The sequence below is a fragment of the Monomorium pharaonis genome, chromosome 2 (genome assembly GCF_013373865.1).
Source record: "Monomorium pharaonis isolate MP-MQ-018 chromosome 2, ASM1337386v2, whole genome shotgun sequence".
Classification (NCBI taxonomy): domain Eukaryota; kingdom Metazoa; phylum Arthropoda; class Insecta; order Hymenoptera; family Formicidae; genus Monomorium; species Monomorium pharaonis.
The window spans coordinates 3,452,756-3,596,934 of NC_050468.1; the positions used below are offsets into that span (position 1 = coordinate 3,452,756).

At 36.5% G+C, this 144,179-nt stretch overlaps 5 protein-coding genes and 3 long non-coding RNA genes across 9 annotated transcripts in view; 5 read left to right on the plus strand and 3 right to left on the minus strand.

Annotated features, from left to right (window-relative positions):
- The first annotated feature begins 12,883 nt into the window (after nt 1–12,883).
- LOC118644566 lies at nt 12,884–15,587 on the plus strand. The gene is made up of 4 exons (XR_004962337.1): nt 12,884–14,094; nt 14,505–14,621; nt 14,701–14,909; nt 15,395–15,587. It is a non-coding gene; the product is annotated as an uncharacterized LOC118644566 (long non-coding RNA).
- Nucleotides 15,588–24,761: 9,174 nt separating this feature from the next.
- Nucleotides 24,762–85,207, plus strand: LOC114254856 (L-xylulose reductase). 2 transcript variants are annotated; one of them, XM_036282510.1, is made up of 4 exons: nt 24,762–24,913; nt 48,767–49,196; nt 49,558–49,706; nt 84,905–85,207. In XM_036282510.1, the coding sequence occupies exons 1-4, from the start codon at nt 24,862–24,864 to the stop codon at nt 85,006–85,008; spliced, it is 735 nt and encodes a 244-aa protein (XP_036138403.1). In that variant the 5' UTR covers nt 24,762–24,861; the 3' UTR covers nt 85,009–85,207. The 2 variants fall into 2 exon arrangements, with proteins under 2 accessions (XP_036138403.1, XP_036138402.1); XM_036282509.1 differs by lacking the exon at nt 84,905–85,207 and adding an exon at nt 66,693–66,889.
- LOC118644301 lies at nt 44,816–46,609 on the minus strand. Its single transcript, XR_004962106.1, has 2 exons — nt 45,486–46,609; nt 44,816–45,396 (listed from the first exon to the last, which is right to left on the minus strand). It is a non-coding gene; the product is annotated as an uncharacterized LOC118644301 (long non-coding RNA).
- LOC118644302 lies at nt 54,429–62,842 on the plus strand. Its single transcript, XR_004962107.1, has 2 exons — nt 54,429–55,221; nt 62,478–62,842. It is a non-coding gene; the product is annotated as an uncharacterized LOC118644302 (long non-coding RNA).
- Nucleotides 56,925–60,698, plus strand: LOC118644299. Its single transcript, XM_036282508.1, has one exon. The coding sequence runs from the start codon at nt 56,947–56,949 to the stop codon at nt 60,634–60,636; it is 3,690 nt and encodes a 1,229-aa protein (XP_036138401.1). The 5' UTR covers nt 56,925–56,946; the 3' UTR covers nt 60,637–60,698.
- A 27,127-nt stretch (nt 85,208–112,334) lies between the features above and the next one.
- LOC118644300 lies at nt 112,335–113,207 on the minus strand. The gene is made up of 2 exons (XM_036282511.1): nt 113,148–113,207; nt 112,335–113,056 (listed from the first exon to the last, which is right to left on the minus strand). The coding sequence occupies exons 1-2, from the start codon at nt 113,192–113,194 to the stop codon at nt 112,474–112,476; spliced, it is 630 nt and encodes a 209-aa protein (XP_036138404.1). The 5' UTR covers nt 113,195–113,207; the 3' UTR covers nt 112,335–112,473.
- A 9,599-nt stretch (nt 113,208–122,806) lies between these two features.
- On the plus strand, nt 122,807–126,775 carry LOC118644437. The gene is made up of 7 exons (XM_036283014.1): nt 122,807–122,896; nt 123,019–123,118; nt 123,522–123,997; nt 125,175–125,404; nt 125,630–126,115; nt 126,201–126,593; nt 126,670–126,775. Exons 1-7 carry the CDS (start codon nt 122,807–122,809, stop codon nt 126,773–126,775), a joined length of 1,881 nt encoding a protein of 626 aa, XP_036138907.1.
- A 16,015-nt stretch (nt 126,776–142,790) lies between these two features.
- Nucleotides 142,791–144,179, minus strand: part of LOC118644438 — a 2,178-nt gene continuing 789 nt past the window's right edge. The window contains exon 1 of the mRNA XM_036283015.1: nt 142,791–144,179. This exon is cut by the window's right edge and continues 789 nt beyond it. Coding sequence (XP_036138908.1) covers nt 142,791–144,179 — 1,389 coding nt within the window.

The following is a 144,179-nucleotide window of genomic DNA, read 5'->3' on the forward strand; positions in this document are numbered from 1 at the left end:
CGTGTCTTCTATTACGGGGTGTCGGCTCAGTGCATCGGCATTGGTATTGCCTTTGCCTGCCTTGTGTATTGTCTCGTAATCGTATTCGGCGAGCTTGAGTCTCCATCTTATCAGACGAGATCCTGGATCTGTCACATTAAATAGCCATACGAGTGGCTTGTGATCCGTAATTATCTTGAATTTTGTGCCGTATACATATGGTCGAAAATGTTTCACGGCCCATACGATCGCTAATAATTCTTTTTCGGTCGTATTATAATTCTGTTCTGCTCGATTCATTATTCTGCTTGCGTAAGCGATCGGGCGGTCTTGGCCGACGGTGCCTTGAGATAACACCGCTCCTACCGCGTAATCTGACGCGTCGGTAGTGACGAGAAATTCTTCACTGAAGTCCGGATATTTTAATACCGGTGCGGTAGTTAATTTTATTTTGAGTGTGTCAAACGCATTTTGTTGCGTGGTCGTCCATGCGAATTTTTCCCCTTTTTTTGTTAACATTGTTAAAGGTTTCGCTATTTTTGAAAAATTTTCAATAAATTTTCGGTAGTACCCCGCTAGTCCAATAAACGCTTGCACGTCCTTTACTTTTGTAGGGGTGGGAAATTTCTCCACGGCGTCCAGTTTTTTGGGATCGGGTAAAATTCCGTCCTCGGTGATTACGTGGCCTAGGTAGTTCACCTCCTTGCGCATGAACTCGCACTTCTCCGGCTGGAGTTTCAAGTTACTGTCTCTCAGCCGTGTTAACACAGCGGCTAGCCGTTTGTAATGCTCACTCAGGCTCGGCCCGTAAATAACAATATCGTCTAAATATACTAGACATTTGAGACCTTGTAAACCCGTTAAAACTGAGTTCATTAGGCGTTGGAACGTCGCGGGGGCATTCCTTAATCCGAACGGCATTCGATTGAACTCGTAATGCCCGTACGGTGTGGAGAATGCCGTCTTCCCCTTATCTTTTTCTGCTACTGATATCTGATGATATCCGGCAGCGAGATCGAGCGTGGTGAAATATTTTGCATTTCCGAGTTGATCCAATATATCTGTTATGTTCGGGATCGGGAAAGAGTCTCCGATTGTAATTTCGTTGAGTTTTCGGAAATCTACCACTACTCGGAATCTCGGTTTTCCTGTAGCGTCAGGTTTTTTCGGGACGACCAGTAATGGTGCGTTCCATTGGCTTTTGCTTTGGCGGATTATTCCTTGTTCTAGCATTTCATGGATTTGTTTATCTACTTCCGTTTTTTGTTTTTCGGGCAGTCTGTATGGTCGTACATTCACGCTCGCAGATTCTGTCCTGGTGTGTATCTCGTGTTCCACGAGAGTTGTGTATGTGAGCTTATCTCCTTCTAGATAGAAGACGTCGCTGAACTCTTCGCATAGTGCTTGAATCGCTTTCTTTTCCTCTTCGTTTAAATGTTTTAACTGAAGTAGTTTAATTATGCGCTCTGCGCGAGGTATCGGTATCTCATGTTTCCATGCATCTCGGATTACGTTCGCCGTGTGGGTATCCGGTGCGTTGTTTATATTTATTTTTTCAATTTCGACACGAGGTAATTGTAGGTCGACCTTTTTGTCGTTTGTATTTATGATACTTATTGGGCACGTGTGATTTTCGGGTTCTACTAGGCAGCTTCCTAAGAATACTCCCGGTGCCATCTCCTCGGAGTTGATGACTCCTAGGGTGTTTACACTCGCTGTGACTTGCACTATCGTCTCGCTCCGTGGCTGCAGAGTGACTCGGCGGTACGGGTACAGCTTGAATTTGGTGTCGCCTAATCTTACTGTTTTAGTCCCATAGTTGCATGTGACATTATTTTTTCTTGTAAAATCAGCTCCTAGTATGCCCTCATATTCTATTGGGGCATCGTCTCGTATGACGTACATCGGATGCTTGATTTTTTTGTCGTGCATTACCACGTTCACGGACGTTCTTCCTAGTGTCATAATAGAATGCCCGGTTATTCCGGTCAATTTGATGTGTTCATCACGGATTTTGGTTTGTCCCTTCAATGTTTTTAATTTTATTAATGACACGGTTGAGCCGGTGTCAAACAGGAACTCAATCTTGCCCCGCTCTGCTTCGCGTACGGGCAGTGTAATCATGTCGAGGCCAGTGTCGCTGCCCCGTGCATGCTTCACGTGTGTCACACGATACGCATCAGCTGTGCGCGAAGAGCTTGCGTCATCGCTCGAGCTCTCGTCGCTGCTCGCTGTCTCGGCATGCTTAATCATTTTTATTTCCTTGCTCGCTCGCTTGCCGTTTTCTATCCTTTTCATAGTTTTAGGCTTATCGCTCCGGCGGTCATCGTTTTTTTTCTTGGGTCGACCGTGAAGGGACCAACACTCTTTTCGGGTGTGGCCTGCCCTTTTGCAATGGTCACAGTATAGTTCCACTGTGTTTACGCGAGGCCGTCCCTCCGGTCGCGGTAACTCGAACCGGTTAGCGTATCGGCTGCTGCGGCATTCTCGCCCGTCATGCCCATTCTTGCCGCACTTTCCGCATCGCAGAATATTTCGTGCGTACTTGGAGACGGTGCGAGGGTCTTCCTTCCGATTTCGGTTAGGTTCCCTTACTTTTTCTTCGGCACTGGCGCCGGATATCGCGTCCTGCAGCGTTCTGTATCGCTGGGCGCGTACCAGGAGTTTGATGTCTTCATGCAAACCGATCTGGTAGTTATACAGGGCCTGTTCCTTAATATTATCCAGGATGGCTCGCTGTTGTTCGATAGTGTGGTTCTTGCCCTCCTCCATGGACTCATATAGTTCCATGGCGAGCAGGTCCACTCGCCGTCCGAATTCCTGCGCGCTTTCCGCGGGTTTCTGCTTGAGCGAGTTAAACTCTTGTTGCAGATGTGCGGTGCTCCGTTTGGAAAGGTACTCATTTTCGAGCTCTCTTTTCAATTGTTCGAAGCTGTATACATCGCGCGTGTAGAAGTCCATCATTGCCTTACCTTTAAATTTCGTGCATAGGATGGCTTCTAGCAGGGTATGTTCGTCGGCTGGGTGTATGTTTTTCATCGCGTATGTACCGGCGCTAATAAATTCGCGGACGCGGTTTCGCTGTGTGCCGTCGATGTCCGGTATCATATTTCGCGCTTCTTTCATACTCAAAAAATTTACTGTCGATCCGCGCTGATTTCTAATGTCGTTATTCGATCGTCCGTACGACAAATCTAAGGCGTGATCGTGAAAATTTTGGGGTCTCAGGGGTGCTTCCGTCCTTCTCTGATAACCCGGATCTCTTCTACTTAGACCTAATTGAAATTTCAGGTCGCGTAGTTCATGCATAACATCATGCAATAACATTGTTTCTCGTGGCGGGAGGTTCGGATTTATCCTCTGTGCCGGTCGTTCTTCTGCATGGTCATTTTCCTCATGCAGAGAATTATGAAGTCGCAATATTTCTGCTTCGACTTCATTTCGTGGTATATTTCCGGACGCTTCGGCGGGAGAGTGAGCCATTGTCGTGGGACTGGATGTCAGTCGATTGTCGGTCCGATTTCGTCCGTTTAAGTCACGCGTCGTATTAGGTTCGGCGCTTATCAAACTAAACTTGCGTGCGTCCGCTGTGGTTCCCCGTTCGGTGACGACGTGTGTTCCGCGGTCGCCTACAACACGTAGCGCGTGTTGCGTCGCGTCTCGTATATCGCGTAACGCGGTTTCCGCTATGCCTACTGCCTCGTGTTCTGGAGATTCTATTATTTCTCCCGAGGGCTGCTGGCCTTCGTTTCGCGGGCTGTCTCCGTTTTGGGACATTAATTATTTGTTTGAATTATTCGAGACAGTGTGCAGCTCGCATGCTGTATGTCTCGCGGTCGTCTCCCGAGTATTATCGGTGGAGTCGGATTATGCACGGCTAAGCGTCTTATCGCGGTCGTGTGTGTACGTGCTAGAGCGTTGTACTCGAATCAAAGTTTTATTCGCTGATACTGTACTATTGATTGGCGCATATATAAAATGAAATCTTTTTTTTTTTTTTTTTTTGACAGGCGTTTTCTTTTGCGGTTAAACTTCGCGTTGCTCGTTTTTTTTTTCGCGCGGTGTCAATTTTCTGCTGAATTATTATTTCTTGATCGCGTTGCCCTTCGCACGGGACATTACAAAGAGTGCGCAAATATTTGTTACAATTCTGACTTACATTAGTAGAACGGCGCGCATGGCGGTTGTCGTAGGTCAGCTCGCTGGATGGACTGGCGCGTACGGCGTTGTAGTAGGATGTGTTGCTTTTCCTCGTAGTCTACAGTTGTCTAGTCGTCGCCCCTTGTTGTGGTCCACCTCTCGTTGGCTAGTCGGCCGTTCCGTTCCCCGGCAGAGAAGCTCGTTCTTCAAGGACACTTAGCACCGTGTAGTGACGCGTTGGCACAGATCTTTGCACTCGCGCACTGAATAACACGATGGTGCTGTCTCAGCTCGTCTTACTGTCGGCTGGTCTTCTTCTCGCAGGATTGTGCTTCCTTCGAGTTTTTTGGATTTGCTGGTCCTTTGTTAGTTTCAGCTTCTTCTATCCGTTTTTTCTATGTTTCTTGTCCTTGACGGCTTCTTGTATCCCACCGCTGCCACCAATTTTGTTGTGAGCGTTTGCTCGTTTTGGGAATTCTTTCCCGTCGGTAGTTGGGATCGTTCTGCCTGAAGGGTTGGGACCCAAAGGGTGATGGTTCGGCTCGGTGTATAAGAAAAAGAAGACGCTTCTTACGTGCTTGTTCGTTGTCTTTATTTCTGTTTCTTGCGCTTACAATCAGCTGTGATGGTGTTAGGTATCACTCGCGATAAGGTGTATAGTACGCGACGCGGCTCGGACGTTGTTATGTTTCTCTCCGGCTCGGTCACGGCGTGGTCGCGTTTATATATTATGATATCTGGCGCAATTTCGGGGGCCAGTGACCGGGCGTCGGTAGCTTCCGCGAGGCTAAGCGTTTCGACATCGGAACGCGGTAGCCTTGCGGTTTGATTTTGCAGCGTAGGACCTATTTCTAGGGCGATACGAACTGCTTCCGAACGCGCTGTTGTAATCTCACGGAAGTTACTCGGGACTTCCGTGAGCGCGGCGGATTCTTGTGCGTCTTTCGAAAGAGGTGCTTCTTGCAACGTCTTTCGAAAGATGCGTGTCGCAATTTTAATAGATATAGTTGTAATCGGCTTACAACACACTCAATTAGATGACAAACATCCAAGTTGAAAGTAATACTCAAATTGATACTCAAAGCCAGTTGAACACTCTAGTTGAATGTTTATTTTAGATATTTGTTTTATGTCCATTTCTACCAATGCAGATTAATTTTAATCTCGGTTAAACTTGCTTTTCTTGCTTTTGTTTTTATTTAACATTTTCTAATCCAATTTTGATTGTTTGAGAGTGCACACTCAATATTAAGTGTATACCTTCAACCGATAGATGTTGAGTGTACGTTTCAGTGTTCACACTTTATAATGGAAGTATACTCATTTATTGAGTGTCATATCCAAATGTTGAGAGTATACTTTCAAATATTCAATATTTAAATCCAAACTTTTATATGAACACTCAATCATTGGGTGTACACACTCAATGTTCGAGTATAAACACTCAATCTTTAGTGTAAATACTCAAGATTTGAGAATATACACCTAAATTTGGGAGTAAACTCCCAAAATCGAGTATTAACACTCAATTTTGAGTGTAAACTCTCAAAATTAGAGTGTTTTTTCCGTAAGGGAATGAAACTCTTCCATGAAATATCTCAAAGACCTCTCTTAGTAGACGTCTCTGATAAATGTTACCATTTGGACATCATTTCCAAGATATCTAAATGTTTTCTTAAAAAAGTTCTCTTAAAGTTTTCATTCTGACAAGCGTGTTGTCTGGGTAACTTCTACCATGAAAATAAATGTTCCATACAGCTATAGAAGTTTAATGGATACCTAATGGATGTCTGTCTAACTTCCATCATGGAAATAATGTTCCATAGAGCTATGAAAGTTTAGTGGATCCCTAATAAACGTCCATCTAACTTCCACCATGGAAGAAAACATCCAATGGAGCTATTGATGTTTAATGGATCCCTAATGGATGTCTATCTAACTTCCACCATGGAGGTAAACCTTCAATGGAGCCATGGACGTTTACTGGATCTTTAATGGACGTCTATCTAACTTCTGCCATGGAGGTAAACCTTCAATGGAGCCATAGAAGTTTACTGGATCCCTTATGGACGTCTATCTAACTTCCGCCATGAAGGTAAACCTCCAATGGAGCTAAGAAAGTTTATTAGACCTCTAATGGACGTCCATCTGACTTCCACCATGGACATAGACGTCCCATGGATTTATGGAGGTTTAATGGACGTCCGTTGGACATCCACTGAATGGCAATTTCTATGTGTGTTCTGACCTTGGATTTGGATTCAGCGGGTCAAAATACATAAGGATTGACTGATTATATAGTCTGGTCCGCCAGACCAACATTAAAAAAAAATTTTTGTTGAGGTTAGAAAATGCGAGTTAACTTTGCAACTTTGACCTTGGATTCGTATTCAACGGGTCAAAATACATTAGGATTGATTAGTCTAGTCCGCCGGACCAACCACTTTTTTTGTGTGTCCCCAGATAGCCAAATAAAGGCAATGTGTTGTTATTTTGCTGTCACTTGTTCCCTATTAATTTTATCAAACTAAAGCCAAGGTGTTTCTTCAAACTGTCTGTTGTTCTGACATCATGTAAAATTCTACATTAGAATTCAACAAACTGACGGCAAGTTGTCAATATGCATGCACAATTGCTGTCAATGTGACAAATTTATTATTTCTCAATGCATGCACTTATAATTATATAAACTCATGAAGGTCATTTGCTCTCCTAATGTTAACTTCGTTCCACGTTAAATTACAACGACAGCAAATTGTGGGCAAGTTCACAACATACATGCAGTACATTAATTTGCCCGATATGCTTAATCTCGCTTGGCTATCTGGGTCTGTGTTATCTTATAATTCTGCCGGACAGAACATTCTGTTGTTCTTTATGTTATCCGAATTAAACGATTAAAACTTTATCTGAATATGGGTACTTTCTTATATTATCTTATCTAGTTATCTTACTGAATAAAAAAATTACGACTTAAAGTCTATAATATATAAATTATTCAGATAATTCTATATTCAGATAAAGTTTTAATCGTTTGATTCAGACACGATAAAGAATGATAAAATGTTATGTTCGGCAAAATTGCGAAATAATTTTTCCCTGTTTAAAATATCTCCAATTATATAGACAAAATGATAGAAAACTATTATAGTATATAACATATTTTTAATAAAAACGTATAGGGACAATTTCAGATTAATTTATATAGACTTTACGTCATAATTTTTATATTCAGTAAGATAGCCAGATAAATTGTATAGAAAAGTACTCATATTCAGATAAAGATTTAATCGTTTAATTTAGATACGATAAAAAACGATAGAACTTTATGTCCGCCGAAATTGTAATATATCTGACAGAAACGTATAGGAATAATTTCAGATTAATTCATATAGAGTCTTATAGACCTTGAATCGTAAATTTCATATTCAGTACGATAAGTAGATAAGATTATATAGAAAAGTAATCGTATTCAGATAAAGTTTTAATCGTTTAATTCAGATATATATATACGATAAAAAACGATAGAATTTTATGTCCGCCGAAATTGTAATATATTTGATAGAAACGTATAGGAACAATTTCAGATTAATTCATATAGAGTTTTATAGACCTTGAATCGTAAATTTCATATTTAGTACGATAAGTAGATAGGATCATATAGAAAAGTAGTCGTATTCAGATTTAGTTTTAATCGTTTATTTCAGATACGATAAGAAACGATAGAACTTTATGTCCGCCGAAATTGGAATACCCCAGATAGCACACGGACGTCCTTAGGACGTCCTCAGGACGTCCAGGACGGACTTCGTGGATATCCTAGGACGTCCTGATTTTATCTCGGGACGTCCTCAAGACATCCTGAGGAATAGCAAACGAGCGCCACTTTTTAGTCCTCAGGAAATCCTGAGGACAGTCCACCGGACGTCCTGAGGATACCATAGTATTTCCTCAGGACATCCTCAGGAATAGCAAACAATGACCACTTTTTGTCAGATTTTTCAGATTTTTTTTAGGATTTTTGATAAATGCATCGATTTTTTATAAGAATTGAAACGTTTCTCAGAAAAATTTAAGGAATAAAAAACTCCGATTAATTTAGGAAATTTTTAAATATTTCTAAGTATTTTTAACAGTTTTTGAAAATTGAAAAAAAACTTTAACAAAAAATTAAAAGTTCAAATTATTTCTACGATAATTTTGTAAGAGGAAGAAGACTATACATGTTTCAGCGACAGTTGTACCTGTTAAAGCATGTTTAATCTCTGTACCCGAGAAAACGGTCATCCATCCAAGCATCAACATCGCCGACGTTGCTGGACTTCGAAGACCATACGCATCCTAACGTTTCGTGACGATCCAAGAGTACTTCTTGTTTATGCATACATATTTGTTATAGATCATTACAATAGATGTTCTCAGAAGGATGAAACATATATAGTTAACTTATATTTTTATAAATAAATATAAAGTTTTACAGTTTTTAAAAATTATTTTTACATATGCGCGCGAAATAGCATGTAGAATAACATATTAAAAAAACTGTTTTTGCGCCGTTCATATAAAATAAAATAAAAAAATTATTTAATGTCATCTTTTATAATTTGTTAATATGCCATATTGTTTCAAAAAGTATAGATATTTAATCTGACTTTGAAGTCAACATTTTTACACATTTGATTTTGCAATACATTTTAGAAATACGTACGATATTCAAAAATTTCTCACTTGCTATATTAATTTACCTGTCTTTTTCAAAAATTACTATACATCCAGGATGTCCCTGAATACTATTTTAGGATGTCCTGAGGACTCTCTTAGGACGTCCTAAAGACTGTCTTAGGATGTTCTGAGGATTGTTTTAGAATGTCCTGAGGACTGTCTTAGGATGTCCTGAGGACTTTTAGGATATCATATTCTTAGAACATTCTGTGCTATCTAAAATGTCTGGTATTTATACAGTCATTAGCCGCTCACGCGGACGCTAAGGGCTTGTTTGGCACTGGGCTATACACCTAGGGCTTGGAGGCAGGCGAGAGTTGTGTTTATTCCCAAAGCGGGAAGAACGGACTACAGCTCCGCCAAGGATTTTCGTCCAATCAGCCTGACGTCTTTTCTTCTCAAGACGCTGGAAAGGCTGGTGGATGTCTACATACGCGACATGGTTCTACTGCAGCACCCACTGCACGTGAATCAGCACGCGTATCGCACGGAATATTCCACAGAATCGGCGCTTCACTCCGCTGTATCGTTTATCGAGGAGCAATTGGAGAGGAAGGGCTTTGTAGTTGGCACCTTTCTAGACATAGAAGGAGCCTTCAACAACACACCGCACGAGGTAGTGTGTGAGGAAGCTTCTCGCAGGGGCGTGCCGGAAAGGATCGTGGATTGGATCAGAGGCATGCTCGGGCGGCAGGTAACGGCCTCATTGGGAACAGTGAAGGTCAGTGGATGGGTGAAGAGAGGCTGCCCGCAAGGGGGAGTTCTCTCTCCACTATTGTGGTGTCTGGTGGCGGACAGATTGCTCAGGACGCTGAACGAAAGGAGCTTCTTTACATTAGGATATGCGGATGATCTGGCTATCCTGATACGAGGACCCTTTTTGGAGACGCTTCTGGAGCTCACGCAGAGAGCCTTAGAGGTGATTGAGGAATGGTGTGGCGAGACTGGTCTGGCGGTGAATCCACTGAAAACCGGGCTCGTAATCTTCACTCGCAGGTACAAGGTAGGCCCGGTGGAGGGGCCGGTCCTTGGGGGAACGAGATTGGTTCCAACCGTATCGACTAAATATCTGGGAGTGATCCTAGATAGGAAGCTGGCATGGAAGGAGCATCTCGAGAACCGCTGTAGGAGTGTGTGCTCCTACTTCTGGATATGCAGAAGAACATTCGGGCAGACCTGGGGTCTCAAACCGAAAATGGTCCACTGGATATACACGGCGATACTCAGACCGAGGCTGCTTTACGCGTCTGTCGTATGGTGGCCAAGGGTGCTGGGAGAGACCGCTAAGTTAACATTGGAGCACGTCAGAGCTCTAGTTTTAAGAAGGGCTCTGGGGGCCATGCGGGCCACGCCGGTGGCGGCGATGGGGATGCTGCTTGGCGTCGAGCCCCTCGATCGGGTGGTAGTGGCGGCTGCGGCGGTGGCGGCCTATCGCCTAAGGTGTGAATCAAGGTGGAAGGCAGGAGCCCTCCACACGAGATTTTCTGAAGGAATCCTATCGGGCACCATTTTTGCAATGGGACAGGATAGGAGGCCAGTGATTCGTACCTTCGAAAGAGGGTACAGGATAAGCTTTCCCGGGCGCTGGGAGTGGAACGGCTCTAAGGGACCGGTTCCTCGGGACGGGGACGTCTGGTTCACGGACGGCTCCAGAACGAGTGCGGGCTCTGGAGCTGGTCTTTACTGCCAGCGCGACCGGGCAGGAATCGTCGTTTCGCTTGGCGAGCACGCTACGGTTTTCCAGGCGGAGGTGTTAGCCATCATGAGATGTGCCCAGAACCTATTAGAGTCTGAGGGTGGGAAGACGCATCCGGATTTGCTCGGACAGTCAGGCGGCGCTTAAGGCGCTTGAGGGTCCAAGAATTAACTTGCGACTGGTCTGGGACTGCAAGTGCGTACTGGATGAGTTGGCGGAGAAGAATGATGTTGGCCTAGTATGGGTCCCTGGGCACGCAGGGATCAAGGGCAACGAAATGGCGGACCTGCTTGCTAAGGAGGCGGCTGAAATAAGGCTGTTGGTACCTGAGCCGGCTGTTGGGATCTCCTTCTGCCTAGGCAGGGGGAGAATCAGGAGCTGGCTCCGGGACCAGCATCTTGAATACTGAAAGAAAGAAACAGAGAGCAAATGCAGACAAGCTAGGGTCATGCTGGGGGAATGCCCTAGCAGGGACCTGGCCAGGAGCATAAGATCTCTGGGTAGGAGGGACGCCAGGCTCGCGACACAACTGCTCACGGGCCATGGTGACCTTAACTACCACCTGCACAAATTGGGTCATAGTGATACGCCCAGCTGTAGGTTGTGCGGTGAAGAGGAGGAAACTAGCCTCCACATTCTTGGGAACTGCCCAGCATTGGTCGGACCAAGAACACGCCTGCTGGGCTCAGGTTTTCTGGAACCGAACCAGGTGAGGCAGCTGCCTGTGGGGGATTTGCTCCGCTTTTGGAAGGAAGCGGGGTCCCGCTAGGGCATTGATAACGGGGAGGCACAATGGACTCGGTCTGAGTGCCAAGGTGGGCTTCGCAGGAGGACCGCCCCTGTCACCATTATTATTATTATTATTATTATACAGTCATTATATTTAAGTTTATCTTCAGACATTTTGTAGCTAATGAAACTCTTTATACAATATTTTAGGAATAACGTTTTCAGCTAGAATACATATACCCAAATAGCACTGGATGTTCCAAGGACGTCCGTTTTAATTCCAATTCAGGTCCGCATGTCCATGAATATAAAATGGACATTCATAGGATGTCCATTATTGGAATTAAAACGGATGTTCTATTTAGAACGTCCTGGATATCTGATCTTTATGTCCACACTTGGATCTTACTTTTATATAATTTATCTTTATTATTTTTATTATACAATCTAAAAAAAATATTGTAAATTATATATATATATATATTATTTACAATATTTCTAATTAATATTAATTTATAAATAATAATAAATTATATTATTTTTAATTTTCAAAAGGTTTGTTTTAATTGTTCTACTTTTAGATATAATATGAAATAATATAAAATAATACGTATTATTTTTTTATTTATTATTAACATTATTGATTATTGGTATTTTTTTAAATGTTTGTTATAATACATTATTGTTTCTTTTTCGTTTTTTATCGTTTTGTTTTTTTATTTTCGTTTCTTTTTCTCTTTCTTTTTTATTATCGTTTCTTTTTCTTTTTCGTTTTTTTTTTTTCGTTTCTTTTTCCGACCAAAAGAGGGACACAGCAATTGGTTTGGGTCAAGCGCTGTTTCTGTCTATTAACCAGTAGCATAATGGGCACTAGACAAAGAAAGAAATTGACCCGGACCATGTTTCCTTTTTGTTTTACTGCCGGACACTTTTCAAGAGCTTTTTGCAGGAAATGCGCAGTCCACGCTTCATGTCGATAATTTTTACAAAATGTGGATTAATCTACTATTGCAGCAAGCCCTTTAATTGAAAAAGGCCCAAAAGAAATAATTAAATCATAATAGGTCCAAAATTTGGTTTATTTCGGACTTTCTATGAATGTCCGAAATTATGACAAACGTATATCCCATGGACGTCCATTAAAGGACTTTCTATGAACGTACAAAGTTGTGCCAAACGTATATCCTATGGACGTCCATCGAATGTCCGACAGACCTTATTTGGACTCTTAATGGACGTCCGAATATCCAGAAGCGGATATCCATTGGACATACAATGGATGTCCTTGTGCTATCTGGGTATTCTCAAGACATCCCAAGGATATCCTCAAGACATGAGTAAAATTTTAATTTATATTAATACTATTACAGAATCTAACATTCTAAACTTACTTTAGAAGTAAAATTTATACATAAAATATTTATACATATAAAATATTTACAATAATACAACTATTATATCCTGACAAGATCCCAGGACATCCCGGGACATATTCAGGATGATCCTGAGGATGTCCTGTGCTATCTGGGACATCTGATAGAAACGTATAGGAACAATTTCAGATTAATTCATATAGAGTTTTATAGACCTTGGATCGTAAATTTCATATTTAGTACGATAAGTAGATAGGATCATATAGAAAAGTAGTTGTATTCAGATAAAGTTTTAATCGTTTATTTCAGATACGATAAGAAACGATAGAATTTTATAACTTTTCTATCTGGCAGGAAATCTAGTGTCCGATAGAAACGATAGATTCAGATAAAATCATATTAAATTTCTATCAAATTTCTATGTTTCTATCAGTTTCTATCGTACTTTTTAAACAGGGAGCGTCTCCCCGAACGCACCCTTAAGTTGCGTTCCGATACTGTCAGTATTGAAAATCTACAGTATATGTGACGTAAACTATAGATTTTCAGTACTGGCAGTGAATATCGGAACGCAGCCATAGAAGATGCCTCGTATGCGTTCTAGCATGAAAAATCGTATTGTGTACCAAAGACTTTATTTTAAACAAATTGTAGATTTTGAACACAGATAATATAATTTGTAAACAAGCAATTTTTGATGCCTAAATAATTTGATCGAAATTAACTGATTTCCGATGTCAATTTCGATTCAATGAGTTTTGACGGCATTGACGTTGTTTTAACATCGATTCGACATCATTTTTTTCAGATACTGTTTGCACCTTTATTATGACATCGAAATAATTTCGAAATATTTGAAATTTCGATGTTTAGTAATCGGCAAAATGGTGATCGATAAAATTTGATTGAATCGATATCGATTTGATGTCAATTCGATCTATCATTTCTCACTGGGAAGTGTATCGTATCCTCGTGACGTATTGCGTGCCTCAGAAATTGTCCTGCAATGACTTCGCGTCGTGGTTTACACATGCAAGCACGTCAAAGCACGTGCTCGCTGTATACGCACTCACGTCTTACGTGTACAACGCTACAGTTTTGAAGATTTGACACCAAGCCGCGGCTGTAGACGGAGGAAGAAGAACTACAAGCAAGAACTAATCATATAACAGACTTAATAAGCGCTCACATACGATTGGTTGTTGCCATTATTTCTTTTTTCCCTCCATAGTCGCAGCTCGATGCCAAATCTTCCTGCGCATGTAGTATGTACGTTGAACACAGTTGAGCAGACGCTAGACACGGCGAGCATGTCCTTGCATGTGCGTACTCAGACGTTCGATTACTGTGTCACGTTTTTATAGTAAAATATAAACGCTGTGTCACATTTTTATAGTATCTAATGTCTACGTAATCACATGTAATAATTCAACATAAGTTAGTAATATCTTAATGGTAAGTACCTTAAGTAAAATAAGATTTATTGCATTAAATAATTATTCAAGATTGATATAAATTACAATACGTAATAAAGATCGTCTAGAAAATTGATGGCAGAGTGAGTGTCGTAGTTGCATGTGGATATAAAATAAAAAAGACTAAAATAGATAGACGTAAGAGCAATATTCTTTTCGTATCATTTATGTAAACATTTTTCTCTGTCTTATCCTACGCCCACGACTACGACATTTACATCTTATTTTCTAGCATCTATCCAAGAAAGATTATATATTTTTTTCTTAAATAATCATTTATGTTTGACAACAAAATTAAATCAAATTAATGTACATTATAAATGTTATGATTATAACATTATTAATACGCTTTGTAAAATGAACGTACTTACTAACAAAAACTGATTCTAGATTGTTCCTTTTGATGTGACCTTTTAAAGTAAGAAGATCATAAAAGTGCTTTCTACGACAACCTGCTTTTTATAAATATTAATCTTACAGAAATATAGTCAATTATGAGCGTTATCGGTAAGTTTTGTGTAAAATAACTTAATAAACAAAATATTAATAGTATATATACGCGCATAACTTTATCTTTATTTTTCAGAAAAAAACCAAACAAAAGATGCATTTTATATTATTTTACTAAATGATGGCTTAGTCACAGTGCCGAAGCAATGGTCAACAAATGATAAAAAGTATACATTTTGATCTATGTAAATTTAGCACAATTAGTTAATTTAATTCAATCATGTGCTGAAATAAATACACAATGGATGGCAAAATGTGAAATATAATTCATATATGGAACAGCAGGTATTTTTTTAAATTAAATGTACTAGAATAAAAGACCAATTATAGATCTTAAAGACGTTTTATTTACCGATTTAAGACTTTGTGTTGTCTGGAAATATGCCATGTTAAAGTGATTAAGTTGAATTATAAAAAAACGAAAGAGAAAAAACAGATTCTTAAACTACAGATGTTTGCTTAAAGTAAACTATAACAATAAAGAAATATTAAAATCTTTTTATCTAAAAAAATTTATTTGTACATATTTCAAGTTTTATTATTCTATGGTAATATATTTTTATTAATATATTTTTTACAAAAAGTTTTTAAAAAATTTCATTTTGAATTCCAACCTCTTATTTATATTTTTTTGCGCTTAAAATTTTATGTACCTTATATTTTGTGTAAATTTGATTTTATATTTTGATAAAAAAACATTTACATTAATAATTTTTTTATAAAAATATTTTTTACAGTTAAAATTAATTCTTTTTATTCTATGGTTTTAGGTGTACGAAGTAAATTCAAAGATGTCAGTGAAAGGGGTGTAAATGCACCTCTTAAAATTTGGTTATCTCACGCACAAGATCGATTAAAAAAAGACAAGAATAATTAAAATTATTTTTCTTGGAATTTAACTTACAATTAGAACTTAATTTACAACTCATGTTATTTACAAAAAGAAACTTTAAGTTTAAAAATGACAGTGTTTTATTTTATCAATACTTTATGTTTTATACGATTTTTGTTTTTTTTTCTTGGATTTTTTAAAGATTATATAGTTTGAAAAATGTATACTGTCAGTTAAAAATATAATACAAAACTGTGAATATTGTATTTTATAAAAGTAATAAAATTTATTATTTTTTTATATATCCTTTGTATTGATTAATAAACAATACAAACAGATAACACAAAAAACGACAGGGATATAATTACTTATTTCACAATACCGTATGTCAAAAAAAATCAGAAAAATTCATGACACTACAGTCGATTAAAGGTCGACTAAAAGTCGATTGTAAATTAGCTTATAATTTAAACAATAAACTTAATAGATATATTAAAACGGGTAAAGATACATCGGAGGCGATGGAACAGTGTGATGTAGTATATAGAATATCGTGTAATGATTGCAACGCATCTTATGTAGAACAAACAAAAAGGAAATTAACAATGAGAGTCAAAGAGCATAAAACCCAGGTAGCAAGCTTACGTCATTTTGACGTCCCAAAATGGTCATTTACTGACTATTCTTGACGTCACGAAATGACGCCCTTATGACATTAAAATGACGGTCGAATGTCACAAATTCCTGACGTCATGAAATGTACCATATTTTGACGTCATAGGATGACGTGAACAATATGTTGTCAAAAAGATCTCTAAAAGATATCCTGTTTCTGAAAATAATAACATAAAGAGACTTTTAAAAGATAACATATAATGTCAGAATGTTAACCAATGCGTCGTTTTTTGAGAACAGAAAGATATCATAAAACTGATATCTAAAAGATTTCTTAAATCGGATATCTTTAAACTGCAACTAAAGAAAAATAAAATAAAATAAAAATTACATTTTTTTAAAATTATTTTTATCAACAGCACATACTAAATTTAGGACAAATTTTTATTAATTAATTAAATTTAAATTATATTATTTTATTTTATTCTTACTTGCCGCTGCTAGGTTTGAACCCGGGACCTTAGGATTACGAACCTTGTACTCTAGCTGCTACGCCAATTTGACTCATCGATATGGGTACTTCCCTTACGGAAAAAACACTCTAATTTTGAGAGTTTACACTCAAAATTAAGTGTTAATACTCGATTTTGGGAGTTTACTCTCAAATTTAGTTGTATACGCTCAAATCTTGAGTATTTACACTAAAGATTGAGTGTTTATACTCGAACATTGAGTGTGTACATCCAATGATTGAGTGTTCATACCAAAGTTTGGATTTAAATACTGAATATTTGAAAGTATATTCTCAGCATTTGGATATGACACTCAAGAAATGAGTGTATACTTCCAACATAAAGTGTGAACACTGAAACGTTGGGGATGTACACTCAACATCTATCGGTTGAAGGTATACACTTAATATTGAGTTTGCACTCTCAAACATTGGATTAGAAAATGTTAAATAAAAACAAAAGCAAGAAAAGCAAGTTTAACCGAGATTAAAATTAATCTGCATTGGTAGAAATGGACATAAAACAAATATCTAAAATAAACATTCAACTAGAGTGTTCAACTGGCTTTGAATATCAATTTGAGTATTACTTTCAACTTGGATGTTTGCCATCTAATTGAGTGTTAATTTTGGTGTTATTCTTAAATTTAGGACTAACGTTAAAATTAAGAATCAATTAGATGGCGAACATTCAAGTTGAGAGTAATAACAGTCTAAAAGTAAATTAAAAAGCGAACACTCAAGTTGAGTGTTTACACTGAATTGAGTGTTTACCCCTTGTCCCAAATTATACTCAACTTGAGTATCTTTTTAAGTGTTATTTTTAGTGTTTTTTCCGTAAGGGTTGTTATTGTCTACATATACCTATATGTTATAAACTGACGCAATTATATTATTTTTTATAAAAGCAATTAAATTTTGCAAAACATATTAAAAATAAATAGCATTAATTTATTTACTTATTAATTTCATTGTTAAATTTATCTTTTTCCATAACCTTAATAATAAAGGATAACATTTTCAAGAAACTTAAATGAAATTCTTCAATGAGATATCTCAAAGACCGCTCTTAGTAGACGTCTCTGATAAATGTTACCATTTTGACATCATTTCCAAGATATCTAAATGTTTTCTTAAAAAAGTTCTCTTAAAGTTAAATATAATATGCTTATATAATATGCTTATGCCTTACGCCTTAAATCTCATTGTAGACACTGCTTTAGACCGTGTCTAAAATACGTCTTAATGACGTCTTTATGTCCCGATTTTGGATGCGTGCTGTCTGGGAAAATAATCCTCAGATCATGACTGAAATATGACTACGAAATGACGTCACATCATGACGTCAATTTTAGGTCATGTAAAAAAATGATCATTTTGACGACATATGACCAGATATGACCATTTTGGGACGTCAAAATGACGTAGGCTTGCTACCTGGAAAGCGACATAAAAAGAATATGCAAATCTCCCATCTCATACCATAGAATGGAATTTAATCATGATTTCAATTGGGACAGTCAGAATCTTAGATAATGAACCTAATTATACAAAAAGATTGACATCGGAAATGTTGCATATAAAAAAACAAAAGATGGGTCTCAATATACACAATGATACAGAACACTTAGAAAGTGTTTATATGTCGATCCTTGACTCCTTCCCGAATATTTAAATAATCACACATCAGTCTACAGTTATTCGTAAAGACACAAACACGTAGGAAGTAGGAACACTGACAAGTTATAAAGTAAGAATTATTTCCTAGCATTTAATTAGTACAAAGTTTTAACTATTGACAAATCTAGTCTTATCTTATCTATTTATTTCAATTTATTATTTCATCTTTTTAATTCTTAACGTAAAAATTATTTTTCATGTACCTTCTCTTCTTTTACTAATACTAATTTTAACACTTTGACGAGACTATTGTCTCAGTTCTTTTACTTTTTATTTTTATAGTCTTATTTTTATTTTTATTTTCATTTATTTTCATTATTTTAATAATTATTATTTTAATTATTGACTAAGTTAATACAATTTTACTTTTTTTATTTATTATACAACTTATAACCTGAATATATTTTATGACAATATTAGGACAAACAATGACATAAATAAAGAAAGCAAACCAAGGACTTCCACGGATACATAGAAATTACTCTCACTATTTAACAGGTACCTATAATTTATTCCATTAACTTTAATAAAGTTGACTCGAATTTTTATACTCTCTGGTTTTAGCAATATTGTAAAATGTAAAATGTGAAGGAACAACAAATGTCTCGTTATACCTTAAGCATAGGAAAGAATTTTTAATTATGTATTAGATGAATATTATCACACACTGAGGATGGCCAAAGAAAATGTGCCGAAACGTTTGTACTGAGAAAGTTTTGTAGAAGAAATATATTATACAGGGTGTAATGTAATCGGAAGCCATCCCGTAATGGAAAGATAGACGGGATCGAGATGAACATAAAAGTCCAATATTGTCTTGGGTTAGGTCTATCAATAATCGAGATATAAATTTTTCAAATTGTACGAATGAGAGCGCGCCGTGTGAAGAGCCGAGACGCTCGAGCTGTAGCGCGGCCCACTGTGTCGAGCATTGGCTGCCGGCGGCGGGGGGAAGAAGGAGAAGCGGTGCCGCTGCCTGTGCTTCGCCGCCCTCGCGTCTCACTGCACCGCGCCAATACTCGTGGCAATGGCAGCTATGCACATTCGCGATTACTTGACAAATTAGGACAGTTAGCAAAGATATGACAAATTAAAACCGTAATAAACTGCTGTGATTAAGAAAGTCGAAAGAGCGAAAGCGATAGATACTTATGGAATCTACAAATAATCTAATTTCTATCGTAATTGTGAATAAGTAAATTAATAAAAGTTTTTCGTACATTCACGAAAGATTCTTTCTTTTTCTTAAATATCTTATTTACAGTATCATACAATTCTAACTTTGTTTCTTATCGAATTGTGTCGTACTGTTAAATCCTTGATGAAAACATTAATAAAAAATTAACATAAATTTACAATTGATTCTTAAAGTGATAATTTTCTTTTATAAGTGTATTATAATATTTGCCGCATCAAATTCTCTCATCGTTTCTTATTGTTTTTTTTCCATGGAATGTTAAATTAACAAAGGTTTATCACAATTAATATCTACGATTGATTCTTCATACATTCTCATTTCGTAAATATTTAATTAGAAAATTATAAAATGCACGATATATCCATATAATATGTTACATTCATTGTTCATAACACGATAGAAAAATATCTCTTGATGTAACGATTTCACAATAGATTATGCCTTCTACGATAATTATGCTTAGAGATGTTCAATATCAAATGTTATTAATATAACGAAGAGTTTTTCTTTCATAACGATAGGGAACTCGGAATTTCTTTTATCTTTAATTACATTATTAATTACGACAGATTTTTACTGATTGATTCAGAATAGATATCAAGAAAAATACAAAAATCTAATTGGTTTCTCTTTCGTAATCCATTACTTGTCTGAATAAAAAAAAAAAAGAATTTCAAGAAGTGATATCATTGTCTATCGTTCTCTCGTTTCCTGTTAGGAAAGTATATTTTCTCGTTGGAATATGACAAAATATCTACGGAGACATCGTGTTTAATAGTTCTGTTGGAATATTTCGTAAACTTAAGTTCTCTATTGTATAATAACGAAAGAAAACGCTTTCTTGTTAAACATACTGGTGACATTAACATCTCCAAGTATAATTACGATCGTATCGTATAATTTAATCACGAAATCGTTAGATCAGGCATGATACAAGATATTTAAGGAAAAGAAAGAATCTTTCGTGAATGTACGAAAAACTTTTATTAATTTACTTATTCACAATTACGATAGAAATTAGATTATTTGTAGATTCCATAAGTATCTATCGCTTTCGCTCTTTCGACTTTCTTAATCACAGCAGTTTATTACGGTTTTAATTTGTCATATTTTTGCTAACTGTCCTAATTTGTCAAGTAATTGCGAATGTGCATAGCTGCCATTGCCACGAGTATTGGCGCGGTGCAGTGAGACGCGAGGGCGGCGAAGCACAGGCAGCGGCACCGCTTCTCCTTCTTCCCCCCTGCCGCCGGCAGCCAATGCTCGACACAGTGGGCCGCGCTACAGCTCGAGCGTCTCGGTTCTTCACACGGCGCGCTCTCATTCGTACAATTTGAAAAATTTATATCTCGATTATTGATAGACCTAACCCAAGACAATATTGGACTTTTATGTTCATCTCGATCCCGTCTATCTTTCCATTACGGGATGGCTTCCGATTACATTACACCCTGTATAGCAAACACCAACTAGCTTTGGCTCTATCAGCATTTTAATACAGTTTATGTTACAGTGCATGTTTCAAAAAAAGGTATTTATTTTGAAATGTGAAGTATGTAATTTTATTAAAAAATAAATGTTTATAACAAATGCTTTTCACACAAATTTTTTAAATTTATTCAATTAAAAATTGAAATTTTTCGATATTAAGGATACAAATAAATTAACAAAACAAACAAATATAAAGAGCTCGTTAATGCTAAGCAAAAACGATACGATAACAGGTCAATATATCGAGCCAAGACAAATCTTCCTAATACAATATAATTTATTCAATAAACATTATATAATTATAACCGCGACTAAAAACCAGCTGTGTTAAAAAATGTTAAACTTCGAAACGTTTCGACTGTACTTAGTCTTTTTCAGTCATAATAAATTACCAATATGTATAACCTTAAATATGAATGAAATAATACAAACGAAAATATACTTAAACAGTTAAAAAATAATGATCATTGAATAACCAAAAAACAACGCATATCTTATCAAAATGTGACATAACAAATAACGTGAACCATTAAATAATACAATTAAATGAATAATAAATTGAAAAATGATAAAATTTTTCTGCAAATCGGTTTTTATATTAAAAGGACAGAATATGATATTCAATTAGTCTTGTCGATAAATCTAATAGATCAAAAACTATGGAACACGTTTTGTGAATAACAAAAACTGATATGCGACTTGTGAAAAACTATAAACTTATATATGTTGATTCAGATATTAAAACACAATATTAAAATGAGCAACAATCACACAGAGTATTTGACATTAATCCAGAGGAATTAGACTGAAAAAGGGCCGTTTTAGGAAAAAATTGGTAATTCAAGTTTGACTGTGCGTAAAGCACAATTAATGTGCGTACATTAAAACAGATACGTTTGCCACTCGCAAAAAGCTGGGGATTATTGCAAAATTACGGGTTAAAGTGAGCAAAAAGCAGTTTTTTGCTTGCGTCTCGTAAATTAAAAATGGAATCGAAAAAAATTTCGAATAAAAGTTGTAGGTATTAAGTAGATCTACAATAATAAATTTGGTTCATTAAGATCGGTTAATTAGTTTGGTTGTAAAATAGAAAAAATCATGAAAAATGGCAATTTTTTAAATTGTTCATAACTTTCTTAAAAATTAACTCAAGCATTTGAAATTGTAGGAAAATATAGCTTTTATAACAGTAAAAAAGTGTACCAAGTTTTATCAAAAAATATTAACAACTTTTTGAGTAATATCAATTGTTTATTTAAAACGTGCTCCACTAAAATTTAATTTCTACATTTTTGAGACCATGCACAAACCTGAACCAAAGTTTTTTCTCTTCTTAAAAAGTTGCAGTATGATATATTGGTATTGCTAAATGTGTGCAATGCAATTAAGTGCTTTAAATAAACGTGTAAAAAATAAATTTAATTAACAATAAAATAATTTTTAAAATATTAACGCTATCAAAATGAAATAAAATGCATTTAAAAGGTGCGATTTTTCTTTAAATTTTAAAAAAAAGAACATTGTCTTAGCTTGCTCAGGAGCCGAGATAATTTTTTTTCTTTGAAAAATCACTGTTGCTACAGTTATGAATATTAAGAGCTGAAATTTCGATAGCATTTTATGAAATAGTTAAAGTAGCCTTTTCCAAAAGTTCGAAGCGATTCATGAAGATTAACCACTATAAACGTGTTAACAAAAGCAGTATCACTCGAGAACGGCGGCCGAAGGCGCGCGCGCGAGCGCGCGCACGTTGCTGCTAGCGCGTGGCCAGGCGAGCGCGTACAAAATTGATCTGGCGCGTTCAAATTACTTCAATCGTTAATATCTCGGGAACTAAGCGTCCTAGAAAGATGATTTTTTTTTTAAACTGGGCTATCTCGACGAGACAAGATTAATGAGCTAAACTATTTTCTTATATCTCCTTAAATAAACGTTCTAATTAATTTTTATCTTTTTTAAATTACTTATTTCACGCGTTAAATATGTATAAATAATTTATTTACCTATGCGGCGTGTGCATATGCTCTTTGTTATTATAACTTAATTCTTTTATTACTCTTATTGTAAGAAATCTACGCTTTTTATTTCTTCTTTTGCATAATTTAGTACAATTAACGAACATTTATATCTAAAAAAAACTAATGTTATATTACTAATATTTAATTGTAGGTTAAGGTTTTAATAATAACATAAATGCAAGAATTATACTAAATTATGCAAAAAAATAAAAAACGTACACATTCCTTGCAATGAAAGTAATAAAAAGATTAAATTATAATAACAAAGAGCATATGCACACGCCGCAAAGGTAAATAAATTATTTATACGTATTTAACGCGTGAAATAAATAATTTAAAGAATTAAAAAATTATTTATTACGTTCATTTGAGAAGATATGAAAAAATAGTTATGCTCATTAATCTTGTCTCGTCGAGATAGCCCAGTTTAAAAAGAAACGTCTTTCTAGACTTAGTTCCCGAGATATCGACAATTGAAGTAATTTGAACGCGCCAGATCTATTTTGTACATGCGCGCCGGGCCGCGCGTCAGCTGACGGCGCTCGTGCGCGAGCGGCCCCGTCGGCCGCCGCTCTCAAGTAATACTGCTTTTGTTAACACGTTTGCAGTGGTCTATCTTCATGAATCACTTCGAACTTTTGGGAAAGGTTACTTTAACTATTTAATAAGACGCTGTCAAAATTCCAGCTGTTAATATTCATTACTGTAGCAATAGTGATTTAAAAAAAAAAAATTATCTCAGCTTCTAAGCAAGCTAGGGCAATGTTTTTTTTTTTGAAAATTTAAAGAAAAATCGCACCTTTCAAATGCATTTTATTCCATTTTAGCGTTAATATTTTAAAAGTGATTTAATTATTAATTAGGCTTATTTTTTACACGTTTATTTGAGGTACTTAATTGCATTGGACACATTTAGCAATTCCGATATATCATACTGCAACTTTTTAAGAAGAGAAAAAACTTTGGTTCAGGTTTGTGCAAGGTCTCAAAAATGTAGAAATTAAATTTTAGTAGAGCACGTTTTAAATAAACAATTGATATTACTCAAAAAGTTGTTAATATTTTTTGATAAAATTTGGTACACTTTTTTATTGTTATAAAAGCTATATTTTCCTACAATTTCAAATGCTTGAGTTATTTTTTAAGAAAGTTATAAACAATTTAAAAAATTGCCATTTTTCATGATTTTTTCTATTTTACAACCAAACTAATTGACCGATCTTAATGAACAAAATTTATTATTGTAGATCTACTTAATACCTACAACTTTTATTCGAAACTTTTTTCGATTCTGTTTTTAATTTACAAGACGCAAGCAAAAAACTGCTTTTTGCTCACTTCAACTTGTAATTTTGCAATAATCCCCAGCTTTTTGCGAGTGGCAAACGTATCTGTCTTAATGTACGCACATTAATTGTGCTTTACGCACAATCAAACCTGAGTTACCAATTTTTTCCCCAAAAAAGTCTAATTTCGCTGGACCAATAACTCAAAAACTAAGACTGAGCGGCGGTAACATGTATAGAGAAAAGTTGTTCAGAATAATGTCCCTGACAACATACATCAAGGTCATTGAAATTGGTGAGGTTACCCTTATTGTGCATAATTACTAAAAATGTTACCTCCATTGAGAAGAAATAGTATAGAAATAGTAAAATAACCGCGGAGATTGTGCAATAAAAGCAATAGCTTTATCAAAGCATGCTTTATCGTATGGTTGTGTTACTGTCTTCCTGCCGACGCGCGCATTAACGCTCTCGCAAGTCCCACTCTCACACATACTCATTAGAAGGAGAATCAGAAAGGAGACAAACGTATAAGAGATATCGCATGTGAGATTAAATCACATATTGCTGTACGAGTTTGTACGAGTTAGTAGTCGACCGACAACTATGAACATCAGTTTTGAAGGAAAACGCATTCTTGTGACTGGTGCAGGTCAAGGTACATTTTTTATAAATTCATATAATTTATAAATTTGTAAACTTTGAATTTAAATTTCGTGTTTATTTCTTCGCAAAAAATATTCTTCAGGATTGAAAAATCAGTACCATACAATCTTTCTTAAACGTTTTATGTCATGAGTTAATTATAATCTATCCCTGCCGAAAATGGTCGATTAAAAGCGATTAAAATAAGAAATAATCTGAATCGATCGGGATTTCTGCACCGAAAAAACAGTATTAAAACCGATTGAAAATATATCATATTCTATCGGATTAATGTAGGGTTATATACATCCACCTCAATCCGATATTATACAATTTCATTAAATCGGGTTTAATAATAAATGCCACATACAAATATCAAAAATTACAATTAGTACAAATAAACCGTTCAATGTGTCGTACATGGATAAGATAGAATCAGAAAATTATGTACACAGCTCAATAGTTCCCATAAACGATATCAAAAGCAAGGTTATTCATATAGATGTAGGATATCATAGATATTTATATGCAAACCTCCAAATATATTAGAAATTCAATAAATAAAACTTTCTAATAAATATGATTTTGTTTATTTATATATACACAGCAGAATATAATATTTATGACAAATTCGATTCAATTGCATTGTTAAATCCGATTTCATTTTTATCCGAGAAATCTTATAATTTGAAATTAAAACGAATTACTCTTGCTTAGACAAAATTGGATTCTTACTGCATTCAAACCAATTTAGTTATCACCGAAATCGGTAAATTATGAATTAAATCGGATTACAATCAACTCAATTAGTAAAAATTGGATATTTATTATAATGAATTGAAATTGCGGATTATTTTGGATTATATATCCATCCAATTATTTGTGTTTATTTAGATTGACAATAATCTGTATTAGAATATAATAATTTCGGATTAGAAATAATTTGCGAAACCAATATTAAAACTGATTGTAATTTGTTTTGAATTAAAATCGATTACTTTTTAATCTGGGCGCGGATTAAAACCGATTAAAGCGGATTATATTTTAATCGGTTTTAATCGACCATTTTCAGCAGGATAACTTAACCAAAACTTATATTGAGATCGAGAGTCACGGTGTTATGCCACCATTTTTATGGAAGAATAAATTTTTTCCTACATTTTAATATTGCATCTTTTTGTAGATTAGTGCGGCGATTGCAACTTTATTGCAAGAAATTTTTTTTGTTTTTAATTCCCTCTTGTAATATATTTAACGTTACAATTCAAATAGATAACGTGCACTAATAAACGGTCGATATTAAAAATATTTTAAATGAAAACAGAAACTCGAAAAAGATATAAGCTCAAGAAAGATATAAACGAGAAAAATATAATCAAAAACTTGAGACAGATAAAGGAAACAAGTGCAACCAAGGTAGCAAACACAAATCATTTTGACATTAAATTTTGGTCATTCCCTGACTATTATTGACATCACTAATTAAAGACTTAATGACGTTAAAATGACGGTCTAATGTCACAGACCATTAATGTCATAATAAAGACCACATTTTACCCTGGCCCAAAAATTTTTACAAAATCTTATAAAAATTTAAAAATATTCCCGTACGAAAAAGTAATACTAGCAATTAGTACTCAGTATTGAGTGTGATCAATATTAGGAGGACCATTTATTAGTGCACGTTATCTATTTGAATTGTAATGTTAAATATATTATAAGAGGAAATTAAAAACAAAAAAAATTTCTTGCAGTAAAGTTGCAATCGCCGCATAATACTCATGAATATTGTAGAATAGTCAGTACTGTGCCTATCAGTGCTTACAGTACTAGAAACAATAATATTCATTAGTACTTCAAAATATTGAAGTGGTATCAGTACTTTATCAGATTAATACTCGGAGTACTATCAGCGCGGGAAACGATATATAACACTCGTCAGTACTTTAAAATTTTTAACATTAATTTTATAAATACTTAAGGCAATATCTATGTACATTCTTATGACATATTACTTATGTCATATAATTCTTTTCAAATATTTGTTTATATAAGTTAATCTTATATAATTAAAAAGCAATACCAAAATTTTAATAAATTAAATAATTAACTTTAAGATCTGTTTAGTATATATCGTATAACAAATTAAAAATTTGTGATGTTTTTAATAAATTAATATAAAATTGTTTTACAACACTGTATAAAAACTTATAATGCAAATATAAAATTATAGTACGAATTCGGATTTAACTCCCAGACAGCACACAATATTTATAAAATATTTACAAAACATTTATAATATTTGTTTTAATATTTTTTTAATAATAACCAAAATACTTCATAAATATTTTTGTGATCTTAGATTGAACAAATATTTATCGTAAATATTATAAAAATATTTATGAATATTTACAATATTTATGTAAATATTTAAGAATATTTATGAAATATTTATGAATATTTACAAAATATTACTACAAATCTTTATTTTTTATTTACCATATTGTATAAAACATTTTAATAATATGTTAAATAAAGATTTTTATTAAAGCATAAAAAATTTTTATATAATATTTTGTACATTTTTTTAAAATAAATAGAAATAAATCTTTATGAATATTTATCATAAATATTGTGTATCTGTAACGTAATATAGGCGCATCACTAGCGTAGCTACGCTAGTGCTGCACTTATACTACGTTAGTATTAAATATAAATACAAAAGTACTGGATGAGTACTGGAAAGAGTACTAGACGAGTATTAGAATGAGTATTAGAGAGAGTACTTAATGAGTAGTGAATGAGTATTGGATGAGTACTGAGGAGCACTGACGAAATACAGGCTACTAGTACTTCAAAGATCAGTATAGTCGAATTTAGTAGTACTTTGAGTATTTATGTCTCCAGTACACACACACACACACACACACACACACACACACACACTTTCACCAATATTTTTTCCAGTATTAAAATCAATACTACTTTTTTATAAGGGTTACTACAACAAAATTCAAAAAATTACGTAATAATTTATAAAACTACGTGAATTTTACAAAAATTAACCAGAAATCTATAAAAATTTGCTATATTTGGAACACATTTGTAGTTTTATGTAATTTTCTAAGTATCCAGTTTAATTACATAAAAATACAATTAATAACAATATATAACACATTTTTACGCCTATTTAAATTACAGATAATTACAATTATTTATAATGTTTTACACAGTTTTATATGAAAAAGTACATTATATTACAAGAAAAGGTTATGAATAATAACACGCATTACATTGCAAATATCATAAAGATTTATATTTACACAATCACTTATAAAGTTTAGTGATAACATTCTGGCCATAGGAATCATCAAATGTCCCCTCGTAAATTCCGCTTTTATGTGTATGTACATAGGTGTAGGGGGAGCGTCCCAGATGCGCACAGTAATAAACGGACACAGACCAAACGGACACAGTAATAAACGGACACAGTAATAAACGGACACAGACCAAATGCGCACGGACCAAATGCAATCCATGTACATTGCAAGCAGAGTAAAGTCCACATAGGTTAGCAACTTGGACGGGGTGGGTGCGGAAGGGGGGCCGCAGGATCCCTTGCACCCCCCCCGTGTGTGTGTGTGTGTGTGTGTGTGTGTGTGTGTGTGTGTGTGTGTGTGTGTGTGTGTGTGTGTGCGTGCGTGCGTGCGTGCGTGCGTGCGTGCGTGCGTGCGTGCGTGCGTGCGTGCGTGCGTGCGTGCAAAGCATTCACTGCATCACATGGGTTTGCGACTTTCCGTGTGTGCATTTGGTCCGTGCGCATGTGCAGTGTGCGCATTTGGTCTGTGTCCGTTTCGCACTGTGTCCGTTTCGCTCTGTGCGTATTTGGTCTGTGTCCGTTTCGCACTGTGTTCGTTTCGCTCTGTGCGCATTTAGTCTGTGTCCGTTTGTTACTGTGTCCGTTTCGCACTGTGTCCGTTTGTTACTGTGTCCGTTTCGCACTGTGTCCGTTTATTATTGTGTCCGTTTGGTCTGTGTCCATTTCGCTCAGCTTGCTGTGTCCGTTTATTACTGTGCGCATCTGGGACTCACTCGGTGTAGGTATGTCTCATGTTTTATGGTATATATATGCCCTAATAGCCATAAGCTATCAGGATGCTGGCAGTATGTCAGCAAATTAAAACATGAATATCAAACAAATTCCTCTCCACTGCGTCCTTATTAAGTTTATTTTCTGACAGCACAATTTAACGTCATAATGCAACAGCAGAAACGCAGCAGAAATTATGCACGACCTGCCTTCACAATATGATGGCAGAAAGTAAGAATAAAGATACGACTTACCACAAGTTATTGAAAGCAAAAATGCAGCAGAATTCGTGCACGGCCTGCCGTTACAATATGATGGCAGAAACACTGTCATCCAAAGTCCCAAACCATAGTTTCATATACCGATCAGAGAAACAGTTACTTATCCAATTGTCAGCCGCCGTCGACGTTGCTTAAGACTACAGAATTTTGTATTTATTTAAAGGAATGTTTAATATTTTATTGACAAGTACATACATTCAAATATTTAACAGAAAACTATAAAATATTTATGAGTTACAAACATAACAATTTTTAGAATCTTAAAGAAACAAACAGTTTTATTGTTTTATGTAATTTGTAGTATTTTATGGGAAACTAAAAATAGAAAACTCAAAGGTCTGTAGTTTACATGAAAAGTAAATTTCAATACATTTCTACAATTATTTATAAATAATACTAGTATTATATAAATAAGTAAATATTTTAACTAATAAAATTTCGAATGTTTTAAAAAATATTAAATCCTTTAATTTTTTTGTACCATTTTTACAAAATTGTATATTTCTAAAAAATTGCTATTTGCAACAAATTTTTTATTTGAGAGAATTGTAATTTGTAGTTTTTTTTAATTTCTACAAAAAGTTGAAATTTTTATAAAACATTAAAAACTTCAACAAATTTTTATTTTTAGTAAATATTTTTACACTTTTATAGAATGTTTTTCTAAAGTTACTATACAAGTTAAAAAGAAAATGATACGCAAAAATATTAAAATAAATGTAATTTCAATACAATTTTCTGATAATATCAATAGTAATATAAGTTTAAAAATATAAGTATACAAATTTTTTTACAATCTAATATTATATATCTTTCCTTAATATTGTGAAAATTCGATTAAAATAGAAAGGGAAAATTTTACATGATGTATGTTATGATTCTATTATTATTTCTTGACGTCAGATCATGCAGTATTTTTGTTGTGTTTATACTGTTACGATTTGAGACGACAATACATACACGATTTTTGTCCCATTTTTGTCATTACCGGTATGCTGCTTAGGAAACTTGACTTCTAACAACTTTTGCCCATATAAAGTGACGTCATTCTTTAATTAATTTTTGCTTACTTCTTGTTAATAGAATCAGAGATGTCATTTACTTGCACATTTCGGGCTGATTTCGTTGTCAACGCCCACTGTCCTTCTCTCACCGCGCGTCGACCCGCAAGATGCCTATAAACAAAACGCGAGAGATTTTTCAGGAGCGTCACGCGTACTATACGTATGAGAGAATTGAATCCCCCTAAGTAACATCAAGTAACTGATTGGAATACATTTCTCTCATAAATAATTGCAGATTAATTATAAAAAATCTTTATTATTGTTAATAATATTTTAGGTATATAATTACTCTTATTATATCTTTCAATAGCTTTGTTATAATTTAATATTACAATTCTTATCTTGTGTATATTATATTTACAATATCTATAAATCTTATTTTATAAAATTTATTTTTTTAAATACAATTAATACACGTAGAAATATGTATTATATAATTATTGCATAATTGTAATTAAAACAATAGTTTCCACGTCACCCATGAGGTACTATTGCTGACGCGTTTTTTTAAAGTGGTTTCCCCATTAGGCCTACTCCATTGAAGGTAAGAATAATGAAAGAATGTAAAAAAATAAAAGAGCGGAAATTAAAGAAATAATAAAAAAATTAATTTGATTTTCTAGGCCGTTTACATGATTGTACAAAAGAGGGAATATCTATTGAAATACTTGAAGAACTAATTCGCATTTAATGAAATTAATGATGTATCACTCAAGGAAGAACGTTTGTCACAGTTTTTATGTTCTTTATTTTTGAAAATGAACATTCACATAAATATGTGGATCCAAACATAGAAAAAATTCAGAGACTAAAATCCTTTAGATTAAGATAATTTGGCACATTTAAAATTTTGAAAATTTTTACTCCATTTTCCGGACGCGTTTTGAACGTAACATCATTTTGCAAGTCGCAAAGTTCTTCTTAAAACTGTAAATCTTGTTCAATTTCCGCAGTCAGAGGATTTTCAAAGAGATTTAAATCCTTTCTGAGAGTTTCAAAATCATTAAAACGTGTATTAAATTAATTGATTAATGAATCTATCTGATCACATTCAAGAAACGGCCTAGAATGCTTAGCAATGAGAAGGAAAATAGCATATGATGCATTAACAGCTTTTGCCGAAGTTGAACTAGTTGAAGCATCATCATCATTAGAATTTAAACTTTCCTGATAAATTAATTTTAAATCTTCAATTAAATTTAACTTTTCCTCATCTACATATTTACAATATTCATTTAAATGTTTATTTTTATAATGTCTCTCAATAACAAATTTTTTTACAACAACAGGTTGATAACCACATAAAAGACAAATTGTGGAATTCTGAATAAATGCAAAGAAATTATTTTCCCAGGCCCTATCAAAGTTTTGTTCATATTTTTGTTCATTAGCCATTTTTTAGACTAGATGAGCAGATTACACAATTATTTACGCATCTAAGGAGGGAACACAATATCCATTTAAATCTATTTCACTGCACTCTAACAATAGCAATTAAAGAAGAACACAGAATAAAGAAAAACTTTTTGACAATATTAAAACTATCACACTACGGCAATTTTATGTCTGCGTTTCACAAAGCGTTTTAGCGCAGTAAACATCAACGGTAATGGAGATTGTTAAACAAGGGAGACGCAAAACAATTGAATATTGTATTCACGAAAAATGTTAAACGCAGTATATTTCACGAGGGAAATTTAAATACATATCCCTCTAGATGTATGAAATAAGGCAGCGAGGTTGTAAATTTTCAATTATTCACTGCATTATCCATTAAGAAGCATTGTGCGGAAAAGATATAAAATTGTGTACCGCTCTGAAAACTGTTAAAAATTGTGTACCGCCCTGAAAACTGTTACCAAAATTATCAATTTAATAAAAGGCGGTCACAAATTTCTTTCACATCGAAAATTTCAAAATTTTCTCGAAGAACATGATGCAATTTATACAAATATTCCACTATACTGTAAAGTACGATGGCTCAGTGCCGCGAAATGTTTAGAAAAATTCTTCGCGTTAAGAAAAGAGATGTTTCTTTTCTTGCAAGAAATTTCTATTGCAAAAGATAATGATATTAAATCTCTCCTTGAAGATACAGAATTTCTTTGTAAACTCGCTTTAATTATAGATTTGACAAATTATTTAAACATTTTAAATCTAAAGCTGCAAAAGCCCAACCAGGCAATATCTCAATTAGTCATATTGATTCTTTTCGTTGTAAATTACTATTATTAAAAAATCACTTGAAAAAAGATAGTCTTCATTTTTATCCCTCCTGTCAGATTCTCTTCCAAAAATACGGCGTAAATTGTAATTTTAAAAAGTATATTTATTTAATAGATTCATTAATCAATTAATTTAATGCGCGTTTTAATGATTTTAAAACTCTCAGAAAGGATTTAACTCTCTTTGAAAATCCTTTGACTGCGGAAATTGAACAACAAGATTTACAGTTTTAAAAAAACTTTGCGACTTGCAAAATGACCTTACGCTCAAAACGCGTCCGAAAAAAAAAAAGTGAAAATTTTCAAAATTTTAAATGTGCCAAATTATCTTAATCTAAAGGATTTTAGTTTCTGAATTTTTTCTATGTTTAGATCCATATATTTATGTGAATGTTCATTTTCAAAAATGAAGAACATAAAAACTGTGATAAACGTTTTTCCTTGAGTGATACATCATTAATTTCATTAATGCGAATTAGTTCTTCAAATATTTCAATAGATATTCCCTCTTTTGTACAATCATGTAAACGGCCTAGAAAATCAAATTAATTTTTTTATTATTTCTTTAATTTCCGCTCTTTTATTTTTTTACATTCTTTAATTATTCTTCCCTTCAATGGAGTGGGCCTAATGGGGGAAACCACTTAAAAAAAACGCGTCAGCAATAGTACCTCATGGGTGACGTGAAAACTATTGTTTTAATTACAATTATGCAATAATTATATAATACATATTTCTACGTGTATCAATTGTATTTTAAAAAATAAATTTTATAAAATAAGATTTATAGATATTGTAAATATAATATACACAAGATAAGAATTATAATATTAAACTATAACAAAGCTATTGAAAGATATAGTAAGAGTAATTATATACCTAAAATACTATTAACAATAATAAAGATTTTTTATAATTAATCTACAATTATTTATAAGAGAAATATATTTCAATTAGTTACTTGATGTTACTTAGGGGGATTCAATTCTCTCATACGTATAGTACGCGTTACGCTCCTGAGACAAAGTCTCTCGCGTTTTGTTTATAGTTATAAGAGACTTTGTCTCATACTTGGACATTGAGTGTGTACACGCACCGACAGTGTTATTACTCTCAACTTGAATGTTCGTCATCTAATTGAGTGTTAATTTCAATGTTAATCCTAAATTTAAGAATAACACTGAAATTAACACTCAATTAGATGGCAAACATCCAAGTTAAAAGTAATGCTCAAATTAATACTCAAAGCCAGCTGAACACTCTATAATTGAATGTTTATTTTAGATGTTCGTTTTATGTCCATTTCTACCTATGCAGATTAATTTTAATCTCGGTTGAACTTGCTTTTCTTGCTTTTGTTTTTATTTAACATTTTCTAATCCAATGTTTGAGAGTGCACACCCAATATTAAGTGTATATCTTCAACCGATAGATGTTGAGCGTACATCCCCAACGTTTCAGTGTTCACACATTATGTTGGAAGTATACACTCATTTATTGAGTGTTATATCCAAATGTTGAGAGTATACTTTCAAATATTCAGTATTTAAATCCAAACTTTGGTATGAACACTCAATCATTGGGTGTACACGCATCGGCAGAAATGGTGTCCCTCGGCGTAAAAATTGGGGATTGCACCGGTGTTGCATCCTTCACCAACGCCACACGCTCAAGAAGGATAGAGTTATGATAAGTAAGAAGATGTGATACCGATTCGCTGGTATCCATATCTGTTTCACTTGCACTCAGTATTAATGACGTCTTTCGCTTGCGTGCGAGTGAAACGGATATTGGACACCAGCGAATCGGTATCACGTCTTCTCACTCATCATAATTCTATCCTTCTTGAGCGTGTGGCGTTGGTGAAGGATGCAACACCGGCGCAATCCCCAATTTTTACGCCGATGGACACCATTTCTGCCGATGCGTGTACACCCAATGATTGAGTGTTCATACCAAAGTTTGGATTTAAATACTGAATATTTGAAAGTATACTCTCAACATTTGGATATAACACTCAATAAATGAGTGTATACTTCCAACATAATGTGTGAACACTGAAACGTTGGGGATGTACGCTCAACATCTATCGGTTGAAGGTATACACTTAATATTGGGTGTGCACTCTCAAACATTGGATTAGAAAATGTTAAATAAAAACAAAAGCAAAAAAAGCAAGTTCAACCGAGATTAAAATTAATCTGCATAGGTAGAAATGGACATAAAACGAACATCTAAAATAAACATTCAATTATAGAGTGTTCAGCTGGCTTTGAGTATTAATTTGAGCATTACTTTCAACTTGGATGTTTGCCATCTAATTAAGTGTTAATTTCAGTGTTATTCTTAAATTTAGGATTAACATTGAAATTAACACTCAATTAGATGGCGAACATTCAAGTTGAGAGTAATAACACTCTAATTAAAAGTAAATTAAAGAGCGAACACTCAAGTTGAGTGTTTACACTGAATTGAATGTTTACCCCTTGTCCTAAATTATACTCAACTTGAGTATTTTTTCAAGTATTATTTTTAGTGTTTTTTACGTAAGGGTGTGAATCATTTACTTTGCAAACGCGGTCGATCTCTTCTACGGGTTTTATAAATTAAGTAGACAATCGGCACCCAGCACTTAACCTAACTAGCACGTTGCACATACATATACATAACACCCCAATATACACCACATAAATTTTTGGAGAGCTTGTAACTTATTTTTTTTAAGAATTCTTTAAGATTTCCATAAAATTGACAATTTGACATTTTTTTGACTCCTTGTATGCAAAAGTTTTTGATCACCTTTGAAAGACGACTTTTTTTAACATATTAAAAAATGATCTTTAAAGACATCTTTTGTAAGTTGTCTTCAAGATATCAATTACATAACTTAAAGATATCAATTAGAGAACTTTGCTCATTCGAGTGAGATTTCTGAGCGCAGCCTTTTAGATACTGTATGTAATCTATAAAATAAGACTGTCAAGCGCGACGGCCCAGGTAGCAAGCCCACGTCATTTTGACGTCCCAAAATGGTCATATCTGGTCATATGTCGTCAAAATGACCATTTTTTTACATGACCTAAAATTGACGTCATGATGACGTCATTTTGAAGTCATATTTCAGTCATGATCTGACGATTATTTTCCCAGACAGCACACATCCAAAATCGGGACATAAAGACGTCATTAAGACGTATTTTAGACACGGTCTAAAGCGATGTCTATACAATGAGATTTAAGGCGTAAGGCATAAGCATATTATATAAGCATATTATATTTAACTTTAAAAGAACTTTTTTAAGAAAACATTTAGATATCTTGGAAATAATTTCAAAATGTTCAAATTAACCATTTGAACGCTTCAAAGTCTTAGTGCTAAATAGATCGCAATTTCCATCAAATTATAAAGGTTATGGAAAAAGTTAAATTTAACAATGAAATTAATAATTAAATAAGTTAATGCTATTTATTTTTAATATGTTTTGCAAAATTTAATTACTTTTATAAAAAATAATATAATTGCGACAGTTTATAACATATAGGTATATGTAGACAATAACAAGTACCTATATCGATGATTCAAACTGGCGTAGCAGATAGAGTACAAAGTTTGTAATCCTAAGGTCCCGGGTTCAAAACCTACCAGCGGCAAGTAAGAGTAAAATAAAATAATATAATTTAAATTTAATTAATAAATAAAAATTTGTCCCAAATTTAGTATGTACTGTTGATAAGAATAATAAAAAAAAATGAAATTTTTATTTTATTTTTTTATTTCTAGTTGCAGTTTAAAGATATCCGATTTAAGAAATCTTTTAGATATTAGTTTCATGATATCTTTCTGTTCTCAAAAAACGACGCATTGGTTAACATTCTGACATTATATGTTATCTTTTAGAAGTCTCTTTATGTTATCATTTTTAGAAACAGGATATCTTTTAGAGATCTTTTTGACAACATATTGTTCACGTCATTCTATGACGTCAAAATACGGTACATTTCATGACGTCAGGAATTTGTGACATTCAACCATCATTTTAACGTCATAAGGGCGTCATTTCGTGACGTCAAGAATAGTCAGTAAATGACCATTTTGGGACGTCAAAATGACGTGAGTTTGCTACCTGGGGGGAAGAAGCACAGTATCAAGAATATCAGCAACAGTAAAATCAAATTTATTTTTGTTTAATACGTTTAATGTTCTAAATGTGATGTTCTTTACAAAGTTTTTTTTAATACGTTTAATTTTCTAAATGTGATGTTTTTTAAATGTGTTACTCGACTTTAATTATATCAGAAGTTAATAGGAATCTAATAAAAATCTTTGTTTTCTACAATAAAAAATAATCATTTTATTGAATAAAAATTTACAATTCCATAAAATTTATTACCATGCATATATTTACTCAATGAAAAAATTGAATAAGCCTGAAAAGGATCCAACAAAGTTAGATTTACAAATTGTCTACAACAGATTACATACACAATAATAATAAGTTATAGAATAAATCCTTTTTTTTTTTTTAAGGAGAAATGTATTTATTTCAACTTATTATTATTGCGTATGTAATCTATTTCATGATTATAATCATAATACCTATACCGCAAACTAAAGGCAACCTAAAGATAGCTTTTTAGTTCTTTTAATGTTGACTTCCAGATAACTTCCATAGCAAAGATTATAAAAATCAAAAATGCTCATTCAAATGTCTAAAAGACTACTTTTTGAATGGACATTGGACATCTTTTAGTAGTGTTAAAAGATCTCTTTTAGATATTCCAATTAGCCTTAGATATTCCAAAAGACATCTTTTATCATATAAAAGCTATTTTAATGGAGTGAGTCCCAGATGCGCACAGTAATAAACGGACACAGCAAGCTGAGTGAAACGGACACAGACCAAACGGACACAGTAATAAACGGACACAGTGCGAAACGGACACAGACCAAATGCGCACAGAGTGAAACGGACACAGTGCGAAACGGACACAGACCAAATGCGCACAGAGCGAAACGGACACAGTGCAAAACGGACACAGACCAAATGCGCACATGGAAAGTCGCAAACCCATGTGATGCAGTGAATGCTTTGCACGCACACACACACACACACACACACACACACACACACACACACACACACACACACACACACACGAGGGGGTACAAGGGGGGCCTTCGGCCTCCCTCCCGCACCCACCCCGTCCAAGTCGCTAACCTATGTGGACTTTACTCTGCTTGCAATGTACATGGATTGCATTTGGTCCGTGCGCACGTGCAGTGTGCGCATGTGCAGTGTGCGCATGTGCAGTGTGCGCATTTGGTCCGTGTGCATTTGGTCCGTGCGCATTTGGTCTGTGTCCGTTTCGCACTGTGTCCGTTTCGCTCTGTGCGCATTTGGTCTGTGTCTGTTTGTTACTGTGTCCGTTTCGCTCTGTGCGCATTTGGTCTGTGTCCGTTTGTTACTGTGTCCGTTTGGTCTGTGTCCGTTTGTTACTGTGTCCGTTTCACTCAGCTTGCTGTGTCCGTTTATTACTGTGTGCATCTGGGACGCTCCCTTTTAATGAGCGCTTTAAGAGAACTGGGACAGGCTGCGACGCTGCGTTCCGTTTCACGCATGATCATGATGCACATACATGACGGTTAAATTATTCGTAGGAATATTTCTCGAATATTCTAAATATGTCCCATCATATATTCTATGAATATCTTTATCGTATGTATGTACATATAATGTTCATACACTATTCCAAATATTTTACGGGACATTTATGATTTGGTGAACATTTTTTTCTTATGGCAAATATACGGCAGTTTTCGAATACAAACGGAATATCTAAGGCTAACTGGGATATTATTAAAAGATGTGAAAAATAAAATTCTGTAGCTTTTCGGACGATGTTAAGCTATAAAAAACTATAGAATTTTGTACTTATCTGAAAAAAATTTTAATATTCTTTAGAAAAGTACATACATTCTAATATTTACAGAAAACTAGAAATTTTTATGAATTCCAAAGAAAATAATTTTTAGAATTATTTACAAAAAACAGTCTTGTTGTTTTATGTACAATTTGTATTTTATGCGAAACTAAAAATAGAAAAAACTCAAAATTCTGTAATTTACGTAAAAAGTAAAATTTAGTACATTTCTATAATTATTTGTAAATAACCCTAGTATAAGGAAATAAATATTTTAAATAATAAAATTTCAAACGTTTTTAAAATTTTTAATTGTATATTTTTTTAAAATCCTATTTGCAACAAATTTTTTATTTGAGAAAATTGTAATTTGTGATAATTTTTGTAGAATTTCTACAAAAAAATTTGATATTTTTATAAAATATTAAAAACTACAAATTTTTAAGGTAACCGGACAGAATTCTTAAAAAAAAATGGCGAAAAAATTTCTATAAAAATGTAAAAATATTTACTAAAAGTAAAAATTGGTAACTGGATAGAATCCATAAAAAATATTGAAGGTTGGCATTTTTCAAAGATCCCTAGATCTCATAGAATCCATAAATTAATTTCTGAAAGTTGATAACACTGTTGCGCGTTAAGAGTACGCAAAGGTGCACGGTCGTACGTGCGACAGTGACATCAATAGATGTCAAAAAGATAAAACATGTATAGTTAAATAATATTTTTATAAATAAATATAAATTTATAGCTTTTTTTTGGTAATTATTTAGAATAACGGACTACTTTTTGATATTAATGACCTTGACATATATTTCCTTACGGAAAAAACACTACAAATAATATTTTTAAAAAATATTCAAGTTGAGTATAATTTAGGACAAGGGGTAAACACTCAATTCAGTGTGAACACTCAACTTGAGTGTTCGCTCTTTAATTTACTTTTAATTAGAGTGTTATTACTCTCAACTTGAATGTTCGCCATCTAATTGAGTGTTAATTTCAATGTTAATCCTAAATTTAAGAATAACACTGAAATTAACACTCAATTAGATGGCAAACATCCAAGTTGAAAGTAATACTCAAATTAATACTCAAAGCCAACTGAACACTTTATAGTTGAATGTTTATTTTAGATATTCGTTTTATGTCCGTTTCTACCAATGCAGATTAACTTTAATCTCGGTTAAACTTGCTTTTTTTGCTTTTGTTTTTATTTAATATTTCCTAATCCAATGTTTGAGTGCACACTCAATATTAAGTGTATACCTTCAACCGATAGATATTGAGTGTACATCCCCAACGTTTCAGTGTTCACATTTTATGTTGGAAGTATACACTCATTTATTGAGTGTCGTACCCAAGTGTTAAAAGTATATTTTTAAATATTCAGTATTTAAACCCAAACTTTAGTATGAACACTCAATCATTGGGTGTACACACTCAATGTTCGAGTATAAACACTCAATCTTTAGTGTAAATACTCAAGATTTGAGCGTATACACCTAAATTTGGGAGTAAACTCTCAAAATCAAGTATTAACACTCAATTTTGAGTGTAAACTCTTAAAATTAGACTGTTTTTTCCGTTATTAGAGTTATTAAGGTCATCATCCTGAGTACCCAGATAGCACAACGAATTCAAAAAGGATTCTTTTTGGACACCTAAATTTTGAAATAAAGTCTATTTCTAACCCATTTCTGCACCAAAAAGATTCTCAAGAGTTCAAAAAAAGTTCTTTTGTATGTCACCAATTCTGAGCCCCTTTTGTAATGCATATAAAGTTCATTTTGTGTTCTATAAGAATTTGCATTTAATTTATTTTTTAATAGTATTCTAATGGAACTTTACCGAGATACTTTTTTGAATTTATTATGATTTCTTTTATAGTACAAAAAGGAATTGCTTTTTAGTATAAAAAAGGATAATAAAGGATTTTTTGAAATATAAGAAATGTTAATTTAAAAATATACTGCTACAAAAATAGAGAATTTAGTATATTATTATTACGTGAGAGCTCTCTTATTGTTACTATACATGTATAAATTATGTATAAAATTTTCGCATATTTTATTGCAGTATATTATTGAATTAACATTTCCTGATTTTATATAAAAATAATGTACTTTTTTACAATCTTTTTTACAAATTTTTTATTAAACGCGTTATTATATGTTTATTACAGTAAAAAAAATATTTATTTAGTTATATATCAAATTTATGACAAATAATATATACATATATATATACAGGTGTTCCAGATTAACCGGAGGAGCCGGCATGTACGTGTATGTATATATATACAGGGTGTTTGGTAAAGATTTATGCAATTTTTATAAGCAGGTAGAGCGCATTAAGCTGAACAGAAAAGTCTTCATCGTTTTTCCATTTTGGCAATAGTTAACGAGTTATAGACTTGTAAAATTTTCTGTATTAGCTCGGCCTACCGGCAAATGCAAGCGCGCTGAGCGCCCGGCTGCGGCGGCTGCCCCTCCCCAGCGCTTGAACCTTAAGATAGCTAGGCGCGTAGGGGGAATTGTTACAACAAGCGACAATTGCTACGCACAAGCGACACGTAACGCTAAATTTTCCCTTCGAGTTATGATAGTTCCTATTAAATGTTTGAAAACTTTTAAAAAATTTTAGTATGAAATCACTTCTTTAAGCATTACAACTGATATTTTTTGTATACATGTATACATACACACATACCTTTTGTCGTTAAAAAATTTTATTTTCATTAAAAAAGGTAAGGAACTATGATAACTCAAAGGGAGAATTTAGCGTTACGCGTCGCTTGTGCGTAGCAATTGTCGCTTGTTGTAACAATTCCCCCCGCGCGGATACCAATCTCAAGGTTCAAACGCTGGGGAGGGGCGGCCGCCGCGGCCGGGTGCTTGGCGCGCTTGTATTTGCCGGTAGGCCGGGCTAATACAGAAAATTTTACAAGTCACTAACTTGTTAACTTATTGCGAAAATGGAAAAACGGTAAGATACTTTTCTGTTCAGTTTTATGCGCTCTACCTGCTCATAAACATCCTATAAAAAAATACCAGACACCCTATATATACATATATATATGTATAAATACATATTATGCTTATATACACATTATGTATTATAAATATAATTTAAACATTGTATTTAGACTCGTAGAAAAATATGTGCAACCTCAGGTTTTTCTCTGATTTTATATTCTATTAGGGATATGTTCGAGGAGACGCTATTAGCGCTGTGAGCATCAATTTATTCTTGTTCTACTTTTAATAAGCAATGAAGATGGTCTGATGCTGGTAGCGCTAATAGCGTCTCCCCGAACGCACCTTTGGAAGACACGTAGACACTCTGTTTTCTTTTGACAGGTTAGGTCGGCTAGGCTTTCTCTGTCAGTTATATCTATCTTCCTCTCTCATACTTCCGGTTATACCCCAAGCGATGGCAGCCAATCAGAAATCGTTAACGCATCCGCGAATCTCTGTTATAGTATCTCTAGTAAACACGTGTTGTGTATTCGTCGAGTAAATACGTGTTTCTTTCTTCGAGTAATTTTGATGTGCCGAGTGATTAGTAATGTTTAATAGTTAAATGTTTCATACTATTTTTTTGATGTGTAAATAAATTCGATCAAGTGAGTGAACAGTGTGTGTGTATGGCTGTGTGAACAATCAATTGATTGCGGAATGGTACATGCGTAAACAGGTTCGAACAGGTCTCTGCCCCCTCTTTCTCCTCTCAGTCTCTCTCTCTCTCTCTCTCTCTCTCTCTCTCTCTCTCTCTGTCACCTATTCATTTCTTCCTTTATTATTACATAATATTCGGTTGATTCAAAATGCTAAATACCATCGTTAAAGATAATTGAGATGATTATCGATTATTGAGCGCAGCAGACGCCTCGCGGTGCTCGTGGTGCCCGCGAGCAGCGGTGAGTTGTGCCATCCCTGCTTACCTCTTATATTTGATTCAGGATACGTAAACTATTTCTTATTATATCTAGAAATCTAAGTTCTGGATAATTTTTTGCGAGAGAAAAAGTTGACTCAGAATATTCCCAGTGAACACATTTTATAGCGGCAATATAACATGGAAGTTACAAGTAATTTAACATTGTTATTCTTGTGATATGTAGGTGCTATGTGACATGGAAATAACCTGTTACGTAATATTTGTTATACGCAAGGGATATAGCTGTTGTACATCGTTTTGGCGTTACAGTTATTCAACAAAAATTGTATAATCGTAACATAACACGTTCGTATCAATGTTATTACGGAACGATGCGTCATAGTTAACTCAGAAATCAGACAACATTATAACATCCTGAATGATAGATCTATTTGATAATAAAAAAAATTATTATAAAGATAATGTTTTCAAAAATAACGGTTTGTCTACAATTACTGCGCACAAAAAATGCACAAAATCGAAATTCATCATGTGCCGCAAAAACAGAATAATAAATGTATACTATTCAATTTTTCTTAGAATTACGATCTATATAGTTAACCATCTAATTAATTATTTGAACGCTTCAAAGATTAGTGCTAAATGGATCGCAATTTCCATCAAATTATTAAGGTTATAAAAAAAGATAAATTTAACAATAAAATTATAAGTAAATAAATTAATGCTATTTATTTTTAATGTTTTGCAAAATTTAATTGCTTTTATAAAAAATAATATAGTTGCGTCAGTTTATAACATATAAGTATATGTAGACAATAACAAGTACCCATATCGATAAGTCAAATTGGCGTAGCAGGTAGAGTACAAGGTTCGTCATCCTAAGGTCCCGGGTTCAAACCTAGCCTAGCAGCAACAAGTAAGAATAAAATAAAAAATTACATAATTTAAATTTAATTAATTAATAAAAATTTATTCTCAATGTAGTATGTGCTGTTGATAAAAATAATTTTAAAAAAATGAAATTTTTATTTTATTTTATCTTTCTTTGTAACTGTTGTGTAACGGTTAGATAACATGTAATTATAACATGTTATATTGCTGAGTCGGAAATTGTAACTTACATGTAAGTTACGTGTAATTTCAAAGTAACGTAACCTGTTATATTCGGTTACATTGCTGTTACACTGCTGCTATATTACTGTGTTCACTGGGTTACTACGAATGTTTATGCAAGGACATATAGTTATTTTGAATCACCCTGTATATATATATATATATTGAAAAAAATGTAATATATTCAATAAGATATGTTGCGAGCTGCCAACTACAGATATACTCAACACAATAATATATGCTATTACAATATCATGTACTTGCATTAATAGCAAATATTATTGTATTGAGTACTTTATGTAGTTGGCAGCCCGCAATCACATATGTTATTGGCTATATTTTACTTTTTTCTGTATGTGTACGTGTGTGTGTGTGTGTGTGTGTGTGTGTGTGTGTATTTTTTTTCTTCTATTCTAATAAGATATGGAAGATGGAATTTTAAAACATATCTAGATAACCAAATGCCTTGATATTGGAATCATGTTACAATAATCGTTGCAGCAACTAATTTAGACTAATTTGGAACAAAGTGAGACAGCATTATGTCCCTGTTAGGTTGAACTTATATAAATTTTTTTTAACAACAGTAAATTGATATCAACGTATCAGCATCAATTTGTTATTAAACATTCATGACTGTTTTTTTTATGTCTTCAACTAATTACACAGTCTCAGTATAAGCAATCATGTTGCCGAATTCGTAATGTCTTTTCGATATCAGCAAATGTATAGCAAATATTTAACAGCACATGTAATACGTTAATTTGCTTAGAATGAAACACATTAATGGTTATCTGGGTATTAATATATACTACTAAAAAAAAAATAGAGAACACTTTTTGTATACCAAAAATTTAGCCTATTTTCAAACTGCTGCAACTTAGCGAAAAATTATCGTAGAAACAAATCCAAAAAGCGTTTTAAAGCTTGAAACTTCTTCTTTCGAATGCTTTTTAACGATTTTAGTTATCTTTTTTTTTACCAACGTGGCACAATGATGAAGCTTGACCTGTTAAAATGAAAATTTTTTCTGCAAATTTACTGCGCTGCATCTCGCGTGAAAAAAAGCCGCTAACCTCGCACACGTCAACACGTCTCTAACCTCGAACTGTCACTCGATCGACACCAGGGGCTGTAATCTCTTATGTATTTTTCGTGACCAGCGTTTGTTGCGCCACCGCTGTAAGCGAACCCGCCGAACCGAACTAAAATGCAATATGGCCGCTCTTTCCCCTTTCACCTCACTCCCCTTCCCATCCATTGACCCGTACGTACACACATGCACATACATACACATTCAAATTAATATTTAATAAATTTTTTGAACTTATTTATTTTATGGAACCATTACATGTTTTTATAATAGAATTACATTCTATGTGACAGAGCACCTTATTCTCTAAATCACGTTGTTTCTCCTCCAATACAATTTTCTTGCTTTCTTATGCTACAACATACTGGAAAGTAGTTTGCATTCAAGTGATTTGTCTTGACACCCATTAGCTTCGACAAACGATGACCAAAGTTCAACTGATTGTAGCCTCTTTCTTACGTTCATGTGGAATCAGCTGCTTCTTCGTAACTTAGGCTGCGTTTCGATATTCACTGCCAGTACTGAAAATCTATAGTTTATGTCACATATACTGTAGATTTTCAGTACTGACAATTAATATCGGAACGCAGCCTTAGCCTGTTGCAAGTTGCAAAGGAGCAGCTGATTCCACGTGGACGTAAGAGCCTACAATCAGTTGAACTTAGGTCATCGTTTGTCGAAGCTAAGTAATGTGATCACAGATTGCTTTTTCTTGGTTGTAGCTCCCTCATCTAACTCCTCTGACAGCATCTTTATTCTATATGGTGTCGAAGGCTGGTGTACACATAAGAACAGCTACTGGTGTCTAAAAAAAGAAGTCTCTTTATACCATACCACAAATTAAATCGCAGCGAGAAAAAAGCTGTTTCTGTAAGCGGAATTGCGATTACATACCATCAGTTTTAAATTATTCCGTTCGTAAGAAATAACCTCCTTCTTCGCTCGTAAGCTTTGCTTCACTTTGCTTGTTGAACGGAACTCATTACTACGGCCATGTTGATTTTAGACGGCCATATTGCATTTTAGTTCGGTTCGGCGGGTTCGCTTACAGCGGTGGCGCAACAAACGCTGGTCACGAAAAATACATAAGAGATTACAGCCCCTGATCGACACGCGGCGGCGCGGATTCGATTATCTTCACCAATCACGATACACATGGTGCGTTCCGTTTCATGGCGCATGGTGCATCGTTCATCCTTGTTGTCAAATGTGTGAGCACAAAAAATAAAGGAGGATACAACAGTACAAATCCCCACCATTCGTCCTAGGCGCCGGGCGACGACGATAATAATGATGATGACTACGACGTTTCTTAAACCAAATTTACTCTTGAGCGAAAAATTCTAATCGCGATATCTCCGCTCGTAAGTCATATAGCGGAAAAATAAAAACACTTTTATTATATAAATCGGATGTAAGCTATCCATTAAGCCTATTTAGAAATCAATCAATTAAGTCGTTATTGAGATCCGATAACTACGGTCTTCTCGCAAACGACGTCTCGCGTAAAAGAAGCACGGTGGTGCCTCGCTGCGCATACACTTAGCGCGAGGCACTACCGTGCCTCTTGATCATAGAGTATGTATCTTAGAGCGGGAACTTTTTCCTTTAATTTGAGTGGTTGTTCATTGCTGTACGATTTTTTTTGACCGAGTTATTGAGATTTTAATAAAAAATGCTCATTTTGACTTTCATCGCTTGTTACTCATGAAATCAACGTACAGCGCTAAAAAAAAGCGTTGGAAAGCTGAAAGTTTGCACTTTTGAATGCTGTTATCAATTTTTCACAGATTTACTTTTTCTAACAACAAATCGCGTTCAAAGATTACGTAAAAAATCGCATATTTTACGGTTTTCATTTAGTTCAAGGTATTGTTGTGAAGAAAGATTCAATCACATCGCTAAAGCAAAGTTTTATAGTACGATTACTCCCCAGTAATAAACACTAACGTTCATGAAATAAAACATTTGTATTCCACGTGTGTATCATTCTTGAAATTGCTGAAATTGGTTAAAACATTTTTTCAACAAATTTTCTACACCTTTTTGATCAAGTTACAAAGTCAACCTTACATTTCTTTGTAAACGATACTTACCGCCGGCATTAGCGTTATCCAATGTGCACCACGTAGAAGATGCCGGTTGGATTGTGCACATCGCACGCGCTCGCGTGTGCGTGTGTGTGTATGTGTTTCACAGCAAAGGTAAGAACCTCGCGCGCTTGCGGCTGTTCCCTGCGACTTCTTAAACATCGTTTTATGTTGTTTCAAATGCGTTCAAATGTCTACGCGGCATTTTGAGAATTTCGTATACAAGCTCAATACTTCAGGAGAATCGTCTGTGTTTGTTAAAACATTTGTTTTAAAGCTTCTATACATAAACATTACATGTAAACATTACGAGTACGCACTTACTCACATACATACCGTAATGTTTACAAGTAATGTTTACGTACAAAGAGACTTTGAAATAAATGTTCAGTACACAGACGACTCTCGTAGTGTATTGAGCTCGTATACGAAATTTTCAAAATGCTGCGTAGACATTTGCCTGCAACAGAAGTTGCACAAATAATCGCACTTTTTAAAGGTTTTCGCGTGCGTTATGTAGTGCATCATGTTGGTGTGTCTATCTCTGTAATGAGTAGAGTTTGGTCACGATATCAAGACACAAGACGTTTTACAAGACCGAAGACAGTGGTCGTTGTCAAATAATTACGATCTGACAAAATCAAGACACCGTTCGCTACGCTTTGCAAAGACGGACAATTACTGCAAGAAATATTTGCAATGAATTTCATTTACATAATGTATCTAAACAAACGATTCGTAATTGTTTAAGAGAAACCGAGAGTCGTCTGTATACTGAACATTTATTTCAGTCTCTTTGTACGTAAACATTACTTGTAAACATTACGGTATGTATGTGAGTAAGTGCGTACTCGTAATGTTTACATGTAATGTTTATGTATAGAAGCTTTAAAACAAATGTTTTTACAAACACACAGACGATTCCCGTGGAGTATTGAGCTTGTATACGAAATTTTCAAAATGCCGCATAGACACTTGAACGCATTTGAAACAACATAAAACGACATTTAAGAAGTCGCAAGGAACAGCCGCAAGCGCGCGCGTGACGAACCGCGAGGTTCTTACCTTTGCTGTGAAACACATACACACACACGCACACGCGAGCGCGTGCGATGTGCACAATCCAACCGGCATCTTCTACGTGGTGCACATTGGATAACGCTAATGCCGGCGGTAAGCGTCATTTAAAAAGAAATGTAAGGTTGACTTTGTAATTTGGTCAAAAAGGTGTAGAAAGATTGTTGAAAAAACGTTTTAAGCAATTTCAGCAATTTCAAGAATGATACACACGTGGAATACAAATGTTTTATTTCATGAACGTTAGTGTTTATTACTGAAGAGTAATCGTACTATAAAACTTTGCTTTAGCAATGTGATCTTTCTTCACAACAGTACCTTGAACTAAATAAAAACCGTAAAATATGCGATTTTTTATGTAATCTTTGAACGCGATTTGTTATTAGAGAAAGTAAATCTGTGAAAAAATTGATAACAGCATTCAAAAGTGCAAACTTTCAACTTTCTAACGCTTTTTTTTTGAGCGCTGTACGTTGATTTCACGAGTAACAAGCGATGAAAATCAAAATGACCATTTTTTATTAAAATCTCAATAACTCGGTCAAAAAAAATCGTACAGCAATGAACAACCACTCAAATTAAAGGGAAAAGTTCCCGCTCTAAGATGCAAGTAACAAAAATACTCTATGATTTTTTTTCGCGAGATGCAGCGCAGTAAATTCGCATAAAAAATTTTCATTTTAACGGGTCAAGCTTCATCATTGTGCCACGTTCGTAAAAAAAAGGTAACTAAAATCGCCAAAAAGCATTCGAAAGAAGAAGTTTCAAGCTTTAAAACGCTTTTTGGATTTTGTTTCTACGATGATTTTTCGCTGAGTTGCAGCAGTTTGAAAATAGCCTAAATTTTTGGTATACAAAGTGTTCCCTATTTTTTTTTTGAGTAGTGTATATTAATGTGCATCACAAGAAAAACAAAACAATTTTTTAGTAAATGATAAAAATTAACGTATAATTACTGGTACATACAATAGATACTTATTTTGTAATAAATTTATTATAAATGTGCAGGGATTGGAAGAGATTTAGCCCTTCGTCTTTCTAAATATAAAGGGCAGGTGTTTGCGCTTTCAAAAACGAAAGAACACTTGGATAGTTTGATAGCAGTCGATCCGAAGATTCAACCTATCTGCGTCAATCTTCGTGACTGGGATGCGACTAAAAAAGCTGTTCAAAGTATTCTACCAATCGATCTACTGGTCAACAATGCTGCTGTCGCGTGCCTTTCACCGTTCTTGGACATCACACCCGAAGAATTTGATCTAACCTTCGATGTTAATGTGAAGGCTGTATTGAATGTCTCCCTGGTTGTAGCCAAGAGCATAATCGAGCGCAAAAGCGGCGGCAACATTGTAAATATATCGTCGCAGGCCGCTCAAGCGGCATTGAAGGATCACACCATTTATTGCTCGTCAAAGGGAGCCCTCCACATGTTGACAAAGTAAGATAATTAATATCGTTGTAAAATGAGAACTTAATATTTAATCGACGCGTTTGATAATTAAATAGCAAAGTTCGCAATTTGTCACGAATCAATGTAGTTGTAAAAATGCGGGATGTCTGTTGAAGGGAAAGAAAGAAAACAACTAAAGATGTTTCTACAAATTTGGCACCAATTTTTGTAACCAGTTTAAGAAAAGTAATCCAACTAAATTTGTCTTAAAGTAAAATGCAGAATACGTTAGTTCTTTGTGTCTATCAAGTTTTTTTTATTAAAAATTTTTATTTTTAGTCTTTTATAATTTAATTACGTAATACTTACAAAGAAAAGTTAAATATTTCACGAATTGTGATATTTTCAGGGCAATGGCCTTGGAATTGGGTCCACATAATATAAGAGTTAATAGTGTTGGCCCTACAGTTGTTTTAACAGAAATGGGAAAATTAGGTTGGAGTGATGCGCAGAAAGCACAAAGCATGATCAGCAAAATTCCGCTCGGTCGATTCGCTGGTACGTAATAAACATGAGTATTGTTAATCCAAAGAAATTTAATTTACTAGTCCTTTCATCGAATCTTTGTTTTTTAAAAAAATTTTATTCGTACGAATTATTCATAAATTTTGTGATAAATTTAGACATTTTTTTTTAATTCACAATTTGTTAATCGCTCGTAATCTATGCACTAATTAATACACAGCGATCGTCTTATGTATTAAAACAGATCATTTATAATCCATAATCGTCTCATGACATGATAACCTTTATTTATGTAATATTTGCGTCATGAATGTTTTATCACTCACCATATAGATGATTCTTGTATCAACGTACCTACATGCTGATATATGACCGATCGGTAGTAAACAAAATAAGTATCGGTAACTGGCAATATCCAATGTTATTTCTGATAAAAATAGAAATATTTAAATAGATCTTCTCAGAAAATTTATTAACGAAAGATAATTTACGGATATTAGTAAAACTGCAAAAATTGATAAAGCATCACCAAATTTAAATTTAATTCATGAAGTAGATATTATCTATTTCATGAATTAAATTTAAATTTGATGATGCTTTATTAATTTATAAAAAAATATGAATTAAATTTAAAATTAAATTTAAATTTAAATTTAAATTTAGATTAGCCAATCTCCAAGAATTTACAAAATTTTTTAGATTGCACTTTTAAAACACGAAATGTTTACCAATATGTATCTTTTTTATTAAGACACCTTTTTATTAAGACGCTTAATCTGAAAACATAATATTGTTCCTTAATGTTCACTCGTGTGCGGGTCTGACTTGATTTATACGTACAAAATGCACAACTTTTATATCAAGCACATTTTGTTACGAGTCCATGCTAGACGCCGACAATTAAAATTTTTTTTGTTTTTTGTATAAAATGGTTACGTCCGCACACTGTTATCGTCTATACCCAGTGAACACAGTAATATAGCAGCGGTGTAACAGCAATGTAACCAAATATAACAGGTTACGTTACTCTGAAATTACACGTAACTTACATGTAAGTTACAATTTCCGACTCAGCAATATAACATGTTATAATTACATGTTATTTAACCGTTACACAACAGTTACAAAGAAAAATAAAATAAAATAAAAATTTAATTTTTAAAAATTATTTTTATCAACAGCACATACTACATTTAAAATAAATTTTTATTAATTAATTAAATTTAAATTATGTAATTTTTTATTTTATTCTTACTTGCCGCTGCTAGGTTTGAACCCGGGACTTTAGGATGACGAACCTTGTACTCTACCTGCTACGCCAATTTGACTCATCGATATGGGTACTTGTTATTGTCTACATATACTTATATGTTATAAACTGACGCAACTATATTATTTTTTATAAAAGCAATTAAATTTTGCAAAACATATTAAAAATAAATAGCATTAATTTATTTACTTATTAATTTCATTGTTAAATTTATCTTTTTTTATAACCTTAATAATTTGATGGAAATTGCGATCTATTTAGCACTAATCTTTGAAGCGTTCAAATGATTAATTAGATGGTTAACTATATAGATCGTAATTCTAAGAAAAATTGAATAGTATACATTTATTATTCTGTTTTTGTTCAGCACATGATGAATTTCGATTTTGTGCATTTTTTGGGCGCAGTAATTGTAGACAAACCGTTATTTTTGAAAACGTTATCTTTATAATAATTTTTTTTATTATCAAATAGATCTATTATTCAGGATGTTATAATGTTGTCTGATTTCTGAGTCAACTACGACGCATCGTTCCGTAATAACATTGATACGAACGTGTTACAATTATACAATTTTTGTTGAATAAGTGTAACGCCAAAACGATGTATAACAGCTATATCACTTGCATATAACAAATATTACGTAACAGGTTATTTCCATGTCATATAGCACCTACATATCACAAGAATAACAATGTTAAATTACTTTTAACTTCCATGTTATATTGCCGCTATAAAATGTGTTCACTGGGTATATACTTTAATTCTGTAAATGCAATAAAAAGTTGGACATTGGAACAAATTGTACAATTCTGTCGGTAAAACAGATGACTTTAGGATCCCCGTACTTTAATTTTGGAAAAGAATTTCTAAATCTATAGAAGAAATACATATAAAATCTCATTAAGGGAATCCTAAAGTCGTCTGTTTTACCAACAGAATTGTACAATTTGTTCCAATGTCCAACTTTTTATTGCATTTACAGAATTAAAAATCCTTCTCTACAATTAAATTATAGACGAAAACAGTGTGCGGACGTAGCGATTTTATACGAAATACCAAAAAAAATTTTTTAATTGGCGTCTGGCGTGGACTCGTAACAAAATGTGCTTGATATAAAAGTTGTGCACCTTGTACGCATAAATCAAGTCAGATCCGCACACGAATGAACATTAAGCAACAATACTATGCTTTCAGATTGAGCGTAGGCGTCTTAATAAAAAAGATACACATTGGTAAACATTTCGGGTCTCAAAAGAGCAATCTAAAAATTTTTTTTTAATTCTTGGTATAAAATTCAATTTATGAGCTGATATTAATACATAAACTTTAATTCTGGAAAAAGATTTCTAAATCTATAAAAGAAACACATACAAAATTTTGTTAATGACGTGCACAAATGACTACGATTATCGACCTCGATCAAGTTTGACGAGCAGTTTAGCATCCCCTATCAATCTGTGAATTGGATTTTATACCGAGAATAAAAAAAATGTTTTCATATTGCTCTACTTATTAACTTTTTGCGCGTATAACCTTAATTTTTGTTTTATTATTTTCTAATTTGCAGAATGCGAATTTTTTTTTCTAGGCTTCTAATCTTATTTTTAATTGCACGATATTGTTTTTGAAAGTTTTTTTTTTAAAGACGACGGGATATTTTATACATATAAACTGTAGATTTTTCATATAAAGCAAATATTGTCATTAGGTGACTTATAAAAAACATTTTTTTAATTTATCAAAACAAATCGTACGTCGCCCCCATCATTTTTCTATGTACTTCAATCATGTAAAAGGATTTTGCATTCTGTTATTCCAATTTAAAAATCCAAGTTCTCAAAAAAATATCGATAACTCTGTCACTCCAGGATTCCCTTAAAAAATGCATGTAATTAAATATTAAAATATTTATGTATGTATTATGTACATAGCGTATACATCACAATCTTAAGTAAGTTTGCTCTAACAATTTTCTAAAAAAAAAATTATATGGTTATTTTAACTTATTTTACTTTTTTTGTTACTTTAACGCATTAATGTCCAAAGACGTAATTTTTTGTTCCTTTTTTAGCTTTATTCTCAATAGGAAAAATAAAAAATGTTTTGACCAAAATCATGTATCTTATTACTTTGGGGTGTGCTCTTTTGATCACCGTGATCAAAATTGCATTTTCATACTTCAGAAAACCAATTTGGCGGATTTTAACCCGTTTACACCCACAATTTTCCTTAAATCTTCGGATAAATATTTTTTATTGAAAACGAAGGGATCTTGATAAAATTGGTATCCTATAATTTTTAGGTCTGTTCTTTCCAAATCTGGTGTCAGTTTTTCATTTATCAAATCAAAAATTTTTTATAGTTACTTTTAAAAAAAAATTTCAAAAAAATTAAATTTTATTTCGTTTAAATCTTATTTCCTGTTATGAAACTGCTGTCCAATCAAGCTACAACTCTAGATCGCTTGGTATAGCTAAATTGACTAAAAGATAGTATCGATCGGTTAGACATTGAAATTCAATATGAAAGGCTTAAGGTGGCGTTTTTATGTGAAAAAATTTAGATATTTTCTTGAAACTCAATAAAAATTAGTACTTTTTGTTATATATGAGAATATTTCAGTTATTTTTTATATGATCTTTCAAAATATAATAAATTTTACAATACAAAAAATACATATAGTAACCTAACTTTAAAAAATTTATAATTACTTGATTTCATTCAGTAACTATGCGTTTGACCTTTACTGACTTTAAAAACGGCATTTATATAAATTTTATTATGAATTAAATATTACGGTGTCAATATAACTTTAATATAATTATAACATCAATATAATATCAATATAATTGGATGCATTTAAGCATCTTAAAAAATATTTTTTTAATATGTATTTTTTTCATAAAATATTTCGTTTTTTGTAAAAAATATTTACATGATTTACAGATGAAGTAAAACAATAATTAACGTTGAATATTTTATAAATTCTAACATTTTTCTAAATGTATGTTGCAAAAACATTAAAAAGTTTAATACAGATGATAACAATGCAGCAATGTAATCTGCAGATTTTGACAATACAGATCTACCCTTTGTCACCCGTGAGGAATACTCCACATTGCCCAACTCTCACCAACTTGGAAGTCAGAGCCGCCGCAAAGACTTTTGCATAACGCATAACGTATGTACATAAGCAAATTGATTGGTCCATAAGCAAAGTGCATAAGAAATTCAACCAATCGAATTTCTTATGCATTTATGTTATGCGTAATGTAAAAGTCTGTGCGGAAGCCCTCAACGGTAATAGAGAGTCGTTTTTTGTTTTTACTGTTTTTTGTGTTTTTGTTTTTATTTAAATTTTTTTAGTTTTTGTAATTTAAAATTTTTTAAGATTTTTGTTTTAATTTCTTTTTTTTTAATTTTTTAAAATAATTATAAATATTTATAAATTATATATTTTTTAGATTTTAATAATTTATATTTTCAATTGAATTATGTTGTGCACTTTTAAAAAACAATTTTTACAATAAAAAGTTGACCTCTAAGTTGGTGAGAGTTGGGCGATCATTCATATACACGAAATGCTGTACGTGTTACTGGGTGTGTAGAAGAGACGTAGGGGATGAGCGAAAAAATTGATGGTCGCGCCGTTATTGAATAACGCTAAAAATAGAGAAAACATGTACATACACGGTCATGCAAACCTCAGCATCTCGCGAAATAGATCAGAACAGTTGATAAGGAAGTTCATGGACAATGTAAACTTTGACCTTTATATCTTAGATATAAAGACCTTTAGTAACCTTTATATCTAAAGATAAAGAATTTTTAATTAAATATTACGGTGTCAATATAACTTTAATATAATTATAACGTCAATATAATATCAACATAATTGAATGCATTTAAGCATCTTAAAAAAAATTAATGCCATTAATGGGCTGAATCTAAAACTTCTAGAGGTTCAACCCAGTAAACAAGAAACATCGACCAATGTTTTCAATTTTTCTTGCTTAAATCGATAGTATTTTATCCATAGAACATCCCTGCTCAAAATGTTCAATAGAAACTGATAGAAACATATGGAAATTTGATAGAAATTTGATATGATTTTATCTGAATCTATCATTTCTATCGGATACTAGATTTCCTGCTAGATAGAAAAGTTATAAAATTCTATCGTTTCTTATCGTATCTGAATTAAACGATTAAAACTTTATCTGAATATGAATACTTTTCTATATGATCTTATCTAGTTATCTTACTGAAAGTTACGTGTAAGCATCGTCCACGTATTTTAGGAATGCACTTAGACAGAATTAAGATATATTGTTATTAAGCATAAAACTACTTATCATCTACGGAATGCACTTACAGAGGATTAGAGATATACTCCTAATGTATATTTTCCATTATTCTGTTTTTAAGAAGTACTTTACATTGTTCTCCTCTGAGTGTATGGAATTTCCCTTTTTTTCTAGTAAACATAATACGTCATTCTACCCATATAAATAGAGCACCCTTCGACGACAGAGTCGGTTCTCTCAGTTAATAGTTCACAGTACGTAGTACTCAGAATCACGTAGTTATAAGTAATAATTGTAAAAATTTGTGAAATAAAGTTTTTTTTTTATAAGAAGAAAAACGACGATTCTTACAATTGGTGGCAGCGGTGCGGGATAATTAGCAAATAGTGAAAAGTGCTTTTACTTCGAGGACAATATACTAGTTGCACTAGTTACCTCCGAGGAGGACCCGAAGATTATCCTGCTGTATCGAACTCAACGGGGACAGACTGGCGTGGACAGAGTACAGAGGGGTAAGAGAAATAATTGCCTCTGAAACGGAATCAAGCGAGGGTAGCAATATTCTAGAGTCAAGAATTTTCGTTACCGCTCCAATGTCGCGCGCACAGAGTCCTAACCGCGAGCAAACGCTCACTTTCAACATATTAACCGACAAAATGCTCGAAATGACAGACGCAATAAGAGAACTCAAAAATCAAATAACGGAAATTAAAATAAACGGACATACGAATCAAATTCCATTGCAAACGACAAGAGAAGAGACTGTTGAACCTGAAAACATTATAAAAAATTACAATAAAGTTATGCAACTAATTCCGGAATTTGATGGAAATAATGTGGAAACCTTTATAAACCACATACAAACAGCAGTAAAACGATTAGCAGTCGATCAACATGAGCTGCTTCTCTGTAGCATTGTGGCACAGAAACTCACGGGAAGAGCAAAAAACTCAATTAGAACAGACACTACGCCAAACTTTCCACAGTTTTACGAAAAACTGAGATATCTTTACGGCAAAGCACAGAATATCTCCGCTTTAGAGGTGCAAAGAGACACCTGCATCCAACGTCAGAGCGAGTCCATCGATGAATTCATAAATAGATTTCTTCGCATACATGATGAAATTATTCACGCAGTAAATTCACAGGGCACTGGCATCGCAACTATTTGTGTACAGGAACAGCTATACCAGCAGAAAGCTGTGGAAGTGTTTCGCCGCAACGTAAAACCTGAGATTGGTGATCATTTGTATTGTTTTGAGTTCAGCCTGCTCAACGAGGCATTCTCCAAAGCGAGAGCCTTCGAGGGAGAGCTCCGACTAAGAAAAATGCGAATGCAACGCTATGAATCTTCAAAAAGATTCTCTCAAGAAAAAACACGGTTTCAACCCAAGGAATGCAGCTATTGTAAGAAGCGTGGACATGAAGAAAAGGAGTGCAGAACGAAGGCATTCCACCTGCAAAAGGGACAGCAAAATTTTCGCGAGCGCCAACATCCCAATCAACCACCGGACCGAGCATCGCATCATTTGTATGCAGCCAATCAGGACCTAAACAACAGCAACGACGAGAAGTCTACCAAGGACCCGGCGGCACGTACGTCAGAGCACCCAGAATTAAATTGAAGATTCCAGGTTTCAAAGATACTATTTTCTTAGTAGATACAGGTTCAGACATATCTTTAATACATGAAATGTTTATTGAAAATCATAACTTACCAAAGTTAGACGCAATAATTGTATCTGGAGTCACTACGCACTCCATAAAAACTAAATACGCGGTAGTAGTAGAGGTATTTGAAAAAAAACATACATTTCATGTATTAGATGATCATTCGCCAGTACAGCATCAGGGAATACTAGGTATTGATTTTCTCACAGCAAACAATTTTATATTTTCAAACGAGCGACTAATTCTAAGCGGAAAAGAATTTAAAAGGTGCGATAAACCGCATCCCGATAACGTGAAAAGAAAACAAGACGTGTTAGTAATATTCAAAGATGACACTGGAGCGATCACGAGAATGAATGACTCTAATAAACCTATATTGCCGTCACACTTACATTCTGAGATAAAAGGCATTGAAAGTTTTTACGAGACATCAATCTATCCCATTTCAGAAAAGATATTAGATAACACGCGTTTAGAACTATTGAAAGAAAATACCCGTCTTTCACATATTCAAGAACATTCCAGCGAGATCTGGGATATCATAACGGAATTCCATGATATTTTTACCTTACCAGGAGACCCTCTTCCTCTTACTAAATTAATTGAACACGAAATTAAAACCTCGGACGAAATTCCTGTTAACACAAAACAATATCGTTATCCTCCAATACACCAAGAGGAAATTAAGAAACAGATTAAAGACATGCTTGCAAAAGGAATTATACAGGAATCAGATTCACCTTATAATTCACCCCTTTGGATTGTACCTAAAAAGCAGGATGCTTCTGGTAAACCCAAATGGAGATTAGTAATAGATTTTAGAAAACTTAATGAAAAGACCATTCAAGACGCTTATCCGCTTCCAAATATAGACGAAATATTAGATCAGTTAGGTAATGCGCGATATTTTTCTGCTTTTGATCTGGCATCGGGTTTCCATCAAATCGGCATGCATCCCAAAGACATTCAGAAAACAGCCTTTTCTACTCCAAACGGACATTATGAATACACTCGAATGCCCTTCGGTTTAAAAAATGCACCTCCTACCTTTCAAAGAATGATGAATCGGGGCTTAAAGGGATTAATTGGTAATAATTGCTTAGTTTATATAGACGACATAATAGTTTATGGAAAAACAATCGAAGAGCATAACAAAAATTTAAGAATATTATTTGAAAGACTTAGACAGGTCGGGCTAAAATTACAACCCGATAAGTGCGAATACCTCAAACCGGAACTTGAATATTTAGGGCACGTTATTTCGGAACAAGGCATACAACCTAACCCTAATCGAATCGAGAAGGTAAAAACTTACCCAGTACCAAGAAATCCGAAAGAAATCAAACAATTCCTTGGGCTAGTCGGTTACTACCGTAAATTTATCAAAGACTTTTCCAAGATAGCGAAACCGTTAACACGATTACTCCAAAAATCCTCAACCTTTCAATGGACTAACGAACAACAACATTCTTTTGAATCTCTCAAATCCAAGTTAATAACGCAACCTGTATTATCTTATCCTGACTGGAACAGACCGTTTGTTTTGACCACTGACGCATCTAATGAGGCCATCGGGGCAATACTCTCACAAGGAACAATAGGCAAAGACAAGCCATTGGCTTTTGCCTCTAGAACGCTTAATAAAGCAGAGACTCGATATAGCACTACGGAAAAAGAATTACTCGCGATTGTATGGGCGACAAAACATTTTAGACAATATTTATACGGAAAAAAATTTACAATCGTAACGGACCATAAACCTTTAGTCTGGCTAATGAACGTGAAAGATCCTAACTCCAGATTAATGAGATGGAGACTTAAATTAGAAGAATTCGATTACGAAATTGTTTATAAACCGGGAAAAACTAATACTAACGCCGACGGACTGTCACGAATTCCAGTAAATGCAATCGACTCCTATCTTTCCGATGAAGATATCGAACACATATTATCAGACATAATAAAAGAGAAACGCGAAATTAAGATTGCTTTTAACAAAGATCCAGTTCCGGGATGGTTAAATATTGATCCGAAATCTGTCTCCTTGGAAAATCTCTTAACTTTAATATCACCAATCATTGAGGATACAAATGCTGATCCTGACAAATGGACGTTATATTTCATAGGACCTATTAATACCAAGACACGAAACACTATAGACGCTTTAATTAACACGTACAACTTGCAGTCTAAAACTAAGACGATAATAGAAGAACGACCGTCTCAATGGTTTGAAGATAAGTTTCCACTACCAACTCCAACGAACGAATACTTACCTGAAAACGATTACGAAATACAAAAGGGACCATCATCTTCTCCCTCAATTCCATCCTCATCCAAACCAAAAATGAATAAACAAATAATAGTAAGAAATCAAGTCGGTAGGCAAACCAATAAAACAATACTATTTATCGAAACCCCTCCTGAAATTACTAGAGAAAACGAAGTTTATGTATCTCCTCACGCAACTCACAGACAATTAAGTATTCAACTACATGACTTTTTAACTGAGAACGATCATCATCTAAATATAATACACGATCAGAAGGAAGTTAGTAAATTGATTTCAGTTATCGACGAATATTATCTTGGAGACAAATTATACATTTACGTTTCTCAGTATCTTCCAGAAATTAAAAATAAAAATGAAATTATATCGGATGCACATTCCGGCATATTAGGCGGTCATTATTCAACAGAAAAGACGCTTCAAAAGATTAGACAAAAATACAATTGGCCAAACATAACTGTTGACGTCAAAGAATTCATTGACAAGTGTGAATTATGTCAACTCAACAAGCCAGGTACTCAAAAACCTTACATCTATTCTTCTCCTGATATCCCACAAACTCCAAATGACAAAATATCCATCGATATCATGGGACCGTTTGAAATAACAAACAGAGGAAACCGGTATATCCTTGTTACCCAAGACTACCTGACACGATATATTCTCGTAGAACCTCTAGTAGATAAATCTACGGCCGCGATTATTAGAGCCTTGTGGTACTCCTGGCTCAGATATTTCGGAAAACCTAAAGAACTACTTTCCGATAACGCTTTAGAATTTACTTCTAACGAATTTAAGACACTTTGTGATAAATTGCATGTAAAACACGTACTAACTTCAGTTTATCACCCGCAATCGAACGGAAAAAATGAGAGATCACACTTAATACTAACCGAATATATTAGACATTACATTAACGAACAAGAGCAATGGGATATGATACTACCCCAAGCAATGCTCACATACAATTGCACAGTTAATAAAAATACAGGCTATACGCCTTACGAGTTACAATTCGGTAGGGAACCAAATCACATCTTCAGTGAAGAAGATGAAAGGGTAACCCTTCAAAAACAAATTGAAGACTTACGTCTTCAACACGAAAATAAATTGGAAGAAGCGCGTAGGAGCATACGCGACTATCAAAATTCCAATGTTCCTATCAAAAATTACGTACCAATTGAAAGCAATGAGTTGATTCTTGTAAAGAATTTCAATGCCAAGTCATTCGAGCCACAATGGAAAGGTCCTTTTCCTGTTGTTCGACATGACAAATTCATAACATATCATATTAGAGAAAACGGAGAAATTAAACAATATCACAGAAGTGATATTAAACCTTTCGTTTCAGGCAATAGGAATGGATCTGATACGAATCATTCCGATACTTCTTCTCCTGATTCCCCAGGGTCATCTTACTGACAATGTGGAGAGAGAGAAGTTCAAGATCGCTCAGCTAGATGATAGTGAAGTAATTTACCTCGAAACTTTAGATAAAGTAAAATTATACCACGAACAATGGAAGATTGTAGTAGGATATGATTTATCGGATTTAGAGAAAAACTTTGCTATACTTAAAAAAGCGTATACTGATTTACTTAACCATTATTGTGTTAGTGAAGGGAAATGGATATGTTCCTCCCAAAAACGAATAACTAAGCGATTAGATCAACTAAGCGAAATAGAAAACGAAGTAGAGAACGTTCAATATTTAGCCGGATTTCAAAAGTTAAATAGAACCAAGCGCGGATTATTTAATTTTATAGGTGAAGTCAGCAAAACATTATTTGGAACTTTAGATGATACCGACGCGACCTATTATAATAACGAGCTAGATAAATTGTATGCGGATCAGAAAAATATTATTCAATACGTAAAAAATCAAACTAGCATAATACTTAAAACAATCAAAGGCTTCACATCCATTGCAAATACAGTAACTAACGTAAACGAACAATTCAATCGCCTTAGAAATGTATCACAATCTAATGAAATAAATATTTGGATTGACGAAACGCTCTTAGATTTAGATGACGAATTACGCAAGTTAAGCGAGGAAATAAAAAGGGCAGAAGAACTGATAATCGACGGTAAACATGGGACTGTTAAACCTTACGTTCTATCACCTAAAGAATTGTTTAGCGCGCTTAGACAACACAGACATGTAGATAACTTTCCGGTCCCTTTAGAGGAAATATATTACACTACTCTCGTAGACGTAAGTGAGATATCGATAGCATTAACGGGGAAACGAATACTTATTCAATTTTTAATTCCTCTTATAGAAGATAAAATCTTAGATTTAACTAGAATAATTTCACTTCCCAGGCACGGCTGGCTGGGACAATCTATTATCGACACTACTCAAAAACTCATTTTATTAGATCCATTTAGAACTATATTTATGCCAATTAGTGAAATAGAATTAACCCCAGCGAAAAGAATCGGTAAATATCAATTACTAAAACGAATCTATCCTGATTATAAAGTAGGTATTAAAGATAATTGTTTAACGGAAATCATTACAAAACGCGAATCAGAAAAATGTACAACTAAGTACATGCAAATTCAAAACACTTTATGGATCCAACTCCATACAAATCGGGATTGGATTGGTATAGCTCCAAAAGAAGAGCTGGTGCATGTACTTTGTTCCGATAAAATACCTCGTAGCGCACGAGTCTTTCGAAATTTTATACTTCATTTAGAACCAGATTGTACAGTAATTTCCAATACAGCTACTTTAAAACCTGACAATATAGCTGTAGACGAAATCGAAATACACAAGACTATTCATTTAATAGATCAAAAATCAATTAATGAGACACTCTTTCAATATCAATTAACAGATATACCTATGGACTTAATAAAAGAAACTCATATTGAACCGGAACGATTGCAAACTTTAGGCAAAACTTTAGAAGAATTAGATAACATAGCGGAACGAATATCAACACATCAAAGAACCATTACATGGAAAGAAAAATTTATGTATTATCTTCAATTGGCAGGATATATAGCCCTTGGCTCTGTCCTGTTTGTATTTCTTTATAAAATCGGATTATTTTCAAGCATTATTTATCTATTGAAACAGCTGTGTGGAAATTGCTATAATCAGTGTAGCTTTGGAAATCGCGCACCTACGCAACATGTACATTACACGCCTCATGCTCTACATGTTAATAATGAACTAGAACCAGCAATTAGACGATTAGTCCGAACCAAAATTTGAATAAACCTCAAATTTCTTTATAAGGAGGGAGGTGTAAGCATCGTCCACGTATTTTAGGAATGCACTTAGACAGAATTAAGATATATTGTTATTAAGCATAAAACTACTTATCATCTACGGAATGCACTTACAGAGGATTAGAGATATACTCCTAATGTATATTTTCCATTATTCTGTTTTTAAGAAGTACTTTACATTGTTCTCCTCTGAGTGTATGGAATTTCCCTTTTTTTCTAGTAAACATAATACGTCATTCTACCCATATAAATAGAGCACCCTTCGACGACAGAGTCGGTTCTCTCAGTTAATAGTTCACAGTACGTAGTACTCAGAATCACGTAGTTATAAGTAATAATTGTAAAAATTTGTGAAATAAAGTTTTTTTTTTATAAGAAGAAAAACGACGATTCTTACATACGATTCAAGGTCTATAAGACTATATAAATTAATCTGAAATTATCTTAGGCAAAACTTTAGAAGAATTAGATAACATAGCGGAACAAATATCAACACATCAAAGAACCATTACATGGAAAGAAAAATTTATGTATTATCTTCAATTGTCAGGATACATACCCTTGGCTCTATCCTGTTCGTATTTCTTTATAAAATCGGAATATTTTCAAGCATTAACAATCTATTGAAACAGCTGTGTGGAAATTGCTATAATTAGTGCAGCTTTGGAAATCGCGCACCTACGCAACATGTACATTACATGCCTCATGCTCTACCTGCCAATAATGAACTAAAACCAACAATTAGACGATTAGTCCGAACCAAAATTTGAATAATCCTCAAATTTCTTTATAAAAAGGGAGATGTGAGCATTATCCACGTACTTTAGGAATGTACTTGGACAGGATTAAGATATATTAAACATGAACTACTTATCGTGAGCATTACCTGCGGAATGCACTTATAGAGGATTAGAGATATATTTCTAATGTATATTTTCCATTATCTTGTTTTTAAGAAATATTTTACATTGTTTTCCTCTGAATATATGAAATTTCCCCTTTTCTTTAATAAACGTGATACGTTTATATATACGATCATTTTGGCCTTATAAATAAGGCACCCTGCGACTGCAGCAACAGTTCTCACAGTTCTCTCAGTTCTCTTAAAGTACTCTTACAGTTCTCTCTAAACTCTCTGAAAATCCGAATCACGTAATTATAAGTGATAATTGTAAAAATTTATTAAATAAAGTTGTTTCTTTTTATATAAAGAAAATCGACAATTCTTACAATATTTATGTGTTACATATATCATTACATATATTACACATATATCGAGCGAAATAATTACCCAGCACAAAAACATTGCTGCAATGTTATTATAACGTTACCTACTAACATAGTAACGTTTCCAAGTATGTAGTTTTTAATGTTGTATACAACGCCATTATGAACAAACTTTGGCTTTAATTAGGAAATTTCGGTAATGTTGAAATAACATTTGCAATGTCGTTATAAATAATATTGCATTTATATTTTTTTAACATTGCGAAAATGTTAAAACAACATTGTGAAAATGTTAAAATAACATAATTATAATGTAAGAAAAAAAATTAAATTTATGTTTCTCTTAAATTTACGTAACAAGCACGGTTATTCCACCATAATCGCATTTGGCATTACTTAATTTCTGCGATCAGAAAAACGGTCACTCATCCAATTGTGAATCACCGTCGACGTTGCTTTATTTCGAAGACTGTACGCAATCTAATACTTCATGATGATCCATGAACACTTGATGATCATGAATGCATATTTGTTATAGATCAGTTTAATAGATGTCAAAAAGATAAAACATGTAGTTAAGTAATATTTTTATAAATAAATATAAATTTAGTTTTTTTACTGATTTTTATATATGCGAAATAAGACGCGAAATAACTTAATAAAAATATGTTTTGCTTTGTTCTTCTATAAAGCTAAAATTATGTAATTATAAAAAATTAATAGAAAATAGTAACTTAAGTAATTATTTTTTTGAAAATTTTTAAAAAAAATATTTATATATCAAACAATAAATAAATTAATGTAATTTTAATACATTTATTTACAATTATTACAATACAATTATTTGTAAATAATTATAGTATTATATAAGACTTATATAATATTAAAATATTGGGGGAATGAAAGATGGCGTGGTTAAGAGTGGAAGTGATACAGAGAGCTCCGGAGTGAGAGGGTGTGCTGTGGAAAAAAACTGAAAGAGGGAAGTAAGAAGTGGAGATTCGGGAAGAGGAGGTCGGAAGATGATCGGGAAGAAAAGAGAAATCGGAAGAGGGAAGAAATGAGAGAGGAAAGGTCGGAGAGTTTTTGGAGCTGACAGTGAAAAGTATGGAGGAAGAAGCAGTGGACAGGAAGAAGAGGTCAGAGAGAGAGCGCCAGGAGGAGAAGTCAGTCGGAAAAAGTGGCGACGAGGAGAGAGGCAGGAAGAAAAGGCAGATGGCGGGAGTAGAGCAGCGGTATGGAAGCGGAGGTAACGGAGAGGAGGAATGGCGCTATCTAGAGAAGAGAGGAGGGTGGCAGCAGTGGAATGGTGGGACGAGTGGCAGGATACACAAGAAAATGGACCAAGATTGGCAGGAGTGTGAGGCACGGTAGCGTGTATGAAAACGCTGAGTTCTAGAACACGTGGTCCTTCGTAGCTATATGATGCGAGGCGTTATGTCAGTAAAGTTAGTAAGTGAGAAAAGAGCGATTGTAGAAGACGTGGATGTAGAGAGGAAGTGTGATAGGAGAGAGACCGTGGAGATCAGATTGAGAAGTGTAGCGGTGAGAGGAAGAAAAGAAAATATGGTCAGAGAAGGCGATGGAAAAAGTGGGAAGAGAGATGAGGAAATTGAGGGTGGAGATGACGAGAGGGCTGAAGGAGGTGAGGGAAAGGTTAAGATGCTTTGAGAAGGCGATGGAAAAAGTGGGAAGAGAGGCTGGAGGCTTTGGAAGGAGAAGGGACGAAACCAGAAGAGGAAGAGAAGGAGTTAAAGGAGAGAAGAAGTACACGGGAAGACAGAGGTAGAAGAAGCGGGAATAAAGGGGAACAGTGGGTGGAGGACGAGGAAAGAAGTTTGACGAAGGAGAAGAGGAACGGACAGGAAGACCGAGGAGGAGGTGGTGAGAGAGGAGTTGTGCAGCCGGGTGGAAACAAGGGAGAGGAGAAGAGAGGGGTGATAGAGAGAGAAGGAGGGAAGGCGGAAGTGAGGGAGACTAGTGGCAGGAAGTGATGGAAGAAGAGGAGGAAGAGAAGCGAGAAGAAGAGGCGAGGAGCGAGAGGAACAGAGGCACCCAAGAAGGAAGGAGAGAAGAGGGAAGGCAGGAGGAGTCGGCGAGAAGAGAAGAGAGAACACGTGGAAAACGGAGGAGGAGGGTGAAGATGGGATAAGGGATAACGGGAGAATAGGGGGAAGGGGACTGAAAGCATGGAGGAGGATGGAGAGGAAGATGGAGAAGAGGATGAAAGAGACGGCGGAAAGGGAGAGTTGGGAAAGGATGAGAGGGGCAAAGAGGGAGAAAAGACAACAAGTCTCGTATGCGTTATGATGAATTAATGGGTTTATGTTGAAAAATTATTTTGCCTTTTATTTTAAGGTATATAATTTTTATAGTAGGTATTAAGTTTATGTTTTTAAATTTATTGTAGTGAGAAGTAGATATGATAAAATTAGAATATTTTATAGGTGTGTTAATAATAATTTTATTTACAATTATATATTTATTGAGAGAAGAATAAGGGAGGTGAGAAGGAGAAAATAATATGGAGGGTGGTGGAAGGGGAGGGGGTGATAGAACGAAGAACGATAATAAAGGGGATTTTGAAAAGGGAGTTAGGAAAGGAAGTAGAGTTGGGGATGGTAACGGAAAGAGTGGGGGAAGGGGGAGGAATAGTGGTGATAACGGAGGTTCTGCAGAAAAAAGACGGATTGGCTACTAGAAAGAAAAGCGGACATCAAGAGGCGTTGGAAAGTGAGATTGGACGAGGCTCTTTCTATGGAGGAGAGGAAAATTAGGTTGAGGATGTTGGAGAGGGCAAGGGAAGAGAAGAGTAAAGGGAAGAAAGTATATGTGGGTAATAGAAGTATGTGGGTGGACGGGGTTGAGTGGGTTTGGAATAGGGGGAAAGAGAAGTGGGAGATAGATGAGGGAGAGGAAAAGGGAGGAGGGAGATAAGGTGAAGAAAAGAATGGAGAGGTGAATCGAAGGAGGAGACTAATGCTTTTGATTGGTTTTCTTAGGAGGAGAAGCAGGAAGGAAGGAGAGAAGGCGAAAAAGCGTGAGGGTAATGGAGACTGAGAGGCGGAGAGAGCTGAGGGAGACAAGAGAGAAAGGAGAGGAGGAGAGGCCCACTGAGATGAAGACGGAATAAAGGAAACGGAGGAGGAGAGGTAGAAGCAGGATGGCAGAGATGAATGAAAGAGAAAGAGTCAGGAAGGAGGGCCGAAGAAGGAGAAAGTGGTGGCGAGGGGAGGGGGAAGGGGGGTAAGGGCGTGCGAGGGGGGTGGGGGAAATAACATGTAAAGGTCGATTTGGGAGTAGAGGAGTGATAAAAGTGTAAGCGGTTCGGGAACGCTCCGTAGTATTTCAAAAGCGCCTTGTAACCTTTATATTGGGACACAATAAAGTTATTATTATTATTATTAATACTAAAATATTTATCAACGTTTTTGAAGCGTTTTTGAAGTAATAATATATGTAAAAATACTAAAAGTGAAAATTTATAAAAGTTTTTAATGTTTTACATGAAAATTATTTCTAAAAATTTATATTTATATAAAACATTAAAAATTTCTATAAATTTTTATTTTTTGTATTTTTACATATATTATTACTTTTAATATTTTTACATATTTATAGAAATTATTTCCCCCAGGATGTTATTATAACATTAAATCAATACCCACCAAACACCAAGTTACATGTAACGTACCTGTTAGTTGTAATTTCCCACTCAACAATGTAATTGTAATATAACACGTGTGTTAAATTGCAATTATATTATTGAGTGGGAAATTACAACTAACAAGCACGTTACATGTAACTTTATGTTTGTTGGGCATAACATTAATGTAACATTATTAATTATATAAACACAAAACATATGACAAACGCATGATTAGTAGACGATATATGCGTACATAACAGATGAATGTAATTAAATGCACGAGCAAAATATACAAATTTAATAATTTATATGATAACATATAATTCATATTATAAACACATAAAAAATATTTAAATTTATATCTCTAAAATTATTAAATGTTTAGATTTTATGTATTAAATAATTAATATTTTTTGAATATTTATAAAATTATGTTATAATATTTAATAATATTTAAAACACGTATGTAACTCGTGTTTTTAAAATATTAGGACAGTAATATTTTTAAATAATATTTTTAAAATATTTATCAAACATTACATCATAATGTTTAATGACATTTAAATAACATATTAATAAATATTTTTACAATATTTTAATAATATTAGGACAGCAATATTATTAAGTAATATTTTAAAAATATTTATCAAACGTTATGTCATAACGTTTAATAACATTTAAATAACATTTAAATAATCTAATAAATGTTTTTAAAATATCTTAATAATATTAAAACAGCAATATTATTAAGTATGTTTATAAAAAATGTTTATAAAACATGTTAGCACTGGGAATGTTTAAGTGATACACGAGCGGATATGATACACCGGAAGTACTTTATTGTTGAGAATACACAGTAATCAGAGACTATTTTTGAGTACGCGAGATAGACACGTGAGAACGGAATATCTGTTGATGAAGAACATAGATCAAAGAATATAGAGATGTAAAACGAAGAAACATATATGAATAGATATCGACCTTGCGATTGGCCGAACGACTGAGGCGCTCGATCTGTATGACGTAGGTATACGCCTAACGCTGATTTGCTAATGTCTAACATTCTCTCTTTCTCCCTCAAATAGCGTTTAACAATTTTCGTCTGGTTGCAGTCCAAATCCCAAGCTGCATTTTAGATGTTTCACCAGGGAGGGTTTTCGTCAGGGTATCAGCAATCATTTCCTCGTTAGGCGTATAAATCAATTCCGCAGGATGGTTCCTTAGAAAGTCCCAGATGAAGTGATGCCTGAGATCAATATGCTTGGATCTCGAATTAATAACGGGGTTGTTAGCCAGTTGTCTAGCGCTGAGATTATCATTGTAAATCTTTACATTTGCAAGACCAGGTATCCCAAACTCCTTGATGAAGTTCATAAGATGAAGGGCTTCCTTGGCGGCATCTGAGATGGCCATGTATTCCGTCTCCATTGATAATAGTGCCACTGTTCTTTGCTTGCGGGACTCCCATGAAATGACCGTTCCACTTAGCATGAAGACGAATCCCGTATATGAGCGCCGATCGAGAGTACACCCCCCCCCCCAATCGGCATCTACAAATGCTGTCATGGGTGAGTCGCCCTTTTGTAGACTAATTCTTAATTTGCGGTTCCCTTTAAGTAGCGAAGTACTCGTTTAGCTGCCGTCCAGTGTTTTGTTGTAGCAAGCGTTGAATTGACTAAGCGCGCTCACTGCGTGAGCAATATCGGGACGGGTTCCCACGGCGGCATACATCAGCGAGCCAATAAGTTCCCTGAATGGACGTGCTTTCTCGTTGATTTCTGCGGTGTCCGGTCCCTTTATCAGCTTGGCATCCGAAGCGAGTGGAGTATTGGTCTTGCAATCATTCATGAATTTGAGAAGGTGCCGTTAGCACACGCTGCGATAGCGCACATCCCGATAGCACACATACAAATTTAGTAAATTTCCGATAGCGCACATCCCGATAACACACGTCCCGATATCGCACATCCCAATAGCACACATAAAGATTTAGTAAATTCCCGATAGCGCACATCCCGATAGCACACATAAAGATTTAGTAAATTCCCGATAACGCACATCCCGATAGCGCACATCCCGATAGCCCACATCCCGATAGCGCACATCCCGTTAACGCACATCCCGATAGCGCACATCCCGATAACGCACATAAAAATTTAATAAATTCCCCATAGCGCACATCTCGATAATGCATATCCCAATAGCGCGGGTGAGTTCCAAATGCACACAGATCAAAATGGACACAGCAGGCTGAATGTAACGGACACAGTAAAAACAGACATAGTGTCAATCAGACAAAAATAAATTCGTGCAAAATTTTCAATAAAATTTTATAGGCATGAAGTGTTTACTGAATGTAGTCAAATGTAAACAGGGGTGAAGAGGGAGTGTGGGTGGCCCTTGCTACGCGTAGAAAGTCGCAAACTTATGTGGTACATTACAAAGTGTGGCCACACACACACACACACACACACACACACACGCGCGCGCGCGCGCGGAAGGGTGCAAGGGGAGTTTCGCCCCCCTTCCCTCCCGCACCCAACCCGTCGGTTGGAGTGCCCTGAAAAGTTGCAAACCCATGTGGTAAGTTCGTTTGTTACTCAGTTTCGCACTGTGTCCGTTTAATTCAGCATGTTGTGTCTATTTTGATCTGTGTGCTATCAGGATGTGCGCTATCGCACCGTGTGCTAACGGGACCCTCCCCATGAATTTATTCAGTATTGTCTGAATGTATCCCCTCTGGGAAAGATGTATACGCTCTCCCTTTCATTGAATTTCGAATTCCAAACAATATTTATATCGCTTCGTCAAGATCCTTTATTTTAAAGTGTTCGAAAAGTTTTTGTTTTATTTCATTCTCCTCTCGATCGTTGGAAATAATTAGGATGTCATCGACGTATATGAGAACAAAGGTTGGTTTCCCGATGTCAACGTATACGCACGGATCGGCGTTTGTAGGAGTCAGACCGATGATCCTGAGTCTCTTGTCGAGTTCAGTATGCCACTGCACTCGTGATTTTGGTGTTTTTCTTTTCGATGATTGTCCTTTCCAGCATCTCCTGTAGTAGATCAGGTTTTTCCATAAAGATTTCTGTGTCGATTTTCCCATTTAGGTATGCCGTTTCGACATCGTTATCCTTAAATTAAGTCTAGCAGCTAAGGCTAAATAATAGTCTGAAAGACACTAGACGAGCGACCGAAGCAAAGGTTTCAAAGAAGTCTATGCCGGGTTGCTGAGCGAATCCCTTTGCGACGACGCGAGCCTTTCTTCGATCTAAGGTCCCATCAGCTCTAAATTTTTTGCATAAGACGGTTCGACATTTTATCACCTTTCTGTCTTTGGGTCTGGTGACTATATCGAAGATGTCATTCTGAATGAGACTCTTGATCTCCGTGTATATGGTGTCACGCCACTCGTCACTATCCGGTCCAGATACTGCCGAATAAAACAGGATTTCTACATTCATTGCGAATTCGGCATTGTGCCACTCGTTAATTATATCGTCTCTCGAGTCGTCAGAGGTTGCAGGCTCACTCGTTCTAACGATATTAAACTCTTTTCTTGGTCGACCGGGTTTCCCGGTCATAATTTAGCGTGGTCTCCCTGGAGCGCGCCGTACCTGTTCATTGTCTTGATTTTCCTTACATTGTGTTTCAATATCCTCCGGCGAGGAGTTTGGATAATCCTCGAATGGTCTTTTTTCAGGTGCGTCGATCGGATAGTTCTCTGGATCGATTTTGCTATGACTGATTTCTCCTTTTTGAGTCTTCGTTTGAGCCAATTCTTCAATTTTACAAGAAAAGTCTTTCATGAACTTCACGTCACGGGCTACGTGCATTTTTCTCTCGGTATCTATATGCGGTAGGCTTTTGCTGTTTCAGAGTATTTGACAAATATGCCCTCAATGCGTTTTGGCGCGAGCTTGTTTCTATTTGGAGTTTTATCCAGCATGTACGCCCTGATGCCGAATTTTTGCAGATCTTTTACACTCGGGCGCTTGCGTGTCCGCGTCTCGTGAGGAATTGTGCTATCCAAGTTTGTCGTGACACATCGGTTTCTTACGTGATTTGCAGTGGCGATGGCTTTTGCCCAGAAGGATGTGTGGAGTTCTGATTGATTCAACATGCAGCGTGCGCTTTCTACAAGCGTCCTATTTTTACGTTCTGCTACTCCGTTCTGTTGCGGCGTGTATGGTGTTGATAATCGTCGTCGTATTCCGAATCTCTTCAAAATATTGTCCATCTCGGTATTACAAAATTCTTTGCCGTTATCTGATTAAAGCATCTTGATCTTCTTACCAGTTTATGTTTCGGCGTAGTTTAGGTACTCCAGGAATTTTGAGCTTACCTCCGACTTGCTTTTAAGAAAATAAACTTTAGTCCATCGGCTATAGTCGTCTATAAATGTTAGGAAGTAATGCGCGCCGCCTTGTGATACGTTTTGCATCGGTCCGCACACGTCCGCGTGTATTATTTCCAGCGGAGCTGTTGTTCGCTTGCCACGTTTAGGGAATGGTAGACTTGCCTTTTTTTCGACAGCGCATGCACCACATGCCAATAGGACGTCGTTGGCACTGAAATTTAGATCAGAGACCAAGTTCTCTTAAAGCATCAATAACATATCCTTCCAATTCAGATGACCAAATTTTTGGTGCCAATCGTTTATGTGACATGATGAGCCTTCAAATACTGCGCGTGCCGCATCCTGTACTTCATGGACGTAGAACAGATCGCCTGAGCGATCGGCGACCATTTTCACATTTTCGAAAGCATCCTTTACATAGGCGTGGTCCTTTGTAAATAAAACTTGGTGATCTCTATCGACAATTTTGGCGACGGACGGTAAATTTGTACGTAAATCTGGAACATACAACGTGTTTTGTAATGTAATGGATTTATCTCGCTTACCATTTGAGATTTTTATCTCGACGTCTCCTTTAGCGGTTACAGAGGCAGTAGCGTCGCTTGCAAGTTTAACACCGCTGCTGATTCGACGTGTGTTTGTGAATAGTTCGGAGTCTTTGCAAAGATGAGACATGCATCCACTGTCCAAGCACCATCTTTGATCTACGGTAGCATTACATGTGATGTCCATAGAGGTGATTTGATTATCTTCTGCGAGGAAAAATTCATTCGTTGTGTTTACACTCTCTTTGTCCGCTTTCAGCTTGCTGTAACAGTCCGCTGTCTTATGGCTCTTTTCCTTGCAGTAGTTGCATTTTGGTTTTGTAGTAGTGCTCTTCGCTTCCTTGTCGTCTTTGTCGGTTTGTTGGCTCTTGTTATTTGTGGGCTTCTTTTTAACTTGCCTTGATAAAAGAGCGTTCGATCCCGCTCCACCGCCCTTATATATTTTACTATCGTGTTCTTCTATGATTTTGATCATTAATGCGTCGATTTCCGGTAGGTTATCTCGCGATTTGATCGCACAACAGAAATTATCAAAGGTGCTGGGTAGACTGTGAAGCAGCATGACGGATAGCAAGTTTTTATTAATTTTGATTTCGAGGGCATGTAATTTGTCCACAATATTCATGAAACGTGACAGGTAATCTCTGATGTCGTCCCCTTCGTGCATTTTTTTCTAGCAGCAATTGTTTTAGAAGAGTAGCTTTCCTCATGGGTCCTTGCAATGCGTATACCGATTTTAACTTATCCCACACTTTCTTCGATGTCTCGCAGTTACGGAGGTGTTTGAGCTGTTCGGGACTCATTGATAAGATTAGATCAGATTTAGCCTTTCGATCTTGGAACATCCAGGCTTTAAGCGCGTTTTGAGATGCGGTGAGGATGTCACCCGTGCCGGATACGACTGGTTTTGGAATATCGCCATTTACGTATGGCCACGCGTTACCTTTTACTAAGAGCGCTTCAATTTGGATTTTCCATTTATTGTAGTTGTTTTTTGTTAATAGTTCAATGCGCGTGGAGTTGACGATATTTGTACCTGACATCGTGGTTGTTTTTCCCTCAATGTATGATTTGCTTTAATTGTGGCGATTTGTGAATCTCGTGTAGATTTATGTTATCGTACGATCTTGTGTTCGACCTCTTGTCACGGCTTCGCTTCTGGGCCTATAACCTGTTAGCGTTGGGAATGTTTAAATGATACACGAGCGGATATGATACACCAGAAGTACTTTATTGTCGAGAATGTACAGTAATCAGAGACTATTTTTGAGTACGCGAGATAGACACGTGAGAACGGAATATCTGTTGGTGAAGAACATAGCGCAAAGAATATAGAGATGTAAAACAAAGAAACATATATGAATAGATATCGACCTCGCGATTGGCCGAGCGACTGAGGCGCTCGATCTGTATGACGTAGGCATATGCTTAAAGCTGATTTGCTAATGTCTAACAAAACATTAAGTTATAATGTTAAGAAATTTCTTTAAAATTAACGTTTCAAAAACGTCGATCAATGTTTCTTGCTTACTGGGTACGTCTTTTTTTAAATATGTCTTTGGTTTTTTGTCTTCGGTCTAGGAGTCTGTTTGTCTGTTTTGTCTGTTGAATATTGCCTAATAACCATGTGTTTGTCATATGCTTTGTATTGCAATGTTTACATAATTAATAATGTTACACTAACTTTGTTATTAATTTAATGTTGTAAATAACACCCTGGTAAAAAAAATTTCTATGAATATCTAAAAATATTTATTAAAAGTAAAAATTTGTAGGATTTTTTATTTTTTGTATAAATATTATTTTTTGATAGAAATTTTCAAAAAATAACCACAAATTACTATTTTTTATTAATATTTTATAATTAATAGTTTTAGCTTTATCAGAAAAACAGAGAAAAAACATGTTTTTATGAGTTGTTTCACATGCGATTTCGCATATGTAAAAATCAGTAAAAAAATTGTAAATTTGTATTTATTTATAAATTTATTTATTTATTTTTTTTAAGAATATAGTGATTGAGAATTAGCCCATTTGAGAAAAAATTATTTAACTACAAGTTTCATTTTTCTAACATCTGTTAAACTATTGGATGGGTGATCATTTTTCTGAAGCAATGCCAAATGCGAATATAGTGAGGTAACCGTGCTTGTTAAGAAACAACGTAAATTTAATTTTTTTCTTACATTATAACTATGTTATTTCAATATATAAAATATAGAATAGAACGTTTATTCTGGCTTCCTTTTCGGAGTTACCAGGGTGTTTTGTGGAGCCCACCAAACCCCTTACAATCCTTCTTCTCTCAGTGTCCTCTATTTATACATGACAAATATAAAAATACAAAATACAAGAATTACAATAACCATGTAGCTTAGCGGAAGTCCACTTATCCTATATAACACCTACTCTCTAATATTCGATCTACAGCGATCTCTATCTATACCCCGCCAGGGAACAAAAAGCCAGACAACCAAACCCACACATCCAAAGAAACCATCATTACATTACACATCGATTCCCCTCCTACGCGACCTGGCCTTTGGGCAGCCTTACATACAGTTTCCCACCTCCCTTCCACAACCCTTCTACAACCTTTTTCCCCCTGACCCCTTATCTGTTCCTCTTCCTTTTCCTCCTCTACATCTCCTCCGTTCCCTCTCGCCGCGTCCTCCAAAATATCTCTCCAACGCTTCCCAGCTGTCTCCTCTCCACTTCATCCTGACACTCCCTGATTGTCACTTCCCGGCCTCCAAGTCTTCTGGTCTTCCTTCCTTTTCCTCTGCAGCTTCTTCACCTCTCCGTCCTGTCTATTTTACTGCCTCCTTTACTCACCCCTGCTTGCAAACAAACAATTGCTTATAGTTCCAACATGCCAAACTTACAACGATCCTCTCCTTCCCCCCTCCTCCTTCCACTTACTTTCCACCCCTAATTCTCCCTATCCTCCTCCAAATTCCATTTCTCCCCCTCCACCCAAATCTCTCTGTTTGTAATCTCCACCTTTTTGCCCTTAGCCTTCTCCCTCTTGGCCATCTCCACTATCTTCCACTTTCTTTTTCTTTCTTTCATGGACAGGTCTTCGTCGACTCCCACCCTCCATATTCTTGCCATCTCCGCCCCCCTTTCCAGCACTTTGTTTTTATCCCTCTTCTCCACCATCTTTTGTCCATTTCACCTCGACCTTCCTTCCCAATATTCTCCTCATTATTGCCTCCACATAGTAGCTTTTCTTCTCCGTGTCCTCTCCTTCTACTCCTCTCCATACCAGTCTCTTCTCCCTCCTCCTCCTCTCCTCCTCCTCTCTTTTTTTTCTTCATTTCGCCTTCCGCTCTTCTATCCTCCTTTTTGCCTTCTTCATCCTCTTCTTTTTTTGCTTATCTTCCCTTATCTTCTCTTCATCCCTTGCCTCTTCTCCTTCCTCTTCCACCTGCTCCCACCAAGCCCCCTTGTCTCCACTCACCTCCCCACTTTCTTCCACCTTCAAACCCATTACGGCTCTCTGTATCTTCCGTTTATCACTTCCGGCTCCTTCTTCCGTCTTTACTTTCTCCTCTTTTCCCATTCTATTCTCCTCCGTCTCCGCCGTCACTGTCTCCGTTCTTCTCCCTGCTTCCCTCCTGTCCTCTTCATTTCTCCGTCCTCTTACTTCTATCTTCTCCTCTCTCTCCCTTCCCTCTTTGCATACCTTTGACCCTTCAATCTGCTCTTCCTCCAGCTTCGTCTCTCGGTCTTTGTATCTCGATCCCTTCCCCCCTATCAGCTACTCCATCCTCACCTTCTGTGCTATCCTGTTCACTTCTCGTCTCCATTTCTTTACTCCTTTGTTTCAATTTCTCTTTCTCTCCTTCCGTCCTCCTACTGCCGACAGCCTCCAACCTCATTTCTTTCTTTACTCTCCATAACCTCACTACCTCTTCCAAACACCTCCTAATCTTCATCTCCTCCTTTATTTCCCTAATCTCTTCCTTACATTCCACATTTTTCCGCAGTCTTCCTTCCTATCAGTCCTTTACTTTCTCTGCTTTCACGATTTGTCCGATCTCTCACTACAACCTCTATCTTTTGCCCCTTGTGCCCATCGATTTATGCCTTGCTAATCGATTCCTTGATCTCCACTCACTCCTCTTCGATCTCTATCAACATTATCTGTCGCTTTTAATCTCGTTCTCCATTCACACTACTTTCGCCATCTGTCGTCAACACCGCAGACCTTGTCAACAACCCATGTTCGTTCTGAGGGACCACGTGTTTGGGAACCTCGTATTCCCAAACCTGCTACCGTCCTCCCACTTCCAGTCTTGCCATCAGCCGCTCTCTCAGTATCTCCTCCTTCCCACCGCGTTCCCGAATCCACCGACCGTCACGTCTTGCTCCCTCTGCCGTAACCTCTCTTCTCTCCTATTGCCATGCTCCTCGCCATCTGCCAATTCTTCTCTGTCCTCTCTTTCCAAAACCTTGGCGCTTTCTTCATGTCCTTTTCTTCACGCAAGCTTCTCCGGTTGCTCCATTTTTTCCTCTCTCCATTCTGACTGCGTTCCGTATTTCTCTTTCCCATATCTCCTCTAATTCTTCTACCCTCTGCTTCCCTCCATTTCTTTGCCAATTTCTCGTTATCCTCTTTCCAATTCTTCACAAGTCGTCACTCCTCCGATCCTCTTCTACCTATTAGGCGTACAACTTTAGGCTACCACCGGTTTTTTTCGAAATTCGAGGCTTTATTGTAAAAAATTGGTTATACATTTACGATTCAAAGTATTGTCCATCACTGACCACTACTTTCTCCCATCTTTCTGGCAGCATACGAATCCCGTGTTGAAAAAACTGATCATCTTTTGAGACGATCCACGAATCGATCCAATTTTTCACTTCTTCATAAAAACGGAAGTGCTGGTCAGCCAGGCCGTGCATCATTGATCGAAACAAGTGATAGTCAGAGGGAGCAATGTCTAGAGAATACGGCGGGTGGGGTAGGACTTCCCATTTTAACATTTCCAAGTATGTTTTGATGGGCTTTGCGACATGGGGTCGAGCATTGTCATGCTGCAAAATCACTTTATCGTGTCTATTGTTGTATTGCGGCCGTTTGTCTTTCAGTGCTCGGCTCAAACGCATCAATTGCTTTCGATATCGATCACCTGTGATTGTTTCAGTCGGTTTTAGTAGCTCGTAATACACTACGCCGAGCTATTCCCACCAAGGGACCGTGGCCGTTTTTCGACGTCAAAATCACCGTTCTTGAAGCGTTGAAACCACTCTCGACACATTCTTTCACTAATAGCAGCCTTACCATATGTATTTGAGAGCATTCAATGACCCTCAGCCGCAGATTTCTTCATATTAAAGCAAAAAATTAAAACCTCCCACAAATGATGAGAATTTGGCTCGTAAGCTGACATTTTCAATTGAAAATAACTTTATGATGCAGACACAAATCGACTAATATTTCGATGGCGTTATGTTTACAAATGCCCAAGCTTATTTTATGATGTCTACGATCTATTTATTTCGATCACCTGTGGCGCCGTTAGGTCTTTTGGAAGGTATTAATTGTGAATCATTGAATTGACTTAATAAACTTTTTATTATTCAATATCAAAAGATCTTATACGTGTTCGCCCAATATTTTCTATATACCTACATATTTCGATCTCTTATATTTTACAGAGTTACTAACTTAAAACTAGTATTTTTTCTTGCAGCACCACCACAAGTACTCCTCCGCGAGTGGTTTAAATTTTAAACCGCGAATGAAATTTTTTTAGCAGAATATGTACGTAATTGTGGGGTTGATTGTCCTACAGCTTCATCTGCGTCTGTGATCTAATAAATACATGAGTACAATTAAGCAAGGATTCGTATAAAAATTTTCTCTTTTTAATATGATGCGCTGCTGGAGATGGTTTTACTTCTCGCATAATTGAACGAAGGTTTTCTAGAAAAATACGTGGCTAATTAGTTGGAATAATATCAATAAAGAACTCACCAGGTAATCTCAATATTGTGCCATATGTTAATTCTGCTGCTGACGCCTTAATGTCCTCTTTGATACTGGTCCTTAGGCCGAGTAAAACTGTAGGAAGAGCGTTAACCCAGTTTGAAGAAGTATGACATTTGATTGCTGCTTTTAGGGTCCTGTGCCAGCGTTCTATTACTCCGTTTGCGACTGAATAATATATGATGGTTGATATCTTGTTAGCTCCGATTAGTTTAGTTAAAAATTTAAACAGCTGTGATTCAAATTGAGATCCGTTGTTATTGTTGATGGTGCTCCAAATCTAGCAATTTATGTAGAATAGAAGGCGTCCACTATTGTTGGTGCGGAGATTTCGATAATTGGAATTGCTTCCGGCCAACGAGTAAAGCAGTCAATGATAGTGAGGTAATACTTAAAATTGTTGCTTGGAGGCAATAGACCGATGATATCCATATGTATATGACGGAATCGTTCATCTGGCATTGCAATCTTGTGGAATCGTTTTTACGTGCCGTAATATTTTATTTCTTTGGCATGGTAGACACGTGCGAACCCATTGAGTTATATCCTTCCGCATACTGGGCCATACGAATTTTCTGCTTAACATTCTCTTTGTAACTCTGCTTCCTGGATGTGCTAAATTGTGTACTATATCAAACACTTTTCGTCTGAGACTAAGAGGTATGTATGGACGGGCGTCGTTTCCTGAGATATCACAATAAAAAAATGTATTACTGTTTTCCGAATTTAGCTTTTTTAATTGTAGAGATAAAGAGTCGGAACGTAAGTATTCCTTCAACTCCTCGTCTTCGAATAGACCTTGGCAATATCTTCAGTTGAGACAATGACTGAAAAATCAATAGATAGAACGCGAGATAATGCATCTGCGATAATATTTTTGTCACCCGCGATATGAATAATGTCTGTGGTGAATTGACTTATAAAATCTAGCTGTCTCGCTTGTCGAGGTAATGCTTTGTCGGATTTTTGGCAAAATGCATAAGTTAAAGGCTTATGGTCAGTTTTAATGATTAATTTTTGACCTTTAACTAAATGTTTAAAATATTTGAGTCCATTATATATAACTAAAAGCTCTCTATCATAAGCACTATAACGTTTTTGAGTGTCCGTTAATTTTTTTGAATAAAATCCTAAAGGTATCCCGTTTTCCCATTGTTCCAAGACTGCTCTCAAGCAAGAATCTGAGGCGTCTGCCTGTAATGTTAATATTGCATTAGGCAGCGTATTAGCAAGCAAGCATGCATTAGCCAGTTGCGATTTACAGGACTTAAAGGCTTGATCGGCTTCCAGTGTCCATGCTATTTGACTTTTATCTTTTTTCTTGGTGCCTAGTAAGTAAGTATGCCAGGGCGCGTGTATAGATGCGGCATTCTTGAGAAAACGGCGATAGAAATTAATTATACCAAGGAATCTTCGAAGCTCTTAAACTGTTTGAGGTTTTTCATAATTTCTTATTGCTTCGACTCTTTCTTTTAATGGTTTGATGTCATCCTTGTTGATGTTATATCCTACGTTACTTCACTTACGCCAAAGATGCATTTAGAGAAGTCCAAGACGATCCTGAGATGTTGTTCATGAGTTTTCTCATCCTTTGAGGCAATGATGATATCGTCAATGTATGCATGACAAAATTTGAGTCCTCGTAAACTTGTATCTATCAATCTCTCAAATGTCTAGCATTACATAACCCAAAGATCATTACATTGAACTCAAATAAACCGAAAGAGTTTATGACTGCTGATTTATGCCTGTCCTCCGGTGCAAGTGGAATTTGGTGGAAAGCTCGATTAAGATCGATTTTGCTGAAGATCTTTGATCCTTGTAATGCGTATGAGAAATCGTGGATATTAGGCAAGGCATACCTATCAGGTATAGTTATTGCGTTTAACCTGCAGTAATCCCCGCATAGCCTCCATTGCCCGGCAGCTGTTGGAACTAAATGTATAGGTGAGGCCCAATTACTTGAGGAAGGTCCACAGGTTCCATCACGTATCATTTGTTCTATGGCTTCTTTTGCTACTTTGTAGGTACTTGACGGGAGGAAGACGACGTGCTTTTTCTGCAACAGGTGCACCTTTTGTAGTAATATAATGCTGAACATTATGAATACTTTCTTTTATTGGAAATGGTTTTGTGATATCCGTAAAATCTTTTAGAATATGGTGAAAACGTGATGATGTATCAATCGTTATTACCGTGGGGACCGCAGCTTTCTCGATTTGCCCAGGTAAAAATAAATTTATTTGCTCATCACGTAGTTTTCGGTTGGCCAAATCGACCAATAACCTATAATGCTCTAGAAAGTCCGCTCCCAGAATTGCCATAGAGACATCCGCTACGAGGAATTGCCTGATAAATTTGCCTGCGAAGCCCTAGATCCACAGTGATGCGCTTCTCGCCATACGTGCTAATCAGCGTACCATTGGTTGCGTATAATTTAAGCTCTGACGGCTTACTTTTAACCTTTCTAGGAACAACCGAGATATTAGCGCCGGTATTTATTAAATATCGCATACCTGATTTCCAGTTTGATAATATCAGGCGGTTTTTACTATTTCCGTCCCCCCACGCCTGGACGAAGGACGGCGGTGTTAGTTTTCTGGCTTGGGTGCAATTGCCTTTTTCCACAAGCATGGTTGCTTGCATTACCATGACTTTTTTCCGAATTTGCTATAATAATAGCAAAATCCTTCCTTCGTAGAATCATTTTCACGTGAGCTTGACTTTTTTTAAAACTCTTTAGGTCTGAATCGAGACCGAGAACGGTTTCTTTCAAAGGCTTGTTTGTCGAACCTCTTGGATAAGGATTGCACTATTTTTGTTAACTCTTCAATGCGGTCTTCCATGTTTGTAGAAGATTATGTCGGCTCAGCACGCGCCACAGCTAGTATGGAGGGTTTAACGATATTTGCCACTTTATCCGCTTGCAAAGCTAATCTGCTCAAGTCTGTTACCTCGCTTATGGCCAAAATTGCCCGGATGTTCTTTGGAAGTTGTTCCATGAATAGCGTTCTCAGCACATTATCGTTGCACTGACCACCAGCTAGATTTTTCAACCTTTGTAAGAAGAGTGAGGATTTTTCGTGCCCCATCTCGTTTCCGCGTAACAGCTTCCTCAGCTTGGATTCAGAAATTTCATCCGATGAGCCGATGAGCCAAGATTTTAGAGCGTCATATTTTCCTTGCTCAGGAGGAGTCGCAATTATGTCTGAAACCAGCGAAAGTGCAGTTGTATCCAGATTTAGTACAACATACCTGAATTTGGTTTCGTCGTTTGTAAGCCTTGATATGGCGAATGCTACTTCAACTTGGGCAAACTATTCGTCATGTTAAGTGATGGGTGCCGCCACGGTGCGGAGGCAAACGGTAACTAAAAATAGATCCAAGATATGCTGTTTGAAAAGCTTCGTAAAAGACTTAAAAGAAAATGACTTTTTTGATAAATTTAATCGATTTATTAAACTACGCAGGTGAGGGCAGTCGCAAATATATTAAAGGGGAAAATGTAAATACACATCACTTGATGTACAATGGCATCACAGGTGATGATAAAGAGAAAACTGTGACAGAAAAATGTGATATAGAAAGATCTACATGCACTGATATAGAACAGAAATGGGGCAAATTAAAAAACGTCAAAACAATGTATGAAGTGGTACCTTCATTAAAAAATTTTGTCATGGATTACAAAAAGAATGTAATTACAAGGTAACCGAAGTTAGTCAATTTGTAATCACATTATATAAAAGCGAATCATTTTCTATTGGTGAACAAATTGTCTGACTAAAGATACATTTGCATTCTTCTGTGATAATAAATATACTTTTCTTTGAAGCAGTATTAAGTGCAGATCTTTTCTCATTTATTGTAGCCTTCTTTTAATTTATAAGCATACTGTTTTTGTTATCTGCAAAAATACTTGATTGTGTACATTATGTGAAGAATGTATATTCATTATTTATGCAATAAACTAATTAATTACCTTTTAATATACATTGCACAAGTTCATCTAGCATACATTAATTAACTTCGGGTACCATGTAATTACATTCTTTTTGTAATCCATGACAAAATTTTTGTATGAAGGTACCGCTTCATACATTGTTCTGACGTTTTTTAATTTGCCCCATTTCTGTTCCATATCAGTGCATGTAGATCTTTCTATATCACATTTTTCTGTCCTGTAAATTAAATGAAAAATATTTGTTACATTAAAATTAATTAATTAGAAGTATAATAATAATACTTTTAATATATTTATATATAAATTTTACCTAATTAAATATATAAGAGCTGCTACGCAGTGCTTGCATCGTCCAGATTCAGCTTTGCACAAACATGAACATTTAATAATTTTTTCATCAATATTTTTTATAATTGATACATTAATTTAATGTGGATTACTGTATAAATCGCTTGACTTCAGACATAAAAATATTAAACTTGTTTTCTCTTTATCATCACCTGTGATGCCACTGTACATCAAGTGATGTGTATTTACATTTTCCCCTTCAATATATTTGCGACTGCCCTCACCTGCGTAGTTTAATAAATCAATTAAATTTATCAAAAAAGTCATTTTCTCTTAACTCTTTTACGAAGCATTCAAACAGCATATCTTGGACCCATTTTTAGTTACCGTTTGCCTCCGCACCGTGGCGGAACCCATCGCTTAACATGACGAATAGAGACGGATTGTCTCTCCAAAAGGGCGGCAACTTGACCAACGAAGCCGCGTTGAAGGTTAAAGCATCTGGTACATCATGAGAGATTCCTTGAGATGTATCAACCATTGCGGACTTAGTTGGATTTTTCGCAATATCAAGAGTTTGTGTCTGCTTTGCTTCGTCACTATCTTTTTTAGGCGAATGGTCTACCGGCATTATTGTACGTGCCGAAAACAGAAACGTTAAAACTCGTTATTTTTACTGTTCTACGTAGATCATGTCGGGGTCACCCGACCCCGTGGCGCCGTTAGGTCTTTTGGAAGGTATTAATTGTGAATCAATGAATTGGCTTAATAAACTTTTTATTATTCACAATCAAAAGATCTTATACGTATTCGCCCAATACTCTCTATATATCTATATATTTCGGTCTCTTCTATTTTACAGAGTTATCAACTTAAAACTAGTATTTTTTCTTGCAGCACCACCACACACCATTTACCGCTACAACCATCTATTGAAAAACGGCGAAAGCAAAGTTGTACACCTAATAATTTCCAACACTCGCTCTAGATCCAAACCACTACTACGCTGACCCGCGCGATCTTTCAATCTTCTGTTATTTCAATATTTTCATAATGCTATTTTAACATTTTTACAATATTAAAAAAAATAAATGTAATATTATTTACAACAACATTACAAATGTTATTTCGTCATTTTCAAAACTTAAATTAAAGCCAAAGTTTGTTCATAATGATGTTATACATAATGTTAAAAACTATACATATACTTGGAAGCGTTACTATGTCAGTGAATAACATTATATTAACGTTGCAACAATAATTTTTTGCTTACTAGGAATGTCTTATATATAACTATGGTTTAGCACTAAATTTAAATCTAAATTCAAGGGTGGCAAAACAGGCGATTTTTGGCCTCACTCTTTTTTTTTAACCCCAATTTACTGTAATCTTTTTAGAATGGCGAAAATTGCAAGAAAGTTAGTGAAATATGAATTTAGTGAAATATAAATTTAATGAAATATGAATTTATTGAAATATAAATTTTTTTTTTATAATTTTATAAAAATCAAGCATCGTCAAGCTTTTTTTCTTCATAATATGAATTTTGAATAAATCCAACATCACGTTCTGTTCACGTTCTATCAAAATTTATAGTTTTAATAATGGCGAATTTAATATGGCGGTCAGAAAACTGAAAAATAATTTTTACGTTATTACTAGCAACAGAAGTTTTGAAACCATAAGTTTTATACGTGTTTTTGTTTTTAATATCTTAGAATGGTGGATCTAATATGGCGAATGGTATATAAAAAATGTCAGAACTTCCAAAAGAAAATATTGTATTCTACAAAAAAGTTCTTGAAATATTCTTGTCAGTTTCTTCACTAGATGCGTTGTTTTTGAGAAAATAAAACCAAAGTTTTGAAATATAATCACTATAATACTTATTCTTAAACTATCAGGCCAAAAAGAACTATCTTTTATATGTTTCTACTATAAACTATAAAAATCCATATTACACTAAATTTCTTGCAATTTCCACCATTCTGAAAAGGTTACAGTAAATTGAAAAATGTTTTCTCGTTAAACTCCAACTGTTTTATTCACCTTTGGTCGCGATTAGAAAGGGATCCTAATACTTTTTCTACCCGAAAAAAATATCGAAAAAATTTTTTAATTTTTCGGTACTTTCTCCACTTGAAATCCACCATATTGGTTTTCTGAGGCATGAAAATGCAATTTTAACCTCGGAAATCAAAAGAGCGAATTTAAAAATAGTAGGATACATGGTTAAAAACATTTCCAATTTTTTCTATTGAGAATAAAACTCAAAAATAAACAAAAAATTGCGTGTCTTTGGGCGTTAATAAGTTAAAGAAATTCATATTACTGCATCTAGTGTTATTTTAGTCTTATGAACGATATTAGAGAAAGCAGATGATTATCCATCAAACTATTGTTGTAGAAATCGACGAAGTGGTAGATCCAGTTATATATTTATTGAGCGATCGAAGTTCCATGATCAACGGTGCTTATTTACCTATTGACGGTGGTTTCTTAGCTGGATAAGAAATTTAGGATCATCCACTTTAAGGAAGGACTAGAAATGTTTTTTTATCACCATTAATATAAATACGTTAATCCTTTATTCCTAAAGCTCAATATTTATAAAAATTAAAGATCTTATGTCGACAATAATTTTGTTGCGGATAAAATGATTCATATGCTTTTACATATAAAAGAACTAATAAAGATTATTATAATATAATTGTAATGTATTTAATTGATGTAACCTTTACGGAAAAAACACTCCAAAATACATTCAAAATAACATTCAAAGTAAAACTCAAAACAACACTCAATTTTAGTGTTATTTCGAACACTCAACCTGATTATAACCCTTAACTAGAGTATAACCTTGAACTTGAGGGTTAACTTAACAGCGTTATCCTTAACTTGAGAGTTAAATGAGCTTACTCTTAAGTTGAGGAGTTAATTTGAGTGTTATTTTTAATTTAAGAGTAACACTTATATTAACTGTCAAGTTGAGAATAATATTCAAATTGAAAATAACAATAAATTAAATACACAGTTCAATAAACGAACTAATAAAACTTACAATAGAAGTGTCATAATCATCTGGCATCGATTTAATTGTCCTTAAAATATGTTGTTAATCACAAAAATCTAAGAGACACGTTTCTATAAGATATACAGGGTGTCCCAAATCTGGTGTGCAATACTTCATGGAAAGATAGACGGGATCGAGATGAACATAAAAATCCAATATAGTCTTGGTTAGGTCTATCAATAATCAAGATATAAATTTTTTAATTTATGCGAATGAGAGCGCGCCTTGCACGCCGAAGGAAGGGCTCGAGCCGCTCGAGCCATAGCACGGCCTACTGTCTCAAGCATTGGCTGCCGGTGGCGGCGGGGGGGAGAAGGAGAAGCGTGGCGTCGTCGCCGTTCCCACGTCTCGCCGCACCGCGCCCAAGCTCGCGTCGATGGCTGCTACGCATACTCGCGATTACATGACGAGATTATGAATTATTAATAAAAATAGGACGAATTTAAATCGTAATAAACTTCTGTAAATAAGAAAGTCGAAAGAGAAAAAGCGATGGAAACGTATGGAACCTGCAAATAATATAATATTTGCCACATCAAATTCTCTCATCGTTTTTTTGGAATATTAAATTAACGAAGATTTATCACAATTGATTCTTTATACATTCTCCTTTGGTAATCATCTTATTAGAAAAATACGAAATGCACGAAATACTATCACTAATATGCACTCTTTATAAAATAACACGATAGAAAAATATTCACGTTTGATCTAACGACTTCAGGATAAATTATTCGATGCGACTTCTACGGTAATTATAGGTAATTAGAGATCAATGTTATGTCAAGTATCGTTAGTATGGTCAACTAGAAAGGATTTTCTCTTGTATATGATAGAGAACTTCGAATTTCTTCTATCGTTAATACATTATAAGTCACTGAAAATCTGTCGTAATTAATAATGCAATTAAAGGTAGAAGAAACTGTAAGTTTTCTATGGTTATAAAAGAAAATCCTTCGTTGTGTTAACAATACATGATATTAAACATTAATTTTTAAGCATAATTATCGTAGCATCGCACCTAAGCTATCGTGAAATCGTTACATCAAAAGGGAATATTTTTCTGTTATTATGTACAAAGAGTGTAACATACTATGGATAAGTATTTCGCGCATTTTAGTATGACATCTAGCTCCCGCTGTCCACACACCCCCCGAGCGCGCAAGGAGGGAAGCTCGCAGCGAGCTGCGTCGCGCGAGATTCGCGCCCATCTCTCTCGCTTTCGAGACGCGACCGCGCGCTCTCCGCCCTCGACTCGCACTCTACTCTCTTCTTCCCCCCCCCACCCACCAAACGCCCTCTCCCTCCCCCCCCCCCCCCCCCTCTCTCTCTCTCTCTCTCTTCTCTCCGCTCTCTCTCTCTCTCTTCTTCTCTTCTCTTCCGTCTATCTCTCTCTTTCTTTCCCTTCAAGTACTACGTAGTACACACATACAATAAATGATTTACTCATCTTTATGACATCTTTAGTTTTTATTATTCTACTTTCATTATGTGTAATTTGAATAAAATTTTAACAATTATCATTTCTTTATATTTTTAGTGTTAAACACGATCGAAGAAAAAAATTATCAAAAATTATCACTAAAACTGCGATAAATAATCAGCACGATACTTTTTCTTTGAGTGTTGTATCGTGTTTAATGTTAAAAGTGTTAAAAAATAGTAATCTTGTTAAAAAAATTTTATATGACATTTAATGAAACTAATAATATTGATTGGAACTGTTGTTAAAAATGACATTTATCGTGTTACTGTAACTTTAGAGGGAAAGATATTCTTGCTGAATTCGCGAAGTACATCTTTTTATCTTTGTCTTTTTAATATAAAAATTGCAGCAATGTTTTGCTTTATTTTTATAAAAAATTCTAGAATTGTAGAGACCCAGCAAACACAAAGTTACATGTAACGTGCCTGTTAGTTATAATTTCCCACTCAACAATGTAATTGTAATATAACACGTGTGTTATATTACAATTACATTGTTGAGTGAGAAATTATAACTAACAGGCACGTTACATGTAACTTTGTGTTTGCTGGGGATGTTAGTGAAATTATTTTCTTGATATTAAGTAAGTCACATTTCAAAACAATACGAAAAATATAAAAATTTTACGGGTCGTTCTATCATTACGTTTAAATTTCTGTCTAAAATTTTGAATTCTGAATTCATTAAACACGATACGATACTCAAAGAAAAAGTATCGTGCTGATTATTTATCGCAGTTTTAGTAATAATTTTTGATAATTTTTTTCTTCGATCGTGTTTAACACTAAAAATATAAAAAAATGATAATTGTTAAAATTTTATTCAAATTACACATAATGAAAGTAGAATAATACAAACTAAAGATGTTGTTAAACGTGGTAATATTTATTGTATTTATGTACTACGTAGTACTTGAGAGGGAAAGAGAGAGAGAGAGAGAGAGAGAGAGAGAGGGAAAGAGGGAGAGAGGGAAAGAGAGGTGTCATACTACAATGCGCGAAATACTTATCCATAGTATGTTACACTCTTCGTAATAACAGAAAAATATTCCCTCTTGATGTAACGATTTCACGATAGCTTAGGCGCGATGCTATGATAATTATGCTTAAAAATTAATGTTCAATATCATGTATTGTTAACACAACGGAGGATTTTTTTTTATAACCATAGAAAACTTACAGTTTCTTCTACCTTTAATTGCATTATTAATTACGACAGATTTTCAGTGACTTATAATGTATTAACGATAGAAGAAATTCGAAGTTCTCTATCATATATAAGAGAAAATCCTTTCTAGTTGACCATACTAACGATACTTGACATAACATTGATCTCTAATTACCTATAATTACCGTAGAAGTCGCATCGAATAATTTATCCTGAAGTCGTTAGATCAAACGTGAATATTTTTCTATCGTGTTATTTTACAAAGAGTGCATATTAGAGATAGTATTTCGTATTAAAATATTTATTTGTAATATTTGTAATTTATTTGTATTAAAATGCTTATTTGCCAGCTCAATATTATGTCCTTTATTTCTTGCTAATATGTTACCTGACAATTGTTTTTTACAGACGCGCAGCAGCCTCACATCGGCGCACAGCAGCCAATAATTTAATACGAAAAACTAATATTTATAGTTTGATCTTGTATTTAAGATTTTCTTAAATTTATAATTAAATAATCTCTTTAAAGTTAACAAAATTGTATCTGAAAACAAACTGAAGACAATCTTAACGCCATATCAGACTAGAGATTGAGATTGAGATTGAATTGGAATTTGATCATTCAAAGCAAAGTTAAAGAATATTGGTTTTATTCCTAATTGGTTACATTTCAATTCAATCCCAATATCAATTTCTAGTCTGATACAAGTTTAATGAAAAATCAAACTATGAATGCTAGCCAAAAAATAAACATCCATTTTTATAGATTGGCGCATATATTTCTTCATTTTATTATTTTTGTAAAGAAAAAACTTAATACTCTCATTTTGTAATATTTATTTTTAATTGGCGCAAAATATTTACATATCATTATTTTTGTAGAGAAATTGATTTGTGTGTGTAAATACAATAATTTTTTATACAAAATAATTGTCACTTTAATAATGAAAGTTATATCATTTCAGGAATGTATATTACTTGGGTTGAATTTGAAAAGTTTTATCTCGGATTTTATTTTTTTCATTATAAAAAAATATCACTTAGGTTTAATGTATCAAAAGTATTCGTGGATTTAGTGATTTTTTCCTTAAAGAAAAACCACACACATGACGCGCTTTTTTTACCTTTTTTAAAAAGGTAATTTGGTTTAGATATCATGCATTTTATAATATTTACAGATTATATATCACTTAAGTTGAATTTGATATTATCAAAAGTATTACCTTGGATTTTGTAATTTTTTTCCTTAAAGAAAAACCACACACATGGCTCGCTTTTTTTACCTTTTTTAAAAAGGTCCCTACTACTAAAAACTTTGAACATACAGCATAGTTATCTACTAATTACTAATTATATGCCAATTTTTGCTCTGGACCCGAATTTTTTGCTTTTATCTGTTCATAGAATACATAAAAAATATATCAAAATTTTCTACTGGCTTTGAAGTTTAAGATACTGCAAACAGATTTCAAAGTACGGATACTCAGAACCCTCGTACTATAATGGTATTACGGTAAAAAAAGGTCTAACTCGCAAAATAATAATACAAAAAGTTATAACTTTAAAAATCCTTAAAATTTACCAAAATATACTCTTAAAATTTGTGACAATTCGTCACTAAGTCCCGGGCCGACCATCCGCCCCACCACGGGACTCGGCGTCTACGGACGCCCCTCCCGAAAGTCTAGTATCCCCCGTCGGGAACCGATCCCACCACGCGGCTGGGAGCGCGTGGGGATCGCCCCGACGGGTATAAAAGCCGTGCTCGATCGGGATCGAGCACCAGTCCCGTCCTGTCGACTGAGTAGGTCTCCGGACCACTCTGACGCCCGGTTCTCGCCGGCATTCGACTATCCTTGTGTCCGCCGACGGAACAGGCCACCTGGCCGTTCTGCCGCCCGGTTCTTGCCGGCATTCGGCTATCCTCATTGTGCCAACAGAGCCGGCCACCTGGCCGTTCTGCCGCCTGGTTCTCGCCGGCATTTGGCCATCCTTGTATCCGCCGACGGAGCAGGCCACCTGGCCGTTCTGCCGCCCGGTTCTTGCCGGCATTCGGCTCTCCTTGTATCCGCCGACGGAGCAGGCCACCTGGCCGTTCTGCCGCCCGGTTCTTGCCGGCATTCGGCTCTCCTTGTATCCGCCGACGGAGCAGGCCACCTGGCCGTTCTGCTGCCCGGTTCTTGCCGGCATTCGGCCATCCCTAGCATCCTCCACGGGGCCGGTTACTTGGCCGCCCTGCCCGCCCGGTTCTTGCCGGCGACCACGGTTCGCGACCGCGTTCAAGGTGCTGCGCACTAGCGCGCTCCCGTCCGAGTCGACGACATTAGGTTAAGCTGTACATTATTGTATATACACGCATAGAATAAGTAGCCTAAGGACTATGTAAGATAGAATAAGAATTACAATAAAAGACTGTTAATCTGAGATCGGTACACGCAAGTTGGTTTCTCCCCTTCTCCCGAATCCTGGAATCCGGCGAGCCTGTCCGAGGCGATCGGGAAAGGTGAACCGTTACAAATTAATTATACAATTTAAGATCAGGATTTTAAGAGCACATAAATAAATCATTTTGATACCAAAGTCGATGCAGCAAATAATTTTTTTAAGTTATCTTAGTCTTATGTACGCGTCAGTACCGCCACCTTAAACAATTGAGTTCGACAGTTTAAATATTAAGCACAAAATTCGGGATCAGGATATTTTAAGAGCACATAATTGGACAATCATTTTGATACCAAAGTCGATGCAAAAACTAATTTTTTAAAAACATAGATCTTTATGTCTGTCGACAGTTATCCGTAAAGACATAAACATGTAGGAAGTAGGAATACTGACAAGTCATAAAGCAACTCTTAATCTAAAATATATTCATAACAATACGAAGACGAACAATGACAGACATACTTAAAGAAGGTAAACCAAGGACTTCCAGATACATAGGAATCACTCTCACAATTTAACAGCAATATTGTAAAATGGGAAGGAACAACAAATGTCTCGCTAGATTTTAAGCATAAGACTGAAATTTTAATCACGTATGAGATGAATATTGTAGCGTGCGCGCCGCGGAAATGAAAGACACTTTTATAACTGTAAAACCAAGCAGCTTTATTAACGCGTCCGACAAGGCTCGAGACCGAGATTCGACTCGTTGTTTATACGCGTCGTCAAGCGCTCGTCAGCTGACAACGCTCGGTCCAGGAAATCAATAGTATTGATCTGTCTTCGAACAGCTGAGTCGCGGTCGCGGAGTATACCGGGCGACGCACGCAACACTGCCCCCCTTCTTCTAGATTGTCGTCCCGACAATTAGGGGAACAGTTTTAGCGCTTTCCGCAGAAGACTCCCTCGGTACCCGGACGATTTCCTGCTCTTCCCGAGCTGCTGCAACGGGTTCCCGAGCCACGTCCACCGAAGTTCTTCGCCCCCTGCAAGGACTACCACGGGCATCCTCTCACGCCGAGCTCATCCAGCTCTCACGCAGGATCTCCCGAATCCTTCCGCGTCCCCGTGCTCCACTCCCCTTGTGACACTGTCCCTCGACGTCGGATCTTGTGCACTTCTTTCTTCTCTTTTCAGGATCGGGGGGGAATTTATCTCCGTGGACCCAACGCTTTAAAAAGCTTCCCGTCCTCTGCCTCGGCATTTGCCCTACGTTCCACGGGAAAACCACGGTCAAAAACCGTGGATGAGGCAGTCTTCTTCCCTACAAGTAGCGACCTCCTTCCGAAAGAAATCCCTTTCCATCCGTCCTTCTTCTAAAAAGAAACTGCTCTCCGAAGAGCAACTAAAACACACAAGAAAACAAACAGAACAAAAACACAAAAACATGAACTAAAATTAACTTCAAAACGGTGTTAAAATTAGAATAAACCCTCCATTTCGTATTCGGGCTCGGATTCGTATCGGTTCGGTTTGAACTCGCATCGGCTTCACTCCCTCTCCATGAAAGGAGCCAAACGGTTTGCATGAACGACTTTATTTCTATGAAATCTCCGAATACAACACAATACATCATTCAATTTCTTGACTATCTTCCACGGACCGTCCCAAGAACTCTGCAACTTAGGAGCTCTTCCAGGAACCCGTCGAGGATCGAAGAACCATACTTTCTGCCCTGATTCGAAATTTACTTGTCTAGTCCGTTGGTCATACTAAAACTTAGCATTTTTGGAGCTAATTGAAAGACGCTCTCGAGCGAAACGATGCATCAAATCTAATCTCTGCCTCAATCTGAAAATGAAATCAATCCTCTCTTCTTTCTTGGAAGAAGGAGGGTTGCCTCTAAGAAGATCCAGAGGCAAACGTAAGTCTTGTCCCAAATACATTTCCGCAGGAGAAGCTCCAGTTGCTTCCTGCTTTGACGAACGAAAAGCCAAAAGATAAAGTGAAATCCAACGATCCCAATCCTTCTGGTTTTCAGAAATGAATTTCGCCAAATAATCAAGAATTGTGCGATGTTGACGCTCGACTTGTCCATCAGACTGTGGATGAAGAGGAGTCGTACGCGTCTTCTTCATTCCTAGAAGCAAAGACATCTCCTTGAAAAGACTACATTCAAAATTCCTTCCCTGATCCGTGTGAAGCTCCAAAGGAATTCCGTGTCGAGAAAATACTTCCACAAGTGATCTTGCAATGGTACTAGCTCTTTTATTCTTTAAGGGAATAGCTTCTGGCCATTTAGTAAAACAATCCACCACTACTAGGAGATACTTATTTCCTGAAGAAGAAACCGGCAGAGGACCCAGAATATCGACTTGTATCCTCTCGAAAGGTGCGCCCACATTGTAAATTTCCAAGGGAGACTTTCCCTTCCCAATGGGCCCTTTTCTAGCAACGCATACCTTACAAGAGGCACACCATCTCTCCACGTCCTTCTTGCTGGTAGCCCAATAAAAATGTTTTCGTATTTTCTGAAGGGTCTTATTGACACCGAAATGTCCCCCTAAAGGTGAATCATGGGCTTCTTCAAGAATTTCCTGAACTTTATGCCGTGGCACCACAATTTGAAAAATATCTTTCCGCAAGTTCGGGGAAACCCATTTCTTATGAAAAACTCCGTCAATCAATAACAATGAATCCCAATAAGACCAATAAATCTTCAAGGAAGGTTCGCCTGAAGCAACTTCTTGCCAATTAGGGCAAGTCTCAGCCTCCTTAGCACGAATTATCATAGAAACAACAGAATCCTGAAGCTGCTCTGAACGCCATTCCTGAAGTTCCTTATTTGAAAAAATTAAACGTCCCAAAATCTCTTCCTTTAAAGATTCCTCATTTAATTCTACCTTTATGCAGTATCGACATAAAGTCTCCAAACATGGTCGTCTCGAGAGTCCATCGGCGTTTTTGTGCACCTTTCCGCTCCGATAAAAGATATCAAAATTGTACTGCTGAAGGCGTTCTGCCCATCTTGCCAGCTGTCCTTCCAAATTCCGAAAGGACATCAACCAACGAAGAGAAACATGGTCGGTCCTCACTAAAAACTTTCGTCCATAAAGATAGTGATGGAAAGACTTCACTGAATCCACGACAGCAAGAAGTTCACGACGGGTAACGCAATAATTCCGCTCCGTCTTACTGAAAATCCGACTGTAGTAAGCGATGACTTTTTCCTCTTCTCCCTGCAACTGAGAAAGAACAGCCCCGATGCCATGATTCGAGGCATCGGTATCTAAAATAAATTGTCCTTCCCCCGAAGAAAAAGACAAAACCGGAGGACATGTTAATACACGTTTTAAATTCTCAAAAGCCTGTTGGCATTCAGAGGACCAAAAGAACTTAACGTTTTCCTCTGTTAAATTATACAAAGGCTTTGCTAAAACAGCAAAATTTTTCACAAATTTTCTATAATACGAGCAAAATCCAAGAAAACTTTGTACCTGCTTCCGATTTTTCGGAAGAGGCCAATTTTTAACCGAAGAAATCTTTTCAGGGTCAGTTGCAACCCCCTTTGCTGAAATAACATGACCTAAATATTTAACTTCTCTTTTAAGAAAACTACATTTACTAGGATTAACTTTTAAATTAGCTCTTTTCAACTGAATAAAAACTTCTTTCAAATTGAGCATCATTTCTTTAAAATTTTTTCCGAAAACAATTACATCATCAAGATAAACAAAGCACTTCTTTGAAATTAATCTTTCCAATACTCTTTCCATCAAGCGTTCAAATGTAGCAGGGGCGTTACAAAGACCAAAAGGCATAACTGTGAATTGCCACAAACCATTTCCGATAAAAAAAGCAGTCTTTTCACGATCCTTAGGGTCTAGGCTTTCCTGCCAATATTTACTTTTAAGATCCAATGTACAGAACCACGAATTCCCCGTTAAACAATCCAAAATGTTATCAATTCTTGGAAGCGGAAAAGAATCTTTTATGGTCACAGCATTTAATTTCCGGAAGTCGACACAAAACCTTATCGTACCGTCCTTCTTTTTGACCATAACTGCTGGAGAAACCCAAGGACTATTTGATTCCTCTATTACTTTATGAGCTTTCATATCTTCCAAAATTTTATTCACTTCCGCCTGTAAATGAAGGGGATTCGTCGAGGTACCTGCTTAATAGGGCGAGAATCACACAATTTTATGTTATGCGACAAAACATTACAATTACCAGCAATAATCTTTTCAGAAAATACACAAGAAAATTCAGACAAGAAATTCGAAAACATTTGCTTTTGAGAAAATTCAAGTTCTTGAGAACTTTCTTCAAAAATCTGCAAAAGAGGATCGGAGAGCCAAGCAGGGCATTCCTCAATCCGAGAACAATTTGCCCGCGCTCCTCCGCCTCGCTGCCCGTTAAACCGAGGGCGCTTTCAAACAGACCGTCAAGAATTCCCGCCTCAGAGAGAAAATCCACTCCGAGTATACATTCGTCGCTTATCTCCGCGACATAACACAATAAATTAACACAAAATTTACCTAAAGAAATTTCAACAGTAATACGAGAAATTACCGGAACTTTTTCTCCGGTAGGATATTTCAAATCACAAAAAATAATACGCTCCTGGTTAAAAGAAGCAGCCATCCTAGCACTCACGACCGATACATCCGAGCCCGTATCGATTTTAAAATTGCATACTCTCCCATTTAAATATCCGGTAAAATAACAACGGCCGCGCGCGGCCGCACTCACACCGTCAAGTCGCCGAACCAGAGCGGCCCCGTCGCGCGCGGGAACAGGAGCCCGAACTCCGCCTGCCGAGCCGGCCCCAATAAACCCGACAGAACTTAGTTTCCCGATTTATTTGCCGGACACTCCGCACGAAAGTGCCCGGTGGCCCCACATTGCCAACATTCTTTCCCTTTTCGCTCTCCGTTTCCTTCCTTTCCTTTAAAATAATTCCTTTTTTCTTTGTCCTCCTCTTTCCGTTTTAAAACTTTCGACAGCTCCGATCGAGAATTTCCGTCTCCCTTACGTTTCGAACGAAAATTATTATTCCACCTCCCCCCTTTTTCCGAAAAGCTATTTAAATTAAAAGATTTTAACATCTTCGCGCGCTCAACTGCTACCCATAAAGACGTAAAAATTATGCAAGTAAATCATAAGCCATAAGCTAAAATTGCATTTCTTTAAGGGGCTACATACACCCAGAAATTTTGAAAAAATAAATTTTTCGTTTTTTGCATATTCGTAAAGTATAAGGTCTTGAGAATATCCCTTACAAGTTTCAAAGTGATTCTTTGAAAATTGTCGGAGATATAGCGAGAAAGGTCCAAGCGCGTTTGACGATGTTGGGGCGCGATGAGTGCCTTCTAATCCTTTGCAGCAAATAGCTTGTGACGATACGTCACTAAGTCCCGGGCCGACCATCCGCCCCACCACGGGACTCGGCGTCTACGGACGCCCCTCCCGAGAGTCTAGTACCCCCGTCGGGAACCGATCCCACCACGCTGCCGGGAGCGCGTGGGGATCGCCCCGACGGGTATAAAAGCCGAGCTCGATCGGGATCGAGCACCAGTCCCGTCCTGTCGACTGAGTAGGTCTCCGGACCACTCTGACGCCCGGTTCTCGCCGGCATTCGACTATCCTTGTGTCCGCCAACAGAGCAGGCCACCTGGCCGTTCTGCCGCCCGGTTCTCGCCGGCATTTGGCCATCCTTGTGTCCGCCGACGGAGCAGGCCACCTGGCCGTTCTGCCGCCCGGTTCTCGCCGGTATTCGGCTATCCTTGTGTCCGCCGACGGAGCAGGCCACCTGGCCGTTCTGCCGCCCGGTTCTTGCCGGCATTCGGCCGTCCTTGCCATCTCCAACGGGGCAGGTTACCTGGCCGCCCTGCCCGCCGGTTCTCGCCGGCGACCACGGGTTGCGACCGCGTTCTAAGGTGCTGCGCACTAGCGCGCTCCCGTCCGACTGACGACGCTAGGTTAAGCTGTACATTGTTAGACTAAGTAGTACATAAGGTAGTGTAAGAAATATGTGAGTTAGGCTAAGGCTTGTAATAAAGACTTATTACTTTAATATCGGTGTGCGCAAGTTGGTTTCCCCCCTTCTCTCGAATCCTGGTACCCGGCGAGCCTGTCCGAGGCGTTCGGGAAAGGCGAACCGTTACATGGCGCCCGAACAGGGACCTGACTAGTGGGAGCCCAGCTTGCGTAAAAACCGAATGAGTTCGTGGATCAATACCCTTTCCAAAGAGCAGGCCTTACAGCTCGCCCAGCAGCACGGAATAGACGCCGCCGCTCCATTGGACGCTCTTCGAAAACGACTCCGCCAGTTTCACACCGCATATCCCGGCGTTCTCCATATTCCGGACATACCAGCAATTTTCATCGAGTCAGCCGACGACGACATGCCCAACCAGCCAGAACCAATACCCGGGAGCCACACAATGGAGCAAGAGAGAGCCGCCCACCAGGAGCTTCCAAGGACGACACCCGGACCGATGGAAAGAATCAAACTAGTCAATCAGATCCGGAAGTGGGGACACCACTTCGACGGGAAAAATCCGCTCTCCTTCCTTGAGCGAACCGAGGAATTGAAATCGAGCTACGGCCTGGAGGGAGAACACCTCCTCCTCGGACTACCGGAATTGTTACGAGGCGACGCTCTCCTTTGGCACCGAAACAACGCCGGCCAGTGGAGCACCTGGGAAGAATTTTCCGAGAACTTGCGGCAAGCATTTCTACCTCCGGGGTATCAACGCCGAATGAAACTGGAGATCCAGGGTCGCCACCAACGCAGAGGTGAGATGTTCCAGGCCTATGCCACAGCACTGACCACGATGATGCGCCGAGCCGGGGGGTACTCCGAGCGGGACCAGGTCGAGCAGATTTATAAAAACATGGATCCCGACTACCAGCTGTTCGTTCCTCTAACAGGACAGACCACCCTGCTCGAGTTAAGCTCTCAGGCCGCTCGGTATGAAGAGATCGAGCAACGCCGGAAGACACTCTCGCCCTAGGCTAGGCCCGCCTCAAAGGCCACTGCCACCGTTACGGCATATAGCCGAGAGGACTGCTGCTGGCGCTGCAAACAGCGTTGACATACCCGACAGGATTGCAAACGGCCATTGAAGAAATTCTGTTCCCGCTGCGGGAAGGATGGAGTACTAACTCGCGACTGCCACCCGCCGGGAAACGCCCAGCGGGCCGGCGACGTGGCGGTCGTCACCGAGCCCGCGACCGAGTAACCTATAATCCGCGGCCACACCTGCCTGTCCGTATTGGCGGCCACCATCTGTTGGCGCTCGTGGACTCGGGATCAGAGCTATCTTACGTCAGCGACGAGACGGCCAGGCTGTTTCCCCGTCAACGTGTCATCGCCGGGCCAAAGGAGGGGTACGCACACCTTGCCGATGGAACCCAAGTCTCCATCATGAGGGTACTCCACCTGTCACTGCGCCTACGTGGACGCACGTACCGGCACCGGTTTGCCATCTTGCCACGGCTAGGTTCTAATCGGGGTGGACCTATGGCAAAAGCTGCGCTTAAACCTCCGACCCCCTCCGCTCCCGTACACCCCCTGGTGCGCGTGGCGTTACCGAACGGGAGGGTGGTGGCAGTGCCGTTTCACGCCGCCGTGGTGCGTCGTAAATACCGGGTGACTGACACCGGCGATCGATGGATAATCCGTTTCGATCGCCGGGGTCAGCCCCGGGCAATCCGGCCATTGCCACCCGCGCCCTCCCCCCCCCCTAAAAAGGGGGAGTAATGTGACAATTCGTCACTAAGTCCCGGGCCGACCATCTGCCCCACCACGGGACTCGGCGTCTACGGACGCCCCTCCCGAAAGTCTAGTATCCCCGTCGGGAACCGATCCCACCACGCTGCTGGGAACACGTGGGGATCGCCCCGACGGGTATAAAAGCCGAGCTTGATCCGGATCGAGCACCAGTCCCGTCCTGTCGACTGAGTAGGTCTCCGGACCACTCCGACGCCCGGTTCTCGCTGGCATTCGACTATCCTTGTGTCCACCGACGGAGCAAGCCACCTGGCCGTTCTGCCGCCCGGTTCTTGCCGGCATTCGGCTATCCTTGTATCCGCCGACGGAGCAGGCCACCTGGCCGTTCTGCTGCCCGGTTCTTGCCGGCATTCGGCCATCCCTGTCATCCCCAACGCGGCCGGTTACCTGGCCGCCCTGCCCGCCGGTCCTTGCCGGCGACACGGATCGCGACCGCGTTTAAGGTACTGCGCACTAGCGCGCTCCCGTCCGACTAGCGTCACTAGGTTAAACTGTATATTGTGTAAACTAGGTAATACATAGAGTAGGCTAAGAAATGTATATAGGCTAAGGTTTATAATAAAGAACTGTTGATTCAATATCGGTATACGCAAGTTGGTTTCCCCCCTTCTCCCGAATCCTGGAATCCGGCGAGCCTGTCCGAGGCGATCGGGAAAGGTGAACCGTTACAAGCTTACGCAAGAATATTACGCCGGCAAGCTAGAATCGAAGCCTTTGATGCCGCTACATCTGGAAAGGGTTCACTGTATGGCCCTGGAGTGGATGACTCCATGTAAGTTTGAAAAAAAATTATCTACGTTTTAACCGAATGTCAAACTTTAAACGCGTTTTTCTCGAAACCATGTTTTCAAAACGCGTGCCAAAAATATCTTTGAAACGGCTGGACCGATTTACTTGAAATTTGGAGGGCTTAATCTACACAAAAAAGGCAGTCTTTATTGTGGCGGTTTTTTTTAGAGCTCTTACTTTTTTTTAAAGTTAAAAAAACGACCGAATTTTACCCTAAAAAATTGCTTTTTTTCTTTAAACGGCCGCAATTTTGCCAAAAATTGATATTTTAAAAATCGGCCACGATAAAGACTAAATAATATCATTCAGTTTAAGAAAATTCTAGACTGGTCTGTTTCAGATAAGTCCTGTAGGTTGGACTGTAGCGTAGGAGCTGCAATTGGCACCGCGGAGCACCTTTTTTTAACAAGGTCTTGCGACGAAGACAATATCTCCGCCATTAAAAAAATTTTTAGTTCAAATTTATTCTGAAACATGTTCTAAGAATGTATTTTAAAGTAAAGAAAACTAGGATTAATTACATACATTACGTTTCGAAAAAAAAATCGAGAAGAAAGCCTATTTTTTACGTCTCTGGGTGTAGCCCCTTAAACTAATTGTTGATAGAACACATATTTTATGTAAAAATCAATAACTTTCATGATTGTGAGTCAGTTCAAATTTTATAACCGTCATCAAACTTATTGTAAAGTATAACTTTTGTCTGATTTGGGTATGTCAGTTATTCATTAAAAAAGTGATATTATAAACTTGTATACGATGTAGAAGTTAGGTGCAGTTTAGTGGGAAGTCACTCTGATAAAAATTACGACCATTACACTGCTGTGATTGACGAGAAACTGATTTAGATGACAAACGTGATGGTTCGAAGCCCAATGTCAAGTAATACAATAAATAAATATTTGACTAAATACTTGTGTATCTGTAAGATTAAACCGACTCAATTATACGATCATAAATAAGATTAAAATTCTCCGTGTCTTTTTGTGCATTAACAGTGTAGGAGTGTTTTTTAATAAAAAACATCTCCGCAATTTCCCTTCTTTTAACATTTTTTTTTTTATGTAAAATTTCAGGAGCTAACCAATTGAAATCATGTGATAAGCGATGCTTGCTTATTGGGGTTTCCTCCACTCTGGTCGTCGGATGTAAGGGCGCATGCTCTTTCCCCGGCGTTGTCCCAGGCTGCACCGGACTGCTGCTCCTTTCTCTATAATAAGATACAGCGGCAGTGTTTGTCTTTCGACTTTCCTACGTACCTCGGTACTGTAGGTAAATACTTGCCCTTACTCGCTATCTTCCGGCTGTCCGGAGCCCCGCCGCTCGGTCGTCTATGCTTCTTATTAACATTTCCTCGACGGCTGCTCCATTAATTACAACTGGTAGTCGTGGCACACCATTTCTCCCGCGGATCGCAACTTGGCGGATACCTAAGTGACTTAATACTAAAAGAAATATTACTCAGAAAAGGAGAGGCCGCTCTCCCCCTCGGGGTAATGAGCGGCCCCAAATGACCTTTCCCGGTCGGGCCATCCGGCCCTTGTGACTGACGAAAAACGTCACGTCACAGTTGATAGTAAGAATTCAAGGGGGGTTCTGGACTGGGAGCTCCGAAAAGGGTGCGGGGATGCGGGGGATTCCTTACTGGTGAAGAGGGGGGAGCGTCATTTCTCCCCACCACCAACGTGACGCCTCCCCTCTCCACCAAGGACCCCCACATACTCCTCGAAGCTCAGGAGTCTTAGAACCCCCCTTTTTTGAACCAAGAGCTTAATAATAAAAAGAGACTTACGCTGCGACTTTCGTCGCATTGTAAGGGAGAGATTTGCTCTATGTAATCCATATGTCAATTACGAGGGCGAAGTGTAGTCGTCTATTATGCGACCGATCGCATATATTGGTTTCACACGCGAAAAAACTGAAATCGCGGAAACGTCCATCCCGATGGGTGGACGACTCGAGACTGACTGACAATGTAAGTATGCCTTTCTCATGTGCGAGATGATGCGTACGTAGCGAAATCTTTCATCACCCGGAAGTTATTATTTAGACGTTGGATAAGATAGCCAACGCTTCGATCGATACGATTTATAAATAAGGGATGCGGTCTAGCGTTCTCTCGCGCGCGCTCTCACTCCTACTCATGGCATATATATTTTTTGCGCGTTTTTACTCACACCAAGTTCATGATATTAATAAAATCGATGAAAAAAAGATCTTTGAAATTCTCTGCTATCAGCGATAGACGAAATGTATTGTCCAAACAACTAAAATTTGTAAACAACAATACTATAATTTTTTGTCGGCTGCTAACTTATGAGACACGTAGTCATGGGAGAAGATACTCTTGAAATCCATCGAAGACAAAATAATGTAAAAACTTGAGAAGTGGTATAGGACAGAGAAATAAAAGACGTTTGTCGCACAGACACCTCAATCGCTACAAGGGATGCGATTCGCGGTTTACACCGATACCCAGTTCTTCGCAGAACTAGGAGCTTGCTTTGAAATTATATAAATAAAAAACAAAATGGCGAATGCCAATGTTCTGGTTGAGACAAAGAGAGACAAAGGGTTATAGGAAGTATATAAATGGTTAGGAAATGCACAATCGCACAGTCGACGTGAAGTTTAAGATGCGAGCGAATCAGTGCAACTTGAAAAATGACTTCAAATAAAATGATGGTGGAACTTGTAGACATCATAGATGATGTCGAAATGATAGACATTGCGGATGATGCAAATAATGTAATAGACATTTAACGGATAATAATCCAAAAAACTTTAATGTTGTGGACAATATACAACAAATGGATGATGCCGAGATAATAGACATTGTGAATGATATTAATTTTGAGGATATAATGGATGAAGAGAACATAGTTTCCGAATATAGTAACTACACGATTGTAGAAGATTATATCGATACCATCGAGAAACATTTGACATCTGCGGAAGTGTGTACCATAACTGTAAGATCGAAACATTGTGGTATATACTTTTACTACATCACGGGTGGTACATATTCGGCATATGCCGAATGCATTATGCAAATATCTGACACAGATTTTGGTATAATGTACGCTTTTAGTAAACATATTACTAATGCGTTCGATAGGTTGGATGGAAAATATTGCTCAAATTGCAGATAGCCCATGTTTGTATTGATTCCCAGTAATTTGTGCCGGTTTGCACAGTGTAAAGACTTGTTAATAATTGTTGAAAAAACAGTATTAAAAAATAACACATTTTGAGCAAGAAGAACGCAAGCTGTTAGAGTAAGCCGACAGAATCGCAACCTTAGGTGAGTGTTTAGAATGGTTGCAACAATGCAACGAGTGTATCGAACGACTCGAGGAATGTAGGCGCGCTAAGCGTTCGCGGCTCACCGTTGGCCATAGACAATTTTTGGTGGCGAGACTCGCACGACTCGCGGGTGAAAAGACACAAGTAAAAAGACGTTTTGTGCACGTCGGCGGTAATTACGCGAGTGACAACGCGGACAGACTCGTGTGGCGAGAAATTGACACCGCGTTTGAGAATCGCGTTCTGACAAGTGCGGTTATCAATGCGAATTATATTGAACCGCGAAGGTTTTTAGAAGACTCTGGTGGTATAGTTCTCGAGCGAGTGCGGGACCCTATCGAAAGACACAACTCTGTGAAAGTGAACACTGCGTTTAACGGCGTGTTTGTAACAGGCGACAAACGTGCCAATAAAAATATTACCACAAAAAACAGTAATCTCTTTAGAACATCAGATTTGGATGAGTGGTACGAGCGGTGTGTTATCGAGCCTACGTTAGCATCGCTCAAAGAATTTCAAGAACGTGATAGTGGGTGGGCGCTGTCGCGTATACAGAATTTGACTTTACATGTGAACAAGTACAATCCTATGCGTGCGGGATGTCACGTGACATTACCACGAGAAATAAAGACGAAGCATGTGGTTGTTAACGTGAAATCAATGGACAATGCATGCTACGCGTGATCGGTGATAGCCGCTCTATATCCAGCAGAAAGCCACAGTGATAGGGAGTCATCGTACCCCCATTATACAAACGTTTTGAATTTCGGTGACATTAAGTTTCCAATTGCGTTAAAAGACGTTAAGAAATTGAAGAGACTAAATAACATTTCAATTAACGTCTACGGGATTGAACGAGAAGAAATTATTTCGTTGCGGCTCTCCGACGACAAGAAGAAAAAACACGCTAACTTGTTATACATAGAAGATCCGCGCGAAAACAACGGGAGTGTCCCGTTTGCTCACGTCAATATTGGCCACGGTCCCGATTGGCCACGTCAATATTGACCACGATCCCGATTGACCACGGGTTGGATTGGCCACGTCAATAATGGCCACGTGTCAATATTGGCCACGTCAATAATGGCCACGCGTTATTATTGGCCACGTCATTGTTGGCCACGCGTCAATATTGGCCACGTCAATATTGGCTACGCGTCAATATTGACCACGTCATTATTGCCCAGGCATCACTATTGGCCACGTCATTGCTGTATATGGGTTTGCGACTTGGACGGGGTGGGTGCGGGAGGGGGGAGGCGAAGGTCCCTCTTGCACCCCTCCGTGTGTGCGCGCGCGCAAAGCATTTCTCTGCACCACATGGGTTTGCGACTTTTCACGCTAAACAAAAAAAAATGGATTAATATTGACGTGGGTAATAATGACGTGGGCAATAATGACGCGGGGGCAATAATGACGCGTGGACAATAATGACGCGTGGCCAATAGTGACACGACCAATATTGACGCGTGGGCAATAATGACGTGGTCAATGTTGACGCGTGGCCAATATTGACGTGGCCAATTGGGACCGTGGCCAATATTGACGCGGCCAAATGGGTGCCACTCAAAACAACGTGGGGTACTTTGCGTGCATTCAAAATCTACCTCACTTGGCGGGCTCACAAATTAGCAGACACAAATGTAGAAAATACATTTGCGACCGTAAGTACACACACAAAAGATGCAATGAAAAAAAAAAAAAAAAACTCTTTTATCCTATAATAATTAAAGTAAGAAAAAATCTCTTTATGTTTCTGCAGGTGTCTACATTATGTCAGTTCAAAGGAAAAGTTAGATATCCACAGCGTAAACTGTCAAAAAATGAACCACTGCGTTATCGAACTACCTACTGAAGACGAGAAATGGCTGAGCTTCCGCAACATTAATAACAAGGAACGTGTGCCGTTTGTCGTCTACACGGACTTGGAGTGTACATTGGAGAAAACGGAGAAGGAGGATATGGAAACATCCTACAACTCATACCAACATCGTCACCAAGTATTTAGCATAGCATATTACATACATTGTTCGTACGATGACGCGTTATCAGGGTATCGGTTTCGTCGCGATAAAGATCCCAGGGAGAAATAAAAGATCGGATAGACGTTTATTATACGTCGGAGCCGTCTATGTCTAAATAACGTCTAGAAATATCTGACTTAGATGTAATGTGATTTTGTGTTATTGTGTTTGTTTAAAACCTTACAATAGTAGTCTTTATACAATAACAATAAATTATTAATAAAAAATCATTTTAAGCTGCAAGTCATTTCTCAACGTCTAATAGACATATAATAGATGTCTAGATAATTTTGTGTCGAAATAGACATCTAATAGACATCTAATAGACGTCTAAATAATTTTGTGCCATTAAGGGTGCGTTCGGGGAGACGCTATTAGCGCTATCAGCATCAGTTTATCCTTGTTCTGCGTTTAATGAGTAATAAAGATGGACTGATGCTGGTAGCGCTAATAGCGTCTCCCCGAACGCATCCTATGTGACACAAATAATGTTACTTGGTCATAAAAAAGTTCACGTAAAATAAATAAAGTGAAAAGTGAAACTTTTCACATGAAATTACGCGATTAATACCCAGTAAACGGAACGGATCAGTGGCGCGCTCGTACGCAGTGAGTCTTTAATATGATTGCTTCTTGCCTTTCATTCTTTGTTGGATTTAGAAGCAAAAACCAATCATAGTAAAGAATCACTGAGCGCTCACTGTCCACTCGGTCTGCTATAATTACTGAACGCACCTATTCAATGGTTTTGTGTTCGGTGCGTGTGTTTCTACGCTGCATGCAGTTCGTCTGTCGGATCGCTATTTTATCAGGTAATTTTTTTTCATTCTATCGAAAATTATATATTTGTAAACATTAAATACAGTTATAATATATTCTCGTGTGTATTATTAATATTTTTGCATAAAGTATTAGCTAATAATTGTGCAATGAAATAAATTATAGGTTATGCTTCTTGAATGCTCTATTGAAAATTATGTCTTTTTCTTTATATAATTATTCCATGTAAAATTTTATTGCAGCGTTGCCGAAAAAGTCTTTTTTTATAGTTTGGAAGTTGAATGACTATAGAAAGTTGGATGAAATCGGTGCGTGTGTTTCTACACTGCATGCAGTTCGTCTGTCGGATCGCTATTTTATCAGGTAATTCTTATTCTATCGAAAATTATATATTTGTAACATCTGAAGGAAGCATTAACATTAAATTAATGTTAAAAGAGGAAACTCAATATATCTTGTTGGCAACAAGTTTCATCAAGTGGAAGACTATTACACTTATCCACTTCCTTCTTCAACATTAGGTATATTTAAAGTTTCAAATTTGGATAATGTAAGACACGTCATTTCTATAGAAAATATAGGGGCTAAATGTTGATTAATGCCTGATGACTAACTGTTTTTTTTTTATGTATCCCGTTGTTGCATGCTATGCCCCTTTTGTGAGGATCCCTTTTGTGAAATTGTGACATTCCACATTCTGAACACATATGTGCTACTTGTAAGATATATATATATATATATATACAGGGTGTTTGGTAAAGATTTATGCAATTTTTATAAGCAGATAGAGCGCATTAAGCTGAACAGAAAAATCCTTATTGTTTTTCCATTTTGGCAATAGTTAACGAGTTATAGACTTGTAAAATTTTCTGTATTAGCCCGGCCTACCGGCAAATGCAAGCGCGCCGAGCGCCCGACCGCGGCGGCCGCCCCTCCCTAGCGCTTGAACCTTGAGATTGCTAGGCGCGCGGGGGGAGTTGTTACAACAAGCGGCAATGGCTACACACAAGCGACGCGTAAAGCTGGATTCTTCCTTTGAGTTATGATAGTTCCTTACTTTTTTTAATGAAAATAAAATTTTCTAATGACAAAAAGTATGTGTGTACGTGTACATACATGTGTACAAAAAAATATCAGTTCTAATACTTAAAGAAGCAATTACTAAATTTATTTTTTTAAATAAATAATGATTATTTTTAATATTTTAATAAAAAATATTTTTTTGATGATAGTCTTAAACGTCGTAAACTATTATTATAAATTTTAAAAGAAGCTATTATCATGTGCTCAAAAAAAATTTATACTTTTTTAAACGACATTAGAAAATTTTATCGATTAAAAGGGAAATAACCAAATAAAATGTTTGTTTCAACTTTATATTCTTAAAAATTAAATAACGAGGATATTTATATTTTTAATAAAATTAATCCTCGTGATAGACTTATAATACACGGAAAAAACTTTATGGTAAAAATTACTATGGTAAGTAGTAAACGCGTGCCAAGGAGGAATTATGAAAATTTTTATTATGTTTTTCATCAAATTACGATAATATTTGCACTACTTATATGATATAATTCTCTGAAATTTCTTCTTACAATTCGTGGTTACTATTATAAATAATAAATCATACATAATTTTAATATAAAATTTTCTCCGTGTAGATTTACGAATATACGAATTTATTAAATGTTTGAAAACTTATAAACAATATTTATTTAATTCAAGAAATTTTAGTATGTAATGTGTGTGTGTGTGTGTGTGTGTGTGTGTGTGTGTGTGTGTGTGTGTGTGTGTGTGTGTGTGTGTGTGTGTGTGTGTGTGTGTGTGTGTGTGTGTGTGTGTGTGTGTGTGTGTGATGTACGTACATACGCGAGAAAAGAATCACTTTGTGACAGAAAAATGATTATTCCTTAGTTTGCGATTTTATATTACCATTATTATTCATGCTGACTACTATACAATACACGCACACGTAGAAAAATATGATTCTAGTTTTAAGAAAATCAATTATTCACTTTTAATTTTATTCTTTTTTAATAATTATCTTATTTTTAATGGTTGAAAAGAATATTCTGTTGATAATAAACAACCACTTTACATAAAAAAAAAATGCTTAACATTTTTGTGTATGTACACACACACACACACAAATTACATACCAAAAGTTTCTTGAATTAGATAAACAAATAAAAATAATTATTTTTATATGACGTACGCGTGCACGAGCAACGAGGATTGTGTAACGTAAGTATCGTGCAGCGAAAAATAATTTTATAATTTTCATTTATCTTTTCTGTAAGAAAATGACAGAGCGCTATCATTTCCACACCACCTTGCGGTAGATAGCATAGTGCGTTTTTTTTATAGTGGTTTCCCCAATAGGCCTAATCCACTCTCATATTTTAATGCAAAAGTTGTTCGAAGTGATGTCCTCTTTCTCGCACGCAGAGTCCGGCTCTTCGAACAATATCACGCGTTGCACGATGCGCCATTTCTGGCGTAATGGTATTAAAAGCGTCAATTATAGCTTGACGCATTTCTTGTTCTGTGCCATTACGCGCATATTCTACTAAACTTTTTACGTAACCCCATAAAAAAAAGTCCAATACGTTTAGATCCGGCGATCGTGGTGGCCAGATGATCGGACCACCTCGACCCATCCATCTATCGGGGTAACGTTCGTTCAGAAAATCGCGAACTGTTCGGCGAAAATGCGGAAGAGCTCCGTCGTGTTGGAAAATCATCTGTGCTCGTGCATGAAGCGGTATATCTTCAAGAAGCACAGGTAGTTGATTTTCCAAAAAATCCAAATAATTTTCGCCATTTAGACGCGGCGGGAGAAACACTGGACCGATCTGAAAATCATTGACAAAAATATTTGCATTTATCAGCGAAAGAAAATTACTTATACACGATTAACACTTACTACTTGGTTCGCGATCATTCCTGCCCATACATTTATGGACCATCTATATTGAAAAGCGCCTTGGCGAACGACGTGAGGATTTTTCTCTGCCCAATACACATTATTGCGTGAATTGAAAACGCCGTTTGGTGTGAACGTTGATTCGTCGGTCCAAAAAATGGATTTATAAAAATCTTCGTTCCGCCGACATTGCGCGAGAAAGCCTATACATATTTTATTAGTATACGCTAGAAATATCGCGAATATAAAAAATCAACACTGACAAATACCTTCACAAAAATAAACGCGTTGTTGATAATCTCCCGGCAATTGCAGACATATTTTTCAATCCACCAAAATCGTCGCGCGCCACGGTCGGACAGTAACAATTGCCGTACAGTTGTCTTTTGTTTTAACTGAAAAGTCGCGTATTCGTCGATTGTTTCTGCCTTTCTGTAGAGTGCGACGATTGTTATTGCCGTGCAGTGTACAGGCGACGATTTTGGTGGATCGACGTACACGTTTACAGTCGCGAAATTTTCGAGCCTGTGTATTTTCCTTGGCAATTATAATAATGAGGTATTCTTCGCAAGAATATACTGACATGGTGATTGCCTACGGTTTCGCGGGAGAAAACGCGCGTGCCGCGGCACGGATTTACGCGGAAAGGTTCCCAAGGCGTGCGCGACATCCAACGGATCGCCAAATTTATTTAACTGTACAAAAGTTAAGAGAAACGGGGTGTCTCGTGCACGATCGTGGAGGTGTTGGAGCACCAGTGCGTCGGCCCGTCCGACGTGAAGAACAAATATTAGAGACGTTTTATAACGAACCAGGAAGCAGCATACGTCGCGTAGCACGCAATCTTAACGTGTCACAGTACGAAGTGCATCATGTTTTACGTATGCAAGGAAAGCACCCGTATCATTACCAACGTGTGCAACAGCAATTGCCGGGAGATTATCAACAACGCGTTTATTTTTGTGAAGGTATTTGTCAGTGTTGATTTTTTATATTCGCGATATTTCTAGCGTATACTAATAAAATATGTATAGGCTTTCTCGCGCAATGTCGGCGGAACGAAGATTTTTATAAATCCATTTTTTGGACCGACGAATCAACGTTCACACCAAACGGCGTTTTCAATTCACGCAATAATGTGTATTGGGCAGAGGAAAATCCTCACGTCGTTCGCCAAGGCGCTTTTCAATATAGATGGTCCATAAATGTATGGGCAGGAATGATCGCGAACCAAGTAGTAAGTGTTAATCGTGTATAAGTAATTTTCTTTCGCTGATAAATGCAAATATTTTTGTCAATGATTTTCAGATCGGTCCAGTGTTTCTCCCGCCGCGTCTAAATGGCGAAAATTATTTGGATTTTTTGGAAAATCAACTACCTGTGCTTCTTGAAGATATACCGCTTCATGCACGAGCACAGATGATTTTCCAACACGACGGAGCTCCTCCGCATTTTCGCCGAACAGTTCGCGATTTTCTGAACGAACGTTACCCCGATAGATGGATGGGTCGAGGTGGTCCGATCATCTGGCCACCACGATCGCCGGATCTAAACGTATTGGACTTTTTTTTATGGGGTTACGTAAAAAGTTTAGTAGAATATGCGCGTAATGGCACAGAACAAGAAATGCGTCAAGCTATAATTGACGCTTTTAATACCATTACGCCAGAAATGGCGCATCGTGCAACGCGTGATATTGTTCGAAGAGCCGGACTCTGCGTGCGAGAAAGAGGACATCACTTCGAACAACTTTTGCATTAAAATATGAGAGTGGATTAGGTCTATTGGGGAAACCACTATTAAAAAAACGCACTATGCTATCTACCGCAAGGTGGTGTGGAAATGATAGCGCTCTGTCATTTTCTTACAGAAAAGATAAATGAAAATTATAAAATTATTTTTCGCTGCACGATACTTACGTTACACAATCCTCGTTGCTCGTGCACGCGTACGTCATATAAAAATAATTATTTTTATTTGTTTATCTAATTCAAGAAACTTTTGGTATGTAATTTGTGTGTGTGTGTGTGTACATACACAAAAATGTTAAGCATTTTTTTTTTATGTAAAGTGGTTGTTTATTATCAACAGAATATTCTTTTCAACCATTAAAAATAAGATAATTATTAAAAAAGAATAAAATTAAAAGTGAATAATTGATTTTCTTAAAACTAGAATCATATTTTTCTACGTGTGCGTGTATTGTATAGTAGTCAGCATGAATAATAATGGTAATATAAAATCGCAAACTAAGGAATAATCATTTTTCTGTCACAAAGTGATTCTTTTCTCGCGTATGTACGTACATCACACACACACACACACACACACACACACACACACACACACACACACACACACACACACATTACATACTAAAATTTCTTGAATTAAATAAATATTGTTTATAAGTTTTCAAACATTTAATAAATTCGTATATTCGTAAATCTACACGGAGAAAATTTTATATTAAAATTATGTATGATTTATTATTTATAATAGTAACCACGAATTGTAAGAAGAAATTTCAGAGAATTATATCATATAAGTAGTGCAAATATTATCGTAATTTGATGAAAAACATAATAAAAATTTTCATAATTCCTCCTTGGCACGCGTTTACTACTTACCATAGTAATTTTTACCATAAAGTTTTTTCCGTGTATTATAAGTCTATCACGAGGATTAATTTTATTAAAAATATAAATATCCTCGTTATTTAATTTTTAAGAATATAAAGTTGAAACAAACATTTTATTTGGTTATTTCCCTTTTAATCGATAAAATTTTCTAATGTCGTTTAAAAAAGTATAAATTTTTTTTGAGCACATGATAATAGCTTCTTTTAAAATTTATAATAATAGTTTACGACGTTTAAGACTATCATCAAAAAAATATTTTTTATTAAAATATTAAAAATAATCATTATTTATTTAAAAAAATAAATTTAGTAATTGCTTCTTTAAGTATTAGAACTGATATTTTTTTGTACACATGTATGTACACGTACACACATACTTTTTGTCATTAGAAAATTTTATTTTCATTAAAAAAAGTAAGGAACTATCATAACTCAAAGGAAGAATCCAGCTTTACGCGTCGCTTGTGTGTAGCCATTGCCGCTTGTTGTAACAACTCCCCCCGCGCGCCTAGCAATCTCAAGGTTCAAGCGCTAGGGAGGGGCGGCCGCCGCGGTCGGGCGCTCGGCGCGCTTGCATTTGCCGGTAGGCCGGGCTAATACAGAAAATTTTACAAGTCTATAACTCGTTAACTATTGCCAAAATGGAAAAACAATAAGGATTTTTCTGTTCAGCTTAATGCGCTCTACCTGCTTATAAAAATTGCATAAATCTTTACCAAACACCCTGTATATATATATATATATATATATATATATATATATATATATATATATATAATTGAAAGTAGTTAATACTAAGACAGTTCTATGGGGCTCCGAGGGGGGTGCGGGTGTGCGGGGGGATACCCATGGGCGCGGTGGTATGACGTCACGCGGGGAGGGGGATCTCGCGGTGCGGAAATTGCTGACGCCAGTAGTTTCTTGGTCCGGCGACCCGGGAGCGGGAGAGGGGGAATCGGGGTCCTGCGACCGCCGCCGCCGCCGCCGCCTGCCGACAGCCATCGCCGCGGTGCTGTCGCAGCGAATCCATCCCCGCCTGGCTCTTCTCTCCCTCTCTCCTCTCCAACGATGGAGAAGTAGAGATTCGAGCGCTAGACAGCCTTTCTCCCTCAAAGCGAATCTCTCTCCTCTCTCTCCTCATATCTGTCTCTCCCAGTCTCGATCTCTCTCATGAGAAGAGAGCTCGTGGGCGCCTACTCTCTCTCTCTCTCCCTCATCATCTCGTACTCTCTCAGCTCTACCTCCCCCCCCTCCTCCCCTCCCTCCCCTCCACCCCTCCCGTCCCTCCCGCCCTCCCCCCTCCCCCTCCCTCCCCCCCTCCCTCCCTCTCCCTCCCTCCCTCCCTCTCTCTCTCTCTCTCTCTCTCTCTCTCTCTCTCTCTCTCTCTCATCCGTACGCGATATTTCCAGCCATACAGTTTTATCATTCTCTCGATTTTTCTCTTTCATTCGTTGCGTTCTTTCATATGCGGTTACATACATGCGTTCCCACCCATCTTATCTATGTACCTCCTACTCAGTTCTGCATACGCCATTATACCGCAAAGGAATAGGGAAGAGAGAAAATAAGTTAGAATAATTATTTATAATTTTTTTCATTTATTCCTTTTGTAACGCGTCGTATACAATATTGTCTGATGCATAAACCATCAGTTCGCAATCTACGAGCGAAGTTTTTACACATATTTCATTTAACAATTTAACTGCATCGCACTTGTAAAGAATATTATTTCGCCGCAAACAGTTTACAAATTGATTATATCGTTCTTTTAATATATGCATATCATCCCATAACTTAAAATATGCATTATTGATAACATCTTCAAGATTTAGTAAAAATTGTACAGTCGATGGTTTCATGTACATAATTTTGTTATTTAAAATGAATTTTATGATACTCTCGTTACGTATTTTAACAACTTCGATGAAAAGATCATTAATCCACAACGATGTAGCGGTTGCCGACTGCAGGAGTTGCTCAATATCCGTCCGTTTCTCAATCATTATTACCCAGGTATCACGTGACAGCGGTATCTCATTGCCCTTGTTGTCACCAAGAATCATCTCTACAAAAGGCTTAAGTCCCACACTGATTCCTATATCCAAATATTTGTAGAATGTAGCCGTCAAAGCAAATCTCCTCCCCAGAATGCGCGGAGTATGACGCGGCTGCGACATTGTTCTGTAAAGAAAAAAATGTTGCAAGATATAAAAAATAAAATCCAACTAAATATGTAACAAAATTTGATTTAATTAATTTAAAAAATACTTACGGTTTAACACACGTTTCATTTTGCTGAATCGGAACGTAATAGTTCATTTTCAGGGGAAACTCCGACTTCTTTCGATTAACTAATGCAAGATTGGAACTTTACCGTCCGTATTCCGCTGATTAACTGATGTGATACCGTTGTCAGAACTCTTCTTATATTGCACGTCCTTCACACATCTCAGTAGAGGGGACAATCACATATTTCTTCACACATCTCAGTAGAGGGGACAATCACATGTTTCAAACTTCACACATTCAAGGATGACCAACGTTTCAGAGGTCAAGCGCCGATGTATAGCTGCTGTGACAAAATATGTTTTAGGCATGTATATTTGATACTTACTGATGAGATCATACGAAAATCATACATTCAAATAATGTGAATCTTTGAGAGGTCAAGCGCCGATGTACGGCTGCTGTAACAAAATATGTTTTAGGCATGTACATTTGATATTTACTGATGAGATCATACGAAAATCGTACATTCAAATAATGCAAATCTTGCAGAGGTCAAGCGCCGATGTACGGCTGCTGTAACAAAATATGTTTTAGGCACGTACATAAATCATTTGATACTTACTTGATGAGATCATTCAGAATCGCACATTCAAATAATGCAAATCTTGCACAGGTCAAGCACCGATGTTAAGACAAAGAAAATGAAGAGTTATAAAAAATATATAAGCGGTCGGGAAGCGCATAATATCGCATTTGATGCGAAGTTTAAGATCCGAGTGCAAGTTGAAACCGTCATCAATCCGGAATAATAATTCAGTGCAATAAGTGTTCAGTGTGCGCACAGTAGAGACTTCTTAGTATAAAAACTACATTATTACAACATGAATGACGATATCGTAGAAGATGCCATTTATATTCTTAACAATAATGATGATTCCGAAAAACGAAAGCATGTGCAGAGAATATCACCAGTGCAATTTTTACGTGATCGAGAACTCGGTATACGCGGAACGCATGAACGTACCGTAATACAGGAAGTTTACATACACGACCAATTCGTTCATAACTGGCCTCATCATATGAAGCACAAATTATATAGAGAGATACTCAATTGGGTTGACACCGATGAAAATGAATATGATATAGCAAAACAAATCGTAGAAAAGACTCAGGAATGCTGTTACCATCTCATTGAGATACCAGCAGGTGTTGGAAGGTATATCGAAGTGATAGCAATAATGACCCACTTTTGCTATGATACTGAGAATCTTTTTGTAGAAAAAATGCTGCGTACTTACCACGAATTTTCAAATCTTTTGAACAATGATGAGGATGAATACGTTCTGTCTGAGCAAGAGAGATGGAGATATATTTTTTTTATTCGGTATGAAAAACAAAGCAAGTGCTAATGCAGTTTGAAATTCAAGACAAATTTCGATTCTGCATTAGGTGCTACGAAACTACATGCGAGTGTCCTGTTGAAGATTGTACGGTGTTGCTTTAAAACAGTGATAAAAAGACATAAAAATGGAGAATAATTTCAAGCAAGTGGAACGCGAGCTGTTGGGGCAAGCAAATGGAGTCACTACTTTGGGCAAGTGTTTTATGTGGTTGCAGCGATGCGACGAGATTATACAACAGCTTGAGGAACATAACCGCATCAAGCGTCCTTGGCTCTCCGTCGGACAAAGACAATCGTTGGTGGCGAGGATCGCGCGACTCGAAGGTGAAAAGACACAATTACAAAGACGTTTCGTGCATGTAGGTGGTAATTACGCGAGCACTAGTAATAACGCGAACAAACTTATGTGGCGAGAGATAGATACAGCGTTCGAGAATCGCATTCAGACAGGTGCAGTGATAAAAACTATATTAAACCGTGAACGTTTTTAGAAGACGCAGGCGGTATAGTGCTCGAGCGAGTGCGGGACGTTCTAGAGAAACACAACAGTGTAAAAGTGAATACAGCATTCAACGGCGTGTTTGTAACAGGTGATAAACGTGCCAACAAAAGTATAAGCACTAAAAATTATGAACTATTCCAAACGTCGGACTTGGACGAGTGGTACGAGCGACGCGTTATCGAGCCCACATTAGCATCACTCGAAGAGTTTCAAGAACGAGATAGCAGGTGGACGCTATCGCGAATTTGACTCTAAATAAGTACAATCCTCTACACGCGGGGTGTTACATGACATTACCGCGAGAAATAATGATGAAGCGTGCAGTAGTGAACGTTAATTCAAAGGACAATGCATGCTTCGCGTGGTCAGTGGTCGCCGCTCTACATCCTGCTGAGAGAAACACAGGATTGGAATCGTCATATCCACATTATACAACAGTCCTAAAGTTTGATGACATTGCGTTTCCCGTTACTGTAAAGGACATTGGAAAATTTGAGAGTCTTAACAATATATCAATCAACATCTACGGGATGAAAAAGGAAATGGCAATGCTAAAGATTCTTCCGCTGCGGCTCTCCAATGACAAGAAAGAGAAGCATGTCAATTTATTATACGTGCAAAATCCGCGCGAAGACAGCGTGGGCCACTTTGTCTAGATAAAAAATCTGTCCCGCCTCATCAGCTCCCAACTGAGCAAACATGATGGAAAAAGATACATTTGCGATCGGTATGTATAATATATTAAAATAAATTTTATAATCTAGCAAAAAAGTAATTAAAATTTTTTAAAATTATTTTTACAGGTGCTTGCACTATTTTTCATCATGCGAGAGGTTGCAATCACACGCTGCAGACTGTCAGAGGATGAACGACTGCGCTATCACACTGCCTGCCGAAGACGACAAGTGGTTGAATTTCCGGAATGTAAACCACAAGGAACGAATGCCCTTTATCGTCTATGCGGATCTCGAGTGTGTGCTGCGAAAGACGCAACATGATACAGAGCAAGCGTCGTACACATATCAACAACATGAGGTATTCAGCATCGGATATTACGTGCGATGCTCGTACGACAACACGTTATCCACGTACCGGTTTCGTCGCGATAAAGATTGCATCGTGTGGTTCACTAAACAACTTGAAGAATTAGCGTATAATGTTAAGACTCGTTTATCAACTAATGTCCCCATGGAAACATTATCGGAGGAACAATTGGAGGCATACCGTAGCGCGACGCGGTGTCATATCTGCGATAAGCCATTCGCGTCGAATGATACGCGGGTGCGCGATCATTGTCATTTGACTGGTCGTTACCGCGGTCCTGCACATTCTCTCTGCAATTTAAATTATCGAAATGTATCATACATGCCAATTATTTTTCATAATTTATCTGGATACGATTCACATTTTATTATTAAAGAAATAGCCACAGCGTTCAAAGGGAAGACCGACGTACTCCTCATCACAAAAGAAAAGTACATTTCTTTTACAAAACATGTCGTAGACACAGCTGATAAATTAGATCCACACAATTACATAAAACTACGGTTCATAGATTCATATAAATTTTTAAATACTAGTCTTAAAAAATTAGCATCATTTCTAGGCAAAGAAAAATTGAAAATTGTACGTTCCGAATTTTTACACTTATCTGACGAGGATTTCGATTTATTGACACAAAAAGGTGTATTTCCGTATGAGTACGTTGACTGTGTGAACAAGCTGCAGGACACGTGTTTACCGCCGCGCGAATCATTTTTCAGTTCCCTGACCTCTGATACTGTGTCCGAGAGTGATTACATGCATGCCGAGAATGTCTGGAAGCGATTCTCCGTTCGAACGTTGGGTGAATATAGCGATCTATATTTGAAAACGGATGTGTTATTGTTAGCTGACATTTTTGAAAATTTTTGCGATAAATGCTTAGAAAGTTACGGTCTCGATCCAGCACATTATTACACTCTTCCCGGATACACGTGGGACGCTATGTTAAAATATACAAAAATTTTTTTCGAACTGCTTACTGACATTGACATGGTAATGCTCATCGAACGCGGTATACGCGGCGGTCTCAGTCAATGTTCAGGCAGATATGCACAGGCTAACAACAAATACATGCAGACGTACGACCCATCGAAACCATCCTCATATCTTATGTATTTTGACGTTAATAATTTGTATGGTTGGGCGATGTGTCAGCCGCTGCCATATGGGGAATTTCAATGGATCGAAGTCTCGAATTTTGACATAAATGCGATCGCTGCTGATTCACCAACGGGATACATTTTCGAAGTTGATCTCGAGTATCCCCGAGACCTTCACGACGAGCACGCTGACCTACCTTTCTGCCCAACACGCGATAAACCGCCAGGCAAGCGTGAATGTAAACTTCTCGCTACGCTGTATGATAAGGAACGTTACGTCATACATTACTGTAACCTGCAGCAGTGCACGCGTCACGGTCTTCGTATCGCCAAGATACACCGTATATTAGAATTCGCACAATCTCCATGGCTCTGTAAATACATAGAGTTAAATACACGATTTTGGACACTCGCCAAAAATGATTTCGAAAAAAACTTGTATAAATTAATGAATAATGCGGTGTTTGGTAAAACCATGGAGAATGTGCGCATTGGAGATCATGTTGACATTAAGTTGTTGACAAAATGGGTGGGGCGGTATGGTGCGGAGACAATGATCGCGAAACCAAATTTTCATAGTCGAAGTATTTTTGCAGAAAATTTAATCGCCGTTGAACTTAGAAAACTCGAGGTGAAATTATATAAGCCGATTTACGTAGGCATGTGTATCCTAGATATTTCTAAGACGTGTCTATATGAATTTCACCACGAGTACATGCTACCTCTGTATCGTGACAAATGTAGAGTCATGTATACCGACACCGACCGTCTCATATACTTCGTCGAGTGCAAGGATATTTACAAGACGATGAAATGTGATATCGCTAGGTTCGACACGAGCGGTTATCCGGTCGACAACGCGTACGGTATGTCTCTCCAGAATAAAAAAGTTCCGGGCTTGATGAAAGATGAGAATAATGGTGTGATAATGACTGAGTTCGTTGGACTTAGAGCAAAGATGTATGCGTTAAAGGTAGATGGAAAGAAAGACACTAAAAAGGCGAACGGTGTCAAGAATAATGTAGTAGCGCGAACCATAACATTTGATGATTATACCCAGTGTTTGAGAGATAAGATCGAGATGACGTGTCGCCAATCATGCATAAGATCCAAGCTACATAATATACGGTGTCCGAAACGAAAATCGCTCTAAGTCCATATGATGACAAGAGATACCTTATACCCGATTCAGTTGAAACGTTACCGTGGGGACATTATCGAATACCACTATAATATCTTTAACATTATATAGCTTTTAAATTTCACATTTTACATTAAAAATAATTTTATATATTTTTATGTTAAAAACAAGTATTAATAAAAATGTATTAAGGAAGGATGATAAAGAAATCTCACATAATATAAAATTAATATAATAATGTATTTGGTTACATTGTACTTTTATGTGAAAATAATAAAAACAATTTTTATTGGATTAAACAACAGTGTCTTTATGTATCCATGAATTATGCGATCCATCGAATCCCAGCCACTTGACATAAATCTCATCTCCTTTTCGGCGCAATATTTTTTCAACGAGATACACGTCAGGATTTGCAACACGCTGCAGCTCATATTCGTAAAATCTTCCAGCGATAGATTTTCCACAGGAATCTTCTAGTACATATGTCACAGGATTGGTACGCTGTACTTCAATAATTTTAAATATCTCCGTAGTCCAATTTGGTGTATAACCCTTCTCAAAAACAGTTTTAAATTTGCTGACGCGCACCGAGTCACCTACTTTAAATCGCGCGGGTGCCGCAATTTTTACATGACTATACACCGTGGTTAAGAGTTTTTTAGCGATTGCAGGCGTAACATCGATGGGTCGCATGCCGATAGTTCGATGCTTTCGTGCATTGTACTCTGACACGAGATGCGGCAGCAAATCAATCCATCTATAATTTCCATTGAGTGTAAATTGTTTCCACATGACGTTTTTTAATGTTCGGTTAAAGCGTTCGACAACTGATGCTTTCATTATAGAGTATGTAGAATAATGATTGATATTATGTTTTTTTAATAGTTTCTGCACGTTGGCGTTATAAAATTCCTTTCCTTTGTCTGTTTGCAAATTTTTCGGACATCTTCCATCTTTCCGAATTATCTTTGCAATCGCAATAGCAACTTCGCTACCACTCTTGGCCTTCAGCGGCACAACTCATGCATGCTTGCTCAGCACATCGATAACGGTGAGTATGTAGTGATAATCTCGGTTAAATTGTGTGTAAGGACGCATCTCAACCACATCCGCCTGCCACAGGTCGTCGTATCCATGAACTATGACGCGTCTTTGAGGAAAATTTCTTCTCGCCGGAGCATGCAACTCCTCAACCAGCAATTGTTTTTCAGACATGTTCAGAGTATGACATGTAAATGGTGCATATATTCAACGTACTAACTTTTTTACTCTGCACGATGAGTTACTGCGTCGAGCTGTCTTTGAATCTCGTTTAGCATATGAGCTGTAATTTCAACCTTACTTTAAAGTGTCTCAATCTTCCTCTCAATTCCATCCTGTCGATCCTTTAAAATTTTCACAGTTTGTTGCACGTATCGTTTATTGGCTGCATCACTATCATTTACAGGTAACGCTAAACATTGAATCTTGCGCGACTTTGCATCAAAATCGGTGACTACCATGCAAAGAGCGTTATCGCGCACGTAATTTCTGACTAATCCGCTCCATTGATAATACCCAGTGAACACATTTTATAGCGGCAATATAACATGGAAGTTACATGTAATTTAACATTGTTATTCTTGTGATATGTAGGTGCTATATAACATGGAAATAATCTGTTATGTAATATTTGTTATACGCAAGTGATATAGCTGTTATACATCGTTTTGGCGTTACAGTTATTCAACAAAAATTGTATAATCGTAACATAACACGTTCGTATCAATGTTATTACGAAACGATGCGTCGTAGTTGACTCAGAAATCAAACATTTTATAACATCCTAAATGACAGAACTATTTGATAATAAAAAAAATTATTATAAAGATAATGTTTTTTAAAATAACGGTTTGTCTACAATTACTGCGCACAAAAAATGCACAAAATCTAAATTCATCATGTGCTGAACAAAAACAAAATAATAAATGTATACTATTCAATTTTTCTTAGAATTACGATCTATATAGTTAACCATCTAATTAATAATTTGAACGCTTCAAAGATTAGTGCTAAATAGATCGCAATTTCCATCAAATTATTAAGGTTATGGAAAAAGATTTTAACAATAAAATTAATAAGTAAATAAATTAATGCTATTTATTTTTAATATGTTTTGCAAAATTTAATTGCTTTTATAAAAAATAATATAGTTGCGTCAGTTTATAACATATAGGTATATGTAGACAATAACAAGTACCCATATCGATGAGTCAAATTGGCGTAGCAGGTAGAGTACAAGGTTCGTCATCCTAAGGTCCCGGGTTCAAACCTAGCAGTGGCAAGTAAGAATAAAATAAAAAATAACATAATTTAAATTTAATTAATTAATAAAAATTTATTCTAAATGTAGTATGTGCTGTTGATAAAAATAATTTTTTTAAAATGAAATTTGTATTTTATTTTATTTTTTTTGTAACTGCTGTGTAACGGTTAGATAACATGTAATTATAACATGTTATATTGCTGAGTCGGAAATTGTAACTTACATGTAAGTTACGTGTAATTTCAGAGTAACGTAACCTGTTATATTCGGTTACATTGCTGTTACACTGCTGCTATATTACTGTGTTCACTGGGTATTAGCCAGGAATATTACAATAAATCGTAGTTGTTAAGCTCATATCACTTGCCTCCGTTCATTCACTTAACCAGCCCGCCGTCCGAACCCTGAATTGCCCGCGGCTATCCGCAGCCAACAGTACTCATAATTCACGGTTACACAATTAATAAAATAAAAAAATGTATTTTAAAATTATTATTATTATATTCATCTACGCATGTAAATGTTGCATATTTATTTACAATTATTTTATCAACCTTTACCTCTACTTCGAATAAAAAAGAATAAACTTTAAAATTATTAAACAAATAAATTTAACTTAGGGATTTTTATATAAATTTTATCACGCAAATTTATTTCTTGAATAAAAATTTTTAATTTAATCTTGACGAAGTGCTGACTAATTATTCGTTTTAAAATTTTTGTCATTTTCCTTCTTGTTCGTCGCTAAAAAATTACATATAATAAACTTATTCTTTTTATATTAAAATAAATAGAATAGAGTGTAATCTCACTCTTAATTCTTACACGATCACGGGATAATATGTTACAAAAATTAACGAGTTAATTAACCACACGACTGAATTATCTTCTCGTTTACATTAAACGACTAAGTCAAGTGAGTATAGTAGGTTAGTTACTTTAACGCATTTCGTCTAACGTAGGGGTTCCAGTGAAAAATAAAATAAGGTTAAAAAACAGGTGCGTTTTCTTTGTATGTTATTTCTTTGTTGTAGCAGTAAAAAGTTTGAAATTAGAAGAAATAAATTAACAAGATTTTATTATTCAGTCCAAACTGGCGGTGGTGTTACGCGAACCGTCGACGATGACGAGGCCACGTTAAGTGGAAATGAGGAGGAGGAGGAGGAAAATCCGGGTGTTAGCCTCGTGCAGACGTCTTAACATCGACATCATCAGCAGCAACAGCAGTGTCAATCACAGGACGATGGTAGATTTAGGTACATAGAATTAAGGGCGGAAAATTCGCGGCGCTTTAGGAACTTTAGGACGTTTGGGAGGGAAGCGTCTTTTAAAATACGACCGATTCCCGACGGAACGAATACGATTCAGTGGTTATAAAACGCGTTCCGTGAGATACACGCATACGTTTTATGGTCGTGCGCTCCCACCGATTACGTCGGTTTAACGTTTTATTCGGCGGAGCTAACGCACGGACCGGCCGGATTATCATTCCGTCCGGCATCCGACTGAACTCCCGATGACATATGGCGTCTCGTGAGTTCAGTAGCGCAAAGCGTCGGCGGAATAGACGTAGCGCAAAATTTTTTCGTGAGCATCTTTAGTGTCGCAGTGCCAGTAGGTCGCGGAGGCTCATCCAAAAAATTAACGCGCGAAGACGTCGCGAAGCGTTCAATCCTATAGATTAATAACAACGATAATCTGTGTCCCCCTCGCACTTTGGTGCTGTCGCGTATTTATTATCAACGCGCGCGAGGGAGATTTACATAAAATGTGGAATTCGGTTACATGTAAGACATCGACGTTAATTCCAGCGAGAATTAGCGCTGGAATTAACGCGTAACGCCGGTGTTGTAATCCCGGAAGAGGGTTGTGGAATTCCGCAGATTGAACGCTTCCAACGGTTTCTCGCTACTGAAAATATTGCAATTGTAATTTATAATTTTAGTACTTTCGGTCGTGGCAAGAAACCGTTGTACGATGGTACCACGTTACTCGGGACATTAGAACGCGAACTCTCGTATCGTCTTAACATCATGCATTACGAGCGTTCGCGTCATTATAACCCGATATTAAGCTTGAAAGCCGCAGCCGGTTCGCGCGGAGGGTATTGCGTCGCGTGTAACGTAGGTTATCGTTCGGATAGGAGACACCGTTGCGTGAAAAAATGTCCACGATGTTACGCAGCGACGCATTGCAAAAATCTCGATGCAGCGCTCGTCAGATGTGGAAGATGCAAACGCAATTTTTTCGGACAAAGCTGCTACAATCGGCATCGCAAAAGCAGTACGTATGACGGTAAATCGCTCGCTTCCGTCTGTGATTCTGTTAAGATTTGCAACGGATGTGGGCGATTTGTAAAATCGGGATCTGAGCACAAATGCGACGTGACGTATTGTAAGTTGTGCTTTTCGCTGCAGTCAACAAATCATCATTGTTACATGCGTCCTCTTCGCCGCAAAACCGTAGTCGAAAATCCTGGTGCGAGTACGACTACGGCTGAACGGCTGGAGGATACGCGTAATAAAGATAAGTCAAAGGTCGCGTCGCGTTTGTGTTTTACAATTTCGAAACACGACAAGACGAGGTGCTTGAAGGTAGTGAAGATACTTACCTTCATGTACCGCGCAACAAGTCTGCGAAGCTTGCTCCGTGATAAAGGAAGACGCGATGCAATGTCGATGGTGCGGGATACGAGAATTTGTGTTTTGAGATGATCCTGTGAAACAATTCGTCGATTTCGTAACTCGATCGACGAAATGTTTCAAAAAGATCATCTGTATCGCACATAACGCGAAAGCATTCGACGCGCAATTTATATTGAAACATTTAATAGAAAGGACAGAAATGACAGAAAAACCCGAGTTGATTTTGAACGGGACAAAAATAATCGCAATAACGCTTAGGCATGTTAAATTTATAGACAGCGTAAATTACATGCCCATGCGCTTATCCGATTTACCCAAGGCTTTCGGGCTAAGGGATACGTCGGATAAAGATGTATTCCCACATCTGTTTAATACACGCGAGAACCAGATGTATGTCAGGGCTTTACCCGACATTCGATACTTTTATCCCGACCAAATGAAACCGGAAGAACGCGAACAATTTTTAGCTTGGCACTCAAAGATGACTAACAAAGGTTACATCTTTGATTTCCAACGCGAAATTGTTCGCTACTGTCGTAACGATGTAGTTTTCCGTCGCGCCTGCATGGAATTCCGCAAAATATTTTTGGAACGTGGCGACGTGTGTCCCTTCGAGGAATGCACAACTATCGCATCCACGTGCATAAAAGTTTTCCGTAAAAACTTTTTACGGGAGGGTGAAATAGGTGTGATTCCGTTGAAGGGATACAGGAACGTGGATAAGCAATCGCAAAAAGCTCTGAGATGGCTCGTGTGGATGGAACGCGAACTCCCAGACAGCACAGGATATCCTATGGATATCCGTTTTATGTCCATTTCTTGTCCTGATGTCCATAGACCTTATAAGGATATCCATAGAATATACATTTGTGGACATTGAAGGGATATCCTAAAATGGACCACTTTGTATGTCCATATGCTTTCCTTATTTGTACTTGCTCCGCCAACACCATCTGCATGCACAAGTGAACTAAAAAGCAATATGGCCGTAGTAGTGGTTAGGTTTTCGTTGGTTATCGGCATGTTTTACACAGTCAGATAAAAATCCTAAAAATTTTCAGAAATTATAAGTTACGAAAGCAGCAAAGAATCTCATTGTGTGCCGTTAGCTTTGCCTCTGCCTGATTGATCAATTCGCTAATATATTCTACCACAAATTCTCCTTTAACGAGAATGATGATAGATGCTCGGCCGACGCTCGCTTGCTCGTAGGCTCTGACCTACGTACGTAAACAGAACGGTTACGTGTACACGGTAGCAGCGACGAATTCTAGACGTATAATTACAGATGGTAATAGACGACGGCGAAGTGTACGGGGATTACGACGAAGGTCTCGATAAAGAACAGCAACGAGATTAGAGATTGCAGCAACGGGAACAATCAGAGCCTACGAGCAAGCAAGCGTCGGCCGAGCACCATCATTTTCGTTAAAGACGAGTTTGTGATGGAATATATTGGCAAATTGATCAACCAGGTAGAGGCAAAGCCAATGGCACACAATAAGATTTTATACAGTCTACTCTGTAGCCTATGTATATATGTATATATATATATGTGTGTGTATAAACATAAAATTTAATTTCTGTTATAGTTGAAGAGTCACAATCATTTGTTGCCTAGACGAGATCACTCGCATGCTGCAGTCATTGTCTGCAATATAAAGAATATTTGTTCCACTGTAATCGTTAAACAATGGATACACACTATATATATATGTGTGTGATAATTACAAAATACTTTAAGCTGATGGTTTAATTAATATTATACGTATGATACTTATTTAATTAAAATTGTTTAATGTATAATCTATCGAAAGAATAATATAATTTCTAAAATAAATATTTATATTTATATATTTTATTCTGTTTTTACCTTTTTATTTAATGTAAAATTTAATTTTGAATACCGCTTTTTATCACGTCCATAGGACGTCCATAGAACGTCCATAAGACGTCCATCGGACATATTTTACGGATATAGCATGTCCACCAGTTTCATAAACCAATATCCCATGGACGTCCATAGAATGTCCAAAGGACATAAAACGGATGTCCTGTGGATATCCTCAATATCCATTAAGGACGTCTTATGGATGTCGTATGGATATCCGTGTGCTGTCTGGGCTAAAACATCCGATCATTCACGCGGGTCGAGGACGTGAACATTTTACAATTCCACGGTTGTTTTTGGCACGGATGTCCAACTTGCTTTCGTGTGGATCGCGATCGTCCGCTTTTATCCACGAATCCTGAAGACACCATTGACACGCGTTACGAACGAACTCTCGCGAGGACGTGGCGCCTTCAAAGGTTAGGATACCGCGTGACTGAAAAATGGGAGTGCGACTTTGATCGTGAGGTGCAAGAAAATCCAGAAATTCAGGCGTTTTTCGAATCACGCGTTATTAAAACTCGCACCTCTCAATCCACGCGACGCATTTTACGGCGGACATACGGAGAACATCGCGACCCTTTATGAAGTTAAGGGTACAGAGAAAATGCGTTACGTCGACGTATGCTCTTTGTACCCTTATGTATTGAAAACCGGTGCTTTTCCGATTGGTCATCCGGATATTTATATCGGAGGAGATTGTATTGGATTAATCGGAGCAGCACCAAATTTTAATTTCGATAACGTTGAGGGCTATAGGGTGCTCCCACCTCGCGATTTATATCATCCGGTGCTCCCATATCGAGTGAACGGTAAATTAATATTCGGACTTTGTCGTAGCTGCTGCGAAACCTTCTCGACAGCTTCGTGTACTCGCGATTCCCCCTTCGATCGTGAATTCGAGGGTACACGGGTTTCTTGTGAATTACGCAAGGCTGTCGAGAAGGGTTATATCGTGACGGAGGTGAGCGAGATTTGGCAATACAAAGTCACGAAATACGACCCCGGTAACTGGCAGGGTGGCTCGTTTGTCAAATATATAAATTGTTTTTTACAATTAAAGCAAGAAGCGAGCGGCGAGCGGGTGGCCGAACGAATGCCAGGAGGACGACGACGAAACTAAGGAACGATACCTGCGTGAGTATGAGGAAACCGAGGGTATCGTTCTCGAAAAAGCTAATATCGCTCGAAATCCTGGCCTTTGCTCGGTTACAAAACTATGCTTGAACTCTTTTTGGGAAAAATTCCGCCAGCGAGCTAATTTGCCTAAAACCGAGGTCGTAAAAACATATCAGCATTTCGTGATTTTGCTCACAAGTTCCGAACACGAAATAACCGGTATATTACCCGTCAACGACGAGGTAATGTACGTTTCGTGGCGGCTACGTGAGGAAGCGGTCGTAGCCTCGCCAATAACAAACGTCGTTATCGCTGCCTATACGACGGCACAGGCGAGGTTAGTATTGTATAGTTATTTAGAAAAATTAGACAAAAGGGTATTATACTGATACAGACTCGTGCATATATTTAAGTTCTGGTGATCCGAACGAGCCGCATACGAGTAACTTTTTAAGTGACATGACGGACGAACTCAAAAGCTACGGCAGCGGTAACTATATCGAGTCGTTCGTATCGTGAGGACCAAAATTTTACGCGTATGTGGTTCGTACGCCGGAAAGAAACGCCCACGAGGTCTGTAAAGTGAAGGGAATAACTTTGAATTACTTAAATTCAAAGCTCCTAAACTTTCACAGTATTAAAAATTTAATATTGGGGGTAGAAGAAGAAGAAGAAGCGGGAAGAGATGGCGTGATAAAACTGCGTTTTAGTGCAATTCGGCGTACAGCGTTTCACAAAATCGTGACACGTAGTGAAAGAAAATCCTGTGCGCCGGTATTGGTAAAACGCAGATTTATCGACAAACAACATTCGTTCCCGTATGGTTTTGTCGATTTGTAAATATGATTTCTTCTATATACCCTGTATAGTTTTAAAATATACGTTTTCCGTGAATTTTCCGCCTATTAGTGTACAAGTAAACTATTGTAAAATTTTGTAAAATTGTATAAGAAAACTTTTGTAAACTTTTTTGTAAAAATTTAGTAAAAATTATATAAATACTGTAAATATGTAACATTTGTAAATTTTTTGTAAAAAATGTATAAATTGTAAAAATAAGTATTTTTTGTAAAGTGTGTAATTTAAGATTTCAATATTTTTTGTATTATAAAAAAGTTTTTCATATTTGTACTTTAAAATGTAAATTAGTTGTAAAATAAAAAAAACTCGAAATTAAAATTTGTCTTTCTTATTTTTTAAATAAAATTTTTATAAAAAATAAAAAGTTTTACTTGTAAATAAAAAAGAAAAAAGTTTCCGTACCTTTATACCCTGTTCCTTTTATCGACTTGTTAGCCGTGATGCCGCAACATGGATTAGCTTGTATACGTACGCGTTGCACCGTGGCCCAAATCCGCTAATTTTGTCGGCCACGGTGCCTTCGTTTCGGCTAGCACACGCGGGGGTACGCTGACACGAGCGTGCCGTCGCCGCCGCCGCCATCGCCGCCGCGTTGATCTTTAACTTTTTTAAAATTTAATTTACGTATTTCAAAAAGGAGAGAAGTATTAACGTTACTTTGCATATTTCTTTTAAAGTCACGCGAGAAAATCAATTTAGTCATTACGTGAAGTAGACGTGCGCTAGAAACATCCTTGGACGTCGATCGTTTGCGGTCCCACTGGTTGTGGGAAAACGATCTTTGTAAAAACTTTTCTTCGGTATTTATCGCTCATGTCCGACGTGCGTTTCGAACGAGTTTTATTTTATTACGCGGAGTGGCAAGAGGCCACTCCGCGTAATAAAATTGAGGTTATCGTCAATTACAATACGACGCGAGTGTAAAAGAAGAGAACGCGCTAAACAACGTTGCAGCGAGGAAGAAAAATATAATCGAATTTCGCGAGGGATTACCACGCCCAGAGGATTACTCGAACGATCCGTTTATCCCGAAACTAGTCATAATCGACGACCTTATGAGAGAATCTTCCTCGAGCGACGCTATCGTAGATCTTTTTACCAAGGGCAGTCATCACAAAAATCTCAGCGTCATTCTCATCTCGCAAAACCTTTTCCATCAGGGACGCGGACAACGTGATATCTCTCTCAACGCTAATTACATCGTGGTTTTCAAAAATCCTCGCGATCGTGCGCAAATTCAACATTTAGCACGACAAGTTTATCCCGACGACCCAAGATTGAAGAGGCATACTACGACGCCACGTCGAAACCACACGATTATTTGTTGTTCGATGATTATTGAAACAATCGACTCCTGACGAATTCCGATTCCGGACGTGTATCTTTCCCAACAATACGCGACATTACGTCTACGTGCCGCGTAGATCGTTTTTCAACGGAAGCGTATAAAAACCGTGTAACGTAGTTGCTGCGATTCAGTCGTGTAATTCATACGCGATGAAGGAGAAGCGTAACGTATGTTCGGATAACGCGGTGATAATCGCCAGACGTTTGATCAGTAAGAGAAACGTCTGTCTTCTCGAGGCAGTGTGTCATCTGAACAAAAACCAACGGACTGCTTTTCTTCGAACTGCTGACGAAAAATTTATTCGTTGTATCCGTGAATGTGTTCTTAATACTCTCAACGGTAACGTCGCACTCGATTCTCGTGAAAAAGATCAGCTGTCCAAATATAAAACGACCCTACGGCGTATCGCAAGAAAACGTGGTAACTGGAAGTCTAAAAGAAAGCTATTGTTACAACGAGGAGAATTTTTACCCTATATTATCGGTCTCATATTGTCAGCTTGCGATGCAACTTTCCCTCGGAAACCGCCAGGTTAGAAGGGGGCTACGACCATTAAACGGTAACCTGGATTAATAACAACGAGTAACGCTTTCTCCACAAGAGCATCGGTAGCTTATGTATATCTTCAATACTTATGTATATCTAGCTTATGTATATCGTAACGGTATCTTCAGTATATCGCTCGAGAATGCTCTCTCAACGATATCGGTAACCTGCGTAAACGGTATCTTCTCAATAATATATATTTTGGGCGCCAGGCGCGAATTCTCGCGCCACACAATAATTAGCGATAATGCGGTAACCAAAAAGAAAGCGTTACGAATGCCGGTAGCTCTTTACTCGAAGCGGTAGAGGGGCGTGATTCTTAAATAGGGGGGACGTGTAGAGATGTCGGATCGAAGCAGGTCGCAGAATAGATTCGGTACTCAGTTTTCAAATAAATAACCAATCAAACTATATTTCTTAAGTGATTAGAGAATACGGTAATAACAAAAATAATTGACTTTACTCAAATTATCTGAACACAATAAATCTACAGATATATTCGATTGAGATGGAAACACAAATTCAAGACGAAGAAAATGCGGAAACTAGAAAATCTACTATACGAGGCGAGAGGCCGACAAGGCTCTCCGCTCGAACAACAGCAAGTATAATATGCTCGGAAACAGTATTCGCGGTAGCAATCAACTAGATTATTAATTACAGATGACTGTCGGTGCCAGCTTTGTCCGAGAGGAACGTACTCAATAATCAATATTCGAGGCCGGTCGGTCTAATCTCCCGTGCGGCAACGAGACTCTACTTTCTATTTCGAGTTTCTTAACCCAAAAACAACAGCAATAACGGTAGCGGATTCCGGATTACCGGTAACACAACAAGAAACGGTATCCTTTATTCGGACCACGAGAGTCGACCGCCTTAACCGAATCTTACGTAAATCCGGGTGGCTACCGAGTGGTGGCCTTACAATGCGGGAACTTGGTCCACCGGAGTCGGTAGCAACGGTTGGTTCTCCAAAGACGGTAACCCAGGAGCTCGTCCTCGTCGATACGTATTAGTACACGGCTTGCCGAACAGCAGCCGCCCATACAAAAGGCTGAGGCAGAAAAAAGCTGAAATTTAGCGCCACCTATCAATTAGGGCCCAGATAGCACAAGGACACCCATTGTATGTCCAATGGATATCCGCTTCTGGACATTCGGACGTCCATTAAGAGTCCAAATAAGGTCCGTCAGACATTCGATGGACCATAGGATATACGTTTGGCACAACTTTGTACATTCATAGAAAGTCCTATAATAAACATCCATGGGATATACGTTTGTCACAATTTCGGACATTCATAGAAAGTCTGAAATAAACCAAATTTTAGACCTATTATGGTTTGATTATTTCTTTTGGACCTTTTTCAATTAAAGGGCTTGTTGCAATAGTGGGTTAATCCACATTTTGTAAAAATCATCGACATAAAGCATGGACTGCGCATTTTCTGCAAGAAGCTCTTGAAAAGTGTCCGGCAGAAAGACAAAGAGGAGACGTGATCCGGGTCAATTTCTTTCTCTGTCTAGCGCCCATTATGCTACTGGTTAGACAGAGACAGCGCTTGACCCGGACCAATTGCTGTGTCCCTCTTTTGGTTGGAAAAAGAAAAAAAAAACAAAAAAGAAAAAGAAACAAAAATAAAAAAAACGAAACAATAAAAACGAAAAAGAAACAATAATATATTACAACAAACATTTTAAAAAATACCAATAACACAGGCACACAAAAAAAAAGTGGTTGGTCCGGCGGACTAGACTAGTCAATCCTTATGTATTTCGACCCGCTGAATCCGAATTCAATGTCAGAATTGCAAAGTCAGCTCGCATTTCCTAACCTCAAAAAAAAATTTTTTTTTTAATGTTGGTCCGGCGAACCAGACTAGTCTATCCTTATGTATTTTGACCCGCTGAATCCAAATCCAAGGTCAGAATTGCTGAAATGACTCATTTTTTCCTAACCTCAAAAAAAAAATTTTTTTTTAACGTTAGTCCGGCGGACCAGACTAATCTATTTTTATGTATTTTGACCCGCTGAATCCAAATTCAAGGTCAGAATTGCTAAATTGGCTCATTTTTTCCTAACCTCAAAAAAAAATTTTTTTTTAACGTTGGTCCGACAGACCAGACTAATCTATTTTTATGTATTTTGACCCGCTGAATCCAAATTCAAGGTCAGAATTTCTAAATTGGCTCATTTTTTCCTAACCTCATTCACCATTTTTATTCAGAGCTTTCACCCATTGTTTCATGAGTCCTAATTTGATATGAAGAGGTGGAAGAAAAAACATCTTATAAAAGCAGTTTAGGTCACAAATGTATAATCCGGAGCGTGCAGGCTTGCGTAACCACATTATCCGGGGAAAATTCCATACGTATGACAAGTTTGAGCTTCTGTGAATAAATAGCGTAGAAAATTCACTCCCTTTTTCTATTATATCTAACTCTTTTATTCTGGAAGGTTCTGTGCAATGGCTTTCTCTTACGTTTCTTCCCTTTCACAGAGACATCACGTTTGAGCGTCCAGCAGAAATCAGCCATCATATTCACATCCCATTTGCCTTGATATCGAAACTCTATCTCTTTGACGTCCTGATGAAATCTTTCTCCCTGTTCTTCACTATAATCACCTAGATTTTCTGGGAAGTAGTCGATATGAGAATCTAAGAAATGCAACTTAAGATTCATTAGGCAACCTAGTTTTTTATAGTTCTCCATCATTTCCGCCACCTTTTGTCTGTAATCTTGACTTTTGTGGTTTCCTAAAAAATTTTCTGTGACACCTTTGAAACTCAGCCATGCTGCTCTCTCATCTTCATTCATTTTGGTAACAAAATTGTCGTCTCTCAACATTTTACGTATTTGAGGTCCATCAAAAATTCCTTCTCGCAATTTTGCATCAGAGATGTTGGGAAATTTTTCTTGTAAATACTGGTAGCATTCACCATTTTTATTCAGAGCTTTCACCCATTGTTTCATGAGTCCTAATTTGATATGAAGAGGTGGAAGAAGAACTTTTAAAGGCTCAACTAACGGTTCATTTATGATATTTTTAGACCCAGGTTGCAGAGACGTTCTTGTCGGCCATTCTTTTCTAATGTAATGGTCTGTTCGATCTCTACTATCCCATTCACATAGAAAGCATGGATTTTTTGTGTAACCTGATTGTTGACCCAATAATATGGTGAGAATTTTTAGATCCCCACAAATTTGCCACCTATGTTCTGTGTATTTAATTTTTTCAAGAACTGTTTTCAAGTTTGTGTACTCTTCTTTTATCACTACCGAGTGCGCTACAGGAATGGAGGCATATACATTAGTATTGTGCAGCAACACTGCTTTCAAGCTTCTCTTAAAAGAATCGATAAATAGTCTCCACTCATCAGACTTGTAACATCCAGGTTTCAGTTTGTTCATTAATCCGATAACATCGTGACAATAGACTAATGAATGTTCCTCATCTGCAAAGAAATATTGCCGATATTCTCTTTCTCTGTCACGATAATAGGAGGTTTTCACATTTTTCGCCTCCTTAACATTGTGTTTCAACTAGGACGCCAAAAACTCTGCTCCATCTTTGGGCAAACCCAAATCTCGAACAAGATCGTTCACCTTCTCTTGTGTTATTTTTCCTGGTTTTTTTGATATATTATACGGAACATAGTCATCACCATCAGTTGATTTACTTAAACTTTTAGTCTCGCTCTCAGTTTCAATCTCAGATTCTTCCGAACTTCCATCAATCTCTATTCGATTGAGTTCAGAAGTAATACTTGTATCCATGACTTCATCGTTTGTTTCGTCGGATGCTGATATATATATAGGTTTCGTTAAACTCGAAACATTGGCGTAGCATAATGCCGACTTTTTTCTGTTGTTTATTCCATTTAGACTTGTCATACAGAAATAGCAATCTTCTCTGGTCATCGGTTTTTTCCATATGGCAGGTACTCTCATTCTCAGTTTTGTCTTGTTCCTTTCACAACTTCGCAACATTTTATAACAAGAACTACATATTTTCTTGGGAACCCAATTGGATTCTTGGTTTGCGATTTCGATACAGAAGGAATTTTTGTAGAGATCTTTGATTCAGCAAGTGCTGTCTAAGGAGCATTGCGCTAATTGTCGAGCGGATTGCGCGAAACCTCGCGCGATGCGCTCGATGCTGACTGCAGCTGACCGACTTACGTCATCGTGTTACTGACACCTTATCGTTATGAGTGTGTCACTCATAACAATATATATATATATATATATACATACTTTTATGCCTAAATTTACGTTTCGAACTAATTAACGTTTCTAAATTGTTCTAAACTATTTACTGCTAACTGCTATAACTGCTATTATTTAAGTTGCCTACTGTGACGTCGTCTTAAAATTTTCTTTTTTTCTCTTTTTCCTTTTTCTTTAAAAACTCAGCTATGTTCCTCTGTTTCAGGACTAAAGGAGTCAGATTCTCACAAGGACGTCACTTCTCCCCTATATAAACTATTTTACTAACAGAACTAACCTTTCTTATAAGTAACGCACGTTAATGTCTTCTATCTAAAAGAACAAATTAAGAAATACGATCAAACTCGGATGACCACGTTCAGAAGGCCAAAATAATAAATCCCTAGATACTATAATTTTTGACCTAATTCAAACTATTAAATATTATTGGATCTCGCTCTTATAATAACAAAAGGAGGGACTTCTCCATCAAAGAGAATCCATTGGAACTTATTATTTCGGAACTATACAGATTCTCACTAGAACCACTCCCTTGATGACTCATCCTAAACCTCCCGACAAACGACTATTCCTCCTTCTCCATTACCTTTCCAAATCCTTATGACCCAATAATAAATCTGTAATCTAAGACGATATTCCAATATGACGAAAAGTATAATAGTTATACTTTCGACGTATCGAGACCAAGCACTCATGGCAATCTTGAACGACTTTGAAATACGCTAAAGTCATTATAAAATGACCTGAAAATATACAAAGTCGCTAACACGCTGAGGGTCTGTTGTAAGGAACTGCATACGTCGTTATGTAGATATTATACGACCTCGAACTTAAAAATATGAATTCAGAAGCTCAAAAATCCTTCTGGGAAGAAAGCGCTCAGAAGAGTAGATTGCAGCCCAAACTCAAGACCGCAATATCTCGAAATTCTCGAGACAATACATTCTCCAATCATACCATACCCTACCCTTGACAATACCCCCACCAATCCCTATTCCTTAAAACATCTCGTTAACGAGGACAACAAATTGCAAATACAAATTTATAGATTATAGATATCATTGTAATTTTGTTACGAACATTGATTATTATATTAGCATAATTATCAACATGACTCTGATAATAAATAAGCCTAATGAAATATAAAAGGTCATCCCAGATTAATCCATGGTTATTAACATACTATTATTAATTACACAAAAGGGAATATTGTCCTCGGAAAGAATCTTGAAATAAGAATATTCAAAAATTAAAGATCATAACTCTTATAATAAAATTACTAAAATCATATTTCGAGACTACTGCAATAACAAAACTATAATCATCCGCAGAATTCAAGATTTCCAAGGAAATTAAGCATCGTTGCATGTGCAAATAATAATACGATTATAAGAATTGATCTACATTCACCTTTTGTGTACTGTTAATAGATAGCACTATTAATCATTACTAATAAATATTAAATAATACTATTGTTAATCATTATTACAACCTTATATTATCATTCCTATTATCAATACGTTACCGATTTTTATGAACACTATATTACTTATTATATTATCAGTTCTTATATATTGTCAACTTTATATATTACCAATTATTATACGGTGTCGATGATATATTATGTTGTTTTATATTATTCTTATCAACTCGCTTATAATATGCATGCCCAATGTAATACAACTACCAGTAACACGTACTCTAGAGAACTACCTTATAAACTGATAAAGAAGGAATGAAACTCCGTCGCGCTCGCACATGAATGTGTACATATAAATATATGTCTATCGGCATACTGAAAATTAACGAACTATTAAATAAACTATCTGAAAATTTTAATTCCCCAAAAATGATTTATAAACAAATAGGAAATAGTCAGAAATTATAACGTAATATTTCGATAAATTAATAACTTTGACTGCAAGTAGAATCGTAGCATTAGAAGCCGATGTTGTGAAGGCCTTGCCGAGAGTCACGTCTCGGGAGATGCGACATATGATATATGCTGGCACACTGACACATATATATATATGTATACACATTCCAATCTCCGATCACCTGAAAATTAAATTTAAGGCTTTTGCTTCACGCAAAAGAATATTGTTCTATAATTAAGAAAATATTTACATATTTTGTTTAATAACTTCCTTCAAACAAGAATATATATATATTTTTTTTTCTTTTTTTTTTCTTTTTTTTACGACTCCTTTTATTTGTAATAATTTAACATATATTTGGACAAACATTAGAAATTTTGGCTTTATAAAACCAAATATATTATTTCAGAATTATTATGAAACCTTGTTGGGGAGAAACTGACCCCAGATAATAAGCAAACCAGATATCAGGTAAAGTAAATATTTTTGTTTGAAATATCTCTATCATCTCGAGTAGAGTAAGGATATGTAAGCGCAAAGCTTGTAGTAAGATTTAGAATTGCGGATAAACAAATAATAGTCACTAATACATAGACTTATAAACACTGAATATTGACGACGACAAATTAAACTAATCGACAAACAATAATTTAAAATCAATTTTGTAAACAGGTTAATCAATCGACCACTGCACATATTCGCTCATGCTCTAATACGATCGATCGTTTTGTTTCACTTTATTGCTATTCTTATTTTATTCTTAGCGATAACTAGTAAACAATAATAAGTATTTTAAAATTCTTAAATAATTCTATGCCATTGCGCCAATCCACCGATAACTATGATTCATTCAAGAAAACGGAATAATCGAAATTGATTAACTCGATTGATTAACTTGCGGCCGACCTACACCGTGAGTAGCGTACGTATCTACCACATGTATGTTCATTCACACCGATAATCACGCTCACTGATGTATCCTTGCGGCGCGTAAGGCGATAACTCGTTGGAGCTACCCGAGCATCCTGGGCGCCAATTGTTAACCGAATTGGAACCACCCCTATACAAATCTAAAATGTAATTCACATAAAATATATAACCGAAAATTAATCGATAAATTAATAACTAAATTTAATTATAAATTTAGATTATGCATCCTTAAAATTAAAATTTTTCCGTTTAAATTACACCATGTAAATTTTCGATCGACTTAGATCGCGAATCCTGTTGGATCACCATCAGGGACGACCTATTTTTACACCATGCGACGAGGTCAGTTGTCACGTACACTTCAAAGAAAAGCCGCATTATGCATCCGACTAGCTAAGATAGCCATGGAGGGGTAAGGGAGGCTCGATCTATGTGCATCTAAGGGTATATAAACCCTGCAATTAAGACCGACACGCTTTTATGCCGTTTTGATTCGTGCGTGTACTTCGTGTGCATAGTCGTGTCTTGCAGAACAAAGTCTTAGAGCGAACCTGAAAGAACAACTTCGATCTTGAAGTCTTGAACCACCCCTGTTCCTCACTGCTATCTTGGTAAGTCCGTTAACACCGAATTATTGTACTACACTTCTCTTCTGCTTTTGTTCAAGTAGCCTTATTATAATACCCTGTAACCCTATTTTATACATATAAAAGTATAATTATTAATACAATAAATAAATCTTGAAACTATAATTAATGATAATTATTTATCGTTCTGAGAAGCCTACACAGTGTCCTTAAACCGTATACTAAGCGACGCGCAGAGTCAAACTATAAAGTAGTCCCTTTGAGTTACCATCATAATTCCGCGTGTTTGCAACTCAACCAGGTTTTTCCATCGAAACCTCTTTCATTAGGCCAATAGATCTCTCCCTTTCTCTGTCTCTCTTTCCCTTTTCCTTTTTCTAAAGCTCACTATCGACATTCTTGCATTCCAATCCTTAATTTTAACGACTATCTTTAAGATTTCATATTCTATCTCTGGTGCGATAGTGGGTGAGCAAGCGCTCATCTGCCGACGGCGAGGCTCAGCCGCGCCCGAATATCGCCGCTTCCTTTCTCGTTTTAAGAATTATTTTAAGATTTCATATTCTATCTCTGGTGCGATAGTAAATAAACAAGCGTTCATTTACCAACTGCGAGGTTCTACCAAGCACGAATGTCGTTGTTCCACTTTAACTTTAAGAAATTACTAGTCAAGCCGCTCAATATTGATCCTAAGGTCATAACTTTCTTTCTCCCGCTTCCTTCTGTCCTTATCTCTTCTTTGCCCAAATAAATAAAAATAAAATAAAACAAGATAGTTGCAAACACCGTTTCCCCCAGATTTAACTTTCGAGCCGATACTCATAATTGTTTCCCTCTTTTCCTTATCAATGTAGATCGAATGGCTACAACATCCTTTAATTCGTCCAGGCCATTGACGCGAAGCGTCGCCAAGTAAGGACTTAACTAATTAAGTTCTGAGAATATCAAATATTTTCTTTCTTCCTTCAACAAAAAGGGTTGATGAAATTCATTCCCCTTAGTAGGCGCGCAGCAAACCGCGTATCATCAAGGTCCTTAACAAGGGAAGAGCTTAAAAATTTCGACAGAGAAATCCAAGAGTTCCTCAATTTGGAATTGCCTCCTCCGCCAAATGAAGAGGTTGAAGAATTTCCTACCCCGCCCCCTCCTACTAAACGACTGAAACTTGCTAACACGCCCGAATTCGTATCTACGGATATTTACATTTTTGAAGACAGTTTTTTCCCAAATTTAGATGAAATCCCTGATATAGAAGATCCGACCGTTCCTATAAATTATTTGATATCCCCTATAGACAACCACTCCCGACCCTTAAACGACCCACCGCCAGCTAACCCTACCAAACCCCGAACATTAACATACCCCTTCAATCCTCAGATTTTTACTTTGGAGGAAATAGACGAGTACATCGAGGAGCAACTGCTCGACGAAGAAGTGGAGAACATCTTGAGGAACGCGCCTCCACCAGGAAAATTTATATTCAGATAATCATTATTCGTCATCTTCGGTTGCAACTCCTAGTACCGCCATTATATTAAAACCCATATTATTAATCCATAATCTGGCCTTATTAGGGTTACATAATTGTCAATCTCCTGTTATAATTATTGTTATCCAATCATTACCTCCTAATTATTGGTATCTATGACTCTCTACTAAAGCCACCATAATTGTTGATTTCGTTACGACTATCATTATTATTATTACTATTATTGTTCTTTTTCTAATGAACTCTCTTGTCATCATCACTATTTACTATTTCTCTAAATTCTTGCAATTGCTAATTTCGTTACTATTATCACTACTGCTGTTCAATTATTATCTTATTATTATTATAGATCTACAATCTTTATTATTATAGACACTAACTTGCGGTTACCATTATTATTATTGTTCAATTATCAAACAGTTATCTTACTACTATATTATTGCTAGTTCTGTCGCAAGTATTATCATTACCATTTAATTGCAATATTATTATTATTATTGATTTACATTATTATTATTGAATTATTATTATTGAAGTTACCAACTTTCAGTTATTATTACTATTATTGCTATTTGATTATTATCTCATTACTATTGTTGATTTATAATCTTTATTACTATATATAGTGTCGACTTTTAGTTACAACTATTATTGTTCGACTACCAACCAGCTATTTTACTGCCACTATTATTTAAGATCCTACGGAACTCTTGTAGTCGCTGATTTTGTCGTGATCATTATTATTATTTAATTGTCATATTATTATCGTTGATTTACAATCCTTATTATTTAAGTTATCAACTTTCAGATATTATGATGATTATTATTCAACTATCAACTAATTATTCAATTGTCATTATTATGTGTACGATCTTACTAAACTCTTGTAACTGCTAATTTTGTTGCGATTATCTTTATTATTATCCAACCACCAATCAATTTATCTCGTCGTCATCACTAGTTACAATTTTATTGAGCTCTCGCCATTGCCAACTTCACCTATTTTATTATTATTATTATCGCTATTTAACTGTTATCTTATTACTATTATTGCCTTATAACCTTTACCGTTGGAGTTGTCAATTTTCAATTATCATTATTATTATTCAACTATTAAACAGTTATCCTATTGATATTATCATTTATAATTTCACTAAGACTCTGTAATTGCTAATTATTACGATTATTATTATTATTATTATTATTATTATTATTATTATTATTATTATTATTATTATTACTCAGTTATCTTCTTATTGTCATGACTATTTTATAATCTTTATTATAAAGTTATCATATTGTTGCCAGAATTATCCATATTTGCTACTACCTTACTACTATTCTGGTTTTATCGCCCTTATTACCATTCTTGTTACTCGTAAGTCATTGTCGCTCTTACTACTATAGAGTAAGCCTACCCAAGACCTTTGAGTAAGAACTCCTCATAGAGGAGCAAACCCAGTTATTTTGTCCAAATGTCTTACAACCCAGCTAATAATTGAATCAACCCTAGCTCTCATATCCCAAGGTATTGCCGGCCCAGCAGGTAGCCCAAAAAGAGAGAGAGCGCCCCTTTACCTACTGCCGAAGTAAGTAGAATAAAGGAAGGTCCGTCGTCCAGGACGTAACACTACGTTGCCTTCATCGCACTTCATTGCTTCAAATGCCCATATATGCCTTCATATTAAAATACTGAGGTAATTTTTCAATGTAGAGTTACCATGGATACAATTTTTGTAGAGCACTAAAAAAGTAGGTATTCTGGGAGCGTCCCGTTTACCCACGTCAATATTGGCCACGGTCCCGATTGACCACGTCAATATTGACCACGATCCGAATTGACCACGGGGTGGATTGGCCACGTCAATATTGACCACGCGTTATTATTGACCACGTCATTATTGTCCACGCGTCAATATTGACCACGTCATTATTGCCCACGCGTCAATATTGGCCACGTCAATATTGGCCACGCGTGATATTGCCCACGTCAATATTGCCCACGTCAATATTGGCCACGCGTCATTATTGACCACGTCATTATTGCCCACGCGTTAATATTGACCACGTCATTATTGCCCACGCGTCAATATTGGCCACGTCACTATTGACCACGCGTCAATATTGACCACGTCACTATTGAACACGCGTCAATATTGCCCACGTCATTATTGCCCACGCGTCAATATTGGCCACGTCACTATTGGCCACGCATCAATATTGCCCACGTCATTATTGCCCACGCGTCAATATTGATCACGCGTCAATATTGTCAACGTCAATATTAATCTTTTTTTTTTTAATTTGTTTGTATGTTATGAAATGTTATTAAAAAAGTTTTTGAGTGATCCAAATTTATTGAAACAGTGAAACATTTTATTTCGTTCGTAGAAGTTAGCCAAAATTTGGTTAGGTCTGTCAAAACTCTATACAAAATTGCATAGGTAGTTTCCCTTCTAAAATATTGAATAATTTCAGACATAAGATATGTTTTTAGACAAATATTGACAAACAAATACATCCACATGAAATTATAATTTGTGTATTCCTTGTAAAAAGCATGTTTTCTAAATATATGTGATAATATATGTTAAATGTATGTTATATCTTATAGCATTAGTATAAAGCCCTATTCATAAGTGAAAAATATGCTGCTGTTAATATTGACTACAGAGAATATCTGTTTTTGATATAATTGTTCAAAGTTCGTAATGCACAGACGTTAGATATTTTCAATCGGGTTGGAGATTGGTCGTATTTAATAATTATAATTCGATATATTTAAAGAGATATATATACATTTGGGAATTGATGATTTTGACGACATCTAGAAACTACCATATATTATTGCATACATTAGAGTACATTGACTCTCTGATGCATACATGGCTAATATTTTTGAAATACAACTTATTATATATGTATAAACAAATAATTACAGATTGATGATTACAACGACATTAAAAAATTTTATACATGGATACATAATGTTGATGATTAACTGAATAAATTAACTATCTAACATATACATATACATAAACACATTTTTTTAAATATAACATATTAGTAAGTATACATAAATAATTAACTATATAAATAACTAATAAATAAATAACTAATTAAGAAATGACGATTTCCATGACACTATATCATTTTACAGTGACATGTGATTTGTTAGGAATTTTATTTATTTACATAATTTTAATCATATATTTAATGTAACAAGCATACATTAAAAAAAATTTTAAACACAACAATATAAAATAATACAATTTACAAAAATAATAGTAATTTAAAATTTTAATTTAGTCCAATTAATTAAATCATTTTACTTAATTGTAAATATGTATACCTTGGACAACTCGTAAGTAAAATGCATAATCGGGTAGAATAGCACATTGAATAGACATAGATTCAATAAAATTTTCTTCATGAATTTTCCCAAGCTGAACATTGAAATTTTTAATATTTAGAGATTATTTCAATGTCGTAATAACCATGCAAACAGCACTTGTTCACAGTAGTATTTATATAATCTAATTTAGAAAGCCTCAACCCGAGAACATTGATTCATACAATATCTTACGCTTTCATACTAATTTCTTTTTAAACATGAAATATCAAGATTTGGCTAGTTAATCTGTCAGATTAGTTGCATTTATTAGTATTAGAACTTGTATTGGTCTCAACAAAGGGTTAATAATGTAATGCAAGGAGTGTATAACAATGCACTCTTTCACTTTGTAAAATAAGCAACACATACATATGTTAAAAATATAACTTCAATACACATAAATTTTTTGATAAAATTAAAATATAAAGGTGTTGCTTCTTCAATTAAAATCGAGTAAGATTTGAAGAGAATTAATAATTAAGTTTCAGTGATAACAATTCGTTGTTGTTAAAATATCTTTATTTTACTTATGTAACTGCATTCCTTAGTTTTATCTGCACAATTTACTTCGCAAAATAAAGTATAGTCATAAACTAAGTTACATCAGCAACATTAAAAATAAAATCACATAAATTTGATTAAATTTTAGAATTATACGCAATATATAACACTTTGCATCTTACACCCATTCACTGAATCACAAATATACAAGACGAATTAAAAACAAATGTGATTATCTAAACATATGTTACAAGAAAGAAAGTTATATTTTTTCTTCAATAAATACAAATGATTAGTCAAGCTGCAATGTTGATGACTTCGTTACATTGCACAAGATTCAGATAGCGGAGACAATAATGATGATCTCATGCTGAAATGAATCCCATGTATTGTAACTGCATGGATTCTTTTGTAATTTCTGTTGCCACTTCTTTAATATTATTTAAATTAACACAGTTGTGAATACCAATTCACCTCACTTGTGACAATCACACAATATACATTTAATAAAATGCAAATATAATTTTAAAAACATAAAGCACGGCACTTCAATTACTACAAATTTCGATAATTATTTAGTTTAAACACATCACCTCAAATATCTCGAGATATTAATCGTTAAAGTTTTTTTTTTTTTTAAAGATTTAACGTGCCGTCAACCGAACTTTCGTTGTAGGTTATTTGACACCTCTTTACTCCTTCATGTATTTGGTACTTTTATTCTTGTATGGTTTTCCTTATTCTCATTACACTCTTTACTCCTTTATTTTTATATGATTTTCCCTATTCTCTTAATGAACCTCCATATCTCTTCCAACGCTTCGATCTTTGTTCCACTAATCCATTCGTCCAAGTTGTACGGTTCCAGAATTTTCAGTTTCTTTAGGTTTCGCATTAATACCTCTCTCGGGTCGATATAGTTGGTACATCTAAACACTATATGGTATATGTCTTGGCTCTCCATTCCACATTCGCATGTGTCGTCCTCTATATATCCCTTCCTCGCTAGTGATTCTCTCAGATTGTAGTGATTCGCTCTCAATCTTCCTATCATTGTCGCCATTCCTCTATGGATATTTATTTTGTTAAACCATGGTTTACTTTCTTCTTTATTATAATACTTGTCAAAATATTTCCTTCCTTTGTATTTTCCTTCTGCTTCCATTCTCCACCTTGTTCTATCATTCATTTCTGCCTTAAAAATTGGTTTCCAGTCCTGATTGGGTATTTTTATTCTTACGTCCTTTTCTTCGTTTGTTGCCTCTTTTGCTAGTTCATCTGCCACTTCGTTTCCTTTGATTCCTTCATGACTTGGAATCCATCCGATAACCAGTTTTTTTTCCTTTATTCCTTTTCCTTTACACATTTCCTTCCATTGAAGTATCTTTTCCCTTATTCTATATATGTGTTTGTTTTTATTTACTCTCAAACTGTTGTTTTCTAGTGCTTCACATACGCTCTTTGAGTCAGTAAGTATCAATGTGTCCCTGACTATTCTATTATCTATTAACCATCCTACTGCCATTTCTATACCTATTGCTTCCGCTGTATATATTGAGCACCTATTATCTATACTAACTTTATATGCCTCGTCTCTTTCTTCAACTACTATTCCTATTCCTACACTTATTCTATTTTCCTGTTTCGATCCATCTGTATAAATAATCTCATAGTCTTTTTCTAGTTCGTATTTACACTCATATTTTTCTACTAACTCCTTATCTGTTATTTTATTGTCTTTTCTCTGTTTTCCTATTTCTATTTCTATATTAATTTTACTCGTTAAGGCCTCATATTTTGTACAATATATTTCATATTTCCCTATCCATTCAATCTCTCTTCTATATTTATTAAAGTCTCTCCATGAACTTATCAGGACATCCTGTCTACCTCTTGGTCTTGTAAATCTTTCTCTACTTTCTATAATTTCTAGTCGATTCATTATTCCTATTAGTTCCTTATTACTGTATGTGCATACTTTTAGCCAGAAGTTTCTTGCTATCATTCCTGCCCTATCCTCCATTCGTAGGACTCTTGCTTCTGTTATCATGATGTTTGTTGGTGTCGAATTTCGATATCCTAGTGCAGTTCTCACTCCTTTATATTGCATCTTTTCCATTTTTTCTTTTGATCTCCAATCCCTAGGGTAGTATACTAT

Excerpts from the sequence above, each read along its gene's own strand:
- LOC114254856 (XM_036282509.1), top strand. The coding sequence starts at position 24,862 with ATGAACATCAGTTTTGAAGGAAAACGCATTCTTGTGACTGGTGCAGGT. Across the intron at positions 24,914-48,766 it reads TGTGACTGGTGCAGGTCAAG|GGATTGGAAGAGATTTAGCC; the intron begins GTACATTTTTTA and ends ATAAATGTGCAG. Across the intron at positions 49,197-49,557 it reads GCCCTCCACATGTTGACAAA|GGCAATGGCCTTGGAATTGG; the intron begins GTAAGATAATTA and ends TGATATTTTCAG.
- LOC118644300 (XM_036282511.1), bottom strand. The coding sequence starts at position 113,194 with ATGAACTATTACGTTCCGATTCAGCAAAATGAAACGTGTGTTAAACC. Across the intron at positions 113,057-113,147 it reads AATGAAACGTGTGTTAAACC|AACAATGTCGCAGCCGCGTC; the intron begins GTAAGTATTTTT and ends TTTTCTTTACAG.
- LOC118644437 (XM_036283014.1), top strand. The coding sequence starts at position 122,807 with ATGCAGCGCTCGTCAGATGTGGAAGATGCAAACGCAATTTTTTCGGAC. Across the intron at positions 122,897-123,018 it reads CAAAAGCAGTACGTATGACG|TCAACAAATCATCATTGTTA; the intron begins GTAAATCGCTCG and ends TTTTCGCTGCAG. Across the intron at positions 123,998-125,174 it reads AAAAAGCTCTGAGATGGCTC|GACGTCCATAGAACGTCCAT; the intron begins GTGTGGATGGAA and ends TCACGTCCATAG.
- LOC118644299 (XM_036282508.1), top strand. The coding sequence starts at position 56,947 with ATGTTTATTGAAAATCATAACTTACCAAAGTTAGACGCAATAATTGTA.